This window comes from Lipophrys pholis (genome assembly GCF_963383615.2).
Source record: "Lipophrys pholis genome assembly, chromosome: 9".
Taxonomy (NCBI): Eukaryota; Metazoa; Chordata; class Actinopteri; order Blenniiformes; family Blenniidae; genus Lipophrys; species Lipophrys pholis.
Genome location: NC_137639.1, coordinates 20,651,554 through 20,772,790, shown reverse-complemented (window position 1 = coordinate 20,772,790; position 121,237 = coordinate 20,651,554). Strand labels below are relative to the sequence as shown.

The following is a 121,237-nucleotide window of genomic DNA, read 5'->3' as shown; positions in this document are numbered from 1 at the left end:
TGGGGAGGAGGGATTTGCTGGGACGAGTAAGGAGGGGGGGTGAAGGGGGGGTGAGGGGGGGGGGGGGGGGGGTCCAGCGTCCAGCGTCCAGCCAGCAGAAAATCGTTACCCTGAAGTTTCAGCAGCACAGAATCCTCCTTCACCAGCGAGAGCTCGTCTAACAATCATAGATAGTGTTAAACTAAACCAGCAAACACACACACACACACACACACACACACACACACACACACACACACACACACACACACACACACACACACACACACACACTGCCTCTTTATGCCTTGTTTTTATAGCATGTAAAAAAAAGAGCAAGCTGAGCTCTAATAACACACATACAGACTTTATCTTTATATATTATAAATGAAATTATTGAAGAAAAGTTACATTTTAAAAGAAACCATAGCATTTTAATGATGTGATTGATTCAGGATTTTTTCTAAATGGATTATTTTGAGTGGTAAACACGTGTCAGAAGGGGTCCGGGGACTATTTTTATCTCTTTCTCTGTTTCTTGTACATTTGTGTCCTAGTGAATGACGCCAGAGAGAAAGATGGCAGGCCAGTCTATCAGGATGAGAAAAATCAGGACTCGGAACAGACTGCTAATGATTCAGATGTGTGGTTCGCTCTGCTGTTCACTTCATTTGTCGTAGCTTGCCCTTTCAGCGTGCAGCTCTCTGCTCTTTCCTGTTTACGGTCTCTCCGGGCTCGCCTCGGCTCGGATCGGCGGGGTTCTCTCTGGTCTGAGCTGTCCTGGCCTCAGGCCACCTCTCCGGGCTGTCCCCGTATGTGTGGGTGCGCTTGGAATTAGCTCATGGGTCGTTAGTGAAGTAATCCCATCCTTTCAGTTAGGCCAGTCAGTGGAACGATCCAAAGTTCACAGCAGCTCAGACGGCGGGACAGACGAGAGGGGTGAACGGGTTAATCATTGCTGTATTTTGCTCTGGAAACGTCCAGGTCCTGTCCTGAAACGCCCTCTCCTCAATCTATGCACATTCACTCGCTCGCACGACTAATCAGAGCAGGTTTGTGACATGTTTTACGATCCTGCATTTGACTCCGCGGCCCGGGTCATGCCGCCGTCCGATTGGCCGGTGCGGGCCTGTCCTAGGCGGATCTATAGCAGGGAACTGTGAGATAGACGGCCTGCAGGCGATCTGTGTATCTGTGTAGCTGATCGAATTCCCTCATTAGACCCCAACATGTCACAACATGCAGCCACTCACTCACACCCACCAGGTCCCGTGTCTGAACCCCGAATGACAGCTGCCTTACAACCTCTGCTCATATCGCATAGAAGACAGGAGTCTCTCTCTCTCTCTCTCCCGCTCCTCAAGGAGTAACTTTGTTGTGAGTGCAGTTCTTAGGGTTTCTTCAACTTAGAAGTTGAAAACAATACATTTATATCATCAACCAGTTACATCCACAACTGTTGATAAGTGCTACTTCTACTGTACCGGGTACACACACGATCTCAGAAAGACTCATGACACCCTCTTGTGGTGGGAAGTGGGATTACAGAACTGGGTGACCTGAGACGAGCTAGCTCGCTTGCTGACTTCAGATTTATCCAATATGATGTCTTCTCATATTTTAGGTCTTTTTGTTTTTGTTTGTTTCCATTGAAAAAGGTCTTACACATTACACCGGCTCTAGTTTTCCTTCACTTTGTTTCTGGCGTTGTCTCAAGTCACGATATTGCAGGGTAAAACTTATTTTTTTTTTATTAAACCCAGGCTCTCGCTCTAATCATGTTTCAGGCATCAACAGTCGACAAATAGCACAAAGATTACATTTCGCTATTGAAAGATATCACGATTTTAATTTTTTTTTTCCTGGAGTCAGTAAATGCTCTTGATTATCGTTGTTGTCGTCATTGTAGTCATCTGGATTATTATTATTTTTTTTAATTTACCTCTCCACCTGGCATTATTTTTATTCCATGGCTCTGTTAGCTGTTGCTTTTTAATGTTGTGTACATCACTTTGGATGAACACCCCCAGACTCCATTCCCTGTTTTCAACCTTCTTGTCCCTGAACCAGAAACTCCCTTTCCTTGTCTTTAGTTTTTACAAATGTAATATAACTTAAAAAAAAAAAAAGAAAGAAAGAAAAAAAAAAAGTTGAATATTCATTTTGATGCTGACAGAGAAAAAACATCTGGAATAGAGAGGGACAGGCAACAGCGTGGGATTGTATTTAGGGGCACAGGAGGAATGATTTTATCTTTTTCTTTTTTTTTTTTGTCCTGTAATTTTAATTTTATAATGTTACTTTCTTTCTCTCTTGCTCCTGTATATTATTTTTTTTTTTTGGGGGGGGGGGGGTTGTATTATTTTAAAATGAGAAACAGATGTGTATTGTTTTACTGTGTAAAGGTCTTTCTTCTCCCTCTTTTAGTCTCTCTTCTTTCACCTCTTCTCCCCGAGCGCTTACGTAACACTCAGATGAAGAGATGAGACTTAATACCATGATGTAACATTGAATTTCTCCACTTCTATCGTGTTTTTTTTTCTTCTTTTTTTTTTTTTTCAAACTTGTAATTAAGCTGTAATCAGGGTTAATTAAAACCAGTTAAAACCCAATGTGATTGTCAGTGTTTGTTTGTGTCTGCTTCTCTTCCCTGCATCCATATTCATGAATGAACATCGCAGCCGCACTGGTCTTTTATTACCTGGGTTGTTTGTAAACAAACAGATTAACCTTTGACTCTCTGTCTAGTCAAACCGGCAGTCATATAGGAGGGATGCCGGTATTTTTACAGTTGATTATAGAGAATATTAAAAAGACACCTGAACACTACTTGAAGCAAAAGGTTTCTTGAACAGGTCTGACATTTAAACTTGTGTGCAGCTTTGAGACGATTAACCAACAGAGTCGACTCGCATTAGTTCATGATTGCAACTGTGATTCTAATCATATAAAACCAACTGATGATTAAAAAAAAAAAAAACTCTGCATTATTTTAATTTCATCCTTGACACTTGTTGGGGATATACACGGTAGCGTGCTGGTTCATTCTCTCTTCAGGACTCGCACTTCTATAAAATCTAAGTCTATATAAGTATATAAATGATCTGATAACGTGAAAAACCTTAGAAAGGGTGCAGTTGCTGCCCTGTGAGGATAAACTATTTAAAACCTTTCCAGCAACTTTAGGACTCCAGTTCAGGAGCCACATCAAACTTGATCTGGTCTCCAGTGGACCAGGAGAGGAAGGTTTGCAGCATCGTAATCTTTAAATAATATTCAAATAAGCAGAACTCCTGAAGTCCAAGTATGTGATGATTTTATACAATATCTTTTAACGAAACCTGAAAAACTTTAATTTCACATAGAAATAGAAGTAAAACCTCAACAATATACTATGTTTACCACACCCAATAAACACTGGGAAGTCAAAACAGCAGGTGTAAAGACCTTCTCTTGGGCCTGCTGGCTGGTCGTTCTGAATCTGTAACAATATGGAGGCTGAAGACCCACATGTGGCCCCAGAGGAGGTTCCGGACCCCTGAACTACATGTTACACCACCACAGGGCAACGTTTAACCCCGCAGAGGCAGCTGGTGGAGCAAACTGAGGCTGGTGCAGGTGAGGCTGTGGAAATATTGTCCCATTTTAAAAATACAGTACAGATTCGCCTCAAACTGATAAATTTACCTTCTCTAATTCTAACAAAACAACAAAATGTCAGTGTTACAAGAAGAGACGGAGTGATAAAAAAAGCTTTTTAAAGTGTAATTTGTTGACAAAGTGATTAAAAAGCGTGTTTCATAAGGTTAGCTTAGCTTCATGCTAACACTGTGAACCCCATTCATGAAGTTGTCGGTGATTGTTTATTATTTAAGTTAAAAAGTTAATAAAAACACGTCTGAGGCAAACAGCTCGAGTTAAAAAGACATTTTGTAGTTTGGCTCATTTGATGTTGTTCGTCTTGATGTGATAAATATGACTTTTTATTTGTCCTCTTGTGGTCACTTGTTTCCCCTGTGGTTGTAAACTTTTTTTTTTATGTCTTTTTGCTCATGTTTTTATTTATATGAAAGGTCCAGACTTGAGGCCGTTCTTATCCTTCAGCCTGCATAGTTAAAAAAAAAAACCCAAGCCAAACAAAATAACAGGGTCATAAACAGTTTGTCAATTTGTGGTCATTTTGTGTCTTTTTGTTGTTGTTTTGGATCTGTGTGATCGTTTGTGTTTATTTCTAGTTGTTTTCTGCTTCTGGTCTTTTCTTGCTGTGGTTGTTTCCTGTCTTTGTAATGGTATTTTGTCTCTGTGGATTCTAATGTCCTACGATTATTGTTTTGTTTTTTTTAAACCAGTGGTTTGGTTGTAACTTTTTAACAAGTTATTTTATGTCACTTGTGCACATTGACTGACCTCCAAAAAATTTTTTTGGGAGAATGTAAAGATGTTTTTAATTTGCTCAAATTTGACTTTGACTTTCATTCAATCACACTTTGAATTACAAACTGTCCAAAAGACAGGTTCTCATTCATTCAAGATTCAATTCACTATTTCAATTTGATCTGTTGCAGAGCGGAAGTCCTCCTTCATGTCTTCCTTCATCTGGGTTTTCACAATCCTCTGCGGGTAAGTGGACACACACACACACACGCACATTTAAAGTCTTACGTTTGTTCCTCCTAAATAAAAGCACTTTGTGTGCAGCGCTGCTGCTCGTTCAGCCACATAAGACTCGTCCATTTACTTTCCGACGTGACGTCAGACGAGGAATAGCTGCTGGAGGGACGGGACAGAGGAAGCCTTCATTGGGCCTGCACGATATAAGTGAACCATGATAATGTGGACCGGTGTTAAGATTATGGCGCCACTTGTGAGAAATATACTTTATAAAGTTGGCGTCTTTGTGCTTTGGACAGTCGTGTCCCCGAGACCCAATTTTAACCAGAAACAACGACGCCACATATGTTTTTGTTTTGTTTGTTGTTGGCATGTGCGTCTGCAGCTCCCACAGCTTTCCAGAGGAGCATCGGTTTGTTCTTCCCCTGATTTTGGCCCGTTGCCACCAGTTATGATGTCTCCTCTTTCAATTCCTCCACCAACAAACCATCTCATCCTCAACTCTTTCCGTACAAACTATAGAAAGTGAGCCGTCCCGCTCACGTGGGTTAGGGTCATTCTTAGTCCGGTCCACTCTGCTCACTTTGACTTGACTCTTGATCCCTCCTTCGACCTTGTTGAAGGTCACTGCATGTGCGCGCTCAGACGCCGGCTCATCGGGCCTCCAGGTGCTGCATGCACAGTGGAGGAGAGCCGGTTCGGAGACCGCAGCAGCTCTCTCACCTGGGCCACAACCCCCCCCCCCCCCCCCCCCCCCCCCCCCCCACCCCGAGCGCCTGCTTTCGCAGAAACCTGTGTGCAGCCGGCGACGTGCTCCACATACAACCACAACCCAACTGCACTCACTCAAACACACACACACACACACACACACATATGTGTGTGTAGCTGTTGCATCCTCTTGTAGAGTTACGGCACGGTGACATTGTTCACCACATCCTCCGCGATACAGAGAAACGCTGCACCACACCGGGGCGACGCACTCTCACAGCGGCGGTACTGTGTCACTCCGAGCTCAGACGAGTGTGAGCTCACATTGATGTGGTCCGATTGAAACTTTCATGCTCCAGTTTTCATTTTTTTCACTTCTTCCTTCCCGTCATCTTTTCATTTCATCTTTTTGGACTCTCGAAACAGTATATCTGCTTTCTCTTTCTGTATAAGCGCAGAGATGTAAGTGACTTGTGGGGTGTTCTGGACTTCATAACAGTCTGAACACGCTTCATCTCAGGGCTGGTTCACTTTACTCAGTCTGGTTTGAACATTTGACATTAAATGTCGCCCCCTGTTGCTGGAACACTGCATTACAGGGATATGTAACTTTTTACTTTGACAAACAGCTTAAAAAAAATACAATATCATTGATAGTTATGACAGTTATTTCTAAACTCAAAAACTTCAAGTATTATTTTTTTTTAAACGGTGAGGATTATTATGTGAATCTGACCAAAAAGCACCACTTTTATAAATAAGTATCTTTAACAGGGGATAAAATTCTCGCTGCATATCTGTAAAATGTCACACAAACTTGTGTCAAATCCTAAAAAGAACAAAGTTGTATTGTCTTTCAATATTATTCCTATTTACAAAAGTTAGGCTCAATTGGACTGGCTAAAAGTGTGCAGTGTGTAGTTCAAACTGAACACAGTCACAGTGTGTGTGTGTGTGTGTGTGTGTGTGTGTGTGTGTGTGTGTGTGTGTGTGTGTGTGTGTGTGTGTGTGTGTGTGTGTGTGTGTGTGTGTGTGTGTGTGTGTGTGTGTGTGTGTGTGTGTGTGTGTGTGTGTGTGTGTGTGTGTGTGTGGTGCACAAGGCCTGGCAGTAAAAGATGCTTCACCAAAGCAAACGGGCAGAAACGCATCCTGAAGCACATCTTCTACAAATCCTGCAGATAAAACGCCTCTCACATTATCTATTCTCCGCTTGTCATTGACTTCTCATCGTCAGTTTGGGGGAAGCATGAGAAAAGTCACCAAACATAGTGAGTCCGCTGATGAAAGTTAAACAAAACAAGTCAAAGCATCAGGCCTTACAAAATACTTGTAGTATTACTTGTTCACGATTTTCAAGTGGAATTATAAAGAATAAAACAGCAAAGATTCAAATGAAGTAACCTTCGTGTGATCAGTCTTTCTTTATTCAAATATGTACTTGTTATCTTTTATATAATTACAACTTGTCAATTATATATTACTATATTGTATATTCATTTGAAGCTCAGGTTATCAGTTGGTGTACATAACAAGTGGACTAAGGCAGCAAAAGTACATTATTTTACTGAGGATTGTTATTATTGATTAGGTTTTACATCTTAATACATCAGATAATTGTTTCTAACATTTCTAAACACAACTTATTGATAGGGATAGCTTCAGTTCTTTGTAACCTGAATCAGAATGAATCCGCTGTAGAAGATGGAAATGTAAATAAATTGATTTTAAAAGTTGGTTAGATCTAAATGATGATGTCTATAATCTATATAAAGTGGTACCAATGTTCAACTTTTATCATTTTACCACCCGCGCTCCAAATAAAGGTCAAAACTGAAAGTGGTTTAAACAGGAAGTTCATGACGAGAAGAAGCAGATGTTGAAGAGAACAGTGCAACCGAGAGCAAGATTAACGTGGATAGTGGAAAGTTTAGAAGGGTTGTAAACTGAAACATTGAAAAGTTTATGTACACTTCACCAATTATTGGGTATGAGACCACGTTTGTAACGTATGGATCTCTGTATGCTTTCTTCTAAACGAAGTTAAAATTAAGAAAAATGAAAATGAACTACAATATAGAAATCAATCAATTTACACATAAACAACACAGTGTTTGACATTTTTGCTTGTAGTAAAAGATCATTTAATTGATCCATTTCTCTTCGGAAGATGTCAAAATGTACACAGTATCCTCTGCTCGACAGTATCAGTGACAGTGTTTTTGTGAGTTACGCAGCATATTGTAAGAAAGTAGTACACGATAGACCAACGTTAGTCTAAAGTTCAGTTTGAATATATCATATAGACACAATCAGGTTAAAACGTTCCATTCGCACACAGTTTAATAGGGTAACAATCCCACACAGGGTTGTGGTTTGCATCGGGGCCTTTGGTTTGTGGAGTTTCCATGTTCTCTCTCCGTGGACTGAGAGTTTCTGCCACAGTCTTCCTCATTACAACTTCTCTCAGCTGGCGGCACCACAATGTCTTTGCCTGACACATGAGATATTAAAGTAAAAATTCCAGGCAGCGCAGTGATGTATGGAAAGTGGGGAAAAAAAACCCAAAAAAAACCCGCACAAGATTACTGATCTGAATGCCCGTCGTCTCTCTTTACATGCAGGCATCTGCTTGCTTCAAGGACGCCTCCTCTCCGTGAGGGTCCGGGCTCCAGCTCGGGGCCGGGACGCGGCCCTTGAGGAACAGCTGAGGGGTTTAAAGTTACTGTGAACAAGAATGCAGCAGTGAGCATAAGGACCTACTGTTCTGCACCACTTGTGTATTTTTTTTCTCTTTTTTTTTTTTTCAAAACACATTTCTATCAGCGTCATGAAGAAAGCCCATTCAGTCCACTCTCTCTGGCTTACACATTCATGTCTGCATTTCCTTTGTGGAGGCTGCTCTTATGCTCAAACTGGGTTTTATCTGCGTGTGTAAGAACCTCTGTGAAGCAGCATGATCTGCCTTAAATCCTTCACCTCAGAGCGTCTCGGTGCAGCAGTTATCAGATATTCTTAGACATCGTGACTCCTGGCTGCCTCTTCCCGTAAGCCACAGGAACAAACTCGTCCTCTGCTGACACTCGATACCCAAACAGCCCGACCGTCCCTTCAGTGACACACAGCCTCCCGAAAAGCTCAAAACCAAGCATACACACATTTGTTGTGCCGATCTAAACCAATATATTTAACAATAGTAGAACCTGTTACACAATCCAACAGCTGCGACTGTGACACGATGTAAGAAAACATACAGTAAATGTCATAGTTGTACCTTCATCTCAACTCTTTTTTTTCCCTTTCAGACAAAGAATTATCCAACATGGTGACGGTCAGACGATCCTGGTTCAGAACAAGGGAGTATATAATATAACGCCTGTGTGTGTTTTAATCACGTCAGAGCAGCACAGTATAGTAGTATGATTACTGATGCCTCACCACATCGGGGGTCTGAGTTTAAATCAGGAGTTGGGTCTTTCTCTGTGGAGTTTGCATGTTCTCCAAAAGCCTTCATGGGGTTTTCTGGCTTCCTCCATCCATTTGAGTTGTCTAGTTTCCACCACCATGATCAGGATCCAGCAGATCGTCTTCCAATCATGTCTCCATGACTTCAGGACAATCCTTGAACTGCTGCTTGGGATATATTTCATCCTGGACCAAAAACAACGCGGTGCAGAGTCAGGCTGCCTGTGCGGCTCATAAAACTCAGCCATCTTAAATCAATATGCTTTTTGCTGAATATTTAAAATCCATTCCGTCTCCTCTGGCTCGCTCCATGCGGGTAACTCGACTCCATTGCTCCAGGGGCTGTTAAACGCCGGCTTTTAGATGAGGCAGGATGCATACTTTCATGATTGAATAAATCCACCCTCACATTCTGAGTTTATTTTTATCGTTTTATTGGAGTGAACCGTACTGGAGGGGTCCTTTTCTTTTTCCCTCCCTTCCCGGTCCGTGGCTTGATGAGCCGTGCCCGGCGGGGTCAGAGGTCAAGGTGGAGAGGTTATGCTACTGTGAGTGTCTGCTTTAAGAAAGCCTGAAGTTAGTGGGATTCCTGAAGTGCTTCTGGTTTGGAATGAGCTTTTTCTTTCACATACAACTAAATGTTACACTACTTTGTGAAAGAAAACAACATTTTATGAGCACATTTTACAAGCCCAGCTGTGGCGCTCGCACTTTATTCAGCATGAGATTCCCCTCTGCTGGTGTCGGTACCTGAGGCCGGCCTGCCCAGCAGGACGGGAGGGTCTCTGGTGTCTGACTGACAGCCCAGTGATGAGCGCACACAGCGAGGGTGAAGGGTGGAGGTCGGAGGTCAAGCTCCCATGGAGAGGGGGAGATCTGAGCCGGGGGCACTTGCTAAAGAGATTGTGTCGCCTGCAAGCAAAAGAGAAGGAAACTATGCGGAAAAATGATAAGATGGGAAGTTACTCGTCCTTCAAGACCGGCTATTGAACACAGTTGAATACATGAGAGACGACAGAGAGAGAGAGTGCAAATATACAAGTGGGAATTAAACAAAACTCAAGGTCCACTTCACCGTTATTTTCTTTAAACAGACAATCACACTGACAGCGAGTAACATGAGGACATGTTGAGGTATCGCCATGACAACTAAGCAAACCTGCGTACGCATCTCCAGAGAAACCTTTTGGATGTGCATAAAGATTTCTAAGAAAGACCCACTTAGTGACCTTTTAGATTTATTAGAAGCACAAATAAATCACTGTGAGGCACTGGAATCTAACAGGAAACCTCCTATACCTAAAGGATAACATTGTGTGATTAAAGCAAGCACAGATGTGTTACTGTTCACAAGACAAACTGTATTAACATGAAGCACCAGCACCATCATTCAGATGATTAACTTGAGGTAGTGGGGGGTCTTAAGCTGATCCAGACTGATAATGACCAGAATGCATGAAACACCCTGGACAGACTGGTCAGTCCATCACACGGCAAACAGAAACACACACACACACACACACACACACACACACACACACACACACACACACACACACACACACACACACACACACACACACACACACACACACACACACACACACACACACACACACACACACACACACACTCCTTCATCTAAGGTCAGTTAAAGGCAGATGTGGGCGGCTGGCGGACCACACCTGACCCCCGGCTGTCCTCTCCGCAGCCTGTGTGATAGTTTGTCACGTATGCTTACAAGTAGGGCAGTGAAATACAGCAGCCATCCACCAAAAAAATAAATAAAAACCTAAATAGGCAAGAGACGTAGAATTCAAAAGTAGAACAAAAGCAATGCAAAAAACAAACCAAAGCATAAACAGGTGAAACTAATGTATAAGACTCCAATGGAACGTGTGTGGAAGGGAGGCGGTGCTGTTTGTGTGACGTGCCGTACCGCTGTACCTCCACCTGCTCCTGAAGTATTGTGAAACTGAACGAGCTTTAAGGTTGAAAAGGCCAAATTCACGTGTTCTGGTTCAAGAGTCCCGGGTCCATCGCTGTCCAGTACGACTCAGATCCGGGAGAACACGCCGTGCACTGTGCACATGGCAGAAAACCTTTGTGGTTGTCTTGTCGGACAGTGCGGCCTGTTAAAAGGTTTATGTGCTACCAAACTGTCAGCGCTGCTTATGTCTATATCCACTTCTTTATTTATCCTGTCTTCCTTTGTAATAATTTATATGGCACAATAAAAGTAAAGGGACACTCAGCGTGCGCGGACCTCTCCGGAGGACGGTAGTCTTCTCGCCACAATCGCTCTTGTATGTATGAGTGTTTTGTTTTCCAACAAATGGAGGGATGTTGTTGTTTTAATGGTATATCTTGCCATAGAAAATATTTAGAGAACGCGTTCTCAGTTGTGCCTTACAGGTTGGATCTCCTCCAGTTTGTGTCCTTTACTCATCACTACAGCAGGTGTCATAAGATAACAAATCAGTACCTTTTCTGCCGTCCTGTTGACAAACAAACAACATTACACTTTCTGTTGATGGTAATGAAGCATACCGTATTCCTTTCGTTATGACAGTAAGAATATCACTAATTCAAATCCAGGTTGCCTTTTCATGAGCTCGCTTGGGGAGAAAGGACGGATCAACACTCAGTAAACACAACACATGATTAAAAAAAGGTATCGGTTACTGAGCAACCAGTTGAAAAGAATCACAATTCATATATTTATAGATGTAGCTCATCTGTATTTTGCATCTACTGGTGTCTTTACATGTTTGCTTCTCTTACAGTTGGCTTAAAGAGAGATTATCAATAATCCATTGTGTTTTTGGTGCATTCCCTGGTGAGTGGAGGGTTTTGGATGATAATCTAACACAGATTTATGTTTCAATTTGAAACTTCTTTATGAGGGGGGGGGGGGGGGGGGGGGGGAGCTTTCACAGGATAACTGATTTCTTTTAAATGCTGAGAAGAATTAAGTGAAGAATGAAACTGTTCATTTTATACAGGTTAAGAACAAAAAAACACTAAGATGAATTGTAATGATAAATTAAGCTTTTGTGCAAAAGTATAAGCACAACAGTTATGACGATATGAGAAAAGTTGTGCTTTTTAATGCTTATAAATCTTAACGGCTGTTAATGATGTCTTTTAATGTGAAAAACATCAGGAAGTCAAATAAACAGTAAGTGAGACAAATCAACTGCTGGGTGAGAGTTTGGTTGAAGTGAATGCAGGGAAGGTTCAGCTCTCATTCTCCAGAACTTAAATCTGGACTTCTGGAGGCTGAAGTTCCAATCTGACTTGCAAGTTGATCTTGCGAAAGTGTAATAGTTCTCAGATACATTAACTGGGATATTCAGGGGTTTAGTGAGAGCAGTGGAAACCAAACAACACTGAACCCTGGGTCAAAGGTCAATGATGCAGCATCATAAGGGTCTCAGGCTTTTGCCCAATTTTAAGAGAAATACTGCAGCTGATAGGAGTTCAGATCGGTCTGCAGCTTTGTACTGCATTGAATTTTTTGATGTGACAAACTTCAAATTGACCTCAATGTTCTGGACTGTGTGAGCGAGCCAGAGTACTAAGAATTATTTTTTATAAAATCTTCACAACACAGAAAACTCCAGCCTGACATTAGAACTTTTGATATTTTCACTTCTTTTCGTCCTATTCTAACATATCTGGATTTAATAGCTTTGTAAAAAAAAAAAATACTGCTACAGTGGAAAAATAATACAAACCATTACTTCACAGTGCATTTCAAACTTTTGGTCAACGGTTGTAGTGCATATAGTTGACCACTAGATGTCACTCTACATCAACAGTTAATCAACACCCAGTCCTCTCTGATTCTTTCTTACACGCACTCATACACGTGTACAAATGCACTCATAAATGGCGAACAGTGTTGGAAAATCTACAGCTCCCTCAGCCAATCACGACTTGGCTCTGTTTTTAGCTCCACACCATACACATCTTCTCTCCTCCATCCCTGAGCTGGAGGGAAACGCCAGCATCAGATCCCACCGAGAGGGGGCGCTGCCTCTGCTGAGATCTGATGAGTCCTGTCTCAGCGTGAGTCTGGTCTCCTACTACACACAGAGCATGTGGTTATGTAATGTTTACTATTATGGCGCTCCATCTTCTCTAAGGCAGCGTCCTTTTCCCTGAAGTGTGCGATGAGATTAAAGGTCACTCTGCCCACACGTGCAGCTATGCTCGTACCATGCACGTGCAGTCATCTCCAGCATCTTTGAGTCAGTAGTCACACACACACACACACACACACACACACACACACACACACACACACACACACACACACACACACACAGAGGATCGCCGCTGCCTGCAAGTTGCAAACGCGGGGTTAGCCGAGTTTACGACAGGCCACGCCCCCTACATCCAGCTGGTGGCAACACTCGTGGTGACATCACCGTCGCGCGTGCCCATTGGCCTCGAGACGTCCCACACCTGCCCAATCGCCTGGCGGTGGACTGACGTCTGCGGAGACGGCTCCCGTTCACTTTCAACGGAGTGGGCGGGGCCGGGATACTGACTACGTCAGAGCCAGCGCGATGCTGCTCTCTCATTGGCTGGGAGCCGTGAAAGCGAGCGTCTGTTGCTGAGAGAAAAGGGAGAGGGAAAGAGCGTTTTGCAAAGGGGCACCGATGCGTCAGGCTGTACCACACGGACGTTAACGAGCTTAAAAACTTAACTTTCTAAAAATGCCTTCCTTTTCCTGTGCTGTTGCTGTTATTCTGTGTTCTAAACATCAGCAGAATAGACCTTATAAAATGCATCCTGCAACAACATGGATTTGCATGATGCGTTGATTCTTGCTGCACCAACTTGCAAGCAGAAGGTTTTGATGCATTATCACCGTCTTGTGAAGGATGGCACTTGTGCTGTCAATTATGGTAAACATACTCCTTTTCAGAAGGGGAGGGGGCATGTGTGCCTTTCTATTGGCTGACAGTTTTCGGGTCCCGCCCCTTGGCCCTCCCTCGTGCTGTTCCTATGGTTCCCAGAGCTCTCATTGGACACTGTAAAGTTTGGGACAGCACACCGGTCTGCCTCAGCAGCCCCGCGGTGATTGGCTTCAGTCCCCCGTCCATCAGGGGGACTTTGACAGGCGGCCACGCCCCCTGCTCTGTGGCGCGGGCACTGATTGGCTACTGTACCTGTCAGCGACCTCCCATTGGTCGGTTTGCCCAGCTGTTACTGGTTCATTCACCATTTTGTGACTGTAGTGGAAAAGAAGACCGATAGTTTTTTACATCCTTGTTTGAGTTTCTGAGGGGGAAAGACATGTTTTGCGGAGAAAAAGTAAAGTGCGAGTCCGATCTGCACTCTCGCGAAAGACGACAACCGGGGGATGTTACCGAGAGTTGCGCGAGCCTCCTCGCTGGCGAAATAGGACGATAAATCTTTCCCTGGAGAGGAGAAAACCTCTGCTTGTGGTAAGTTGCAACTTAGTTGGCGTGCCAGAGCGGAGCTTAACTGACATTTAATTCTCCGTCTTTTTCGAGAAGAGTGAGTTCGCAGGACAAGCCAACGGTCGGCCCGTCGGTCGGTCCGTCGGTTTGTTCCGCGACCGTCCGAAGAAATGGAGTGACACCGAGCCGAGGAAGAGGTGAGGGAGAGGGGAGGGGTGGGAGTGTAACAGCAGGGTGAAAACTTTCTTAAATGTTTTACCGCAGTCCAACAGACGACCCCCCCCCCCCCCCCCCGACCAAATACCCACAAAAAAACCCTCAACCTCCTTCGGATTCTCTTACATTTGTATGCTCGGTGTGGACTACTTTTTCCTTTTTCCTCTCCGGACTTGACGATTTTTTTTTTCTTTTTCTTTTTTTTTTTTTTTACGTGGCGTAGTAAAAACAAGCGACCTATTTGCAGCATTGCAGCCCTCAAATGTTTACTAACAGCCACGCAGGCTTATTGAGCGTTTGCAGAAAATGGACAATAACAAGTGAGTGAATAAACATCCCGGTTTTTTTTTTTTTTGTTTTGTTTTGTTTTATCCCGAGTGTGTGTCTTACGGTGTTATACTGTGGTAGTCTGCCATGGTTGCGTACTACGACTACTACAAGCAGCTCTACTACTAACGATACTGAGCTGCTTACTAGAGCGAAACACCAACACGTAGCGAAGGATCCCAGCTTTAGCACAAGTTTCTCACTAATCACGGCTCCAGCAGAGGAAGCCTCTCTGGAGAGACTGCGTGTGTACTCCGGGTATTGTCAAATGAAATAATAATAATAAGAAGAAGTATTTGCATGCCAAATATTGTTGTATGGGTGAAATAAAATAGGCCCCGTCTAGTTGTGTGATGAACGTCACTTGTTTGTGTTTTGTTACCGAGCTGCACAGCAAGACCTCCTGACTGCCTGGAGTCATCAGACTCCTTTGACATTGTGTATCGCCTCTCGTAGTACTCGCTCACATCAGTGCGAAGAAGCCGGGGGACGCAGTCCGGGCTCTCTCCACTTTTTTTCCTGCAGTGGATGCACCCTTTGACATCCCTGACAGAGCAATTTTTTTTCAGCACTTTTGTTACATCCATCTGTTATTTCACGTTTAAACTTGTCCTCGTCTGTCCTGCAGATTCCCACAGAGCCGTGCATTCCTCCCATCACCTCATCATTGCATTTTGTGTGGTCCTGATGGTGAAGTATGCATCTTCACGTAGCTGGTTGAGCAGTTTGGTCATTGATGTGGCATTGGCAGTTCTGCCACTTGGTCTCAAACGGGAACCGTCGCCTCTGATCTGTGCTACAACCTTCTGATCAATATGAGGCAGAAAGGACGGATTTCAAGACTCCTGTGTTATTTTATTTATTTTTTTATTGTTATTGATATAATATCTACACTCGGATGTGCCATCCACTAAACTGCTGCCAGTATTCGTGCTACGTCACAATAAATGTTCTCCATAACAAGCCCGTTGATGCACCTCACAGCTCGCACTCTTCCTCCATCTACAAAAACCCAAACATGGTTTGTTTTATTTGTGTCATGTTGTCTGCACGCTCACGTCCCACTCACTCATCATCAGCACGTAAAGCCAAGTGTGTTTTGCAGGAAGCATGTTTATTTATTTAAAAAAAAATTTTTTTTGCTGTTTCATCTGTGAGTGTGTTCCCCGGTGACCCAGTTAAGGGCAAAACTGCCCTGCCACGGCGAAGCGTACAAGGGCCACGGTAGGCTCTGCCGTCACCGTGGCCCGTTGCTACATGTCTTCCTCTGTTTTTCCATCGCATGTTCTTTCTTTCTCCATCCCCTGTCCTTGTCACTGCAGCCCTGTGCCCAGTCAGACACCCATAAAATGCTTTTAGGAGAGGGATGAGCTGCAGTTTTATGTGTGTGTGTGTGTGCTTGGTGACCACGTACACACTCACGCTGACATATGGTGCAAATACAACGACGGACAAGGTAGACACAACCTCAAGACAGCCGTGTACTGTGATGAATTGTGTGGCTGAAATGCTCGTACGTTCCCCTCACAGACGCACGCTCTCTTCCTGTGCCATGTTGCGGTGGGGCATAGGCTAAATTCTGTACGCCTGAATGGATAAACTGGCATCGAAGTGGCTTATTAGGGCTGTATAGTCTAGTATTAAACATTGTTTTCTTGTTGGTCAGACACTCAGATCAGATATTCATTCAATATCGACATCCACCAGTGAGATGCCCTGTGTTTAAAATATTCTCATCTTTAAAAAAAAAACAAAAACAAACAGTTGTCTTATTTTATTTTTAGATTTCTTTTTTGCAAAATGTATTTAAATGATGCTTTGCATGGCACTATGAATGCGTGAGTGTGTGACAATTTGTAGGTCTACGGGAGATTTTAAGCGCGTATGCATGACTGCACTGTTAAATTCCAAGGGGAGCGTTTGGTTTGTATATAAAGTTTGTTGTTGCCGTGCTGGAGGAGGGTTACATTGCATGCTCCTGAATGTTTATTGGATAAAGCAGCATCTTTCTGCTGTATAAGGGGGAGTCCAGTCCAGCGCAGTGGAGACGTTGATTATCTGTCGGCTCAAGATTAACAGTAGCTTTAGATCAGATCAGCAAATATCTCACTCCGACCTGCTGGAAGGTGTGAATGTCTTCAATTGCCTAAATTATGACTCAGCCCTGAGGACAATCAGGATTATTCAATGTCATAGTTTTGCTTCTGAGTTTGAGTTTTATAAAGCATTTATCCACTAAAACTACACTCTGGAGAGATTTAGATTAAGCCTTGCTCCTGGCATTTTGAATTGTAGCTAACAAACACTAAGAGTTAAAGGTCTGCAGTTATTTTCAATTCTGGGGATGCTTGTCGGGCGCACAGTGTGCGTAATGCGTTTGCTCTTTTGAAGAAGGATTAATACTTGTGAAATCATTATCAACTTATAGATGTTTTGTATACAAATTCATATATTTTGGAAAAAAGTGCTTTTTTTTTAAAGCTCAGTTTGTCTATTCTTTAGTTTTTTAAATTTATTTCTGCTTTCGTTGCAAACTTTCTCAGAAATGAAAGGTGGGCCTGTGCCTTTTTCCTGAGACTCTTCTGTTTTCTGCATGTTTGTGCACATGATCTATTGTGCCGTCCAGTACCTTCAAAGTTAAAGAATGTGAATAAACACTCGTGCCTGCCGCCAGCTTATCAGCCAAAGCCGCAACCATTTTGGGAGGCCGTGAGCATGACCAAATGCATTTTTCTAAGCAAAGATCAGATCCTCGCTAGTCATTTAGTCCACCTCCCAGTCAGTCAGCCGTGTGGCCCTGACTCCTTCCTGTCTTTTTCCAGTATTGGGGAGGAACTAAACGGGACCGACACTCACAGTCCGGAGCCAGAGCAGCGGCTCTAATGACGGGCTGTTTAGCCTGGTACTGGGAGGAGGTGCATTCCTGCACTGGCACTTCTTTCCCATGTATGTCATCGAAAACAGACAGGTTACACACCAAGTTTACTAAACTATCTACATCTACTGGAATTGGAGCGCTGTGTACTGTATTTGCCCCAAATGGACTCCCAAAAAAAGTCCACACACACACACACACACACACAGAATGTGCACAACGCTCCAATCCCTTATTTATAATTTGCAGTATTTATTCTTCATAAAATTAATTTCTTTGTATTAATTTCACACTGCTAAAGGTTTTCTCATTGTCATGTTAAACAATGATGATCCGTCTTTATTCCCTTGTTAATTGTGTGCACAATATTTTCAATGTAAAGAGGATTCCTTTAGGAGATTAATGTCCTTTGGAGACTTTTAAAGATCAATGTACTTTTTTTTAAATCAAAGACGACGAAAAACATTTCATCTGCTCAATATGTTCACATGCATGGAAGCTGAGGTGTTTGCCTTCTGCTCAGTTTAGCATCGATTTTGTTGTTAGTGTCAAATATGCAGAAATACTGGGTGGTGTTTTTAAAGGCTTTCTCCTGTAAGAAGCATCACGGTTACGATGCAGTTAATGAAGCTCAGGCGTGAAACTGCACTCGTGGACTGACGGCAACGAAACAACAAACATCAGCGTCAGAATAATGTATAGCATGAACACGCTCAAGACAAACATAGGTTGTCATTGTGCATGGCCAATATATTGACAATATGGAGTAGTGAAATGATAGAAAAACACAAAAACAAATGCAACAGTAAATGTTGTGTTTTGGGGCAGAGGTCAATAAGCAGTCTTGAATGAAGAGTGTGTGAAACACTCGGGCGGTTTGTTAGTCATCACACCCAGAAAGAGACGCGTCTCTGCTCTGCGGGAACTGTCGCTGGTGCATTACGTGTCTACATTGAATATTGCTTGTTACAGCAAACAAGCAGTTAACAACAAGGTCACCTTGTGTGTGTGTGTGTGTGTAGCAAGCGTGTGAAAAACTTTTTCCGGACAAGATATGTATGTATACGGTTTGTAAGACTTCATGTGATGGTATTTGCATTTGTGAGATTTTTTGGCAATTTGCACACGTTGGTGAGCTTCTGAACGTACGCGCGGGGAGCGTGTGTGTGTGTGTGTGTGTGTGTGTGTGTGTGTGTGTGTGTGTGTGTGTGTTTGTGTGTGTGTGTGTGTGTGTGTGTGTGTGTGTGTGTGTGTGTGTGTGTGTGTGTGTGTGTCATTGTATTTAGCCTGTAATCTTGCATCAGTGAGTGTGCCTGATCCTGTGCCAGCCTTTTAATTTCTCTCATTTTGGGCATATCTTACCACAGGAGATTATACCAATTATATTGTGTGTGTGTGTGTGTGTGGGAGAGAGAGAGTGAGTGAGTATCAGTGTGACATTGACAAAAGACGACTGTGAAAGACTGAGACGTTGAGAAAGAGTGCGGTAGAGCCAGCGAGCGCTAGAATGACTGTGGAAATTCCCAGTGACTACACAAGAACGATCTCTCTGAACAAACATCCAAACAGCAGCACGAGCGTGTACCACCTCCGTCTCTCTTTCTCTTTCTGGTGTTGTGACCTCAGACCAGGCCACTGCCTGCCTTTTCTCCTTCTGACGGAAGTCAAATGAAATGCAGCGTTCATTCCCAGATCATCGAGTCTATCATGCAAAGTGTGAGAAAAGCTGCTCTGTTGCATGTCAGAGCAGCTTGAGTCAATACAGTGGAGAACAGCCTACACTATTAACTTTCTTTCTTTCTTTCTTTCTTTCTTTCTTTCTTTTGTACATTTAAGAAATATATATAATTTTGTGAAGGTTTTTAAGGGAGTTTTTCCAATAATATTGGTTTTATAATAAGCAGAATAATTTCGTTAATTTTCAACTTGGTGGCACGAGTAACGTTGACAGTCAGCTCCTGCTGAATATGAGAATGTTTCAATCAAAGCCAAATGCACAGAGAGATACATGCATGAATGCACGTCACAGTGAATCGTGGTGTGTTGTCACGACCACTCTTCACATGTCGGGCAGTGCACTGTAGCACACTTCCAGCTATGACGTCAATTGTTGATTATGAGGATAATAAATGACCACCTGTCCTCTGCTTCTCTATTTCTTTCCAGACTACCTAAAGGTGAAGAAGAGGAAATAAGGAAGAGGATAAAAGCGGAGGACAACAGTTTAAATAGGAGTGCCTTAGAAGTGAGAAACAAGGAGCACCACAGATTCTGCAGCACTTTGTGAACATTGAAGAAGAGATGAGGCCGATAAAGAAGCACAGGGGGCGCTCACCCCCAATGACTAGAGGCAGAGGAGGCAAGAGGAGAGGGGCCGCCCAGCTTCTCCCTGAGAAAGACTCCAAAAAAGTCAAGAAAGAGATGACTGCCAAAACCACACAGCACACAACCAACACTCCTTCCAAGCGCAAACAGACTCCGCCCACCGCCGCCAGCTCGAAGGAAGAGCTGATCACAACGGTGATGAAGGAGGAGCCTGCCGAGCAGAGGAAACCTGTGGAGTCGCATGAGAATAACAGAAAGGAGGATGAAGAGAAGGCAGAGAGGGGAAAAAAAACTGACACTAATGGAAACAATACCATTGCTTCTGACACTGTAGCATCTCCCACATCTGCCCCGGTGACACTCTCCACGCCCACCCCCCCTCCGATCGCCAATCACAGCCCCAGTTTAGCCTCGGTTTCTAGCAGGAAAACAGCCACATTTAAGGCTCGTGTACCCAAGAAAAAATACACATATGAGCATTTTTCTAACAATGCAAGTATCATGACTACCATTCCTACCTCCAGCCCTGCACTCATTCATAACAGTTACTGCAACAGCAAGATTAGTGACAGCGAGAATACGCCCAACAATAATTTCAAGAGTAGTAACAATATTAGTAATAGCATTAATAAAAGCATTGATTTTAGTATTAGTAGTACTAACACTACAAATGGTAGTAAAAATGTGATTAACATTAGTAACAGTTGTGCAGGGACCCATAGTACTTTTATCAATAGCAGTAATAGGCAAAGTAATAATTGCTCAGGTAATCAGTCGTCACTGCTGGTTGTCGATAATAAAGCTCCCAAAGGAGCAAATAATTTTGTCTCCATGGAGGTTAAACCCCTCAGGACAGCAGATTCCCAGGAAAAAGAGTCCATATCTGGAGAGCATGAGCTGGAGGGGCCCCCTAACTCAGTGCGCTCGTCCTCCACTGACACAGCCAGTGAGCACTCAGCCGACCTGGACGTGATGGAAGCAACAGGACGGAGTCCGCAGCACAAGAACTCCCACATCCCAGCCCCTCGCCATAACTCACTCCATAAAGAGGCCGCTCTGTCAGAGGGGTTGGCCGAAGCTCTGGCAAAAGGCATGAAGAACCAGAGAGTCCTGGCTCGTCAGAGAAAAAGGATCATGGCAAGTGAGGTTCAGGCTGCAGGCAATAGAGACTTATGTCCCCTGTCCCCTGTGTTTAGACAAGGTGTGGTGCGTTGTGTGAGTGGAGGCACTGTTGATGTCCAGCTTCAAGGAGAGGAGACCCTCATTAAATACCCCTTTCATGGTGGAACTGTCATGGCCTCGACCTCGGGAGCTGAGAACACTGTGGAGCTCATTTTGGATGCACCCCCACCCGGAACGGCACCGGTGGCTGTCGGGACCCAAGTCTGTGTGCCGTTCAGTGGAGAGGAAGGGGGTCCTCTTCTGTACAGAGAAGGGATTGTTGCTCAGGTGGACCCTCACCCTGGTGTCTCCTTTCCTTACCAGGTGCTTTTGAGTGATGACAAAGCGGCGCCGGGTGGAGGTGAGGAAGAGAAAAGAAAAGCAAACGGTCAGGCTGTGTGGGTCTCCCGACAGAGCCTGAGGCTGCTCACCCCTCCCTGGGAAGTGTCACATTTGCATGGCGGGAGGGCAAAAGAGAGGGAGCGGGAGAGAGAGAGGGAAGAGAGGGAGCGACGGGAAGAGATGGAGGTAGAAAGGGAAGTCTGCCAGTTGAGTATTGGAATGGGGGTGCTGGGAGGTGGAGCCAGGATGGGTCATGTATTCTCACATGACGTGGTTACAGTCGGGCAAACCTATGGAAACATACGCCCACCCAACCATTCCTCCGCTGTGGCTTCCAGTGTGGCAGTCAGTCCAGGTCGCCGCTGTGCAGAGAATTATTCTGACAGAGAAAGACAGAAACCGCCAAACACTCCAGAAGAAGATGTCGAGGTGTCTCGTTTTAACATGGGCCTCACTATCACTTCAAAACCAAACGTTGGGACCACTCAGCACAGAAACATCCTCTCTAAATCCATTGGCTACCCTCCCTCCTCCTCCTCCTCCTCTTCCTCTTCGTCTGCCTCTTCCTTCTCCTCACACCTCACTGTGGTAAGGGGTCTGGGACCCCCGCACCTCTCCACTATAGCTAGTCCTCAGCCACCCCCGTCCCCTGCCTTACCGGGGTCTGACACAACTAGCACCACTCCAAACCTACCTCCTTCCAAGGCCACACCCACCCAGACCCCTACTCCCACTTCTGGTGGTGGGTCCTCCTCTACCTCCTCTCGCTCAAGGACTCCCCTCTCTTTGGCACAGCAGAAGTATAAAAAGGGCGATGTGGTGTGCACGCCGAATGGTATTCGTAAGAAGTTCAATGGAAAGCAGTGGAGGAGGCTGTGCTCCAGGGAGGGCTGCATGAAGGAGTCTCAGCGTCGAGGATACTGCTCCAGACATTTGTCTATGAGGACCAAAGAGATGGAGGCAGCAGGTGGGGAGAGGGGAGGAGGAGGCAGCAGCTCAGGGACAGTCACTCCTTCTGACCTTCGTGGGAGAGCAAGCAGTGAGTTTGAGTGGGACGACACCTCAAGAGAGAGCAGTGAGACGAGTAGCAGAGGAGACTCCAGACCCCGCCTGGTCCTCCCCTCACTCCTCCCTCATGATCTGTCCTCGCGGTTTGACTTGGATGAGTGTGAAGCTGCCACCATGCTTGTGTCATTAGGGAGCTCCCGCTCCGGCACCCCTTCTTTTTCTCCCATTTCCAACCAGTCGCCCTTTTCCCCCGCCCCCTCTCCCTCACCCTCGCCATTGTTCGGTTTCAGGCCGGCCAACTTCTCCCCGATTACTGCCTCCCCAGTCCTGCAGCACCGGAGGCACCGGCAGCCCAGTGGCACGGGGGGAGGAGGGGGAGGGGGCAGTAAGGCAACAACCCAGGCTGGAGGAGGAGAAAGGGAGAGACACATATCAGGCATCCAGCCCTCTTTCCCCAATAACTTGACGTTCACTGTCCCCATGAGCCCCAGCAAGCGAAAGCCAGACGGACCTGCTCCACCACCCCTCCCATCACACCACCACGATTATACCCCCAAAACTGAGCTGGAGCAAGGGGACCTCAACAACTCTTTCAGGGTGCTTTCCCCCCAAACACCAGCTTCACATTCCCGCACACACACTCCCACCTTCTCCCGGCCCAGAGGAGTCACTACCCCCTCCTCCAGCAGGCCCCCGTCCTCCACGGCTGCCTCCCCTCCTCCTCTGCTGGTGTCCCCAACTCCCCCTTCTCCTCTCGCGGCCGACGGAGGTCCTCGCCGTGTGGTCCCCGTATCCCAACAGGCCTTACGGGACTCCCCTGTCATTGTGAGGAATCCTGAAGTCCCACTGGCAAAATTTACAGAGTGTCCCCTGGGAAGAGGAGGAGGAGGAATAGAAGGAGGGATAGATAACACTTCATCTAAAGACATTACTCTAACCTCCCTTACTCCTCAGCCAATTTCTGGCCTCCAGGTTCCCGTCCCGATTAATGCTGCTACAGCCACAGTACCCAATGGCACCGTCCTCCTGCGGAGCCCGGCCCAGACTCTGGTGCTTGTGTCTCCCACACCTTCCTCCTTGCCCTCCAGTGACACCACTGCCACCACCCTCCAGGCCCTGTCGGTTACCGTCGGCACAACAGTCACGGCCGCTGCCCTGAGTAGCGCGGACAGCTCCGGGGAGACGGAGGAGAACAGGAGCACAGGGTTTGTTGGTGAGGTCCAGCAGCCGGTGCCCTGCCACCCCTCTCCCACGGCTCTGCTGCCCTTGATCCTGCCAGCGGAAAGTCTTCACCCCGTCCCACGCAAGGACATCATAATGGGACGTCCTGGCACAGGTGAGAAGTGGTCTGTGCGTGTGCACGTGCGTGTGAAGGAAAGGAGGGGTTTTGTCTTCAAAGAACGACAATAAACATTTGAAATTATAGCAAAGTGGGTGGCAAAATAAAATCATAAATCCAGAAATAAGAGTGTTAGGCATTTTAAACTGTTTGATTTTGGCATGTTCAAAAGTTCTTTATTCCCTCCTTCATCACATGAAGTAAATCAATCTCAAATGTTAACTTAATGTGGTTTATCATATGAGAAATAATACAGATTATCCAAGTGAAAAACGTGATTCATATGGTGTACATCTTTCAAGGTGAAGAAGAAGCTTTTTTTGTAATTATATAAGAATACAATGACATTTTGTTTGGCAGCATCTCTCGTAACAGCTATAATATCACAGTCACAGAGTATTAAAATATAAAATGAAATATTTTGAGCTTATTACATACTAAGATCAACATTTATTACAGTATAGCATACAAAACTGCAGTTCTACAATCACAAAATATTTAGATCAAACCAACTTCAATTGTTTATTTTATTTAGTTAATTTGTCTTGGAACAACCAATCTAATGTTGCAAAAACACAATAAACAATAATACACGTAATCCATAGATGATACACTCAATATATAAGAATATGTTACTGTTATTGATGCACACAGTATCAGCCTAACATTGGGAGATTTTCTGTTGATATTATTTTGCAGTGACATGGCAATATAATTTTCACCATTTAATTTGAACTCCACAGAAAACCAGTGATTGAGCAGCACCATAAAACAAAACACCAAAAAGAAGCACAAACAGAAAGACGGAATAGAAAGTTGTTGTTTTAGCATCAGTTTGTCCGAGGCTTCTGCAAATGACATCAAACATTTTCAATAGTGAGAAAGCTGAAATCTCAAATGCTGCTTTCATAAGTGTATGTTTTTACACACACACACACACACACACACACACACACACACACACACACACACACACACACACACACACACACACACACACACACACACACACACACACACACACACACACACACACACACAGAACACATTTTACATCACACACAGAACACATATAAACCCTATCAGTAAACTCTAGAAAAGAATTATTAGAATGATAATTAAAGATTTGCATCATGAAACCACAAATAAACTATTTATAGAATCTTGCATGTTAAAATGTGTAGATATTGTATACTTAAAAACATTAGAAATATTATTTCGAGTCAACAGTCAAGTGAAAACGTCTTCCCACCATTCTTCTTTTTTTTTTTTTTTTTTTTTAAATGAAGAGAAAATAATTATAATTTAAGAGGATCCTTGAAAGCAGTAGTGTGAGAACTATTGTTAGATACAGATGTGTTTCATTTTTGGGAGTCATATTATGGAATGGACTTAACAACGACTTAAAATTGTTTAAATCTCTGTTGTGCTTCAAAAAAATATTGAAAGGTAAAATAATTAAGGGTTACAGTGCAAAATGACAGAAATCAGAAATGATTAGAAAGAATAACACAATAAGTTTGTTGTTTTTTTTCCCTCTTTTGTATTACTGGTGTTCAGGGTAACTTTATGAACTTTTTAAGGAATAAGCAAAAATAAGCCTTGGCTTCAGCCTATTCTCATTTCGGCCACATCTTTTTCTCTTAAACCTAAAAATGAATAGAAATACAGCTGTTTATATGCAGTGTTTTTATTCAGCCAATATTTGTTTTACCTCGATACGTCTTATGAGCGTAGATGACATCCACAGTGTATTAGAAGGTTATTCACATGAACATGCCGCGACCTGAGTGTGCCGATGCCCAGTGGAAGAGGCTCCCGTCAGCCAGCATGCTGTTGCCCCATATGGCAACCTCTAGCTGCCTGTCCCACATCCTCTCTTCTGTTAGTCACATTAAACTAAAAGCTAAAGCTGGTCATGTGAGCCGTGTAAACCTGAACCGATCACCTGTGATTCTCCAGGTACTTGAATGTATTTGTTGTGATCACTCGTCGGCACTCAGAGAGTGTGTGAGAATGATCTGTCCTGGTTCCTCCATGCACAGAGAGATGTTTACGTGGAGGTTTAGAGGAATGTTTTAGATTGTCTCTGATACCGTTTACTGTCAAATTATTATTTGATAATTTTGTGACGCAGCTGAACATCGATATCGGACAATAAAGATTGATCGGAAAATATTAACAGGTCAGAAAGTGTGTGTGTGTGTGTGTGTGTGTGTGTGTGTGTGTGTGTGTGTGTGTGTGTGTGTGTGTGTGTGTGTGTGTGTGTGTGTGTGTGTGTGTGTGTGTGTGTGTGTGTGTGTGTGTGTGTGTGTGTGAGGACATGAAGTGAGCCAAAATGCAGAAGAGGAAATGTATGCGCGGACATGCATGCTTTAGTGCCGTTGTTTTTTTTCTTTAGGGATTAGATGGTACGTTATGTAGGATTATCTATATTTCCAGTCATTATAGACAGAAACTTGGTGTCTGAGTGGTAGCATTCACATTTCACTGTGTAGCCACGATACGATGCAGCAGCATGCATTTTAAACAGAGGAGAATTGAGACTGATGATAAGAGAAAAATAAAGCATTCTGGGCCAAAACCACGGAGAATAATGGGGTTGAGAAGAGGAATAATTGTAGCAGCTTTGGATCAGGGCTACACATGAAATTAACATTTAAAGACAAACGCAAAAATGGGTGAGGAATGTGTGGGCTCGAAGTGCAGTATTTAGGCCACTTGGAAACATTTTTCTTCGGTACATATTTGAGAAAGGCCGAGGAAATCTGGGTTTAGATCTGGAGGAGAGGGAAGACGGGCTCAGTGAAGACGACAGCGAGGATATAAAAGCAGATTAAAATGCAAGTTGTGAGTACCTGTTTGTGTCTTAAAAGGTCCGACCCAACTTGCTTATTGTTGTTTTGTGCATGGTTGACTTCCTGACCCTCCCGACTGGTGTCTTCTTGCTCACCATGAACTACATCCGCTGACTCCGGCTGTGTGTTCATCAGTTATTTTAATTCCTGTAATAAAGTAGTGACACAGGTTGTGAGCCGTTTTGTCTGTCCAGCAATACTGAGGTGGGTTGATTTTAAATTTGTGTGACGGAGATATGCTGAGGTTTCAGTGTATTGCGTGGGTGTGTGAAGAATTCCTTTTTTCCCAACTGTGTGTGGGAATCCGCTGTCTTATAGTGTGTGTGCATGAGTGTGTTCAAAGAGAGCGTTATTCATCATCAGCTGAAAATAAGAGCCTACTTTTCACTTGTGTTATCAATGTTGTGTTACGTATGGACATAATGGAACTATAGTATCTGTGAGTGTGATGCACTCCACCGCTTGTGGACTTATCACCTTGCGGACGCTTGCGAGTGTGACAATGTAGTGGACAGGGAAAGGAGCGCTGTCATTTTTGAGTGTATGGTTCCTCCTCAGACCCCCCCCCCCCTTTTTTCTTTTCCAGCTGAAAGGACGCCGGATGAATGAAAAGCACCTCTTTGTGTGAGTGCACGCACGCTCGGCATCGTGCAAACGAGGGGGGTGGACGTGGGTGTTATCTGTGGCGTTAGAACGGGTGTGTGAGCTTTTGCATATGGCCGTAGCAGAGTGTGAACAAACGGGAAAGTAGGAAACACCGGGCGTGTGTGTGTGTGTGTGTGTGTGTGTGTGTGTGTGTGTGTGTGTGTGTGTGTGTGTGTGTGTGTGTGTGTGTGTGTGTGTGTGTGTGTGTGTGTGTGTGTGTGTGTGTGTGTGTGTGTGTGTGTGTGTGTGTGTGTGTGTGTGTGTGGTTACACGTTTGCTGTGTTTGTGTGTGTAGGTGTTAGTGTATTCCTATCAGCTTGTGAAATACAAGTGATGGGAAAGCTGTTAATTTTCTCAAGTTTAAAAAGGTTTTTAAATGATATATTTACGGTTGTTTGCAATTCATTTGAATGAAATTAGAAAACCTTAGAAGTGCTTTCTAATTTCATTCCTGGAGAATGTTCAGCAAAAAAAGAGTTTGCAAATAATCTTGACACATCTCAATCTTGAAGTCCATTTGCCTGATAACTCCCCGAGTGCCCGCGTGATTGTGTGTTTGTTCATATCGTCATACGTCTCCTCATGTCAGGGTCCAAACACTCAACAACCTCCAACAGAAAGTCTCCGACGTGAGTCAGCAATTTGACAAGGACAACAGATACCTACCTACCTCTGTTCAGGGGAAATCTCAGAAACTAAAGGAAAATAAGATACTCCAAAAGCACATAAGTCAGATTAAAAAACTAAATGAGTTCATGTTCATGTTAACATGTGGAAACTAAATTCAGCAGTGTACATTTCAGCTGTATAAGGACAGTTTTTTTATTACAACGAAACCACATTAATTGAACCATTTACAAGCTGAAGAAAGTTTCATTTTACTGTGCACTGACACAAATTAACCATAACATCCGAGGGTAAATGAGTGGGTAACAGTTTGTACATTTTATTCATCAATCAGTGCGTTTTTGGCAACAGATCATATCTATTCAAGAATGTCATAACCTTTGATGAAATATCAGGCCTTTAACAAGGAATATCTATAGAAATATGACAGTTGGAAATAGTAAATAATGAAATATAATAAACTATTTCCTTCAGTTGTCTGGCATTTCATTTAGCAGCAATAAGAGGTTTTTTAAATCTGTTGTAAAATATGTCGCAGTTTATAAAATGGCAGCAAAACCACTGCCTCTCGCTCACAAAAAAACTGTGGGAGTAAAGGAGCAGGTTGATTAGAGCATGTATCATTCAGCTATTTAATTCATCAGTCAGTGATAGTGTCCTGTCATGTGTTAACATCACATGTATTCAAACTGTGGGGCCGGAAATCACCAAGAGGCAGAAGAGATTTTCAAAGGACAGGAGCATTAAAAAAACTGGGCGTCACAGGGTTTTAATTTCAATTTCAATTTTCATGTACAATGGAGATCAATGAAATAATAAAAAGTCAGCTTTGGTGCAAACCTGTAACAATAGCGACAGTTGTAGACTATACATGAAGACTGAGCAAATATTTCAAATAGTCAAAGGCAAATAACCAGCAGCATAAAAGTGCTTTTCATTGCTTCTGGATCCCAGCAGCCATTAATGATAATATCCTGTAATGTGAAAAACATTAGGAAGGCCAGCACTTAACCAAAAATTACTGCTTAGTATGAGACAAAGCATGTGCAGTGTGAGAGTGGGGGGCCTGGGGGAGCAATGTGATTGCCTCCCACGCTTTGAAACCCCTGATCCAATGTTAAATCTTACACATTCATTTGGTATGTTTGTTAATTCACTCAGAAATATACAACGATCCTCTGACACTGTGCACTGCGCACGTGACTGTATACTTTCCCACCTAAGATGTGTTAATTAGTACATAAACTAAATCTTTACACGCTCGTTTCTACTTCCCGCAAAAAAGGAAAGAAACTGTTGGGAGACATCAAGCGACAAGGTGAAGGGTGACAAAGTTGTCTTTTGTTTTTGTTTTACTTCATGGTGTCTGTGTGTGTGTGTGTGTGTGTGTGTGTGTGTGTGTGTGTGTGTGTGTGTGTGTGTGTGTGTGTGTGTGTGTGTGTGTGTGTGTGTGTGTGTGTGTGTGTGTGTGTGTGTGTGTGTGTGTGACAAAGTAGCAGAGTGTCAGTCACCGAGTACCGGATATGATGTGTGAGCGCCAAACGTCTGTTGCCATGGCAACAAAGAAAACATCACACTGATGGAGCTTGTACATAACAGAATATTCACAAATAGAAAGAGTGCCCCCTGTGTGCGTGTGCTTGCGTGTGCTTGCGTGTGCGTGCGTGTGCGTGCGTGTGTGTGTGCGTGTGTGTTGCACGTGAGGTTATGTCATTTTTTCAGAGTGAGAGCTATTTACTCAACATGTTATTGGAGACTCCTCATTCCATCTTGAGCGCTTTTAAGTAAGCATCATCTACCAACAGTCAAAATGCTGGATAACCCAGGGGTGTTCCTGTAAATAATTCAAACACAGACTAAAGTATTTCAGGTCAAATATCAATTATAAACTCATATTTACATGCAGCCACTTCCACACCTTCCACTGTCGCCTGTTATCGTCTAAACAAATACGTTCATTACCAGCATGCATTAGGAAAGTGTTTTGCCTCACTCAGAGCGACTGGAGCATCCGCAAACTTGCAGCAGTGCTACTCCGGAGTGCATTAGGAAGGTCTTTATGTAGATTTTGGTCTTATTACACCACAAATCGTCAGTAAAACTGGCAGAAAAACATGCAACTGCTCTGCTGCTCACACGCTGCTGCATGATTACGTCTGCAATCATAAGCATGATCACTTCGAGGACAGAGGGTGTTTTGTGCACTTTCAGCATCTTCAGTGAGTGTGACATGTTTCATTGGTTCCCCGTGTTACGTTCCCACAGTTTCAGCTATTTTTTTTTTTTGCAATATTTCAATGCAGCCGTTGTAGATGGTGTGTGCATATTCCTCTGTCTCGTTGTGTCATTTACTCACACAAACATGCACACAGTTTGTGCCACATTGAGAAAACACGTCGCACCCCCTTTAGTACACGTGATTGCACTATTTTGCTCGATTTATTTATTTATTTATTTTTTGCGCTGGGATACGTCTTTTTCCTCGTCTTTCCCGCCTTCCTTTGTCCGTTTTTTTGATTTTTCTTTCCTAAGAATTATGACACTTTTTTTTTTTTTTAACCCTTTGCTCAATCGCATTGCGGTGGCTCCGTTTCCCCTCCTTTACACTTCGCTCCCTTCATCCTGGTCTACCCGGATACGGATACCCGGGAATAACATCCCCGCTCCCTCCCGCCCCTGCTTTACGTAACGCTTAAAGCCCTGCATATCCTCCCTGGCCATGGCAACAACCACATCTGGATCACACAGCCATGCAGACTGGCACCAGAGCACATGTGAAGCCCTCAAGACTCGCCACAAAAGTCATGTGCAATGATAATCCTGTCTGCTATTGGACAAAGTGTACTTTGGGGAGACCCTGAAAAGGCATTGGTGCAGTGGGATTACTTTAGACTGAGGCGGCTTCGAGATTTTGCATGCATGTAAAGTTACACCGATACCTACGATTTGTTGCCGCATCCTCAAGATCTCGGACAAACTTGCATTTGCATAACAGAGCAGGTCATAGCTTCCAGCTGTGTCTCATAAAGTTTATAAGAAGTTTGGTCTTTTTTCTTCCTTGACAATATATTTTCTCTCCTTCATCCCTCTCTCCTCCTCTCCTTCCCTGACATCACCTAGCCTCACTGTCTTTGCTGGGGTTTTCTGGTGCTGCCATTCAGTTAGTCATTCATCTGCAGACTCGTACTGCCCCCACATGGCCAAACACTCACATTACAGGTTTGTGCTCTCTGTGGATGGGGTGATGTGGAGCTCCAAACACTGGTCTCAAGTTTGTTATTCATGTATTTTCTTTGTTGCTAATTATTTGTTGCTGGGGAGAGGATGCATGAGTCTGCAGTGCAGTGTGGGAAGTGTGACTCTTGTCCAAGTCCTAATAAGTGCAGTGTCAATGTTCTGAACGACGAAGGTGTCCTTTACGACACTGCACAAAATATTGTGTAAAATTATTTCTCGCTTCATGTGAAAGTAGAACAAAGCTGGGCGCGAGTGCAGTGTCGACCAAAAGCTCTGATGGCTGTGCCCCTTAAAGACGACACCCGCACCCGCTGTCTGTCACCTGCGTGAGAATGATGGTCTGTGTTTATTTTGATGCGATAGACAGCGATGGTCAGTGACGGAGCGGTGACCATCGGCAACATGGGAACATGTGCCCAACATAGCTGTTGCTATGGTAACAGCAAAAAAAGACTGGTGGATCGAGTTATAATTGGACGGAGCAAATGGTGGGTTGTGGGAGGGAGAGACACAGAGCACAGGGGTGGAAGATGAATTAAGGGATGAGGGGAATGGGATGGGAGAGCGAGTGAAGGCGGTGCTCTGCCTGCATAGTGCCAGTGTAGGTTATTTAAAAAAAAAGGAGGAGGAAAAGTTTCTCATGTGATGTCATGTGACATTTGACAGATGTAATTGGGAGCAAGAGACGTGCCTGCGTTTGCACAATAAAAGCATGATGTCTCTGAGTAAGAGGCAGCCAATGAAAGCCGCTGAACACCTACACAAATATTGCACTGCCAGCACAGCAGCAGGGAGAGATGGTTCAGCTTCGCTTTAGGGGAAATTCTCTTTGAATGTTTTTCTTCACACCTTCCCACTAACTCTTGCCAGTTTTCAAAACTTCTCTATTTTACGTGACTCAGCGCTAAAACTCTGTTTTCCCACCATTGTTTCATATTGACTTTCACGACTCCTCTGTGCAACTTTATGTGTGTGCAGTGAACATATTTTCATGTTTCACCCACACATCTTTTGTGCTCGAACAGCTGCGACAACCACTATTGTCTCTCCACCACCTTTATACGGACTCTTTTGCAGCCTTTTGTTGTGAACCAATTGCAAATTCATCCATGTCTGGGACAAAAAATAGGGAAAACTCATTTGTCTTCTCTAAATAATTAGTCAGATGTAATTCATCACTCAGAAATGGTGCCGTTTACTCAGGGTTGTAACCACTGAGCAGCCACAGTAATCCCTCATCTCCACCCCTGTCCTCTTTCACCCTATTTTCCTTTCACTGCGTGAGCCAAGCGACTCCCTCCTCTCTGCGTTTACTGGATTGACTTGTTGTGAGCTTAGAGGAGTTGATAAGCTTTAATCTCTCACTCTCTCTGTCTCCTTTTCTAACAACTGTTTTTGTAGGAGCCAGATTTAAAGGACACTCAGTCATCACTTATCGCATTGCGGTATATACATTACTGATGCCAGCCGTTTCTCAATCATTTTGTTCTGTGTAGTTTTCACTGCGTGATAGTTATCAGAAAATCTTTTAGGCAGGACTCAAGGGGTTAACTTCTTTTTACTACTGAGGACTGCAGCTCCCAGTTGTTCTCATAGTCTTATTGGTCAGATCGAAGCTCCTGATGTGCTGACTGGCTGGTGCTGATAATTAAGTCCCTCCCCATATTGTATTTGTCTTATGGATACAAGAGCCAAGCTGAGCATGACTTCTTGACTCATACAGTGTAGCGGGAAACCATACCACATATGCACGCCATCTTACTTCCTTTACCTTTTGAGTAACACATGTACATTATTTTACTTTTACTTTTCCTTTGTCTCCCACTGTCTCCCCCACACGCTCCTCCTTCAAAAGAACTGTTTTCACAAGTTGTTTTCTCTCTACCACCACCACCCCCTCCCTCTCCCTCCCTCCCTACCTCTGCTGCTGAAAATGACTCTTAGTCTATTTTTACCCTCTGGTCCTCTCCACTCTTTGCTTGTTCCACCCATTTTTGTTTCTCTTATTCTAACCACAGCGACTCTCCTCTTCAAATTTCTATTTTTCTTTTTCTTTTTCTCTCTCTGTCTTTGTCTCTCGTGTCCCTTGAGGGTTTTGCAGCAAACATGTAAAACAATCTTTCTGGGGGAGGCACGTTTGCATCATGGAGTGAAGTAAAAAACTGTTCAGGATATGCAAGGGCTTTTGGTGGTGCAAAATTACGTCACTTGAATCCCTTCTGTGCATCTTAAAAGCAAAGGTGCAACATCAATAGATGTAGGGAGTTTATAATCTCTCTTTCACTTTAACATGAAATTATTCTTGCCGTTTTTTTTGTTTTTTTTTCATGTTCAATAGGTGCAGAAGTGCATTGAAATTTTGACCCTAAAGCCTTGACTGCATCCTCTGCAGATGACAGAGTCTAAAAGCAGCGTGGCAGGTAAACAGTGGTTAGCACAGCAGCGCCCCTCTTCACGGACGGTCTTCTCGGGTATTACATTTGGAGCACTTCATTTGTGAGGAGGCGGGAGCTTGTCTGGTTTCTGTTAAATCATTGGTTGGCCTACATCTGAGTGTCGACTGTTGACTCGCATCTTCGCGCGTCAATTAAGGTTTACTACTACTCCTCCGCCAATGAGAGAAGGACGTGGTGGGTTTATGGAGAGAAACACAAAAATACGCACTTTTGAGGCTTTAAGATAACGCCAAATAGGGTACGTGCATTTAAATTACCAAAGTATACTGTGCTATTTACTCATTCGTGGTACATATAAAAAATAAGTGTATTTTTTTAGGACGAGAAGAGATTACAGCGGTAAATCCGTGTTGAATTTGCATATGACTGGCATTCCAGTGCACACTACGACCAATCAGAGCTCGCCGTGGGAAGATGACAGCTGGCTGTGCTAACCAATAGGCGAGCGGCATTTGCTGAAGGGGGCGGGACAAGGCTGGGCGAGGTTGACAGGACGAGAAGGGGAGGGGGCCGCGCACTGGGGGGGGCAGGCAGCCTAGTTTACAACAAGAGGAAGAGGGAGGGAAAGAGAAAGAAAGGGCCAAAGCTGGCGAGAGAGGCGCACAACGAGACACAAATAAGGGAGTAAACTTGTGGCGGGCGCTGAGGAAGATGCGACACGAGGACTTCTGTCGGCCAAAACAACACTCGTAACATACAAACTGGACAGCGCGCGCCGATGTCGTTCGCCCGTAGTGGCTAGCTAACCTGCTGCAGACGGACGGAGCTCCTCTCCGGCAGCTTTAACCTGCACGTCGCTTGTTTTTTTGTTTTTTGTTTTTTTTAAAGCTCCCCCCCCCCCTTCCCTTCTCATCGCATCTTCCACCAGCCGCTGACTTATCTGCCTCGGAAAGCTTGTCCGAGTCGGAGGAGGAGGAGAAGGAGGAGGAGGAAGAGTGAGGGGGAAAAAAAATCCAGCAGCATACATCCTTGTTTTGTGCTCGCTGTTACCGCTGTGTTGTAGTCTGCTCTGGCTAGCTAGCGTCAGGTCTGTGGTCACATCGCTCAGGTAGGAGCTGATTCACTAAAGAGACGGTATCGTAGGGCTCTCTCCTGGTGATCACACTGATGGATAGCGGGCTAACGGGGTGATGGATGAATGCGCCAGATTTACGGTCAACAACATCATCCTCAGCGTGCTCACCGGGGGCAGATCCGAGCTGGCGGCTTGTCTTCCCTAGCAGGTGATAGCTGGACTTAAAACAGGTGCATTTGTTGAGTGATGTTACAGGAAAGTTAGTAATAGGCTGATCAGACAATAGGTGTATTACTACTATTAATGTTATTTCGCCAGTGCACACTGTAGCTGAGTTATGAGAACAATTGCGTTTCTTTTGGTCGTGTCTGTGCGGCGGGTGCACGACCAGGGGCGTTCCCGGGAGGTTGGTCCAATCTGGAGCGGTGCACTTGAGGCTCCTGTGATTGCAAGAGGCAGCTAAATGGTCCTCTCGCCGTGTCCTCGCACGATTCAGCAAGTAGTGTTAAAACAGTGGCTGTTCGGATCATAGACACGTCATAAAACAGACTCCAGCCTTGCTTGTGTGCGGCGCCATAGAGCCAGATCGATACGGGGGGGGGGGGTATCTGGCAGCAGCGAGCTCTTCGAGTCGGGGGGGGGGGGGGACGGGCTTGATGAGTTTTCTCAACACCCCGCCGAGCCAACCTGCCTGCGGCCGTACTGTAGCGCAAGGCACGGTCTGACATGGCCCAGGAGGACTGCGTAGTTCCCGGGCGGATGTTTTAACCCAGGCCGTGGATGGGCTGGAGGCCTCGTTAACCCCTTCATGGCCGAGCTGCTGTAGTAATGTAAACAAACAGGGAGCGAGGGCATCGGGGGTAATTAGACCAAAGGGAGGAGGAGGCTCGCCTTCGATCATAATCACCTTCTCAGCGGGTCGTCTCTGCACTATTACATTCTCACAGATGCTACCTTAAGTTTTGTTTCCTATTGTGATCGTTTACAGTACATTTTGTCCGCCGATGCCGTTCTTCGATTGCGGCACTCTGCGAAACGGAGTCCTGTTGTCGTACTTTATTTACCTGAAGAAGAAAAAAAATATACCTCCGTATGACGCATCTTGAAGAGCTCGTCAGCTCCGGGAGATGATGCAGTAATTGTTGTGAATGATGACTGCAACCTGTGGGGATGAGAGGGATACAAACACCACTGAGCACGTGTCGTCATCCGCTTCCCAGCAATATCTGCTCGAGATTCGGGATTGAACATGTCTCCTCTCTTGGATTGCTGTGTGTCGTAGAAGAGAGACTTTGAAGAGAAAAAGAAAGACCTGTCATTATCATTATTTTTGGAGGAACATCAAAGATTCCATTCAACCATGTTCTCATCTGAGAATCCTCAGTATCTTCGCCAAGGATTAAGCATGTTTGGTTAGTCCACGTCACAACCCCTTTCATGTTTGTTTTTCTTGTCAGTTCTATATACCTGCATGAATGTTTATTTACTATTTGGCTGTAGTAATGTGCAATCTGAAGTGTTCAACCTATTTATGAAGGCTGTAATGGGATGGATTTGAATGTTTTTTTCCCCCAGAAAAGCATTTTTATGACTTTTTGATTCAATGATGAAAATGCACATGAGTTGAACAGCTTTTGATTAATTTACGATGGTTCAGAATGTAACAGCTTCTGTTCTCCTACATGCAGCCTGTTGTTGAGAACAGAGAGTCCTTTTGTACATCTGCTGTTGTTGAAGTGATTTAACCAGTTAAGTGGATTGAGGTCTGCTTTTGTGGCTGCACTGATATTCCTGGTAGTTCTGAAAGCACTGATGCTCTTCTTTTCTGCCAGGTAATGGGCTGCTGCCCCCACCACCACCACCACCATCTCCAGTGTTAGCTAACCTCCAAGTTGAAATAATCCATTGCTCTGTATCCAAATCAACATTCATAGATTCTGTATTTATTTCGATTCTCCAACTAAAGTTAAAACAAAAGCACAATGTGAAATTATCAGATTTGTTCACTAAATTATCCAGACAGCCATGAAGTAAGTGTACAAGCTGTGGCTTCCTGGCAAAGGAAATTGTAGCATGATGATCTGAATTTAAAATAGACTGTCTCCTTTGAATGTGATTTCTGAGAATTATAAATTTTTTTCTTCTGCAGTGTGGACCAATGTCGAGCCCAGATCAGTTCCAGTCTTCCCTTGGCATTCGCTGGTCCCCTTTCTAGCACCTACCCAGTCAGATGCTCCCTCCCAGCCAGGAGAGGGGCAGCACCCAGTTAACCACCCCCAAGCAACAAGTCTGAAGACAGGTACTGTATCAGCTTAAGACTGATGTAATCGCTGTGGAGAAGTTGTTTTCGCCACTGATCTACCAGTTTTCAGAGGTTTCTATTTTTATTATTCATTCTGCTTGAATTTGCTGTTCATCTGTTTTGTTGTTTTTCCCCAGAATGTCAGGGGGTGGCAGCGCTGTCACTGGAACCTGCAGAGGCCCCTCCCACAGTCGAGAGAGGTCCCTCATCCCGGCCCCCCCCTTCCTCTGATGAGCCGCCTCCAGAGAAGGAGAAAGGAGATGCAGAGAGGGAGAGGCCAGACAGTGAAACTGAGAGTGATGTGGATGACCCGTAAGAGCGGTTGCTTTTTTGTTTGTTTGTTTTGGTTTTTTTGTGATTTAGTGGGTGAAACCCATCGACTACAGAAACTCAGAGATGCATAAGCACATACTTTGAGGCATTATCCTTGTTCATCCTTTTAAAGTGGTTACGTATTTGTTCAAGCAAGCCTTCACAGCAATTTTTCGTGTGGTGCTGTGTACCCACACATACAGTAAGGGAGTGTGATATTTTCTGTATCCTCGCTCTAATTTGGGCAGAGGAGCTCAATGCCAGAACAAAGCAGATGGGAACAAAAGCATTACATCTCTGGTCTCTATCACTATATGAAAGGCAGTGGACAGGCTGCTGAATCTGCTGATGCATCTCATGGGAGATGAGCTACTTGTGTTTTGTATCTATATCTAAAATAAAATTCACATCTCCAAGGCAAATCAAACCCAATGTGATATAGAAAATTACAATTTCAAATGGTAAAGGGGAAAAAAAAAGTGTGTGTCAGTGTCCGTCTGCGCACTGTCGGTCATTACAATTCTGCTGAAGATTGTAGACCAAGTGATGTTTTTGTTCCCCTGTTAGCTTCCTCCCAGGAGTCATACCTGAACCGCCCCTCACTACTTCTCCAGTAAAGAGACGCACTCAGTCCCTCAGTGCACTGCCCAAAGACGGAGACAAGAGCAGCCCAGGAAAGGTAGATTTTGCACTGCAACCACAGCATCACTATACTCAGTATTTCTTAGGCTTATATGTGTATTGTAATATTTATGTTTTTTTTCCCCCACTTATTCTTTCAGAGGGAGAAGGACCACATCAGACGGCCAATGAACGCATTTATGATTTTCAGTAAGCGCCATCGAGCGTTGGTGCACCAGCGTCACCCAAACCAGGACAATCGGACAGTCAGCAAGATTCTTGGGGAGTGGTGGTATGCCCTGGGACCTAAAGAGAAACAGAAATACCACGACTTAGCCTTTCAGGTACACAGATACTCGTACAAATATATAATCTAAGCAGTGGGACATATATAACACGTATTATCTTTCTCTATTCCCCAGGTGAAAGAGGCCCACTTTAAGGCCCACCCAGACTGGAAGTGGTGCAACAAAGACAGGAAGAAATCCAGCTCTGAAGGTCGTGGGGTCCCTGGGGGCAAAGACATCCGAGAGAGGAGTATGTCTGAATCCACAGGTCAGTGTCACCTGGCTCTCACAGTGCACAACATCCAGACAAGTTTCAATTTGTTGACGGGCTTTTCAAAAAAAATATTATTTCAATATTATAGAGCCCCATTCTGTGGAGCTGAAGGGAGTCATCACCGGTGTAGTGGGAGTTTCAGAGAAGAGCACAGCAGAGGGTCCTGTGGGTCAGCTTACTCGTCCGAGAGCGTTCTCTCAGAGCGCCGTGCACAGCCTGGAGCGGGGCGACAGGGGAAACACACAAGCTCTGGCAGAACTGGCACAGGTAAGAGGAGAGAGCTTTTGTCTCATTGCAAAACATACTGCAAGCAGTCGGTACTTGTGGCAGTGTTTATAGGTTTTTATTCAAACAAAAACTAATTAAAGCCACAGTTTGTTGTCCCTGGATTAGATACCATTTGCTGGATTTGCTTTTCACTTCATCATTTCTGATGCAATTGCAAGCACAAACATCTCGAGATGCAGTTTAAGAGAGCATGTACAGATAACTCACTTGCAGTAATAAACCTGTACCAGTGAGGAGACTTTCAAATGTGTGTCCACGTTCTCTCAGATGTGCGGAGACGGCGGCAGCCAGTTTTCGAGCCATGCTCCTCCGCTGTCGCAATCTCAGCGGGGAGTCAGTGAGGACATGACCAGTGATGAGGAGCGAATGGTCATCTGTGAGGAGGAGGGTGATGATGATGTCATTGGTGAGAAGTCAGCTTCACTCTTCTCATTTGATCATATTAGAGCAGACAAAATAAAGCACAAGAATACATGTCTTCTGTCGCTGCCCCAGATTGTTACTTTCATGCGAGTAGAAATCTCCTCCAACGGTGCAATAAAGTTCTCTCAGGATTCAGACTTGGTGGCAGCAGCGATGCTTTCATGTGACCTTGTCGCAAGAGATTTTGTCGATCAGTTGCATGCCATATATTCTGTAAGACGTTTCATATCCATACCACGGAAATGGTTATTTCTGTAATTGATACTTTATCCAAGTCATTTTATTCAAATTTGGTTTGGACAATATCTCTTGTTTGGTGAAAGTTCGTCCAGAAGAGGAATACAAACACAGAATAACACGTTGCACGATGACTAAACTTGTTCTTTGGACCTGTAAGCAGGTTTAAAATAGATTTTAGGTTTCAGAGCTTGTCAAGTGAAGCTGTAGTGGCTTTTCTTTTTTTCTTTCCCCCACAGAGGACCCTTATCCTAGCAGTTCCATAGACCTCAAGTGTAAAGAGCGGGTGACGGACAGCGATAGTGAGAACGGTTCAGGAGATGAAAGCGATCGCAAGGTAACAACATTTCGTCTCCCGTTTGTTGATAGTTTCACTTTCTGACATCCCAATTTGATTAATTAATAAGATGCATCTGTCATCCTTTTCAGAGAGTTTTTGCTCCAGTCATCTGCTCCTCTGCATCATCCTCATCCTCACATCACACCCCTCATGGCAGGAGTGTCTCACTGTCCTCTTACCCCACCAGCAAGCGATACGACGAGGGGAGATCAGGAGGCGGAGGCTTCTCTGACCTCAGGAGGAAGGAGAGAGGAGAGGGAGATGGTAAAGATACATTTGTGGGGGAGGGAGGGGGAAATGTTCCCGCCTCTTCTCTCTCCCTCTCCTCTGGCCAGTCAGTCCCTTCTTCAGCTGGAGGGCCTCCGTCTTCATCAATAGGTCTTCTGGGCACCAACCCCCTCATGGGCATTGGCGCAGTGAGGGTGGCCTCCACGGTGGTGACCAACGTGATGCGTCCTGTCATCAGTACGCCGCTCCCAATTGCCAGCAAACCCAGAGATGGAGGAACTTCTTCCAGCCCACATCCACCAGAGAGGAAGTCACTGACCCCCCAGCAGCAGCAGCACCACCACCACCACCACCACCACCACCAACTGGTGATTGGTTCTGGATCAGGAGCCGGGGCCACAGCTAGTGGGGGTGGGTACTACTCCTCATCCTCTCCAAATCCTGTAGGTGCAGGTGTGGGTCCCGGTGGTGTAGTGACTAATTTGGTGTTAGGAGGGGCTTTGTCTGGCCAACCTGCTGTACAGCTCATCACCCCCTCCCCTCAGCCGCACCCCTCCCCGCAGCAGACCCTCTCCTCCACAACTATTTCAGCTCCGCACAGCCAAACCAACGGGCCCCTGCCTATGTCCTTGCTTCAGCCCCAGTTTCTCCCCGCTTCCTCACTGGCTCCCCCTGGGGGTAAGGCCATCACACAAGTTCAGTACATTCTGCCCACCCTACCTGCCAACACCAACCCCAAGAGTCCACCTCAGCAGCTCAGCCAGCCAACCAGTATCTTCAACCTGCCCACAGCCCCACCAACACACATGTCCTTGGTCAACGGAAAACAGCAGGGTACAAGTTCAATGACAGGATACGCGTCCAGCCCAACGGTGGGAGTGGTCAGCCCGGGAACCAGAGGTGAGAGCTTCCACTGCAGACATGACAGTGCCATTTGTTCTGCCAAAAATCTGTAGTGACTCCCAGTGACCGCCACCCCCCTGTCGTCTCTTTGTCTCTGCTTCAGTGCAAACACAGTCTCCGGTGCTCCAGGGTAAAATGCTTGTTCCCATGGCAACAGTCCGAACTGCACCAGCCCCAACCCAACAGTTTCCCCTTGTGGCTCCACCTCTTCCTGTCCAGAACGGAGCTCAGTCCGGAAGCAAGGTCAGCAAATGTGCCGCTGATAATTTGTCTAAACTGTAGCCGTTTTGTCGATAACTTCCAAGTAAAAGCAAACTGTCGACTCAGCCACTTACCCTGCCTCTTCATAGATTTTGTATTTGGTTTCCTCTCCTCTTCATGGCCTCCTCTGTCTGTGCCTCTGCAGATCATCCAGATTGCCCCCATGCCTGTGGTGCAGTCCCAGCTGCCTCAGGGGGGGGCAGTGCATCCTGCCAGTCCCTTCCCAGTAACGGTGGGCACCGCTGCTATGGTGGCTCCAGGATCAGCCCCTTCACAGGCTGTGCTGTTACCACCTGCACCAACCAGGTAGGAATCGCCGCAGAGCAAGCACAAATGCAGTAGCTCTGTAACCAGCCAAAACCACAATCTTTATGCTTTTCTGGCAGACAGCAGTTTTTGTGGCACAACAGCGTGAACTGATGGGATCATTTTATAATCATGAACGACCAAAACAAAGAGTGCCAATACATTTCAGACATGAAAATCTATCCTGAAACCTATCCTGAGGTTTAAACTCAAAAATAGTACAATCTAAATGCTTTTGTTTGCTCTGCTTCATTCACACAACTGCATAATAAAATGGGTTCAATTAAGGTTTAAAGCTTCTAAAAAAAAAAACACTATTAAGTTTTAAAATTAAAGTTCAATGTGCTTCATTTTTGTCGTACTAGTCCTAAATTAGCACAAGCAAATTCTCAATAAGTGTTTTCAGTTAATATTTTTTCTTATTTCCAAGTGAAATGTATTTATTACTGCATTTTGTTTTCATCACCGGCAAAAATTCTTCCCATGGATCAGCAGAAACTCCCTTTCTCCATCTAGTTCGGCACAATTTTTGCAGAACTTTCAACGCAATTGACCTCATTATACCACATTATCCTTTTTGCCCAAATGCCATTGAGCTGAAATATTTAATTTCTCTGCTGTTCACACAGCTTCTGCTCAGAGTTCAACCAGCTACCCGCTCACATCGACCCCATACCTACCAAAAGGGGATAAAATAAGGTGACTTTTGTGCTGTGTGGGGCAACACTGCATTTTCATAGTTTGCTGTTCCTGAAAAACCTAAGCACTCATATTTCTTTTGTTTAATATCCAAATCTTTTGCTTCTGTGCCTGAAGTGAAGGCAGGAAGAGCGGTACAGGGACTCGATACACTATCTGGTGACACAATGTGGTATTAAGTTGGATTGCACTGGTTAGCTTGGCATCTCTTACAATAAGTTGTTGTTGCTTGGGAACATTTTAGACTGAAAATAATCCATACATTACTTTCAAGCATGCTCTGGACACTGTGGCTGGTGTAGATTATAACTTTGATGATAAAGAAGATGGCCGTCAGGTTTTGTCATCTCTGTTCACTGTGAAAGCTCTTCTGCCCCCCTGATAATATTTAATCTCACAGCTGGATTTTTAGCTCTGTCTTACAGCTTGAATCTTTAAACAGTCACAGTGGGACGTTTCCGTAATGCAGACTGACAGCCTAAAAGCTATAACAGAGAGACGAACCCGACAATATTCCAAATCAGATGTCTGGAAGGGTTATAAACAAATTACGTGCCAGTAAAGCTTGAGTCAGCACCGATAAACAGACATCCATTAATGAACATATGCCAGCTCCACTCACCGTCGCCCCTCGAGCCCCTGATCTACTGTTTATCTGCGTAATCGCTCCATTATCGACAGTTTACTGTCAGCTGCACAGAAGCAGTGATATTTCATGTATGAAATATGCATGGTGTTTACATGTGAACTACGACATTTAAACTGAGAAGCTGCTCTTTGCTGCTTTTTAGGCACTACAGCAGCAATTAAACGAACGAGGCCAGCCACTCATGGGACTTTATTCAGAATCTCCCATAAACATTGCTTAACCAACAATATCGCCCCTTGAATCATTAAGAGCTTTAAGGAATCGAGTGAGTACGCAGAGTAGAGTGTTTTTACTCTGGAAAAAACAAGGCAATCAGAAGGAGTGTTTACATGACAATTTTTCCCATTGAACAGATGATAAAAGGTTTATTCAGCAGTAAAATACTTTTCCAAATTGACTGTTTTATGCCTATTGTGGTTTTAAATAAGGGGTTTTTTTTGTCTCCGGTGGGCTTTTCTAGTGTTTGTTAAAGGAAAAAAAATCTTCTTCCAGAAGACATCAAGTAACTCGTAGTGTGGCGATTACTCTGTAAGAGGTTTTATTATTGTCGAATACAAAATGAATTAAGGAAAAATTAATGATAATGAATGTTAGGAAGTTGTATGGCTTCCAATATGTCCTGATTTTTAAAGCACAGTGAGGAGATGATGGAAAAAGACCAAAACTCCAGTAGGGGTGCAGATGTAACCGCAGCTCTATTCTGGATGTGTTAGTCATGCTGCTGGTGGCCTACCACCCCCACACTACCTCTCAGCTCCTCACACACACAGAGTGCTAGTCACATCGTGCTACTTGCTGGGATGTACTCACAAACTGACCCTCACTGCACCACTTCTCTTTTTGTCTTCCTCTTTCTTTTTGATCGCACCTCATTCTGCCTCATTATTGAACCCGCAGCGCTGTTTCTCTTTTTGTAGTCACGTGAAATGTCACCATCCCATCTCTTTGTTTTTAATATTCTCCTACCATCTCTGTCTGTACCTTGTGTGCAGGATCACCTACGTCCAGTCCACCCCAGGGGTCCCCTCTACTATCCCCATAGTCTCCTCCACCACCGGCACTTCTCCCGCCCAGCAAGCTCTGCCAGTGTCTGGATCTGCGTACGTCCCCTCGCCCCTCGCCACGCTCGGGTTCACGACCATCGCACCACCCGGGCAGACGCTCGTCCAGCCGCTGATCGCAGGTAATAGGATCAAACAAAAACAAAACAATTTGCCATTTCTTTCCAAATCTGTCATTGTCGCTGCTGAATTAATAGTGTGCATTATTTAAGTGACTGAGAATAAACTTAAAAAAGATTCTCAGGGGGTGAAACACAACTTAGCACATTTAGTTTAACTAAAAACAAAGATGAGCTGTTGAAGCTGTAATAAACTTTTTTTCATCTGAAACATTCACCATCAAGTAAAAAAAAAAAACTTAGATTACAATAGTGTTAATTTATGGTCACTGGTTCAAACAAATGAGAGAAACATGATCGAGTGAAATTTTTACTGTAAGTAAGATGCCCGAAATTTTTAATTCCTTAAAGATTCGTTCTGATTTTCTTCAAATTGCATAGTCCATAGCACAATCTAATCAACAATCTACAAATATAATTACATTAATTATAAAAAAAACCCCAGTATTTTAATGTCTCAACGATAGTGATTTACTCTTTCTTTAAAAAAAAAAAAACATGTTGAAGAGCAACCAAAGATACGTAAAAAAAAAAAAAAGACTCATCACTTTAATAAGCTAATTTCACATATTTAGATATTTATATCCGTTGTAGTGGGTTTTTTTTTTCTTTTGTAGGTGTAAAAAAAAACCTCCATAAACAGGAAGTCGAACACAAATGCTCCAGAGTTGTGAACTGTTGCATAGACACGATCTCTGTGTTTATAAGAGTGAACAAAGGTTTTAATCATGCATGATCTTTATAGAAGGTCACCAATGTCAACAGTTTGTATGGATAACAGACTTAAATGTTGATCCATCTTGGCCAATAAGTTCCAAGTTATTTATGTGTTTTTATTCTCTGAAGAAACCCGAGGCATTTTTTTAAGCATCTTTTCTAGAGAGAAAATCAATCTGACAAACGAATAATAATGTGTTGGGGAAATGTCCAGTTTATATAACTGATTATTTTTCTTGAGAAATGAAAATGAGCTGAGTTATTGTGACCTTACAGGTAACGGTGCAAACGCATGACTCAGTGAGATTTTTCTTTTGCTTTTTGGAGGTCTTAACTAACAGACCTGCATGGTTTTTTATTCAGCAGCACAGGAATTAATCCCAGGTGACTGGAATAGTTGTTATCTGGAAAAAATCTAAAGATTCTGGAGTGATTTGGGTTGTTATGTGACTCGTCAGTAACAAACTCTGTTTGTCCAAAAACCCCTTTGAAATTAACCCTGAGACGTTTCCTGTAAATGACTCACGGAAAAATAAGTGGTCAAGTATTTTTTTTGTTGTTGTTTTTATACTGAGCTGTAAAAATAGTTTGACACCAACACGTTGGAGTTGATGAGCTTCAGCTGTGTTTTTAGTTGGAGGTGCGAATATCAAATTGTGAGTCCAGTGAGCAGATTTAACTTCTTTTCTGACCGCTCACTTCAGTCTTGTGTGAATCTAAAAACCATCACCTGCCTTGATAATGTCTGTAATTGTGGAATTATTCATGTTCTGCATATGTTGACGTCTCGACAAATCGGTACAAAATCTTACCCGACAGTGATTTTGAGGTGAAGACATCACATGAATATTTTTGGATTATCAGTGCAACATGAAAGTTTGACCCCGGTCTCCGTCCTCCAGGTCAGCCCCCCCTCATCGCCACGGCTCAGTCTCAGCAGCCCCCCACCTCGGCCCCCGCCTCAGGCTCCGCGGGCCAGATAGTCACGGCCATCTACCCTTCTTCACCTAGCGTCTCCATGGCAACAGGGGTGGTCTCCATGGCAGCGGTGCCCCCCAGCGTGGTGTACTCTGTCTCCTCCAGCCCTTCCAGTGCTTCCCCCCACATCCTGCCCAAACACATGACGACGCCCGTCGCCATCATGCACCCACATCCGCAGCCTCATGCGGACAGACAGACTGACAGGCCGGCCGAGAGGCAGGCCGAGCTGCTGACACATCCAGACAGACAGCTGGAGAGGCCGGCGCAGACCGCCATGAGCAGCAGCTCAGTGGCACCCCCCAGTGGCTCAGCTGTGTCCTTAAGGCCCTGCAGTCCTCTTCAGATGCAAACGCCCGGTACGCCTGCCTGTCCTATTTAGAATCCAAAACTGGGAATAATCAAGCTTACGTCACTAATGTTTTTATCATTTTTGTTTTGCAGGCAGCGCGCCAGGTACGCCCAAACTAACCCCGCTTCCAGTCCGAATCCCTCAAAAGGTGAAAGCGACGGTGGCGACCATTCCTGTGGGCAGCTATGATGGGGGGGGCCGGGGGAAAGAGAGAGACCGGGACAAAGACCGGGAGAGGGAGAGGGAGAGGGAAAAGGAAGCTGCAGCCAACAGTCATTTCTCCTTTGATCCCGAGCCTGCGGGGCACACAAGGTCTCCGTCAGCACACCCCAGCGAGGAGCCACCGCCCCCCGACAGGGGGACGGAGGGATGCAGCGCTGCAGACGCCTCTGAAACCAGGAACAGAGAAAGCACAACCAAAGAGGTGAGAGACAAACTTACCCAGCTGCAGACCAAACCAGGCCGTGCTCCTGATTGTAACCGCTGTGTTGGACTGTCTGTGCAGGCCGGGTGGAAGGAGTCCCTCCCCTCCTCTCCCCTCCCCCCTCCGACAGCCACCGAACCCACCCTGCCTCCCCCGCAGACTGACAAAGACGGCCCGACTCCCAAAAAGGTCAAAGCTCGCCCGCCTCCGCTGAAGAAGACCTTCGACTCGGTGGACAAGTGAGTTAAAACCCTCGAGTATGGAACGCAGGCTGGCTGTTGGATGGACGGTGTGTATATACTGTGCGTTGTGTGCATGTCTGCGTGTTGGACTGGCAGGGTGCTGTCGGAGGTGTATTTTGAGGAACGCTTTGCCGAGCTGCCCGAGTTCCGGCCCGAGGAAGTTCTGCCTTCACCCACCCTGCAGAGTCTGGCCACTTCCCCCCGAGCCATCCTGGGCAGCTACCGCCGCAAGAGGAAGAACTCAACAGGTCTCACTGCTCTTCATCATTTGTACACTTTTCTATCTTATTGTTGTGGGTGAACGGCTTCTGGACCATTTGAAATCAGCCAGTTTGCCCTAAATGTTGGATTGTGAATCGTTCACCCTCAGATTTGGACTCGGCCACTGATGATCAAGTGTCTCCAAAGAGGAAGAGTCGGCGGCGCTCCAGCTGCAGCTCTGAGCCCAACACGCCGAAAAGTGCTGCCAAGTGCGAGGGAGAAATCTTCACCTTCGACAGAGCAGGTAATTCACACACTGCAGGAAGCTTTAGGACACGTTTATAATCAAGGTTATCCCACTTTGTCCCACCAGCTTCGAGGGCGTTGAAAGTTTGCTTTTTGTTGTGATTTAAAATAAAGTTTCACATTGTTCTCATATCAATAATATTTGAGTTTTAAAATCTGGAATCAGTGGCTGATTAAACTTGAGGCAATAAGAAGGATTCTTACTATTCATTACTATTACTACTGTTACTATTCAGTGTTTTGTTCTACTTGTTGCTGAGGAACAAAAACTAAACAATGCTGTTTATTCTTGAACCTCGTCCTGAAGCGCTCCATGTGCATGCCCCCCTCCCGGCCCCGGATGGAGAAGACATCCTGGCAGAGCTGGAGTTTGACAAGGTGCCGTACTCGTCGCTGAGACGAACCCTGGACCAGAGGAGAGCGCTGGTCATGCAGCTATTCCAGGAGCAGGGCTTCTTTCCATCAGGTAAGACGTCAAAACCTCACATCAGATCAGGTTTCCCTTTGCAGACGTTTTTTAAAAAATATATATTTACCGTCCTGCTTCCAGCTCAGGCCACCGCAGCCTTCCAGACCAGATACTCCGACATCTTCCCCACCAAGGTGTGTCTGCAGCTGAAGATCAGGGAGGTCCGGCAGAAGATCATGCAGACAGCCACTCCCTCCGACGGCCCCGGCCTGAGCGCCTCTGACCTGGTGGGCTCGCTGCCCGGACCCTCGGGCTCTCAGATGGGGGAGGGGCCCGTGAGAGGGGGCGGGGACTTGCAGGATGAAGACGTGGAACAGGGTACAGACGCCGTCCCGGAGGACGCCCGCGACTCCCAGGACTCCTCTAGATGAGGGATGCTGACACATTCGATTTGACCAATCAGTATCTGGTGACCTTTTCACCCCACACATATACACACACACACACACTGTCACGCTTTACTCACACTCTTTACTCTTCAGTTTGGTTCCATCCTCTGCAGCCGACCTTTGAGAGTGACAGAGGTTAGTGGGCAATGTTGGGACCTACTTTTTTTTTTTTTTTTTCTGTCACATGTGATCCTTACACCAAAAAAAAAAGGACATTTTGAAAACCAGTGGCACCAAAACTCCTGCACCACGCGTACTCAAACCCTTTTATTCCCTCACTTGAATTAGCAATCTGTATTTAACCTCCCATCGATGCCAGTGAACGAAGGACCACTGTGTACATCTGCACTCATTTGCCTTGAAGGAGAAAACGAGGTTCTCACGTCGGACTGAGACCTGCGGTGGCGCTTTTAAAAAGGGGACATTCTATGTTTTGATATTTGGTTTTTTTTTGTGTCTGTTTTTTTAGTAGTTTTAGAATAAAAGCAGCTGAAATACCTGCTTGAGGAACAACCTTGTATGTACGTGTTGTAAACTGGTGTTTAGTTCCTGCTGGCTGTCGGGGGCTGGGCCCTCAGCAGCCGCAAACCATTTGATTTGACGAGAGAATTTGTTGCAGTGGACCTGGAAAGATGTTTTTCTTTTCTTTCTTTCTTTCTTCTGCTCGCCTGTCGACCTTCAGGGGAGGTTCACCAGGAGTGACTGAAACAAAGTGACTGAAACTTTTAAGTGGACTTTTGGCAGTGCCATCTTTCCTGTTGTTTTTACCTGACTGGCCGAGTCCTCCCTTCTGGCGGCTGAGCCGAGCACAAGCCAGTGGGTAGGAGCCGAGCATTCCTGTGCCTCTCGTTTGCTCGCCACGAAGGAAGGAGGCGGGTCAGAGTCACTGGGCACATCCTGGCTCTCAGTTTCACAGGTCAGGCTGAGACGACCTTAATCCTCTAATGCCAAGCAGTTTTATTAACTTTTTTTTTTTTTTTAATGATTTGATTTGTATTTAACATTGTCATACTCAGTTTGTTGTTGTACTCTTCCTACGGTTATTATTATTCTTACTCTTATTATTACTTCTCATATCGTTGCAGTGAGCCTGGGTCCTTGTTTCCGTTCTTACAGCAGCCAGACAGATGTTTCCTTCACTTCTGCCAGCTGTTGGCTTCTTGTAGTAGTTTTTTTTATTTTATTTTACTTTTTCTCTCTTAACAATTTGGGAGGCGGGTGAGAGAAGCTGCTCCACACCTGTACAGTTCCTCCATCGTAGTCTTCCCTTGACTTTCCTCTCACCTCAGTAAGGACCTGCGGTGCAATTCTTTTTACGGTTCGTTTCAAAGAGGGGAGAAGAAGAACACAACGTGGACCTTTGTATTCTTTCAGCAGTAATAAGCCGTTTGTTTTGAGACCAGCCTGTAATGCCTCTCTGTCCCTCGCCGAGTTCGATTCTTTTAGCCTCAACACTTGTACATCTCCTCCCTCCACCTCGGTTCCTCCCCCTCCTTCCTCCCTTTGTCACTTTATTGCTCTCTCCAGACCTTTTTCAGACGGGCTGAGAGAAAACCGGAGGAAGTGACGGGAAGGTAACCAATCAAAGAGCTGGTAGGACATAATACTGGTTGTGTCTTTGTGCAAGACTTGGTTGTGTTGTAAATAATTACTGTAGAGTCAGTAGACTCGTTATATTATTGATAAGGAAATCTGTCATTGATCATAAGTTTGACTTTTAAAGACACCATTACCGAAGGTGAAACACATGAAATGGTGGGGGGGGACAATAATAAACATGGCTATTAATGGTTTTTTGTGTTGTACTCCTTGTTTTGCTGTTCAAGTATGCAAGAGAGGAATTTCTATCCATAATTTAAGTTTGTAATCTGTATCTTTCAGTATGCAAATAAAACTAGGTGTTCAATTAAAGTGACTTATCGCTGGCAATGTGAAAAATGGCTTTTCCTTAAAGGTGCAGTGAGTAATGCCACGTGTGTCCACCGGGTGGCGATGCTGAGTCGCTGTAAAGTCCCGTCTGCCTTCAGTCCGACTGGAAGTTTATTCAATCATTATTGTAACAAAGTGTCTGTTTATGCCCACTTTTGTTTTGTTTCTCCGGTTAGACTGAGGCAGTGCTACTCGTCACACCACCTAGTGGTTAAAAGTGGTAATTCAATTCACGTCAGGCTGAGGTTACATGGTTAATATTGATCATTGAGCTGCTCGCACAACTTCCATTTCATACACTCTTGCCCGGCGTGTTAATAAGCGTGTGCTCGAGGTTTAACTTTGCTGGCTCCTGGGTCACAAAACTCAAAATTAAGCAAAACTAGGACAAACCGCCTCAAAGAGCCGGAGCTTCTTCATCCGTCCTCGTCTTGCAGCTCGTTTCCTTTCGATCCAAACGGGAAGGAAGTCTGTTCAGTCAGACTGGCTTAAATGTGACTCAAGTGTTTTCTTCAGCACACAAGAACTCTGAAGAATCTGGAAGGTCCGGCCATCGACCAGGTACATTTTACTTTATTTTGTTTTGGTTTCAGTGTGAAATGTACTGAGGTTGAACAAAAAAAAAAAAAATGTAAGTGGTTCACATAAATATTGAAACATTTTTAAATGGTTGCTTTCATATCAGGCTGCAAATACTTAGTTTTTCTCCTCATGCTGTGGAAGTGACAAATGTTATACGAGGTTTCCGGATCTTGCTCTGCTCCCAGATTACTGGTAGTTTAATCGGTGAACTGAAAGTATCAAAGAATGTTGGGATTCAAGAAACTGAGTTTAATTTCTTAAAATGGAATTTGATATTAAATTTCAGTGGTGACATTTAATTTCTTTCAGAGGAATTATTTAGTTTGTTAGAATTGAGTTAATGTTCAAATTCAGTACTTGAAATTTTTCTTCTGAGCTTTTTGACCTAGAAAATCGCCCTCCAAACTTCCGGTCACATTATTCAAATTCCTCCCTCACATTTCAGTTCTTCATACAGTTCAGTTTTATTTGTTAACCCGTCAGGCACAAGTCATGTTTAACTTTTTGTCTCCAAATCTTTATCAAACTTTACATTTTCAAGCAGTGAAAATGTTTCGATGCACTTTAAAAGCAGGTCAGGTTGTGAAGGAGGATTTCCTCTTTACTCTCAGCACTTTAATTCAGGTCCATGTTTGAAAATCGGCTGCTATGATGTAGTTCAGTGCGGATTTGGTTTTTTCACGTGGGCTTCGACCAAACTCTTGTGTGATATCCCATCATTTGGTTTGACAGCAGAAGAAACAAGTGCATACCTTGATCTGAAATGTCTTTGATTAAAATTAATTTCAAATTGAATTGAAAAACTATTTTATTCATTGCATTTCCCACTTTGCTTACAGTGGGAGTGCAGAAAGCAATAAAGCACAGGAAAGATGAGAAAATCCGTTTCAATCCAATAGATTCCTACGATTAAATACACTTAACATTCTGATATTCAAGTCAAGTTTGAAAATTTAATTTCTGGTGGCACCTGAAAGATTTAGAAAAACATTCACATTGATGAATTTCAAATCATTGGACACTGGATCATGATGAAAAACATTTATTGACGTCACATCTTTACATGATCACGGAACTTTGAGACCAAGTCACATCCATTTCATAAAAATGATCAAATGAATCATAGAAATAGCTGAGGCACAACTAATGGTCCTTTTTTCCCGAAAAATTAACAAGTCAAATGACTTCAGTGAGCATCATTTTAACAGTGATCAACATACTTTGGTCTTTATTTTGTCCTCTTGGCACAAGCCCTGGCAGTGGTCAGTGAGTCTTGCTATCAGCCAGGATGAAGAGTCACTCTGTTCTTCGGTGGCTCAGATCAGCTGCAGTCCGTCCACGGCCAGGCCGTTCTCCAGAGCCGTGTGGTAGATCTCCAGGGCCTGCTCCAGAGGCAGCGCCTCGCCTTCACTCGTCTCTATGATGGCGATCGTCTCTCCAAACTCGTTGCACATGATGGTAGGGGTGCCCTGCATCTTCCAGGGGGGGGGAAGGGGGGCGTGGGAAAACATGGAGACGATTCAACACCTGGACAACCGTCTTGTGATGAGTATGAATTGATGATACATCCTGAAGCTTCACAGAGAGACGAGTTTCTTACCTGCTGTAGGTCTGAGGTTTGGATCTGGATGAGCTGCGGTTGTCTGTTGGACAGGTCCACCGCTGAAGCGTCCACCACGGCCACGGCGGAGCTGGTTTCCATGGCAGCCTGAGCGGCGGCCTCCTCGTCCAGCCGCTGCTGCCTGGCGTGCGTCTTTTTGTGGTTCCTCAGGTTGGAGAAGGTCTTGAAAGCTTTGCCGCACTGACTGCACGTGTGCGGCCGCTCGCCTGTGTGCGTGCGCCGGTGTTCCACCAGGTGCATACTCTGGACGAAACCCTTCCCGCAGACGTCGCAGTGAAACGGCCGCTCGCCCGAGTGCGTGCGCAGGTGCTCCCGCAGGTGTGTGTTCTGGCGGAAACGTTTCCCGCACACGTGGCAGGGGAACGGCCGCTCGCCCGTGTGGACCCGCTGGTGGAGCGCCACCCCGGAGGACGACACAAAGAGTTTCCCGCAGGTCAGACACTGGTGGGCTTTGGAGCGTTTCCCCGGGGGGTGGCGAGGCCGCCGCGGCCCCACGGCGAAGTGACTCAGTCTGTGGAGACGCAGGTTGGCCGGAGAGTTCAGCTTCTTCCCGCAGATGTTGCAGTCCAGACCTCCTCTCACCAGCCCGGGCGACGCCCCCGACGTGGCCCCGCCTGCGGCCGAGGTAGAGGGCTCGGCGGTCATGTCCTGGCCGACCTCCGATTGGCTGTTGGCCTCCGTCCCTGCCTGCACCAGCGCCGGGTGCTGCTCCAGACAGTGGCCGTCCCGCTGCCTCCTGGTCAGGAAGCCGGCCTCGCAGTGCAGACAGGGGAATGGGGCCGGAGACCCCGGGTGGCGGGTGAAGCGGTGCGCCGCCAGCTTCTTGGGCCACCGGAAGGTGGCAGGGCAGTCGGGACAGCTCAGCGTCGGGGCAGTCGAGTGCAGCAGGCTGTGCTGGCGGAGGTTGGAGGACTGGGTGAAGGAGACGTGGCAGACGTCGCAGCGGTAGGGCCGCAGGCCGGAGTGGACGAGGCTGTGCCGCATGAGGTTGGCCAGAGACGAGAAGGTTTTGCCGCAGTCGGCGCACTGGAAGGGCTTCTCGCCGGTGTGAGTCCGGATGTGGTTCCGCACGTGGATCTGCTTCCGGAAAGACTTCCCGCAGATGCCGCAGAGGAAGCTGCACTCGGGGGCGTGGGCCTTGCGCCTGTGCTGCACCAGCTGCAGCTTGGTTAGGAAGGTTTGGGGGCACGAACGACAGGAAAAAGCCCCTTTGTCCGAGGTGTCCGCCGACGTACAATCTGCTGAGTCGGCAGTGGCACCAGGACCCCCCGATTGAGGGGCATCCGAAGGAGAACCAGCAGCTTCTCCCAACTGCTTTGAATCACCTGCTTTTCCTTTAGGGGGCGCCGGCGCCTCCACGCTGCTGCTGCTCTTATCCTCGGACTCTCTCTGGTCACTTTGCTTTGGAGTCTCCATTTCTCTAGCCTCTTCCTCCGTCAGCGGGGCCATCTCGTTGAACTCCGTGTTGTCGCTTTGAGAGTTCTTCTTCTCTCTCACTCGCTCCAGGATGGCGAGAGCAGAGACAGACGCTCGTCTTGGAGCGCAGAGCTGCGGGAAACATAAGAATACATCCAGATGAAACACAATGCAACAAACGGTCGAGGTTTACAGCCGAGACGTCGGAAGGTTATCCCCTAAAACTCTGCTTACACGTTATTAACTTGATCAAAATGTAACATGAGCTGTTTTTCCATAGTCTCATGTTTCCCAACTTTCCCTTAACGTTAACTAAAATGCATACATTTAAAATCGTCAAACTGCATCAGTGGTTTAATGTGAGACTAACCTTTTTGTTTTTTTACATTTATCAAAAATAAATGATTAAAAGATGGAGGTGGAAGCTTGCCACTTCATTTAAACAAATATTTTGTGTAATGAAAATGATCAAATATTCCAGAGGACAAGGCAGGACTGCTTGAGTCGTGTGAGAAGAAAATCTCGTAGCTATACAATGTATGTATGTTTTCTTATCAGAGAGAGTATTCCTCATAAAACTGATGAAATAAAAGTAAACAATCCAAAAGGTGGATCTTTTAAACGTTCATAAAACAAATAAATAGTTTCTTTCATCACCTATAGGGTCACTGGTCGGCTGCTCTGCCCTCAAAAAGCTCAGTGTTGATTTCAGCAGTTGGACTTTAAATGAATCCTGTTCCTGACCTTTAGGCTCAAACACTCTTAACAGGCTAAAGTGGTAAAGAAGATGGAGGGACGGACGGAGGACACGCAGGTGAGACTCTCACAAAATAACGACGCCAAAACAAAGTGAAGACACTCAGCGGAGGATTGATGTGTTCATTTAAACAAAGAATAAACATCAGAACAAAATGAGAGCTATAGTCACAGCTCATTCACATTTCAGAAATGATTACATAGACGTCCACAAGTGGGGGTAAAAAAAGAAAAAGCAAAGGGCTGCCACCTTGATGTCCTGAAGAAATACTTGACAGTAAAGGTGGGGAGACAGTCATTCTGAATGTGATTAATAACACATTGATTGGTGCCCGGCCAGGGAAACGCTGCACGGCACTGACCAGAGGCTGTCAAAGTATTCAGAAGACAAACATGCTGGTTATATTACCACAGAGACGGGAGAGGCTGCGCCGCCCGAGTCGCGGTTGAGGTGCGTCCGGCGGTGGTAGAGGTACTTGGTCATGTTGGTGAAGGTCTTGTTGCAGAACTGACACTTGTGAAGCGGGTCGGCAGTGTGGGACTTCCTGTGGGAGAGAAGAGGAGAGCATGAGACGCCATGGCGGCTCACCACGAGGGGAGTTTCTGGTTTTGCCGAAGGTTTTTCTGGAGGCTGTCGTCGCGTTGGCGCATGTTTACCTGTGCATGATGAGAGTCACCTCGGTGGTGAAGCCGCTCCCGCAGTCCACACACAGGTAGCGGGCCACGCCAGAGTGTGTTCGCATGTGCGTCTCTAGCGACGCCGGCTTCTTGAACATCTTCCCGCACTCGGGACATTCGTGTGTGCCCTGCTCGTGGACACGCATGTGAACCGTCAGCCGGTTGACGGAGGTGAACGTGCGGCTGCACAGCTCACACTTCTGGAGTTTGGCCCAGACGGCGGGCTTCCTGTCGCCCCTCATCCTCAAGTCCTCGGCCCTCTCCGCCACCTCCTCCCTCCCTCGGGCCTCGTCAAAGCCACTCATGACCCCCGGGGAGCCGCTCTCCTTGTCCTGACCCAGGAAGTGCTCCCCCTGGTGCTGCAGGAAGTCTTCCGGCGTTTGGAAGAGAAGCGAGCATTCGGAGCATTCATAAGGGTGGATGACCACCATCTCTGCAGACCGCTGCTGCTGATTGTCCCTGCTGACGCCGGGAGCCAGTCTCAACTCCAACCGCTGCACGCCGTTCTCCAGGACGCCCAGCTTGGAGGAGGGCGCCTGCGCCACGGTGGTGGGTAGCAGAGGGGGCAGCCGAGAGCGCTGCTGCCCGGGAGAGGTGGAGCCGTCTGCCAGAGCTTGAGCTGTCAGGATCTGCAGGTGCATGGTGGCGGAGCCTGGCGTCGGCGTGACGGGAGGCAGCAGGGCGGAGCGGGAGGCCGGAGCAGCTTTAGAAACAGAGTGATATTTCTTCTGCTGCTGCTGCTGAGCGAGGACCTGGAAAACACACAGGAGTGTGAACAAGACAAGAAATATGGGTATTGAACGGTTATATGACAGGAACAAGTAGATTTGAACGCCCCCACTACAAACTATAACGTATGAAATGTGCACTTTGGTCCACACTGACAGGCCCCAAACAGATTTCTTACGTCGAGAGCCTTAAAATGAAAGTACCTGAGCCAGGATCTCCCCGGCCTGCTGCTCACTCAGCACGTACTTCTGAACACTGTTCAGTGGAGTGATGGTGCCGTCCGGTTGCAGCACGTACTCCTGTAGCAGGGACACAAATACACTTTTAATGAAACATATGCATTGCAACAGAAACTTAAGTGTAAATAGTTCCTCTTTTGGGTCAGATGTACTTGACTTTAAATTCCTCACACACAGATTGTGCTATGTGAATATCAAGGGTTTTTTTTTGGTGGGGGGGGGGGGGGGGGGGGGTCTAATGCTTTTCCAGTTATAGGAAAATACTTTCAGGAACAGTTTACTGAGGTTGCCATTCGTCAGAGAGGAGCCAAGTACACATGTGTGCTGTTTCAGCATTTATTAATCCCCCACCTGACATCCAGTCTCATGGAAACTCGCTTTTCATTCCGCACTGTGAAGATGTACAGACTAGAGAAGACCTGCAACGGGCGGTGAGGGTGGTTCCACTCTGACTCCACTACCACAGACATTCAGAATGGCCCACCACAAAACACCCTTACCTCAAACTGCACCTACACAGCACTTTAGATGCAACAATCCCTAAAATAGAGTTAATTCTTATCATTTCCACTGCCAGCAGCTAAACAATATCTTGTTCAAACATGGATAAGGAAGATTTTTTTCTATTTAATTTCAACAGCGTTGAGATTGCCAAAAATCATCCGCGCTTGCAATTTGACACCACGTTCCCCGTACAGTGTATTCCTGTACTAAAGGTCTATCAGGGAATACGTGACATGCTGATGTCAGCTCAGGCTCCACTCAGCTAATCTCAGTTATCAAAATAGCTTGAAGTCTGTTGTTTCTCTTCTGACACACAATGCAACCTGCTGGTTAACTTTGTTTGTTTCTTACTGTGGTCTCTGTGTTACTGTGCGTGGTGCTCCTGCTGTGAGTCCGCCGGTGCTCCAGCCAGGTCTCAGGCGAGTCGAACAGTGCCAAGCAGTCCAGACACTGGTACTGAACCGGCTGCACCACCTGAACCTCTGATCTGGCTTCCTGCATCTCCGTGACCTCGCAGAGCTCTGAGGAACGGTCACAAGAACACAGCCGGTCAGTTTTGATTCTTCACCTCACCATAACTTTGAATTTGATAAATGAATGAGGATGTCCGTCTTTCTTTCACCTTGCTGCTCCACCTCCATCCCCGCCTCCCTCATGTGCATCTCCTGGTGCAGCAGCAGCTCCTCTGGGTTCATGAGGAGGCTCCCACACTCCAGACACTGGTACTGCTGGCCCTGCTCCATCATCTCTGGGACTCCTTGGATGGCCATGGCCTCACCCGCCTCGCCCTCTGGGCCGGTGTGGATCTGCTGGTGGATGAGCACCTCCTCCAGGGTGTTGAAGAGTTGGTGGCACTCGCTGCACATGTACTGGTGCTCCACATAAACACTTTCCTCCTCCTCCTCCTCCTGCTGCGGCTGCTGCTGCTGCTGCTCGGCCATCATGTCTGAGATGTTTATGGAGGTTATGAGTTGATCATGAATAATGCCTGTCCAGTGACAAGTGGATCTTCAGAATGGCCAGACGACAGACAACTTTTTTTTTTTTTTTTACCACTGAGAGAGGCAACAGCACGCCTGTACGAAAAGAATAAAACACATGAATAAGCAGGATTAAATTAGGCATCGTTGAGTTTTTGTTCAGCTCCACGTGTAATGGTGTGCAGATTAATAACAGCCTGCAGTGTTGATTAAAGTGTGTCGTTAGCTCCATGAAGGCCCTCAGTCTACTGAACCGACTCTTCATCAGAGGCTGAAAACATCGCTGTCTGACTTCCTCCAGTCTGATTCCTATCTTTGTTTACTGCGTGTGATGGCGTATGGAGGGCTGTTGGCGGCGCTCCCTCCGACACTGCAGACCTGTTTGTCCGCACCGCGATTTCCTGAATGCGGCTCCCGGTTCGCCGGGCGGCCCGTCAGGCGGCGCTACCCACTTTTCCCCGAAGCTTTCAGGCTACGACGGCGGGCCCTTCTCTTTCCCACTTACGTCTCATCTACTGCCGCTGGACGAACCTTCCTGGGGCGTCACTCCTCGCTCCCGGAGCCGTGCGTGTGCTCGGCCGGCCACCGACCACCACCTCCGCCTTGAGAATCAATAAAAAGAAACGCTTCCGTGAGAAATAACGCTACAAAGCGTGTAATGAAACGTTTGCCCGCCGAGCGCCTCCATTTTTGTGACACGAAGCCCCGCCCAATGCGGTAGTTCGAATATTTTGGGTGATCTGATTGGGGGACACTTCCTGTCAATCATAACCGTCAGTCTACTCACGGGAAATGTAGTTATTTTCAACATACAGCTAAAGCACCGGTACGCTAGTGTATGAACTCATTGAAAATTTGCCTTTATTATTTAAGTTTGCATGGTAAACTATAAAAATGTTGGTTACTGTTATTTCCGTTGTAATATAATTTCAATGTATTCTTGTCCTTCCCAAGTATTCACATTAACAACACAAAAGTATTAGGTGTAAAAGCAAACAGTACTTTACACTATTCTACACTACGCTCTATACTATACTATACTATACTATACTAGTAAGTATTATATTGTAGTATAGTCACTGTTAATCTGTGTACTTATTCATATTTAATATCTCCTTTATTAATTGTCATTCTCTTTGATATTTTTACTTTCTATTCTATTTATCATAATCTGTTTGGAACAAAACTGTGAAGAATTTCCCTTTGTGATTAGTATAGTATAGTATAGTATAATATAGTAGTGTGCCTTCCTCTCCTCCTCCTTTGATCACCTCCACCAGGTACCTCTCCCATCCGCTTTGTATGGGACATTTTTTATGTGATTTTTCAGAAACGGTGATCCGAATTGTGAACAAAAGCTGTTGCAACTTATTCCCGAACGTTCGCATCTTTTCATATGTTTTTTTGTGTTCGTGCTCCCAACGGTCTGGGACTAGTTACTTACAGAAAAAACACCTTTGCGCCTTGCCACTAAGGCAGACACAAGAATGAAATAAATCTCAATTGCCCACCAGGATAAAAATGTATCTTCTGCTCATTAAACAAAAAAAATGCACACAGATAACCTTTGACACATAATTAACATTGACCATTGAATTTTGAGAAGGTGATATGACAGAACACATTTCTATTGCTACTGAAACAACTAGAAAACATTTAAGGCATAAAAAGAAACTGTCTAGTCAGTCCTCTATTGTAGTCTTTTGTTGTGGCAGTGTACATCTGGATCATCAATGAAAATGCCAATTTTTTTTTATCATTTTTTAATTTTGTATGTTATTTTTAGGATGTTTTCAAATATCTATTTTATATATATATATATTTCCGGTAGCATCGCTGTGCCGCCGGTAAGCCGCTCGGAACTCAGTTTCCCATCAGCCTTTGCGAGCGTTACGTCGTCGTGCGTCACCTCCCAGTTCCCCCACCATCGTCGCTGTACAGAGGAAGAAAGGGGGAGACGGGCTGCACACTAAGCGCTGTGAGTGTAGTCTTTATTTATATAGAATATTTAAATACACATATAAAGCTTCAGTGTCTGCCGGCGTGGCTGGTGACAACGCTCAACCTTGCCCCGGCTTCAGTTCACACAAATATGAGCGGCAGCGGGCGGGCCAGGACCAGCTCATTCGCCGAGCCTCCCGGAGCTCCCGGATCCGCCGCGGCCGGTGCCGGATCTGCGGTAGCCGGCGGAAGCTCGACAGGAAAAACTGGGGCTTCGCAAGCCAGTGGAAGCAGCTCGACGAGCTTTGGGAATCTCAAACTACCAAGTGAGTATCGCTCCGTACTTCTGAAATCAGCTCGATTTACAGGCGACCACACGGGATTGGATCGAGCCCTTTTTCTGCTAAATATTTGAGTAAAGTGTGTTTGATGCCGAACATTTTAGAGGAGCTAACCGCTGTTAGCCTGCTGTTAGCTGGCTGGCTAGCCGCTGTTAGCTGTCCCGCTAATGGGAGCTCTGTTTTTTCTTTTTTTTATTAAAGTAGCTTTGCGATCAGGAGCTTTTATCCTGTTGCTCAAAAAATGTGTTCGCTCAGAAATAAGCCACGGATATTTCTACATTAACAGTGGCGCTAACGTTTTTAGTTAACCGATTATTCAGCTCGCCACCGTAAGGATAGTTTGGGCTTATCCGTGTCTATAATTTCCCTCATTAATGTGAGACATTGATTGAAGCTCGTTAGATTAACATTTTCACAGACTGAACTGTTAAGAACCTGAGCTAAGTGTTTCGTCCTCCTCTCCCCATAATTAAGCTCCATTTAGCAAATGAGGAAAATTAGGTGTTCTGTAACCTGATGGGCATAATTCAGATTTTTGGTTTGAGATCAGCATAATGATCATGTTCTTTCCCCAAAATATGTTCTATGTGCTCCTGATGCCTGTTCATACAATTAAATAGACTTCTCTGTTTAGATTTTGTCAGCTGCTTTGTGATTTTAATCCTCCATGCCACACTTAAAACCAAAAAAAGAGGAAAATCACCTTATTTGGATGCTGCAATCAACTCGATGACAATTTCTGATCTATTACATGCGTTACAGCCTCACTACCCCCGGGTTCAATATGTTCTAAATTATAGTATTTGTTGATTAACCTTAAAGAAGGCCTCAAGGAGGCTGTGTACTTTTTTTGTGTGGATAGTTGGGATACAGTCACTCTCTCCATCATTTTGACGCCTGTGCTCGACACCCTGGCTTGCCAGCAACAGTCCTTCCAGTTAGTTCTGCTGGTGTGAGGACAAGAACTTGTAGTGTGATTGGGGGGGGTCATGTGGCTACATGGTGCTAACAGTTGGCTGAAGATGTGCAGGTTTAAAGAAATTGGAAAAGATGGAGGATTAAAGCATCAGTGACATATTTGGTCATTTTCATCTCAAACTGATTGTCACACTTGACAAAATAGCTATTGAAGAAAATTGGCACTAAAATACATGTGTAGATGCTACTAATCAACAGATCTTCAGGTTAATTTGCATCTGTTGACTTTACAACACTGTATGACTGTCAGGGTGTGCACACTGTGAAGGCATTGTTCTGCCAGGTTTTAGGATGTACCTGCAGAACACCTTCCTTACACTGTTAAGACTGTGTTAACGCCCCTTTATTTGTCCTTCAACTACTTTTGCCTGGCGAGTTTCTCACAAAATGAGTGGATGAATCTAAACCATAGCCGTTTTTGATTTAACTGGCAAAACAATCTAATCAAGCAAATCCCATTTTGTGTTTGTCATGTGACCCTAAAATTGATATTACTGATAGCCTGAATCAACAATCATCACAAAAGTTTTGATTGAGAAAAAATAAACAGAGTGCAACTGTGTTCCTGGGTCAACACAATAGACACTTTCAATCTGAAAACTGGAGGTCCGTGTTTTAATGTGTTTTGGAGGGGTTGCTAAAAGATAACAACTTTTTAAGGCACTGGATATAGGCCTGCTTTCTGTTGCCCTTGCCTGTTACCTGACAGTGGTGGCCTTGAGGTTAGCGATGTGGACTTGGTATCGGAAGTTCGCAGGTTCGATCCCCATGATGGAGTCACCGCTGTGCCCCCCCACGTGAGATTCAAAACCAGATTTTTATTTAATTTTCTTAATGGGTTCAACTACACACATTATCAGACAGTTTCAACTGGGAGATGCTGATATTGTGATAAAAGAGAAGCACAATTCCTCACTTGTCTTTTTCACATCCACACAGCTGGACAGCTATGGTGTGACGTGGGAGTCAATGTCACTTAATCTGTTCCACCAAGTTGGATGACATGGATAATCCGTTGTCTTTCCTAAGAGAGGTGTGGGAGGAAAGGGTTTCAGATACAGTTCAACAATACAAAATGTAGTATAAAAAGACCTAGTAATTTAGACACCCTGCCACAATTGCATCACTGATGAGTACAGGTTTTAAACTGTCTCGGAGAAACAAAAAAATATGTCAATGAGAGTGACTAATCGGTGTCTTTGTCAATGGAGAAAATGAGTCGAGACGAAGGGGAGCTTAGCTGTGAGAAAGGCAGGACTGAATGTATGAATGTGTCGTTCTTTTGACTGATCGTAGACTTTGGTAATGGCGTTGGTCACCACAGTAGTCATCAAAGATGACGAAACAAACATAAGTACAGTGTAGATTTTTAAATAGTAACTAGCCCGTGCTATATTTTATCTTATTCTGTGGAATTCCTTCAAGCAATGTCTCACAAAGGTTAAATGGAGCATGAACATAGTTTTCTTAAGTAAACTGACCGAGAGCTATGCAAATCACCAGTAACTCTCGTTTTATTACGTCAGTATAAATACTTCATCGTCATCTCAAAGTCACAGTTGTCTCCCTTGTATCTGTTACTTACATTTAAGTTTATAGTCGTCCTACTTATCCCAAAATATAAAGTCATGCCTCTCTATTAATAGGTATTTATTTTTGAAGTATAATGGGTTTTTCCTGACCCATGTCACTTGCTCCCACCAGTTTCAGTTTGCAACTGCCTTCATTGTAACATTTTGCTGAAATTTTTTATTTTTTCCACTTTTGAATCATTAGCAGAATAATAAGATTTCAGGAGAGTTGATGCTCCAACACAGATTCAATGACACCAGCTTAATATCTGCTTATTGCTATCAGAAGATGCAACAAACAAACAGTGATGGTATGAAGTTCAATGTTTCTGCAGCGCCGACCCAGCATGTCCCGTCCTTGTATTACCTTACATTGAAACCAATTGCAGTTTGTTCCACCCAGTGTGGTTTATTGATTACAAATTTCACTGTGACAGAGCGGTCAGAGAGGGTCAATCCTCAGCAGAGACAAAAACTCTGTGTCAACGTGTCAGAATTGGTGATAGGAGAGAAAAGGCTGCGTTTTTGCTTCACAAGAGTGCCATCTTGAGTCTGTGTGGCAAAAATGAAAAGGTAAATGACAGTATGTCTGATGGCTAATGTTCTGATCTCTAAATGAAGAGGTGTGAGTTTTCCATTAATTCATATGGAACAACTTCCTTTTTAGATTTATTACGAGACACATATGTCGTACATATAGGCTTTTAACACTAATTGTTGTAGTACACTGTAGTATTGTGGCATTGTTTTTACCCTGTTTTTACTCACTGATGGTTTTATTATTATTTTTAATTGTGAAGCACTTTGGTCAACCTTGGCTGTGGTTTTAAATGTGCTAAATAAATAAAATTGGATTGGATATTACACAAACTGAATGCAATAAAATATATTATTTGAAAATATCAGTTTTTCTTAAGACTAGATTTTGTTCCAAACCAAATACTATACATATTAGTAATAAATGTAGAGAAAATACTTGAAACTGTTCAGTTTATATATTGTGAGTGGGGGAAAAAACTGACAGAACAATGAACTTCTCGATGCTTTTCTAATGTTTTTTGACAAGACAGTATTTTTTAATACTTTTTATATATATATATATATATATATATATATATATATACTCATATTGACAGTCTGGTCACTTAAAGCAGCTTCTGTTGTGCTGGGAGAGAAATTAAAAGGCACCAGTAGCTTTAGAGCGATTTAGCTGACAGTGTAACTCATCATGGCTCCCAATGAGGAAAGACACTAACAGGCCATTAATGATGGAATATTAGGCTTAATTTATTGCACCACCTCCAATGATTTTATCGAAGAGAATGTGCTTTTGTTTGCCGCGAGTAAACAAGCTCCAAGGTGATTGCTTATTAAGTGTGGGTGTGATCAAAGTCACCGTGCTCATCCTTTTTGTCTTACTCATCGGGCCTGCGTTGACATATTAGAAAGCAGAGCCGTTCACTGACAGCTGGGCAGAGCGCTCATCTTTGCATTCATTATTCAAGACACGATCATGCCACAGCTGCTCCATATTTAATGTGCTCCCCTCTGATTTAACTTGTTTAAAAGGAGTGTGAAAGTGATTCTCAAATAAAGCACAAAGGGACCGTGTATTGCGGCGCGGTCGCAGAGCGGCGTGCAGGAGCCACACGGCGTCTGATCCCCTAGCTTAATATTTCCTGCTGACCCGAGGAGGGAGATCAGATCTAGGCCAATCACGTGGCTGCGCTGCTGGCTGCTGTTTACTGCTAACCTTGAGAAAGTTTTGCTCGACATTTTTAGAAATGGAAAAGGGGATTTTGTCATGCAAGAAACGGTTAACTTAACTTGGAAGCTTATCTAGTCATACAGGCAGAAGTAGTAATTGAAATAGTTTGTCTCGTGATTTGGAGGAAACAGAAACGTCTGACTTCCATTTTGAAATTTGGAGACGTGCTGGAGCTCTGGAGAGGCCCTGTTGAGACAGGCAAAGTGAGCAAGCCGTGGAAATGGTAGCACCTCTGGGTGTGCTACTGTCCACACAATTTCATCACAGGCTCTGACAAGCCTTTTGGCAACGGGCCTCTTCCCCGCTCCTCTTCCTCTTCCAGTGCCGGTGCTTCTGGTGCCCATTTGTCAAATCATTCTTGACCCGACACTGTCAGGGGCAGAAAACACTGAGCAGCTACTTGACCCAAACTAGAGCTGTCACCCACTGTTAGAGCTTGTCCGTCTCACTTTTTCTTCTGATTTCCTCAAGGTTGAACAGTGACACTGTTCAACTAGTTGAAAAACACACACCTTTTTATTCCTCGCTGTGAAATCCTCTCTGAAGTGCTCCTCCTTGTCCTTTTTATGTAACGTGATCACAGTGCTGGAGTCACTTTACTCAATTCCAGTTCTCCAAAATGAATGTTTTTTTTTTGTTTTGTTTTTTTTTCGTTTTAATTCATGTTGCATTTCGCTGAAGCCAAACTGACTATTTTCACTGGGCTCAGAAGTGGAGCTCAGAAAACACTGAATGAAAGCGTATTTGAAGTTTGGGATCACAGAATAAACACAGGTGATTTTCTTTTAAGAGGCCAACACGCAGCAGCAGCCGCAGTGCTCGTCAGGTGGTTGGACAGCATCAGAAAGCCTCTTCCCTTACGCCTTTCCAGTGTTGGATGCTGGTCATTCCCGGGTCTTTATGAAACAGCCAAGCTGGTGTTCACACCAACCTGAAGCTGTGAGTGCACAGATTTTCAGCCGATGCTGCAGCTCTCTTTGTGAAGGTCTGTCCTGCACAATGTGTCTTTCTTTTAATTACTTTGCTTCTCCTTTTACTGCACCCTTAAATGTGACCGTTTGGCACAGCTACAAGCTCTTAAGCTGTGTTCAGAGTCAGGCAGCTTACTGTACAAATCTGGTTTTGAATCTCACGTTTTTTTAGGGAAATTCCTCATTTTATCACCTTCATTTCATTTAAATACATTTCTAATACCTACTCACACTCTTCTGCTGTATATTTGTAGTACAGAGTACAACTCGGGAGGTTCTAATCTGTCATATTGACTTTCAGCTTCCCCATTGTTTGAAAAGTCGTTGATTCCCCAAGACCCTGAACAGGATTGAAACGGTATAGAAAATGGATGGATGGAAAGTGTTTGTTTAAATTATGTGCAACTATGTGCACACTGTTAAACTTCAACTTCTCCAAACTAGTTATAGTCTATAGTTATGTATAATCCGTCTGCTTTGGGTCTCAGTGCACTGGAGCGGCTCACAGCTGTATATGGTCTAATGCAGAATAGTTTCTGGGCAGGTTACCAGTTTATTACAGAGAAAACGGAGAGACGGACAACCACAAATACTCACATTCACACCTCTATGCTAATTAGACCATAAATGGAGCTCAGGTGCATTAGTAATGTGTCCTTGGTGTACCCACATGTCACAGGCCTGAAAGGAAAAAAATGCATTTTAGGTGATATGTGAAAAATAATATCATAAGTCATGCCAGTATTTGTCAGGCAGATTCACATGTAGGTTTGAATGAACGCCAATGAGGCCCCCCTCAAAATTACACCAAACATAATATTATTAAACACTGAAAAAAGAGCTGAAACCATCTCTCTAGCTCTAGCTCTAGCTCTAGTTCTATAGTACATACCATTTGTCCACTAGATGGCACAAGATGAATCCAGCGAGGGTACCGCCAAAGAACATCCATTACTTATGTAAATTGAGTGACGTAAGTACAATGTCGCTGAAGAAAAAAAGACTCCACAGTAAAATTTTAAGTAAATTATGAAATATGCAGCAGAAAATGGAAACAACAAAAGACAGTTAAAAGGGTAAAGTACAACTCGTTTGTTTGATCGATCGCTATGAGGCAGATTCTGCAAGAGAGGATGAGAACCCGGTACGATGATAATGTAGCCTGCCTTCAAAGTGGTAAAATGTGAATATTTTCTGGGCTGATTTGCCTTTGTTTGGAGCAGGGGTGGGTAATTAGTTTTACTGAGGCACCGAATGAAAAACCAAGGCTATTGTGGAGGGTCAAGTCACAAGTTCAACTCGATTCTGCTGAATATTATTTTAAATCCAAACGAAAAGCAGCGTGTTTCATGGCTCTAATAAGCCGGTGTTTCCGCTCTGCATCAGACAGATTTTTTTTGTTTGTTTTTTCTCCTTGTTTAATCCGGTAACGCTGATTCCAATGACCCGATTGCTCTGAATGAAAGACGGCCCTGATTATAAGACGGCCCCAACTTGTGTTTTTCCGACCATATGTTCTTTTCATTAAGATGTGAATTTTATTCTCTCAGGCATTAACATTAAAAAGCCATGGGACAAAACAACTGTTAACATTTTTAAATACCTTTAATGGGAAATCAACACACATGCACTTGGAAGTTTAACTTCGCTGAACCTCCCGGATGGATGGATGGATGGATAAAAAAAAAAGTACTTAGATGTTCACATTTTCTTCTTTTAGCAGCCATTTTTCAACACTTCAGCTTGGTAATATTTGCTAGTGAAGACTGATGAATTTGTGCCGCCATTACAAACTCCATACAATGATTAAAATAAAGCAAATATAAACAGAAAAGCTGTATTATACGTTTGTTTTACTGAAAGTTTCTTGCTGACAAGCAAAGGTCCGCACAATACACAGGATTAGTTTCCTCACTTTTTAACCATTCTTTGAACTGACTCGACAGTTTACATTTTTTCTCCTCATGAAGACACAACACCTTGTTGAGAGCAGAAGTTGTCAAAATGTTTTTGCCTCACTTCAGATTTAATGGGTTGGGTGTTTTTCAGATGGCTACCTGCACTAACTAAGCCTGCAAAGACAGATATTGAGATTGTCGTGTCACACTGAGGTTGAGTTCTTTTTACAGTCCACATGAATCAGCACACCTCTTACATTCTGGCTTTCGCATGTCTGTCCCCACCTGCGCTGCAGCGCCTTGTCAAGATATCAAGAAGTGAAGTAGAACAGCCTGAGAGGAACTCCTAAAGTGACTTTACTAATGTATTAGCTGCTCCGTCTTTCTGAATTCTAATGTTTTTGGTTTGTGGTAATAGTGACCTTTTATCTCTGATGCATGGACCCGTGTTGTATATGCAAGTCACCAGTATCCAAGAGGTTTAGGCTTGTCTTCCCCCCCGCGGCGGGGGGGGGGGGGCAAAGTGTTGTCTGAATTATCAGGAGCGCATTATCGTCCTGGGGAGTGTGTCTGGGGAGCCTGCACATAGGTCACAGTCGTTTACACTGGGAGCACCATGTTTGTTAATGTTCAGTCTCTCTCTCTCTCTCTCTCGCGTCTCTCTCTCTCTCTCTCTCTCACTCTACTCTCTCTCTCTCTCTCTCTCTCTCGCTCATCCCTCCTCACTCTCATCTCCTCTCTCTCGCTCGGGCTCTCTCTCTCGTCTCCTCTCTCTCTCTCTCTCTCTCTCTCTCTCCTCTCTCTCTCTCTCTCTCTCTCTCTCTCTCTCTCCTCTTCTCTCTCTCTCTCTCTCCTCTCTCTCTCTCTCTCTCTCTCCTCTCTCTCTCGTCTCTCTCTCTCTCTCTCTCTCTCTCTCACTCTCTCTCTTCTCTCTCTCTCTCTCTCTCTCTCTCTCTCTCTCCTCTCTCTCTCTCTCTCTCTCTCTCTCTCTCATATATATTTTTATATATATATATGGCTGCACCAAAGAGAACCGTGTCACAGAAATGTTGCCATTTACAATCTATTTCCAGCATGCTTGTGTTTTTCCATGCATTTGCATGTATGTACATTCAGGATAATAAGTGAGTTTGCGTTGTCCCCCACAGGAGACAGTGGCAAAGTGACGACGGTGGTCGCCACGCCCGGCCAGGGTCCCGATCGCCCTCAGGAAGTGTCCTACACAGACATAAAGGTTATAGGAAATGGCTCCTTCGGAGTGGTCTACCAGGCTCGCCTCATCGACAGCCAGGAGATGGTGGCAATTAAGAAAGTCCTCCAAGACAAGAGGTTTAAGGTAAACACACTTCTCTAGTCCGACCGTTACATTCATGTAAAATACTGCTGTTTTTCTCCGTCTGTGTTTATCTCACTTTTCCTTTCATCGTTACAGAATAGGGAGCTGCAAATTATGAGGAAATTGGACCACTGCAACATTGTGAGGCTACGTTATTTCTTCTACTCCAGTGGGGAGAAGGTGCGTTACACACGGTATACAATGAATTGGGGTCTTTCTTTGATGTTTTGTTGCCTATGTATTTGGTTCAGTGAAGATTTTTTCTTTTTCTTTTTTTTTTTTTTTACAATAAATACATTATTTCAAATAATTGGAATTCAAAAACTTTATCAAATCTGCTAATCAGTCAGGCCTCACCATGTTTCTTTAAAAAAAAAAAAATGTTTTTAAGTTATTTAAGTGGGCCAAATGATTTTTGAAACGTTAATGACATAAACTGTTTAAATGTGTGTCATACACCATTTTCATACGGCAAAATTAAGGGGTTCAAATCACAGGAGAAGGGTCTGCATGCGTCCCCTATTCCCTATGGGCTGCACATTTGGAGGTTATGACATTAATGACAATCTCACTGAGTTAACAGAGTACATAGAGTTAAACAAAATGCCAAAAAAAAAAAACCATGGCAAAATCTTGCTGGGCACTTCAGAACTTAGTTTCCCCATATAATTGAGATTTTACTCCAAAATGATAAAACATTTTTACTAAATATTACAATATATATTCACACAAAATGAACTTGATTTTTATTTCATGAGGGTAAATTTAGTAGGGCGAGCCTACATCCCATTCAATATTTAGTGTCAGTAATAACATTAATGGTAAGTATTTATTTGTTTATGCATATCCTTATATTGTGACTGTATAAGAAAAGTGAAAACTCTTTCTTAAAGAGACAATAGCAAAGTGTACATGATGTGCTGGAAAGACCTGCGAGTGGTTAAAAAATGTTGAAAACATCAGTATTCTGCGAATACCTCCCATGTGCACATGTGTGAAATGTATTTCCTGGTCAGAAAAATAAGGAGGTGAAAACTGGTATGTGGTCAACCTTTAGCATGTCTGCGGTTCACACAGCCAACGATCAGATGCCAACCTTATTTTCCGGACTATAAGTCGCACTTTTTTAAGTTGTTTGTCCGGTCACACAGCTTAGCAATTTGTACATCAAAATATACCCATTAGTACCCACTGGGACCACTAGATGTCACTGTATGACAACAGAAAAACCTCCCTAACTACCGTATTTGACTGACCAAGAGGGGCTAAAATTACTTTCTTTGCTGGTCAGTAGGAAAAAAGGGTTTAATAACAAATACATTTATTTGTCCCCAAATTCCTGAGCTCCAAGAAAACATCCTTTATATCCTAGTTAGGATCCAGTCACCTGATTGTTGACCCAAATCTGCACTAAGCTCCCAGCAACACACTCACTGTGTGATGAATGATTTTCAACTTTCCCCTCAAAGTAAAGAAAAGTCGGCTCGTAGTTCAAAGCACAAGATGCAACAGCTCATTACTTTGGTTTTAGATTTGGCAACAGTAAGTCTGACTTTACCTCCTCTACTCAAACAGTGTTTATACTCCTAAACCTCATATTACTTTTGTCTTTCTGCTGACATAATCTGGCTTGCAATCCTCAAGTATCCATAACTCCCAGACAAAAACAATCCGAGACATACGGGTTTGTGCCCACATACTAGTCATCGTGGCGTTGCCCATGATGTCTGAAGTACTGCTGTCCAATCACAGGTAGTGTTTGTAACATGGGCTTCTTAGCACAGTTTAAATACACATAATAATGTCAAATAACTGCTCGGGGTTGAAAGTTATAGTCAAACTTTTTTTTTCCCCCACATCTTTGGTCAATCACTTTAGATTTTGTGAGATAAAAACTGCATGTGAAGTGATATGATCACACATTTTAACCTGCAACTACTCACCCCTCTGTCACCATGTTCCCTCTCCTCTAGAAAGATGAAGTCTATTTGAATCTGGTGCTGGATTTTGTCCCGGAGACAGTGTACAGGGTGGCTCGGCACTTCAACAAGGCCAAGACCACCATCCCCATCATCTATGTTAAGGTGAGTAGAGATGACAGGCGGTTGTTTGCGGGCATTTCTTCGCTCTCGCTGCTATTATCGAAAGGCTAATTCACACTTAAGCTTTCATCATTAACTGAGACACATGATGTCCTCAGACGCTGCCTCGCAGGTCAATCTGCAGACAACCTACCCTTACATTGTTTTTATACCACTTTATCCAAGTTAAGGTTCCAGAGAGGTGGATCTGATCCCAGATAAGATCAAAGGTGGGGTAGAGTCCATCACAGGCCAAACACATACAGACAGACAACCACATAAATTCATGCCTACAGGCAGTTCAGAGACCGCAGGTCACCCAGTGAGTCTAAAGATAATCTCCCGATGAGGCGAGAGAGCGAACACGAAACCACCTCACGGCACACACACACACACACAAACTAGTCGTCTTACAGCCGCTTTGCTAGTAGAGAAATGCATTGTAGTGAATATCCTCGCTGGTCTTTGGCGAGTCTTGGCCTCACAACTGCATCACATTCTGGTATTATTTTTGAAAGAAATGCACAGAAGACAAACAGTGTTGAAAGTCTCTGAAGGATCCTGCTCTACAAGTCAAGGAGCAGGTTGTTAAGAAATCTGCGCTTTTGAGTTTCAAGGATACTTGTGGTAATACTTTAAATTCTCCAGCATTAGAAGTCGGCCTGCAGCACTCACACAGGCTGTGTCGTATTTGCACTTATCCGATTTGTACTTGACGCTTTTTAACTTGTTTTTTTATTCGCGCCTGTTATAACTCTGTCCTGACCTCCTTCGGTACAGTAATAACAGGAGGTGGATGTTAATATTTCATCCCGGGCTTTTGAATTGAGTTTCATCAGTCGTGCAAATTCTGCAACAAAGTGGCGGAAGCCAAATTTCTGCTCAGTAATTGCCTTTGGATGTAACAAACAGCCCGGGTATTTTCCTGTTTGTTTTTCCACAGACGGCTCACTGTTTCAGGATTATGAAAGCAGAAAGGGAAAGATGGTCCCGGGGGATATTAATCTGTTTGCAATACCCTTGGTTCCCTGTCTTAAAGGGTGCTCATTTTCGAGTGTGTTTGTGTGTTTACTGTGTGTGAAGCGGTGGAGAGGACATTATAGCTGTCTCATGGCCCATTTCCCTACCTCAGCCTGCTGCTCCCCTGTGGCTTGGAGATGCATGCTGATCTCTCTCTCTCTCTCTCTCTCTCTCGCTCTTTCTCTCGCCGCTGACATCCCGCCTTCCTCCAGCGACACACTTCCATCACAGTGTGCCTGGGGTCTCATCCCTCCCACGTCCCCTGGGTCTCATGTTTTTACCATGTTTCCCTGCTGTCTTCCTCAAATCTCTCCACTCTTATCCCCCCACCTCTCTTTCTCTTTCTCTCACTGCCCTCGTTTTAACCACCATCTCTCATCCCTCTTGTCATCTTGTCGGTAATCATTTTGTAATCTGGCCGGCCTGCTGTCACTGCATCATGTGGGTAATAATGATGATAATGGCGACGATGACGACAGCGATCATTTATCATATTAAGATGCTTACAGTCCCGTGTTCCACCGGCACATTAAATAAGCGCACACTTAACTGTTTGGATAGTTTTTTATCTCACGCCAACATCATTGACCTAGGGTGTGTAGACAAATGTCAAATAAGAGTTTGGATGAGGATGGCAACACGTCTCCGGGGAGAATCTTTCACCCTTGTGTTATTTTGGTGTGGAAGCACGCTACTGCAGGCTGCGTCAGACACCATGCAGCTGCTTCTTTCAACACACACCTATACACTGCTCTCAAAAGCAGAAATAGGGCGCACAGAGCTGTGACTGCCACATCATGCAAATCTACACACACACACACACACACACACACACACACACACACACACACACACACACACACACACACACACACACACACACACACACACACACACACACGTACTTCCTTTATGACAATACATTGTCATTTAATCAATCTGATAAAATCATTGAGTAACATTTGCTTGACATTGTTTAGTTTTTTTTCCTTGCTTGTGACTCATTAAAATGCAGCAGCACTGTGGCATGTCAGTGGAGCAATTGAAAGTGAACCTTTTTACTTTCGCAATATTTTCATTTTTATGAAATGATTTTCATGCGAAAGCTCAGATCTTTCTCTGTGGTGTAGCTGCGGGCGGAGTGCGTGTTCGTGTTGAAATTGACCCTGAGCAGTTTGACAGTTTGTTTGCAGGTTACAAAAATCTTGAAGTGCTGAACTTGGTTTCCTCCAGCTCAGATCTTCTTCCCACTGCACATTTCATGTTGTGTGTCTTCGTACAGGATGATATTCCATATCTGTAGATTAGAGTGGACTCGTACAGAGAATTTATTTTCCGCCCTGGAGACTACTAATCTTTTCTGCTTGTCAGCATCGTCTGAGCTGCAGCAAACAGTGTCTCAGCTTAATAAAGTTAAGAGAATTAATCATTTTTTTATTGATTAATCCATCCACCCATTTTCTGTCCCTTTATGTGCCCCAGCTTCCATTTAATTTATTGAATTGTCCTGCTGTGACATATGGAAATGAATGTGATTATCTTAGCCATATTGTCCCAACTGGATTTCTATTATATATTAAGCTGGTGCATCGTAAAAACCGGAATTAAATTGTGATATTAAAAGGAAACGTCTTTAATTTACATTTGCCGGCGCTGCAGAAACCCTGATGGAGCTCAGCTGATGCGTGGAGAGGCCTGACCGCTTTCCTTAAATGCTGTTCTTGGGATTTCTGTTTGATTCTGTCCAACTTATATGCCTTTGTGTCCACTCCCACCTCCCTCAGGTGTACATGTACCAGCTGTTTCGCAGTCTGGCTTATATCCATTCCCAGGGCGTGTGTCACAGAGACATCAAGCCTCAGAACCTTCTGGTGGACCCAGAGTCGGCCATCCTCAAACTCTGTGACTTTGGCAGGTCAGTAACTGATGCACCCCGTGGATACGTCTTGTCTTTTTGGCCTCTTGTCACCTTGATGACTGTTTGCGTAGCTCTGCGTGTTTTTCACATCTTGATTCATCCACTTGTGAGATGACTGGTGTTTTGTTTTTGTTTTTGTTTTTGTTTTTTTGCGATCTTCTAGTGCAAAGCAGCTAGTTCGGGGAGAGCCCAACGTGTCCTATATCTGCTCACGGTACTATCGTGCCCCGGAGCTCATATTTGGTGCCACCGACTACACGTCCAACATCGACATCTGGTCAGCCGGGTGTGTTTTGGCCGAGCTGCTGCTGGGCCAGCCCATCTTCCCCGGGGACAGCGGCGTCGACCAGCTAGTAGAGATCATCAAGGTGCAAAACAATGCTGTGAACACGTGTTGAAGCTGTGGTAAACCTCTGACGTGCTATTAAATGAATTGTGCAGTGCAGTAGAAACTTTACTCTTGTCTTCTTTTCCATCAGGTTTTGGGGACGCCAACAAGGGAGCAGATCCGGGAAATGAACCCGAACTATACAGAGTTCAAATTTCCACAGATCAAAGCGCACCCTTGGACAAAGGTATGCTCCTGTTCCTGGACAATAATAACGCCACATAGTGTCAGGATTTAGCTACGATCACTAGGAGCCTGCTTTTAGTCTCCTCATGGTCAACATTTAACAGGTTCAAATATGAAATACAGATTGATTTTATCCCCCCTGAGAAGATTCAGGTAGTTTCATGTGTTCTAATTCCTCCCTTCCTCCTGCCAGGTGTTTAAGCCTCGTACCCCACCAGAGGCCATCGCCCTCTGCTCTCGACTGCTGGAATACACCCCCGTGACCCGGCTGTCGCCACTGGAGGCGTGTGCACACGCCTTCTTTGATGAGCTCCGCCAGCCCAACACCCGTCTGCCCAGTGGGCGAGAACTGCCACTCCTCTTCAATTTCAGTCCCGTTGGTCAGTTTTCCCTCCGCTGTCACTCTGTTTAACCACATACTTCTGTCTTTTTTTTTTGTGTGGATTTTCACACATTTTGCATGATAAACCTCATAAACATGTCAGGGGAAGGTTGCAGGGGAAGGGACAGAAGGGAAATCAAAGACCTTTAAAATATATTTGAAATTAACTTTCAGATTATTAAAAAAGATATTAAAAGCAAGACAACTGTTACAAGCATTTCAGATATTGCATTCAAAAACTTCAGTCAGATCCAAAACAATACATTGTATTTGAAGAACACAAAGCAATGTTTGACATGTAATATTAAAAACAGTAGCTTCAGATGATCCTAACTATAAGTTGTTGTTTTTTTTGTTTTGTTTTTTTATTGTTATGTTGCAGTAAGCACTGATTTATCTTACATGGATTTGATCCTGGTGACTCTAAATGAACCGGTTTGAGTCCAAGAGAACCTACGACGGCTATGAAATTCACCTCAAATTAGCAACAGCTGTTCTAAAGCTGCATTTATTTCAAACCCTCCGCACAAAGCAGTTAAAACGTGCACGAACATGCTTCTGGTATTATATGATTAGTTAAACTTTTTTATTTGTCTTTTGTGCCCTCAGAGCTGTCCATTCAGCCCCAGTTGAACTCCACGCTCATTCCTCCTCATGCTCGTGCACAGACATCGCCGGCCTCACATGGTACGTACCGCACTAGAAATGATCCTCTCCTTATTTGCTTTTGTAATACCGCAGGGATCTTGTGAGGAGCTCATGGCTAATGTGCTGTAGTCAGCAGAAAATGAGTTGAGAATGTGAGTTATTGACTCCCTATAAGTGTGTGATTTTGAATAGAATTTACAACAGAGTCAGAGATGTGTTCACTGACTTTCAGGAGTCGAAACCGTTTAAAAATGAAAAGATCTTAAGTGATTCACATATATGAATATGTATCGCCGTCAAGGTTGCAGTTCACACCTCTTACAATTCAGGATATTTGTAACTAGTAGCGCTTGAAATTACTCCGCTCCCCTGAAGTAGCTCTCGGTTTCCAAAAGGTGTCTGATCCCTGCTCTGATGTAACAGTGACACTTCACTCATCATCTCATTACTTCAGTCCTACCTTGATATTAACCTCAATCTATTTTACCCTTGTATATATTGTGACAACCCGAGGTGACGACGATGATAGTTAATCTGTGTGCTTCTTCTCTCCCCCTGCAGAGGGCAGTGTGTCAGACAGTACCGCCCAGCCCAACTCAGCACCTGGATCCATCAGCAACAGCACCTGAGCAGCCATCCCTCTGTCATGTTTTCAGTTTTCCTTTTCTCTCCTCTCTGCTCCTCTCCCTCTCAACCATCCTCCCGGCTCCAAACCCTTAAAATAGAAAAAGGAAATTACTAGACACCCCCCCACACAAAGACACGGCGTCACAGTTTTCCCTGAATGTAATCCAATTTTTCTAAAAGAAAACAAACCCTGCTGCTGCCCAGCTCCGGAGGCCGCCGGTTGTCTTCAGGACATTTAGGTTGCTGTGTTTGGGTTTAATATAAGCAGCAGTGTTTCAGCCCGAGCCGGTCCCAGAACGACTGGGCCAGATTATGAAGAGAAGAGGATCGTGATACATGTAATGTGGATTTTCTGTTGTATAAGAAAGTTGACTTTTATCCTTTTTTAAGTTTGTTATATTTGCATTAGCTGTTTTTACGTGTGCCATTGATTGGGATCGTGATTGGCTGTAGAGTGAAGACTGAAAGGCCTGATTAAAAATGACAATCAACCTCAGTAGAGTCAACAACACAAAAAGAAGAAAGAAAGGTGCACTTGTACTGTACATAGTGTTGGATTGTACAGTCCACTGTGTGGATTAGTGGCTTTTCTGTCACTTTTCTACAATGAACTCTACTCAAGTTGTCAGTTCACTGATCCTGTGGTGAACACATGGTGGATTTTTTTTTTTTTTTTTTTTTTTAAACATCCCACTTTAATACCACAACAAAGACTCAATTTCTTGTCCATGTCATTTTAGATAAAAAAGGTTTTAAATTTTATTACAATGCAGAGCACCACAGCCTCTTTCTGTGTTCGTCCCTCAACTGCCTTTTTTATGTGAACGGGGGGGAATTTGTCCGAGCGGAGCGCACTTGTTCAGTTTCCTCATTATATATAAGCTTGCGTCTATATTGGTTGAGCTGGAAACCAAGCGTTCTCATGTTAATTGCACATCTTCGAAGGGAGTAGAGGGAAGCAGAGGGGCAAGTGGAGGTGTTGGTGTGGGGCTCCGCTTGCATCCGACACACAAGCCTCAACGTCCTCAGATGTCATAAGCGGCGCTGCCTCACACTGTGAGGTGAAGTCACCTCGTTAATTATGTCACTTTACCGCGTTTACCGTTCATATCCGTTTGATTATGTCGAAGAGAATAAAAAATGGCCGCAGGGGCACGATGGACCTACGGGATGTTTTCACTGCTTTCACACACAGCCACTGACCATGCAGGACTTGGTGTGGATTTTCACGAGGCCCTCTTTGCTCTTTTCAAGTCAGCCTGCCAGTGACGCTCATCATGTTCCTCACGTCCTGTAACGCTCAGAGAAGAACGCTTCGCTGTCGGCACGGGCGACTTCGACTCTCCTCCGGTACACAGACGTGCATGTTCAGTCCGAGTCGACCACAGTGTGTTACTTCCACTGTTATCTGTCAGAATCCGACCACAAATGACCTACAGAACCCCCACCCCACCCCACCCCACCCCACCCACCCAGATGACCCCCAACAGCTTTTGGAGCCTCCCCTCCTGTCCCTCCTCATCTTCATCCCTCTGCCTTCTGCTTCCCTCTCTCCTCTTCTTCTTTTTTTTTTTTTCCACTGCTAAACTGTAAATATCATGTACCTTTTATTTTATTTTGTTATTATTGTTATTATATTGTTGTTCTTGTAATTTTTTTCTCTCTCTCTAGTCGACCGGCGCAGCAGCTGCCGGACTGTTTATCCTCAGTCGCAGTCTGTAAATATGATTTCATTTCAGTCCCTGGTTCAAGAGGGGAAAACAGAACAAAATGTCTCATTTTTATTCTCTCTCCCGTCATTTCTCTCTTCACAGCTTTTCCCTCGTCCCCCCCATGATTTGATTGTTATCCGTTTTATTTATTGTATTGTGCTTTTTAGAGGGGTGGGGAATCTTTTTTTTTTTTTTTTTTTTTTTTTTTTTTGTCCATCATAGTAGTAAAATTAAGGGATTTTATTTTTGCTTCGCTTCACTTTATTTTTTTTTAGTCCAGCAATGTCACATGCTAAACACTTCCACATCCAAGATACTGTATTCAGATCCAGGTGTTGGCGTGTGTTTTCCCATCAGTGGTCTTATATGTTTGCAGGTGCACGTATTAGCTAACAGGTGGAAGAGTTTTCCATTTAACTTCAATGTGAAGGGAATGTTACAAACCTCTGGATCTGTGGGGGTCACAGTGTTTGGGACGGAGCACGGATCACCTTTTTGTGTGTGTGAATGTGTGTGTGTGTGTGTGTCTGGAGGAAAGGGGGAAAGGCATCTTGTCTATTGGCATAGTTCATCTCCTTTATCTGGCTGTGTTCTGTTTCCTTTATTTGCTGTATGATGCGTGTTGTGTGAGTGTAGCAGGTCTCGCCCGTCTGGGTGTCCTAGGCTTCACACATGCTGAGTCTCTTGAGCACAGCTGCAGGGAATGTATGTGTGTCTGTATATGTGCCGACAGAACGTCAACATTACTCTCTGTGCTTATTCCTCAATGGGTGAGCTGAGTCAATGTGCTACTTTCATGTACTTTTATCATCTCCTGATCAGTCACTTTTTGTTTCTAATTTGCTGTGACTCTGCTCTTTTATCTAACGGTGCTTCAGAAAGGTCATTGTGAGATCATTAGGGGGGGTTCTAAGTAGCTTTTGGATTACTTTACAGTAACTTTACATTCCTCCAAACCATTTTGCTAGACCTAATAGGCTGTTGCTGACTGCTCGAGCACAAATCTGGATTAGGAAAGAAAATTAGACACTCGCTCACCAATAAACTCGGTTACAAATGTGGCCGTTACACTCTGTAAACTCTTAGTTGTCATTAACACTATACGTGCACCTTTACGTACCTGCAATAATGTTTGTTTTTTTGGTGTTTTTTTTTAATTTTGTGTTCTCCGAGGGTTTAATTGGAGCAGGCTCGGATTATAACAGCCTGGCATATCCACCGCCGCTCCGAGCAGTGCTGATACGTCCAGCCTCAGCTTTCCGCTCACAGCCAGCAGAGCTGCTGCAGCTGGATCCTGTCGCACATCAGCCTGCAAAGTGGAGTAATGAGCACTAAAGACTTGATGGAAAGTGTCACATCAGCTCTCCGATCGGTACACCCTGCAGTGTTGGGCTCAGGAGTGGAAAGCAAACTGTGAAGTAACACAAAGGTGTTTTTTGTTTCTTTTTTAATTTTTAATTTTAATTATCTTCCCATGACCTTTCCCTGGCACCGTGCTGTCGCCCTTGTCTGAGGGAAAATGTGTAAAACAGAACAGTTGGATAAAGGAGATGAAGAGAGAGATGGAGGGAGAAAGACAGTTTTTGTTTGTTGGTATAAATAATTAAACTCATTAATAAAGTGATGAAACTGTTGCGTGTGTCGAGTTCATGATCAAATTTGAGTTCTGGAGTCCTGCCGTTGCTGCGTTTGTACGATAGAAAAATACAAACGTCACCTGAAGTCTCTCACACAGAACATGACAGAACAGACAAAGCATCAAAGACATGATCAAAGTTGTCCCTGTTGCTGCTTCCCATTAAAAACGCTCATGTTTTATGCATTATTCATTCACATACAAGGCTTTGACTCAGGCTCAATTGTGGATTTGTCAAGCGTTATCTGGACCTGTGCATTTAAAGAAATATTCAAGTTTTAATTCCAATTAAGCAGTGATGGGAGGAAGCTTATGAAATGTAATGAAAGTGAGATTTCAATTCACAATCTTGCAGTTTTATCTTCTAACATATCAGAGCTTCAAAAGTTGACCTGCAGGATAAGCAACCCTAATTAGGGATATCTTAACCGAGGTGACTGAAGCGTCTTGTTTAACCTGCCGTGTCTCTTCGGCTGCTCTCTTACAGATTTGGCCAAAGCAGGTCAACTTTAATGCAGGATGCCGTCCATGCTGCAACCAGGATTCAAACTCAAGGTCAAACCTTAACTATCAGGTATAGATCTGTTTGAAAAAGATCAAAAAATAATGTGTCTTGTTCACATTTCATGATCAAGACTTTGACACCGTTCTGTGTTTGCAGAATGTATAAATTCTTGGCTAATAGATTTTAATCCCAGAGGGACAATGGCATTTTGGTTATTATCACAGTTAAAAGCAAATGAACCTTTTTGTAAGCAGAATAATTCATGAAGATTGAGGAAATTAGAAAGTCACTTAAAAACAAAACAGATTGTTTGCAAAAAATAATTAGAAAAATCAAATACGAATTAGCGTAAATGAAGCATATATTTGTTTTAATTAATTGTTTTGTGGGTACCTTTGCTAGCAGTGCTTACAATCATGGTAAGCAAACCTGTTGGCTTGAAGTGAAATCAAAAATGAATGCAGAATGAAGAGCTTCTACAGGGACATTTCAATTCCTTTTTTTTTTCTTTTCTATTAAACTCAAGAAAAAGCATCTGGTGGAGAACAGATCGCCGTGTTCACAGATTAGAATATGAGTCACTGTCATCAGACAAAGGACACTGAAATATTTAAGAGTGAGTGAGACAGCACGAGCGGCAGCTATTCAAAACCATGGAAGAAACTGCTTTCTATGAAGAGATGTTTTCATATTGAGCACAGCCGAAGTGACTCGACCCTCCACAGCAGTCTGACTTTTTCATGTGGCCCCACAGGAAAAATTGATCACCCACTTCTGCTCTAGAAGCTTCTTTCTCCCGCCTGCCGTCAGTGTCTGACAAGTGGTCTGCCGCGCTGCTCTTAGAGGTTTGCAGGAGTCATTTTTGCAGTTGGTTTGACTCGGGTCAGGACTCCCTGTAAAACACATCTTTTCTGTTTGTTATTGTTGGTTTGCTTTGGACTGTTGTTCTGCTTAAAGAAAACCAAAAATAAAAAAACAAGACTGTCACCTGGTGCCTGTTCTCGACTAGTATTAGACCCGTGGTTTGTTGTTGTTAAAACTTTGTGTTAAACAAACACACAGTCTGCAGACTAAATCATTCGTACAGTGATGTACCTGTTACCAACACATGTTTTAGTAGAACAGTATGACTCAGTAAGGCATATACCATTCCAAATCATTTTGAAGCTATAAACAATAAGACAATGTGTTACTTTGGTCATTTTTGAAACTTTTCAACAGATTTGACTTGAAAAAAATGTGTCGCTTATACAGCATCCAGAAATCCAAATCATCCACCTTCCAGCTTGACCCATTACCAACAGTTCTAGTTAAGTCATGATGTCTGATAACCGCCATCATCTGTTCCTCCCTCACCGCTGCTTTGTTTCCTCAATCCCTCAAATCTGCTGCTATAACCTCAGTTCTAAAGAAACCCGACTCAGACCCTCAACAACCTTTGTCGCTTTTCTAATCTAACATTTTTCCTCCATCTGAGTGCAGCATTTGACACCATCTCCCACTCCATCCTCCTCCACACACACCCCTGGACAGGTTCAATATACCTCACCGACAACATTTGTTCAGTTAAAATCTTTCACATCCCAGCCATCTCCCATCTCCCCTGGTGTACCCCAGGGCTCTGTCCTCGGTCCCATCCTCTTCACTATCTATCTCCTCCCCCCTTGGCCAAATGTTTTTGTAGCTATAATATTCAATTCCACTGTTAGCCATGACACCCAGCTCTACGTTTTCACCAGTCAGTAGACCGATGTCCCAAATGAATGTATTTACTGCCAAACATCCACTTAACATTGATGTCACAGAATATATTAAACCTTCAAAGATACGACTGATGAATCGTCAGAAAAGGCATTAGGTATGTGCATTTTTGTCTAAACGCAGGAGAACAAGGTCGAAGCTTCAGAACCAACTGTAGTCAAACATCATCAGGCCGAAGTGCCAGATTGAATCCCACCTTGTGATCAGTGTGGAAAGGAGTTTGTGCTTCAGTAAAAGTGGGCTCAAACCATTAACAAACCTTTTATTTCCTAAAGACGTTCAGTTTGTCGTGCTGAATTTAAAGCAGCATACCGTTAATGTGTTTCGCAGTGAGGTTTCAAATGTGCAGAACATTAAAATGCTGTTGGTGGGTATGAGTCACAGGAAGTGTTTTTCTTGACATGTAGGAAAGCTTTTAATGACAGGATTAATAAAAAAATAAGCTGCGGTTGTGCTCAGCAGCAGAGTCGGTGAACTCTTGAAAGACCACTTGAATAATGATGGAATCAGAACGGTTGTTATGGAAACCATGCTGCTGCAAATGTCACAGACAATGTTTTTGACCTTGACTGATGAAATCTTGTGGCTCCTCAGTGTGATTATATCAGACGTGCGAGCGAGGGGCGGGGGGTTCCTGCGACGGTTCACGGGCGACCAGCAGTACATTCAGTTCTGTCGGTGCTGTTTTCCAGGAGCCGGCTGCCACTCCTTTCCACTAACAATCAACAATCACAGTGAGTTCTGGTCTCATCTGGCTTTATCACTTAAAGAACCTTCAATGCACGTCTCAAAAACATCAGATTCTCTTTGCAGCTGCTTCACAAGTTAGTCTTCCCCACACTGCTGTCTGAGACGTTTCATTTTTCAGCAGAAATCTGCTGCGAAAGAAGAGCAGGATTTAATGAAGTCTCAGGGTGTCCATGAACTTTCTTCTCTTGTCTTTCTCCATGTCCAGTAGAAAATATTTATAGGTTCAGGCAGAACCTTTGCTGCAAGGTGCCTGACTAAATTTTCCTGGTTATCTTTACCTCCCGGCCCTCAGGTCCACCGCTGATAAATTAATACTTTGTCCTTGTATGGCCTGGCCCAGTCCGTGATCTCGCTTCATAAACTCAGGCCTCACATTGACATTGTTGATGTTAAATCAGAACGTGTGCAGGTATTTACGTGATAGTGACACGCACACTGAGGTCGAAGAGTTTAGTTTTTTTTGTACTTCTGTAGGCAGTTATGTCCTCTGCAGAAAACCATCATCCATATGTAATATATTCATGAATAGCTGGGTTCAGTTGGTAATCCCACCTTATATCATCAGTTTCCGGCTGCACGGTGGTCCCTGTGAGCCTTTCAGTGTGGAGTTTGCGCGTTCTTCCCATGCATGTACGAGTTTTCTGTGGACACTCCGTTTCCTTTCAACATCCAAAACTCATGCATGATTTAATGTATTCAGATCAAGAAATTTGTGTAATCAATCTTTGCCTTATGAATTGTATAAACAGTTTTTTTTTTGTTTCCACCAAAAACTATGCAAGGAGCTTCGTACACTGGCATGGTTCAAATGATTTCAATTAAAAGTAGTTTGGAAATCCATAAAAGAAACCAAAATGTTACAGCAGCATCACTTTTCATCTCATACTGCAGGAGTATACATGAACGAATGTCGAGGAAGAGATACTCTTGTAAAAGTAAAATATTGCATTCATGCCAATGTGGAAAGTATTCACCAATAACTTCACATGAATGTGATAATAATTACTGAAAATAGTTTTATTTCATTGCAATACAAAATACAAACAGAAAGTGTACATATAAAATACAAATGTATTTAGTTCTTCACACGAAACGAAAGTGTTATATTTACATACATAATACTAACTATTTTTAATACAGAAAGATAATTATAATATATAACTATGAAATATTGGAGAAGGGGGTAACATTAGATAGGTGTACTTCTTCCTACCCCTTTTCAGGCATGTTAATCAGATGAGATATGTATGTGTGTGTGTATGTATGTTGATAAATATGTGTGGGTCTACGTAAATATAGATTATATATTTTATATAACAATATTTTCATAAGCTAAAATTTATTTATTTATTACCATCAAATGGTGTGTATACTTTTTGGTGCGTGTACGTGTACAGGGATATTGGATATGTATGTGATTGCGCAAAATGTATTAAATGTCACATGCCTGAAATCAATGAATAAAAGAAAAAAAAAAGTGTTTGCATCACTGATAAATTATAGTTTGGATAGGAAACAGAGCTATTAATGAATTAAATTATTTAGCTTTTTTGTTTCACAAATGTCAGATTTATTTTTTAACAATGATATAAATATATATTTCTATTGTATAACAAGTTTAGTTGGTAGTTGTAGTGAGGCGGTTGGCATATTCCAACTTCAATTCTGAGCTCCTGGTTTGCAACTAGTTCCTTCGAACAGTCCAAGACAAGCTTTTGAGGGTAACTGACAAGTTAAATAGTTCTTATAGGTGTGAATGTGAGTGTGTGGTTGTCTGTCTCCAGTTCTCTGATACCCACTAATGGACAATAAGCGGATGAATGGATGGACAAAAACATCTACCTTGTATAACATCTATATCATTGATGACGTGTTCCCATAGCCATGAAAATAAAGGTAAATTCTTGTTCTTTACTTTTATCACAAAACCAAATCTGCAAACTTTCCAAAGAGCATGAAAGATGAAATGTCAGCCCCAGTGTTTCTGAACTCAATCTATCAGTGATATAATTTCAACAAAACCTCCAGAACAGGCGTCACCAACACGACTGTCATGCTATTAATACTTGAGCACACACGCTGCTGCTCCTGGAGGCTTGAAGAGGGGCAGATGTGGAGGAAATAACACAAGGAGATGCAGATAAAAAATCAATGCTGCGTGTCTTTGCAGATTGGACAAGTGACCTGTGTGACTTCTCCTTTTACAGTGTGGCTGAACTCAATCTGTTTGGAATGTTATGATCCAAACCTCCTCTGCAGCCACTAAATGGCCCGATAACAACACGATTAACACTTATTAACACTTGAGCACAAACTGCTACTCGGGAGAAAAATACCCCAGAAGAAGGCGCAGGTAAACAATCAACGGGGCGTGACGAAGTTATCCTCCTCCTCATGAAGGCTTGCAGGCTCTGAACCGTAACCTTCAATGAAAGACATGTCTGCGAAGTCACAATCATCATGCTTTGATATGTCAAGGTTGCCTGATGTTATTCTGCGCTGTGTTGTGCAGTTTTTGTGGAGCCTGAGTGGCCCCGGCCCCTCTGGCTGAATGCCCGGCCGGCTCTTTAATACCATTTGGAGTCAGGTTAAGCAGTCTGGAGGAGCTGCTCATCTTCCCTATCAGCCGATGAGGCGTGCAGGGTGCACTGTGTAATTCTGGGAAATGAGTGGAGTGTGCTAGTCTATGCTTCCTCTGACCTCTTGATATAATACATGATGTGGCAGAATGGAAATACACGACGAAGCTGGCTGTACTCACTCTGAGGAGGGTAAATTTGATAAGCATTCAGCCATATAGTGTAGATTCAATAAAACCTCTGAGGGTTTTTCAGGGGAAGTTAAGCCAGAAGAGACAGCTGCTGCTGATACTTAGCAGACAAATTCTGCTTTTAGTCTTTGAAGAGCTGCACTGACGAACCCCGAGGTGGCATGTTGAAGGCAGTTTGCGTGCCCGAGAAAAACAATTTGAGGAATCGTACCAATTATAGCTCTGTAGATTCTGATCGATACAAACTGCAATGTGCATTTTGCTGTCATACTCTGTCTGAGGCGTCTGCTCTTTCTCCACTGTTTTTATTTCCCTCCTGCTGCATAGGAAGTTGAGTGCTATTAGATGAGAGGCACTTGGACCCGTTCAATCTGATTACTCCTCCCTGCTGAATATAAAGAGGTGGATGCCCTAAAATTGGCACTTGGATCAAAAACATGACACAGTGTATGACAGTGAATAGACTAATATTTACTCTGTAAATTGATTTGGAGACCCACGAGAGACTATGGATATGTTTTACCAAGTTTGGGACTACCGAAGAGAGGTTCACTTGGGGGAAATAGGAATCGTAAGTGACTCACAGTGAAATGCAGGTCAGTGTTTTTTCTTCAGTCCATCGATTCATCTTCTAAACCTCTTTACCCTATTCAGGGCTGCAGGTACTGGAGTTGATCCGAGGCTACAATGGACAATATAGTGTTGCCAATTTTACATCAAATTCATGACCATTGGTTCCAAAGCCCCATCCAGACTCCAGAAAAACAACCTGCTGTGCACTCAGGAACCAGGCCAGGCCCCAGCCTCCACCACCCGTCCCAACCCAGCCCAACGTAACCACCACACCAGGAAGGCCACAGGACCAATCGGAGGATAACTGACAGACGCCCACCACCCAACCTCCCAGCAAGCCACAGTGCATTTTTTTCTTTCTTTTTCTAATGGAAGTGCTTTATTTTTCATAATGTTGTAATAATGCATTTTACCTGTTCTCCTTTATTTAAATTGTCTGAAGAATCATAGAAATGTAAGACTGATAATAACATTGTATCGTATGAATGTTTAGTGTAATAAGAATAAGAATAAATACAATTTGTATCATGACACTTCTGCTTTTCTCGGTAAAACACTGTTATTGCTAACGTAAAACTAAAAAAAAGAAGGCTACAACCATGTCATGTTCTTGTCAGTGGAAATTCAGCTTAGTGGTAAGTTATCTCAAAATCCTCCCTTTGTTCAATACTATATTGATTTTCCCATCATTCTTCAGCAGTAAGCTATCTGTGAGTGTGCCTGCACATGTTTTCTCCATCTTCGATTATCACATGGGAGCGTGGTCCATATACATTCAAATTAGCTTCATATTGGTAGAAATAGAGGTTATGTAGCCTCATGGTGGGAATTGTGTCAGTTCCAATAAGCCTTTGACTTCAAATAATGGCTCAGCTGCATATTTGCCAATTTACGAATGTAAATGTGTTTCATGAGTAGTAAATGTGTTATGGTTCTGTAAGTTTGTTTAATGATCTGTAAAAACGTTTTTCAAAATGAAAATTTGTCTCAGGCTTCGTAAGCGTTTCACCTTTTGTAATGTTGGTTTGCACCTTCCAGCCACAGTAAAATGTATATATTTTCACAAAACCAAACATTCGCTACTGAAAATGACTACGACTTCAAAATAAAAGCGATTTCAGTGTGCAAAAAAATACTATCTATATATATATATATTTATTTATTTATTTACTGTGGCATTATGCATGTAATTACAAACTCACCCTGAGAGCATGGCTTTGGGTGTAATGCTCGTTTGTTTGCAATAAGGTGGCGATCTTTCATGACAACATCACCGATATCTCAGTGTATAACATGCGGCTTCCAGCGGTGGGTCTGCAGCTGCTGCCGCTCAGCTCGCGCGCTTTCCCCTTACAAACAGCGTGTGTTATGTAAACTCGCACACTATTGGCTGGTCAAGTGACCGCTCCAGCCAATCAGAGCGGGGCTTCTAACATGCAGAAAAAACTGAAGTTGTCCTTTATCCTGGAGCAGTAATGTCTGAAAACGGTGAGTTTAACTGAACTAATTTTACTTATTTTACACGGCCGTTACTTTCCCGGCTGGGCTGCACACGATGATATGTATGTATGGAGGATTTCGACGGGGGGAGACAGCTAATGGTAACTTTTGGTCTGTCGCCGCCATTACACCACCGAAGAAGCGTATCCCGCCCTCCTTCTCCGGGCTTCTTCTTCTTCTCCTCGGTTTCTCGGTGTGTTCAGCGCCGGTCCGGGAGCTCGTGGGGGAGGGGGTGGGGGGAATCGGCGACGAGCTATAATGTGGCTTTGACAGCAGCTCTTCGGCAGTGTGATTGACGCTGCTCCGGTAGCTTTGGAGCTAGCGGGGAGCTGGCTAAGCGCTCCTCGGACACGTTAGCCATGTTAGGAAGAAAATGGCCATCGGTGCATGTTGAAGAGATGGGAGAATCGGGGGCTAGCTGTTAGCATCGAAATGCTAACCGTGTAGCCATCATCTTGCCAGCTTGGGGTCAGGCTCCTTTAGAATAGGAACAGAGGAGCTCACATGGGGTCTGCATTAAATATCTGTGACTTTGTGGTTATTATGTCTGTGTCCTTGTGACTAAGCAGCTGTGGACAGCCGTCAATATTACACAGCTGGTTGGGTAGATTCGCCTGCATCAGCCCTCACAATGTCCACCTGTGTGACATTGTGAAAATTTGAAAGTGATGCAGGTCACATGTGATTTCACCTTTTGTTGCCAGCTTGCTCTCATTTGTCGTCTGTGCAGACGAGATTTTCACAAACAGTTGCAAACCTGATCCGAGTGTCTTTTGTATTGTGTAAATTATGAGGATCAACAACTCATCGAAAACCCCAATGAGAAAGATATCAACAAATATATTTATTTTGTTGAAATGTCAATGGACTTGCACCACAGTCCCTCTGTTTCTCCTCAAAACAGCCACTCAAGCATGTAGTGTTTCCCTCATTTCATAATCTAAAGATGTGATTGTTAAATTAATTGACTGCGTTGGCCCTGTGGTGAACTGGCAGCATGCCTTTTGCTTTGTGCTGGCTCCAGGCCATCTTAATTAACTTGCACAATGCAGGTATATTACATGGATGGAGAAACAATGGCTTTCATAGCAACAGGTCTTGTGACCATGTACCATTCACATCCAGCTCTATGGAAGAAAAAATGCATGTATGTAGCTCCAGGTCACAGTGGGGTAAAAAACCATGTACAGTACCGTGAAAGTGTTGTCTTTGGCTGTGAAACCTCATATGCTGCTTGGCTGGTAGTTTTTCGCACCTCCAGCTTAAGTGTATATGTTTAAGAAAAATTCCTCCTGTGGCAAGGTGCCTTTAAAGAATAAAATGATATATTCTTAACCCACTTTAAAAGATTTACATTCTCAGCAGGAACAAAATTCTGGGCCAGGCTTATACTTGGTTGGGGAAGTTGGAAAGTAATGGAAAATTGACTGACTTTGTAGCGTCGTTGTTTGTTAGGGGATTTTCATAACAAAACGTATCGAACCTTACCCTGTTATAAACCTTATCCTTGAAGCTATAGACTATTCTGCCAATTAAAATAGTAAAGTATAAGATGTGTCAGATTCATGGCTTGCACTGGGATTCCTGTATTTATAGGATTCTTTTTATAAATACCAGCATTGCTTAAGCAGTTTTGTATATTTGGTAACCACTCAGTGTGAAGTATTATAGTGAATGCTCTTTGAATATAGATACAATGTAGTAGCCATGAGCTAGACTCCTCCAGTGGGTCCAATTACAGTACGTATCTAATTGATGTTGTAGCTCAACATCAGCTCAGTCCATGAAGTGGCACAAAGAGAGAAATACTTGGCAAGGGCTGCACCTGAGCAGCAACCTGCATGGTCAAAATAACAATTAGCTCAGGCTCAGCACATGGTGAGTCATCTTGGCAACCTCAGAGTGAGCGTCCTGGCACTTCTGTCCAAGCTGCTGTCGAGATAATATATGCAGGCGCTTCTTTTCATCAGGAGAGGGCAATGTTCACAACCTTACTTCAGATGTAACCCACTGGCGGATAGACATCTGCACAAGGCGCACGTAGTGATTTTACTTACACATTCACAGCATGCATGTGTTTTGTGAACTGTTACACCTTTTATCTGAATCAGTTTTGCATTGCTGCGTTCCTCATGAAAATGTTATTTATTAAATTTTTTATTTTTTTTTAAATCCCCCAGAAGCGATGGAGAGTTCCTCGGTGTACATGTGCTTCCCCTGCTACCAGGAGTTTAACACCCTGGAAGAGGTCCTGAAGCACCAGCTGACGTGCACCGCTGAGGATGAGCAGGCGGACACATCTGGAAGCGCTTCTGCTTCCGTTCCAGGACCGCAGACACGGGTAAGTTCTGGCACAGTCAACACTTTCCCGATTTTATCACCTGACTATTTATTTGGATTTCAGCTGTGGAACAGGGAGAAAAAAACAAAACTAAAACGCAACAAAAGTTAAGATTGTGACGCTATGACCTAAAATAACCCACTGCATTTAAAAACCCCTGGATCATATCTGGAGGATGACATTGAAGCATAACTTTGGTCATAAATCGGCAATGCTCTGCTACTCATCATAGTAATAGTGACCTTGGTCAGAACACTTAACATTGAGCTGTTTGTAATTATTTACTGGCTCATTTAAAGACGTGTAATAATTCCTGCTTTATCCTGACATCATACAAGCTCGAACTTTTTTGGTAAGATTGGTATTGTCGAGGTAAGAATATAAACTGTAATTCATGCCATCATTTTTGTCGAGTAGTTATTACTTGACATGGCATTTTTATTTTCTCTGTATTTAACGAGGTAAAAGCCTTGTAGATATTATTTTTTTTAAGACAAACCTGGCTGAGAGGGCGGCATTAACTCATTTTTACAGCTGTGATGCAGTAACAAAACAAGAGACACCAGATATTGTCCACTGCGTGAGACGACACAATGACGAGGAAAAGTGTCAAAATGGCATAGAAGAAAGTGAATAACTGAATTTTTTCAAGGAAGTAACTGATATTACTACTTAACCCAGTGTTTCAGGCCTTTTTCACGTAGCGTTTTGACTGACTCAACAAGGTGATGGGAGCCACTGAACGCTTTCAAAACGGGTTTTACGTCCCAAGAATTTCTCTCTGGGATTCATCAAATATTGTCTATTCTGAAAAAACAAACAAGCTTGTCTGAAACATGCATTACACGCATTGATCGACTCAATTCACAATGGAGGACTGGAAGTGTTTGTGCTGCTCTCTGCTTTTTAATTCAACAGCAATTCTCTAATCAAGTGTACATTTATTGCTCCATCTCCTGGATCACATGTGGACATATTTCTTACATACACAAGATATTGAGTGTGCCGATGATACATGCATGCAGGTTGCATTACAAAAAGACACAGCACCAACTACTGTCCTGGCTTCCAAACGACGGCATTTACAGAATAAACAGTCACGTTTCCAGTTGATCTGTGTCGCGTGAACAAGGTCTTGGTAGGATCAGCCGACATAACAACAACAACGGTGGAGGTCACTGGGGACAGTCAATATAACATTTGTAGAAGCCCCCCTGAAACTGCTCTTAATATTTATTGTACGTTCTTATCGACATGAGATTTCTGCTTCTGTGCAACAGTTGCAGATACAACCATTCGTTAAAGCTCCTTACGAAATCTCTCTGGCCTCCGCACGGTGAAAGGGAGCTTTTCAGTCAAAAGACGATTATTATGGAATGAAGATTTCAGATTCCTTTGAGCCTTGTCAGGCTCTCCATAATAGGTTTTGAGAAATTTGCTCAGTAAGTGTGAGCATTTTTAAGTGGCACTTTTATTTCTTTGTGCCAAAGAGAAAAATGAGGCGTTGTTGTGACGTATTGGTTATTTCACTGCTCCGATCTGCATGTGGCCACTGAGCTGTATAATCAGTTGGATGCACTCGGTCTCATAAAAAACAAATGAACATAAAATATAAGAAATTTCTAGAATCATCATATAGATGTGTCGCCATGAAAACCGATTATCATACAATTTTAATGGAGAACTTATCTGCTCCATGTTCCTTTGGCAGTGGCCACTGCCCATGCACATGTAACAATATTAAAAGCCGACAGAACTTTTTGTTATGCTGCATCATTTAGACTTCCTGCTTTTACCCTGATAGATTCACAGTCGTGCGCATTAAGGCCAGCAGCCTATTTAACGGTTTCTTTTAAATATTAAGTACCACCTGGAACCGCTTCTTCCCGTGCAGTGTAACGTCAGAGTAACACATTAGCACGCTGTATATCAGAGTAATGAGTCACTAGTGAGGCAATCGGGTGAAATGTGTGGCAGCGCTAAAAGTGTGGTGATTGTAAATTAGGCTGTACATTTAGGATGCTGCTAGAAAGTAACCCCCTCATTTGGTTACCGCAGTGGCATTTCTACAGGTCAGGGGGGTTGGATGTGTTCTGTTCTTCAAGTTTTAAAAGTACTTTAAAGACAAGGATCCATTGTTCATTTCCTCTTCAGCGTCACAGGGCGCTGGAGTCAACCTGTTCAGGATGGACTCAGCAGGGACTAACGGTCCATCATGGGGCAAAGATAAAACTATTGTGATTGCCATAAAACCCTGATCTTCACTACCTGAAAGCCAAATCGTCATAAAACACTTCTATCTGTTGTAGGGATCGGAACTAACCAGAAATTACCGACATTGATGTCATTATTGATTCTGCTTATCAGTCTCACTTTCATTGATTCCCATATCGATTCCCGATCATACAACCTTCTTGTTTTGCAGGATAGTGAGTAAGACATGTTGTGATCCAATCAATACACCTAATCAATTCCTCACTCATTCAAAGCTTTAAATGTTAATCTTATTCTGATTGCCGGACAGGGACGATGTCATGAAAGAGCGGTTGGTTTACAACATCTTCAGCACCAAAAGCAGATGTTTTATTAGCCATCAAAAACACACCACTGGCGTAAACTCTAAACCGCTATGCCCCGAAACCTTCCTGCTCTGCTGCGGCAACAAGCGCGTAAACCTTTCACCACAAACAGCCCGGTGGCTCGTTGGCCTCTCCTCACTCGGTAAACTGTCTGGACAGCGAGTGAAGACGGCGCTCGGCGCTCCTCCTCAGTGAACACAGGCACGATTTCCTCAGAGTGATTGTCACTTTGCCAGTCGTCATGTAGATAGAATTTATAAATATCAGAGGCTTGTAGATCCACAATGAGAACCCACCTACAGTATCATCAGAGCAACATTTTTATTTTTTTTTTCATTTGTGCTACAAATTTGTTTTTAATAGAAAGTTAACTAAGTAGACTAGGATTTTTATTTTTTTTTCAAACCATGAATTACATTTATTAAAGCAATTACTAAGTAATTACAATAGATGTGTAGTTCAAAATGTGGTTGCAATCACCTAATTTTAATCTTAATTGGAACTCCGCTAAACCTCTATCAGCAGTCACTAAATGCTGTAATGCGTTTAAAATAATCCAGAACAAGAAAAAAGTAATCTCTGAGGCCATTTTATTCCCTTTAAGTTTTATAATAAGGATCAGCTTTTATTGTTTTTTATTTTTTTACTCACTCATCTTTAACTCTCTTCCATCTCTACGGTCTGTTTGGAATTGATCCACATCTCCGTTTAGTTTGTGTCCCATATCAACTGTTGAGGTCTGTTCTGTTTGTGTGCATTTGCTGAGCATAAAATGAAAGCATGGTTCTTGTTATTCTTGTGGTCCGTTTTAGCATCCTATTGACATAGTTTTGAATTTAATTTGAAACAAATGGTGGCGGATTTCATCCTGTCACCTACGGAACTATATCAGTTTTAGAGTCAGGGTGCCTCAAACGTACGTTTTGAGGATGTGGGACAGAACCCGTATGCAGAGAGAAGGCGTGGATAATATATAAATTTGAGCTCAAACTGGGAATTTTCACACAGAAAAGCGAGCACGCGAACCACTGTGCATACCTTCCGGATTGAGCTGCACGTGGCCACAGAACCACCAGCTCGTATGTCTTATTTAAAACACTAAAATCAGAGCCAATGCTTCTGCTTAATGTAAACTTTGCATAGCCCACAGTGTTAAGATGAAGCAGTAAGTAATATGTCTTTGTGCATTAAATGAATAAATCACAGTGGAGCAGTGCTGGAAAGATTGCGCGCGGAGGAAAGGGACATGTGATAAAGGTCGCAGGCCAGATTGAAGTCCAGGATGCCATATTTACATGGTGTCCGCCGAGGCCAGCCTGAATCACCACAATGTTATTCATGCTTCAGTTATAATGAACTGTTGTGATTTCTTTGTTGTATCGTGACCATCCCAGACTTTTGCTTGTCTGGATTAGCAGTGCAGTGTCATTTTTCTTCTCCAGTGTTCTTTATTGGTTTGTTTTTCTCTTAGTATGTAAATACTGTTGTATTTTTATTGTTTGGCCCCTAGTGCATCAGAGAGGCCAGCGGGATTTTACATAATGCATGGTATTCAGTCTTTTTTTTTTACGTTATGTGTCCTGTTTGGAGAAACTCCATTGGAATGCATTAGCTCCTTGAGGATGCGATCTGAATTGCAGAATTACAATGTTGCATAATGAGATGAGTTATTCTGTTTCACTTTGACATATTGAGCAGACTCTGTTGGTGGAGCTGGCACTTTTTACTTTTTTGCCTTTCCCGTGACAGCTTCAGAAACCCTCGGGGTTAAACGCAGTCATTGACTCCCGTTTAGCGGGAAGCCATGGCTGTGTGCTCAGACTTCCTGCTTACAGTCTTCAGCACACGTCTACAAAGCGCGGTGATGCTGAAGACGGACAGATTGCATCCCAAGTTGCCAGCGGGCAGAAGAGCATGAGGCATTAGTCAGTGCCACCCCTTCTCCTGATGGATCGCTCATTGGCCTTCTTGTGGATGAATCAGCTGGTGAAACGCTGTAAACCTGTGTACCTTATGGCCTCCCGTTGCCCTAAAGGCTCCTAAAGACGGCAATTTTAGCAGTCCTACAAGTGTATTAACTGCTGCACTGTGTGACGTGGCATTCATCAGCTTTGACTACGAACGTTGCTCTGCTCTGAATGGATAATGTGGACATGGACCATCAGTTCACCCCCCGGTTATCTGCAAAAATTGTCTTGCAGATATCCATGTATTGTTTTTGTCCGTAGCTGGTGCTTCTTTGATCATCATGACATTTCTATTGTTTTCAGTCGTTGTACATTGTAACAGCCCCTATGTAGTGTAGTGAGACGGCAGTTATGTCACGGAAGATTTTCTCAGACTGTGTGTGTGTGTGTGTGTGTGTGTGTGTGTGTGTGTGTGTGTGTGTGTGTGTGTGTGTGTGTGTGTGTGTGTGTGTGTGTGTGTGTGTGTGTGTGTGTGTGTGTGTGTGTGTGTGTGTGTGTGTGTGTGTGTGTGTGTGTGTGTGTGTGTGTGTGTGTGTGTGTGTGTGTGTGTGTGTGTGTGTGTGTGTGTGTGTGTGTGTAAGAGCTGCTGGCTGTGCAACGACAGAGTTTAAGCCTCAATTGAAAATATTGCGCGTCTTTTGTCTGAGACAGCCAAAATGGCAGTGTATAGCCATCATCAGTACCTTTATTGCAGGTACTTTCACGTTATCTAAGTAATGATTTCCACAGACCCAACAAAGCTTCAGTAATACCTGTGGCACTTCAGAGAAGGGGAAGCTTCAAATGAATATATTGTTCCTTAAAATATGTATGACAAAGTCAAAACTTGTGTTTTTATTAATAATTGGGTGTTCATTCAGTCTCTTTCTAGTTTTAAATGGTACCTATAGTCTGCAGGGTAAGACATTGTTAGATAATGAAAACCACACAATATGACGTTAACATCAATATTTTTCCCTCTTCAGTCTCTTTCTTTGACTTGCGGCTTGCCCGTGTCACTTCATTGTGATGAAAACGTCTATTTTAAATGTCACTGCTTAGTAAGTGATGCCGTCTGCCATTTTGGTGTTTTCATTTGGTGTGTGCAGCAGTGGAAAGCCTTCACCACCCTTTGCCACAGATTTTTCAAATAAACACAGAACTTTGACATTGTTTTTTTTCCTACCAGTGTAAAGGTCAATCGTTCCATGTTCATTTTACTTTAAACCACCAAGTCCAAATGTTAGTGAGGTTATTTGCTAAATGGACGGAGCAAAACAAAATGCTGTAGGACAAAGTGGGGCCATTCTGTCTTCACTGGTGTGCACAATGCGACTTGCATAAAATTTTTGTCTGATGAAATTCTGGCTTTGTTTTTGTCTGACTAAAGCTGTTGAGTTCACTACAGGCATTACCCGCCATTTGAATCCGAAAGATTGCAACCTTTTGTACCCAATACATTGGTTATATAATGGTTCTATCCAGTGCCAATGAAACACTCTTTGGATGTTATCTCAATTTATTGCTTTTTTTTACTGCTATCATTGTAAATGTAGTTTGGCTTTTTGTCAAAAGTGTAATTGAACCCGGCCAATTCATTCGATTTTTCCTCGTCTTTAACACTTTATGCAGCGTTTCTGAGGTATCAAAGCCCAGATTGTTATCCCTAGGGCTTTTAGTTCTTTAAGCCTAACCGTTAAGCCTTTTACATATTGATATTTAAAAGTACTTATTTATTTGTTATCGTGTCTTATTTGATTTTAACTTTCTTTTCTATATATTCTGTGTGGAGCAATGCTTTACGGAATTTCCCTCTGGGATTAATAACATTCTATTCTATTCTATTCCGTTTAAAGACATACCAACCAATAATCACACTGATTTCACAACATCTGACTTAAGAAGTGTTCGATAAATTTCTCAAGGCTGGCTACATGCTTTATAAGCAAGAGGTACTCAAAGCTTTGTGTACATGTTTGAAAACCTGCACGAGTTTGCTTTGCTCAAGCATGGTTCTTCATAATTTATCATATTTTCATGGAAAATGTATTGATCGGATGAACTGACTGAAGCAAAAAGATGCTTTAACCAAGGAAGGAGGTCAAAACTCACCACCAGCAGTTCTTCCCTCCTTGTTTAGCATAGCAGTTTATTTATGGAATATGATTGTCATCGATTGTTAGAGTTTGAAACAAACGTGAAGAAATGGAGAAGATAGGGTTGTGTTTCGTCCTTTCAAAGGAGGAAATCATGTGCACTCCTGTTTAGTTATATACACAATAAGGATGTGGAACTGGTTGAATTATATGAAAAATAAAGACCTGTGGTATTGACCTGTGAAATAATGAGGACAAAGGCACTCCATCAGCTCATTTTTTTTTTAAGCATCTCAACAAATCTAAATGAAAACTCTTTAATCTTGAGTCACTCGTAAACCATATGGAGGCAAGAAACCCTTCAACTGAGAGCTTTTACTTAAGAGTAAATTTGTCAGGTTACACTACCTGCTATTGAAGAGTGTCCAAGGTTTTTTTACGCAGTGTGAAAAACCTCTCACTGTAAAATCGCCTATTCTAGTGTTTTGATGTAAGGAGGTTTGACATTGTTCCACTCTTTCCACTCTTTGGTATTGATACTTATCAACACTTGACAACACTCTTTATATTAGTTTTCCTTCTTATCAAACCCTGCCACACTTCAGGGTCATCTGTGCGGTCTTTTGAAATAGTGTCATCAATGGCAGTATTTTTCTGACTTGTACACATAGTGATAATGTCTATAAGAATGACAGGTGCCAGAGTTTGAGGGAAAATACATATAAAGGTGCTTCTGAATGATACAATACAATGGAAACCATAATTTTTCCCATAATTAAATTCAGTATTCTTTGAAATATTTCAGTTTGAGCAGAAATAAATAAATAAACATTTAAGCAAGCATCTTTCACCCCAGACCCACAAAACACATGCTTTTTAACATAAACGATGACCAAATGAACAAGTCTGTTAGAAAACTGAATGAAAATATTAACAACCTCCCAGTAAAACATTCCTAAGATTTATTTTTCTTTTCCCTGATTAATTTACTAATTGATGCAGTTTCATTAAGTCATGCTGTCTATAGCTGTTAGAAGAAAGTATGCAAGTGCATTTTTTCCCCCTCTGCTAATGCTTCCTACTGATACTATTTTCTCCACGAGGCACAAACCTGTGTATGGTTTAATCTCAGAGATGGGGTAATTTAACAGTTTTTGTTTGTGTTTTTATGCGCTGTATCTGGGGAGGTTGCCAGTTTGCATGCTGGAGCCAAGAAGGAAGATTTACAGGAAGATTATTAGGTCTTTGGAGTGAATTTGATGCATAAAATTACCCTAGCTTTTAGGGATTAGAGTGCATGTGGAATCTGGATTCCTCTAGTTCCTGTTTTTAGTCACAAAGGTTGGACAGAAAAACTATTTTGTTTATTTAATGACTGGTACACAGAATGAAATCATTCAAAATGTCAGTATTGATGTTAACTGACTTTCTGCTTCTTTACAAACATCATGTACACGGATAAAAACATCTCTCATTTAAGCTTGAGTTTAACTGAGAGTAACTTGTCCTTCATTTGTCACATATTAAATAATGTGTTTATCTCACTATCCTGTTTTGAGATGGAGATTCAGAGAGCAAAAATAATTTTAAAAGATAATTCCGTCTCCAAAATGAATCTAGTTATACAGTAATTCACATGTGAGTCAAATTGTTATCGCCAGAGAGTGTGTATTTCTTTTTAAAGATATTAAAATAATGGTAGTTGGTGAAGCACTTACTCGTGTTACTAAACAATCAGTTTGTCTAACAATAACATAAATGTCAATGCAGGCTGTGAATGTAATCCGAATGCTACCAGATGGTGGTTAAAGGTATTAATACCACTAAGAAAAGCCTCACAAATCAGTACAGCAGGTGAGTCGTGTTGAACTGCTGTGACTGAGGCAGTTCCAGGCGCCTTTAACCTCAACCTTGATGTTCGGTTTTTATCATCCAAATGGATGGTGGGAGCAAATGTAAAACCCTGTGGAGTGACCCATTCAACCCTGATGAGCCTTCTGATAGTTATCGGCTGGGCTAAGGCCTTATCTTGGCTGTCTGGAGCTCTCAGAGGAACCTTGGCTCCAAACACATGCTGCTCTAATTGACCCCAGTACCCCATCGCTGAATTCTCATCCTTCATCTGCCAGAAAGAATAACATTAAAGCATAACTCTGCAGGTTGAAATGGCTTAAAACTCCAGTTTGATTCTTATTTAAAGGATCCCCGTTCTTTATACGCAGTCACACAAAACAAGACAAGAACAAGCATTCTAACATTTTAATGTTGCTATTTTTTTGTGTGTCTTTTCTAGTCTATGGAGCAACAAGTGATAAATTTAACGAGGACAGCGGAAGGGCCACAGACTGAAGGCCAAGCAGATAATCCTGCCGATATTGCACAGAAGCATCCTGAACTTGCTGAAAGGTCGCCGTCAGACCAGCCCAGGATCCTCTACCAGTGTGGCGATTGTGATGAACTTTTCAGAAGCCTTAACCTTTGGCAGAACCACCGAAAAGAGGGGACGTGTAAGGACAATCCAACACGTGATTCACAAGCTGACCCAGAGACCTCCTCCGCTCAGGGCCTGACTTCACCTCTAAAGCCAGATGATCCTTCTGTCACAAACGATGAAACTACCACAATCGTTCAGCCAGTGTCCGTGGAAGAGGGAGAGACGCCTGAGGTCGCTCAGGTTGCTTCATCCGAGAACACAGATGATGATACTCCTGAGGTGGCTGCTTCAACCTCTATTCCAGATCCAGATCCCGATTCTTCCTATAAGAAGAAAGGGGCAAACAAAAAACCAAAGCCTGACCCAGTTCTTCTGTGCGTGGACTGTGGCTTTTGCTTTGGCCTGGTTTCTGAGCTTGTTGCTCACCGCAGGACCCAACACGGCTTTGAGGAAGCTCTGCACCGCTGCTCCGTGTGCGGGGAGAGCTTCCTCAACACGACACTTTTCCTCTACCACCGCAAGCAGCACCGACAGCAGGACGAGGAGAAGGTGGCGCCGGTGACATTGGTGGAAGGTGACGCCGTGAACAATGGGACTGACGGGCAGGAGATGGAGGAGACCGCCCCCATTACCAATGTCACTACCACTTTCACGCAGCCTGAGCAGTTCATGTGCATTCAGTGCGGACAGAGCTTCAGCGACGAGGCCGGCCTGGTCACACACCGCAAGACGAAGCATGATCTGGTGGAGCCTCTGCACGTCTGTTGTCAGTGTGGGGACACCTTCATGAATACCACCCAGTACTTGTACCACTGGAGGCAGCACCGCTACACAGCTGTGACGGAGGAAGGCAAAGGAAATGAAATCGGTGCAGAAACAGATGCCAGTAAACCTGCCGATGGCACACAGGGTACAAAGCGATCTGCGTCTTTTGGAGCGTCTGGTTCTCACCTTTCAAAGAGGAGTAGGCCTTCATTCAGGGCCATTAGTGGAAATGTGTTCAAAGGTAAGCAGGATTTATTGTTTCAAAATTCTATCTTGGGACAAACCAGCCCGTAGTTGCAGGACTACTTGGCCGTAACAAGCTGTTTTTCTATGTGGCTAGGAAACAAGGGCTCAGGCACTAAAGATGAATTAGAGGGCAGCACTGCAGCAGACTCAGACAACACCAATCACCCTCCACCTGCCAAGCTGCTCCAGGACTGGTCCCGCACGCCGCTGCCCCACGTTTGCCCCTACTGCGGCAAAACTTTCACCCGGCGCGTCTTCCTGCGCACACACGTCTACAGCCACACCGGAGAAAAGCTCTTCACATGCAAGGTGCCCATTAACAATCTAATCAGACTGCCTCTGAGTCAGAGGGCTGATTTGCTTTGATGTAAAGATCACTTATGTTTTGCAGCTCCCTTTGATGAGATGATGTAAAGCTACTAAGTGGAGCGTGACACAGTTTGAACCTCTTTTGTTTGAATGTTTGACAGATTTCTTGTTGTCCTCATACAATGGTAATTGTCCTAATGATGAGAAGTCAAATAAATGTAGCCATGCAGTCGTCTGCTCCTCTTACAATGAAGTAGAAGGGCGACAAAGCAGTCTGAATGTGCTGCAATTACTACAATTACTGATTTTCAAAAAATTTTTGATGAAGTGGAAAAATAACAGCCTTCACGGTTGAGTAAAAGCTAATTGTATGTTCTTGCTGAGAGGTTTACTTGAGGTAACTCACCATTTTTCATCCCTCAAATCAATTTATACCTGCACACAGCTATGCATAGCTTTATTTATTCGATTTTGCAAAAAGGAGCTGATGTCAAAAAAACTATGGCGCTAACTCTCATTATTGTTGTTCTGAAGGTTTGCTCAAAGTCCTTCACCAACTCCCAGAGCCTGCTGCGCCACAGCATGAGCCACACAGGCAACAAGCCCTTCAGCTGTGATGTTTGTGGCAAAAACTTCTCGCAGGCAGCCACCCTGAAGAGACACCAACGCATTCACACGTCTACACATCCTCGGCGCAAGCGTGGACGCAAACCGGTACAGCCTCCCTCCTACATTCTGCTCTATAAAAAAATGCCTTAAAATGTCGTGTCCCAGTACTCAGATCTTGTATTTAAACACTGAAGAAACAAAACACATGTTCATCTATATGTTAAAGCAGTTATATTGTAGATACCTCACTTTCACATCCTCTCTTAATAACCTTGAAAGTGATCTCATTGCAGGTGTGTAGTTTGGACAGTGAGGAAGCGGCTCATCTCTTCGCGTGTCCCAACTGTCCTTCACGGTTCAGCACCATGGATCAACTCAACCATCACAAGTAATAACACTTTACTAATTTCATCTTTTACACCTTGGGTTTTTTTTTTTTCATATGTCTTCGTTGGAAAAAACGAAAATATGTCAGACATTTGGCAATAGTCAGGATTTCTTTTTTTTTTTTTTTTTTCTTCGACTCTTGTTTACATAAATACATCAGATTTACAGTCCCAAACAGAGCCCAGGACAGGATTTAGATAAACCTCCCCCCCTCTCGCCAGGAGCTGTAGTAGCTGAGCCGTGTCCGACTACTGAGCAAGACCTTTAAGCTGTGTAGCCAACACGCCGAGATGTCTGCGTGCCCTTGCGCCTCAGCCACATATGATTGACAGACAGAGGCCTGGTAAATTAAGATGATAATGATAAGGACCTGGGAATGTGGGAAGAGCCCGGCCCTGTCCTGCCTGGCAGAATACTGGGTGGAGGATATAAGCTGCAGTGGATGCTCAATGAAACAGCATTAAATTGCTGACGGAACACTGGAGTGGAAAGTGCACACCATTTTGTACAAGCAGGACAATGCTCTCGTGGACATGAATAGTGTAAAAGCAAATGTGAAAGATTAATGTTTGATCTTAAATTCATTGTGCTGCAGAGGCAAAACTCAGGAAATCGAACAAAAGTGTTCTAAAAAAAAAGTTCAAACTGTTTCGTTGAAAAATGATTTTTTTTCTGGTTAAGCACAGGTTGGTCTCAAAACAAAAAAGACGTTGGGAACGGAGGTTTTAAAGTAATGTCATCCAGTTGATGGTTGCTTTTAAAAAACGATGCTCGTTTTGTTTTTACAAAACATCAATGATGTCCTTGAACAGGCTTTTTTTCAGAGCTTTTTACGAAAACCCACAAACAAACTCATTGAGCAGATGGAGTCCGCTCATACATCATTCACTAAAGAAGACCTTCAGATATGATTGTTGTCTTTTCTTTTCTTTCTTTTTTTTTTATTCCCGAGTTCACAAATAACCTTCTCAGTGTAGGAAGATCTTCAGCTTTCATCCAGAGGATGAAGAAAGGTAGCGGGGCTACAGGACACAATTGATTTTAATTTACATGGGAAATTACTTGTGCGAATAATTAATGATCCAAATTGTGCCCTTATTCTGTTGATAAAAAAATCAATTAATCACCTTGTTGTTGTAACTCCTGTTAGTTCACCACAGTTTTCAGTACTAAAGCTATATGCACAGCATCAGTTCTGCTCATCAAAGAACATCTGGCTTGGAGGAGCAGTGGTCCTGACTGAAATTTTAATCCTGGGAGCTGCCTCAGGGTCAGATGTCCCTGAAATATTGATTTCTATTGTCTATTTAACAGGGAACAGAATCAGTCTGGTCTCTCACACAGGCCTTGAAGGGACCTTGCGCATCACCTTTAACACCCTACTTTATTTAAAGTGGCTTTTTGGTTAAGTGTTTGTATAAGCAATCCTGTAAAGCTTTGTAATGTAATGCCTGTGCCCCTATATATGCAACGTTTAGGGCAGGGTGATTTCTTTTTCCTTAAACACCATCTATTCGAGTATTATGATTGCAGGAAGCATTCAGGGTTTTTCTTCTCTTCTCCCTGCTGTAAAAGCCAGCCTGATGCAGCATTAGGTGACTGCATCCTAACACTTCACTCCTCCCCTAAGGCCATACTCAGAGTAACATAATGCAATGGATAAATATAGCCTTTCATGTCCCAACTCTTGACTCCTCCCAGTTTACAGCTGCTCTTTTTATCTGCAGCCGTTATACACTCTGCTAATACCCCTCATTTGACCTGAAGTACAGCTAAGCACATACTTGCTGGTAATCCCCCTACGAGTCACATATAGGGTGGCAGCTTAAAACCAAAATATAACTTTTATTACAGAGTTTTATGGGCCTCTGAATTAAGGCTTTTTAAGCCTCCATATTGGGAGCAGTAATTTTTTAATTTCGTTGTTTGTGCGATTATAGCTTCAATCTGTTAAACACCGTTCACACACCTTTGTAATCCTGCACTTGTGAATTGTGAATATGTGTGTTTGAACAGATTGCTCCACACCAGCCACCCGTTCCCCTGCTCTGAATGCGGCGAGGCCTTCAAACGCAGAAGAGACCTTGACCTGCACTCCCTCATGCATCAAGGTGAGCGTTCAGGCCTTTTTTTTTGTACCATATATCAATATTCATACCACAAATAGATGTGAATTTATGACTGAGAAAATGTTCACTATTTTAGTATTGGTTACACGTGTTGCAAATATCTGCAGCTTTAAATTTTAAATCAAGACTGTAAATCTCACGTCAATGTGGTGGCAGGGATTTTCCTCCTGTGTATTCTTTAGTCACGTGGTTTCCGTCTTGTTAGAATAAAAATATGACTTCACATGTTTTCCCACTCATCTCACGGCCATGTTGCTTATTGTGCTTGCACACATTATTCAATTATTTATAATGATTATAATTATAATTCAATATTTAATCTATTTATTAAACAGGGTCCGTTTAATGCAAATTAGTCTATCAGTGGATGGACGAATGGATAGATTGATGGATGGATGGATAGAACTGCAATGGCTACAGCTTGTTCATATGTCACAATAGTTTGTGCAGTTTATTGTGAAACTATAAACAGGCCAATAAACTGCTAATGAAAAAGGTTCAGATTTAACCTGGATGCCCTTCCTGATGCATCCTGAGTGGTTTAGAGTTGAGGGCTTTGCTCGATGACTCACAGTGGTGACACACACGACACAGTGGGAGTCAAACCAGCAAACTTCACGTTACAAGTTTGTTCCTGAATCCCTACTAAGTTTTTACAATGTGTTCCACTTACCAAAACGTTAATCTCTCCACCACGACCAACCTGAACATACAGTAACAATAGCTTACCCGGTACAATTTATAAAGGCGACATCTTAACTCCTAATATGGGGATTTAAAACAAAAAAACATATATCCAGACTCAGCCACACTGTACACAGCAACAGCTTTATAACAGACACTTTACGGTTACTAACAAGGTGCAGCACCTCTTTATCTCTCATAAAAACAGCAAGCACAAGAACATAAAGAATAACAGCTGTTTCATTAAATTAAGAAAGATAATACTTTGTGTGCGTGTTTGTGTACAAATATATATCTGGGTTCTTTGTGTTTTTTTGTGTTGTTTTTTTTATCTTCTGGAGCTGCTGTAGGTCCTGCTGTCTCGACATTATATTTCAGACACCACCTTACCAGAAACGTTGAATAAAGTATGTGATGACATGCAAGGTCATTTAACACAGGAAGCAACCATTATTACTTTTACTACAGACCTCTGGAGCCCTGATATTTGCCTCATGTGACTGCTGAGCCTCACTGCACACTGGAATTCATAAATGCAAATGTGAAAGATGAGGAACACATGGGCGATAAACAAAGAACAAGCTCATGCCATTTTGTGTCCAATACATCCAGTTTGTCGATAAAATGAAAGTTAATAGAAGGTCATTGTAACTATTAGATGGGGAAAGTATCACGATCAGCTGATATTTAATTCTTTAAAAAGTCTGAACTGGATTCTTTTCTGACTAATTTTAAATTAATCTCAGCAATTTCCTCTAGAGAAGGAGTTTGCCAGACAAGAAGTAGCCTCTCAGTACAATTATGCTTAGTAGATAAGTAACCAATAGATGAAATGGAATCAATTCAACTATGGATGTAATGTTGCAATATTTCCCTTGCATTGCCGGTACTGACTGACAGAAATATACCGTGATGTCCTATTGAGTGTCTTGGTTTCAGATAGATACACAAAAGCCTTTTGTGTGGCCATGTTATGCTTTTGTTAAAAAAAGAGCCTACTAAGGGTGACAATACCAAGATACCAGATGCAAGTCCATATGTCTCCTCTGTAACGGAAGCCAATTAGAGATGATGCTCCGATCAGCACAGCATGCAGTACATTACCATTGATGAAAGCTAAGTCAGCGGCAAATGACCTCATCAGGCTGCCTGGGTGGTCCGCGTTGTTTATTTAGAAACTTGGATCTGTGGCGTACAGTATGTCCACTGCCCTCTGCTGCATTAAGTCGGTGACTTTCTATTGATTTGTTTGCCATGTGGAATAGAGCAGGAAGGTGGAGGTAAATGAATTGGGTCAACATGTTGACACTTCATCTTAATCAGGCGGGTGTTGGCACGGCAACCTCCATTAGTTAAGCTTGAGGAGTCGGCGTGCAGCAGGGGTCAAATGTACGTCTCTCCTCTGAGAAAGATGATTGGAGAGATTGATCTATTGATCAATTCAAGGCCAAAGGCAGACATTGCCGTTATAAAAGGTTTAATTAGAAGATCTCAATAAGTAGCTGAGTGGGTTCGCCCCTACTGGGACAGACAGTACAGATGATTAGCAGGCTGCAGGATAGTGGCATGATGGCCTATGGACATGCTGATGAACCGTCAATGTCAGCAGTTTCCCAGCTGGGTTTTCAAGAGCAACTCAGCGAGAGCTTGGTTAAATACAACAGCCAACTGAACCAGCTGATTAGGAATGAATTAATTTACTGAGTACTTATCTGATTGACAGATAATGAATATGCAAAATACTGCCAATCAATTACAGTGGAAAGTTGTTTTGCTATTATGTTTAAACAAATTACTTGTTAATTGAGAAGAAATGGCAGATTAATTATTAACCATCATATTAAGATTTTGTGTCGTGACAGTTGTTTCTATTGTGTTTCGGAGTCAAATGAACCGATTTTCCAGATATCTCAGATGTTTGTGTAGAAACCAGAGAAATGTCGAGGTGTGTCAATATTTCCTTTTATAGACTAGAAGCCAATACTTCAACTATACATGCATTATAAAACTGAGGAGAACAACTGTAAATGCTTTTTTTCAGGCAGTGATTTTAACAGTTCTATACAAACAACTAAAACAGCAGTGATAAAATGTGAAAAGGCCAGAATGCTTTTAAAAAATAATAATAGTTTTCTTACTTAACCCATTGCGAAGTCAATAAGAAGAGGTTATCTATTGTAACTTTAGAAACGAAGTAAAGATCTCCGGTGGCTGCAGTGTGACTCTTCTTTTTGTATGTTTGACAAACAGACTCCATGATGTCAAGGGGGCAGGACTCTATGGGTCATACTCGGACATCTAGGACTCCTCATTGTTTATTTCTACCTGTGTTTTATTTCATCAACTTTTGTATGGTACTAAGTTTGGCTGTACAATGTTCCCCTTCATTAAAACAGCGGTGTTGACTGCAACAGTGTGCTTTAGTACGTTACATCATTTATGTCTGCTGCCAGTGCCTTCAGGAAAGAAATAACAAAGCTAAGCTAGAGAATGGGGAGACTGGAGCTGTCGTGGTGGTGGCCCAGGGAAATATCTTGCTATGGAAGTAGATGGAGAATGTGGTCGCGGTCCAATGTTTCACGTCCCTCCAAGTCTGCCAGCTATTGTTCATGTGCAGCTGTGATGTGTGGCGGTGCCGCGTTGTGGAAGTCGCACTGTTTGGAATGGTGTGGCGGTAGCAGAGAAATCTCTGACATCCAGAAAATAATGTAAAAGTGTTTGTTTTTCCACGACTGTGGCATCGGCCGTCCACCAACCCCTCTCACTGCACGACGGAAAACCACCGAATTCAAGCCACAGTCTTTTATCTCTCTTGGGAAAAGACCGAACTGTCAGAGTCTGTAGCCACCTTAAGATAGTTCTTAATAGGGCTGCAAAATATGTCGCGCATCCATCATCACTGCAATGGAGCCCTACAGCAAGGGAAGCCCCCCTCTATTAAATACATAATGCCCATGTTTCCATCTGGAGCGGCTTTGCAGTTTGCTCTACGGGCACTTTCTGTTATTCATGGGAGCTATGTCAAAGTGCAGAGAGAAGATTCAGTCAGACAGGAAGTTGCCAAACGAAAGACGATGTGCATCTGATCATTTCTGAAGCAAAACATCCTGGTAATTACCGAAGCACTAAAGCACAGAAATAAAGGGACAAGATAAGATATCCCTTTATATATCTCACATGTGGAGAAATTTGCAGTGGTACAACAGGATAGTAAAGAGAAAGAAGCACACATAGCAGAAACTAAAAAAAAAAAAAGCAGATAAAAATACAATATAATAAAAAAAACTCTGCACACTCTCATTACAGACAAACAGCCGGCTACATGTCCGCACTGTTCATCCCAGTTCATCAACCAGTCGGACAATGACCGAAAGCAACAAAGTCTTGAAACTGGCATGAATTGGGTGCAAGAGAAAGAACACTGTGATTTGGAAGAAGCACAAACACATTAACGTCGTATACTATAAGTGTTTACATTTATCAGAAATCATGTCAGTATAACAATACTCACCATTATTGTTCAACTAATAACCCAACAATTTTTTTAAAAACAGTGACTGATTGAGTTTATTGTACTCTGCAGGAATCAATCGGCTGTTCTGCATGGTGGGATAGTGGCACTTCTTTCAGAAATGCCTGATACTTTTGCACATTTCTCTCTATTCATGAAAACAAAGTATTTAGGATCATCTTTATCAAATTTCAGCAAAACACTAAAACGGGGTAATTAAAGACGTAAAAATAATCACTGGTGGTAAAACCACTGATTATTTTCTGCACCGACTGTCTCACATTAAGTCGTTTCAAAACGAATTGATCACTCCTACTGAATCCATGTTGCACTTAATGAGGTTTGATAACTATCTGGTAACAGCACATCCCCAGACAATAGGAAAAATGCTTCACAGGTGGTGTCAACAACTGCTGGCCAGTTTTGTTGTCATTATGAATTCATTACAAAATGTTAGTCAAATTCAAAAAGAATAATTAATTTGCGTCCCTGTTGTTTCAGTTTGTTTTACATCTTGTCGCATACACTTGTGGGGTTAGATTCTCCCCGTGCATTCACATAATGAATAATCATTAAACCCAGGCACATTCTTTTGTTGACACAGAGAAAACTGGCTGCTGCTGAATGCTATGGCGCCGATGCCCACCACCAGCCATTTCTGTATGTGCCACCTGTCACTGCATGATAGTTGGCACAACATCTAACGGTCTAGCACACTCAAATCAGCCTTCAGATATTCACATGGTGCTGAAGCTTGTAGCACGAGGAGAGAGTATGGCCACCTGTCCAAAACTCTGCACGCTCTCATTACAGACAAACAGCCGGCTACATGTCCGCACTGTTCATCCCAGTTCATCAACCAGTCGGTGCTGGACATCCACCTGCAGCGGTGTCCGACACCAGAGGAGGAGAGGAATACTGGCCGTGGACGTGGCCAAGGCCGGGGGCGCAGCACCGGGCAGGTTGGCAACAGCGTTTCATTAACCCTTTCATTCTTATCCTGACACTGATGAGAGGATTCCTTATGTGTAACGGAAACCATAATTCCAAGAACCTTGATAGATAAAATCGTCTTGTAAAAAAAGGGGAAGAAACGCATCAGTCATCAGTTCTCCGCCCGTAAAATCAAAATGAATCCAGCATCACGGTGAGCCTTTATCTTCATCGGGTTTCAGTTCTCCATGTCACAGATCTTGGGTTTGATTTCTTTCCCTCTGACTGGATCCTGTCCGTGTAGACAGAACAGAACTGCAGACTTTGTTAGATGTCACCACCCTTTCACTAAGGTTAAAAAAGTGTGACATTGTGATTGCGTCACAATTAGACCATGAAGACATTCTCCATTCACTGCCTCTGATCTCCAGCTCATTGCCCTCTGGATTGTCTCTTTTTTTCCCCAACTCCCCTCCCTGCCTCTCCCTCAGGTTGAATGTGACCTCTGTGGCCACCGCTGCATGACCCAGGAGGGCCTCGACCTCCATCGGTTATCCCACACGGGCCAGACGCCTCTCAAATGCCCGGTGACGCCTTGCCGCCGCAGATTCACCAGCAACAGCAGCCTGGAGGAGCACGTGCTCGCACATTTCCAAGGAACGCTCAGCAAGTCCAAAAACAGACCTCGTTTTCGCTGTCAGATTTGCCACAAGGAATTTGCCTACAATTCCACCTTCAGCGTTCACATGAGGACACACACTGATGAGAGGCCCTTTGAGGTAAGAAAGATGATTATACGCGCCAGTGTGTGTTTGCATAAGAAGGGACTTTTCTCGCAGCCTTCAGAGTTGTATTCCATCCTTTCTGTAAAACACGTTCAAATCATTCAATGCCTGCAGTCGAAATTGAAAACCCAGGGCGGCCTCATCCCCTCATGGTCACACCTGTTCATAGATGTGGCCATCTCTCCGGTTCCGGACCATGGCCATTTGTGCAGCGTGTCCTGCGGGTGTTTCCTCCCTCCCTGTGTACCTGTGATTAATGGCAGGGCTGAGTTAGGACCTGTCAGCTCCCCTCTGTGCCTGTTACTATTCTGGGATTCTCTCCCTCTCTCTCTGCTGCTCTGGTGATGAGGCAGGACATCAACTATAGACCCACCCAAGCCCATCTCAGCACGCCGTGCTGCAGAAATTGATTTAATGTTGTGGCTTTGCTTTGAGCCATATCTATCAGCCACGGTAAGGACTGAGGTCCAAGAGCACTGGTTTCAAACACAGAACTAGTTATGGGGATGAATTTTAATTTATATCAAATACACTGTGTGTTCTTGCAGGGACACTCATATTTGCTCTGGGAATAAAAAGCAAACTCCGCAGTAAAAGTGATTCTTCTTGAGTATATTTCATGGGGTTACTCAAAAGCCACATCTGTCAACAGGGATTACAGATTCAATTGGAGTGTCCCCAGTGGGAATCAAAGTAAAGCTCAATAATGTCGTTCCTCAGTAGTGCTTCAGGTCTAATCAGCCACGGAGTTGTAGGTCATTGTCTGCACTCAGGTGGGATCAAGCAGGGAGAGAATGTTACTGTGGCAGGAGCTGTTGATTACTGATGTGATTACTTTATTTAGGGGTAAACGCTTGCCATTTCATAACTGATCACACTCTGTGTTGCTGATTATACTCTTCCTCGCAGAGCAACAACATTTAAATGACGAGTCGATTATTTGAACACAAATTACATGACAAATATTTTAAGGCCTTTGCTTCCTGAAAAATGTATGTTTTGGTGCTTTGGTGTGCTGGTAATCTGAGTATGTTTGAGCTTTGGTTAGGATAAAGTATACAGATTGTGTTCTATAATGCCATGCGATGGCATAGGATCTACCTTCCCCCTACTCTGCATAGGAAGGGTGTTAAATCTGCAACCTTTACAACCAAAACAGCCACTTTTTTTGGTGAATACTTGAAAATAACGAGAACACAACTTATCAAGTCGATATATATATATATATATATCAGATACAAACACCTGGCAGCTCACAGGCAGGATAGGATACAGAGGAAGGTCACAAAAATCCTTTTGTATTTAATGCATTTATTTTTCCTCCCAAAATGAAATGTATTTCAAGGTGGGAATGATCAAATATCTGCCTTCAGATTTCATAAAAATAATACATCTAACCAGTTAGCTCTTTATGCTCTTAAGTAGCATAATTTTTTGCTGAAATGTGTTCGTCCGATAGAGAGGATGAATCTATTTTGGCCCTCGCTGTCATTAAAGTTGTCCATACCGACCGATATATAGTTGATTTATAGCTGCTTAATGTTGCGGTTATGATATGAAAAAAATCCTCCCGTGAATTACCCCATACTTTCTATTCCTCTTTTTAGCTGCTTAGCTCTCAAGATTATTTAATAGTCGTTCCAGTTCACAAGGATGTGACACAATTGTGAGTAATGGGTTCCTTTTTGCTGTGCAAAAAACAAACAAACCACTGAATTGCATGAGAATTGTTTTCATGTAATATTTTGAAAGCAACATGGAGCGACTACAAAGAGTCTAAAGAGCAGCTTCAGGATCAGAGCAGGGTTTTGTTGACCCCCGGTATAAAAGATGGATGAAGGAATCATTTCTAATGTGGTATTGACCAAATGGTGGATGGATTGTTTTGTGGGAAAAATAATTTGATTTACCAAAACCTGCATTCATTCGTCTTCTCTACCACTTTGCCCATTTTAATGTCAGTGAGTGCCGGAGCAGATTCCTGCTGGTCTTGGGTGAAAATCAGGATACGAACTGGACACGGTGCCAGTGTGTCACACTGCAAACAAAAGGAGTCAGTCACACACAGTCATTCAGACTTGCAGTCATTTCAGAGTCACCACCTCACCTCACACACGTCTTTGTGCTGTGGGAGGAAAGTGGAGTACGTGGAGAAAACCCACGCTCGCACAGGGAATAAAAACTGAATCGATTCCATTCTTTTGCATCTGTCCTCCTCCTGCACTATTTTCTTTCTTTTCAGTCTGTGTCTCAGCCACAAGTGCTGCCTCTGCAGAAAACAGGGAGAGGTCTCAGGAAATATTAATTGCAGTGGAGTTTGTGCACTGGCACTATTGTGAGCGTTAACTTTCCTGGCACCCGCTCATGCTTTTATATTTCCAACCTTCTCCCCTCTTCCACTTCCCCTCATCGCCCCCCATCCCCTCCCCTCCTTACTCATCACACAGTGCGCCACATGTGGGAAGCGTTTCCGCCAGCTGCCCCACCTGCAGGACCACGAGCGCATCCACAGCGGCGTGCGGCCTTTCTGCTGCTGGATTTGTGGGCGGAGTTTCAGCGTGGCCGCCCGTCTCACCGAGCACGCCCGCACCCACAGTGGCGAGAAGCCTTACCCCTGTCCCCACTGCAACGCCGCCTTCCGCTCTCGCTCCAACCTGGATAAACACATCCGGCTGCACGTGGAGCTGCCGCAGGAGTCGGCCGGGCAGGTGGTGCACGTAGCCGAAGCCTCCGAGGTGCAGAAGATGCTGAAGGGGGCCAGGGTGCTGTCTTCTCTGGCCGCCACAGCGGAGGTGGAGGCGGGCACTGTGCAGACCATTTATGTACTGCAGGGAGCTGAAGGAGCCACCGAGACAGTCATGATCCCGTCTGATCAGCTCAGCGGGATCGAGGGAGCCTCGCAGGTCGTCATCCTGCCCTCCACCATGCTGGGAACTCAGGGCATCGGCGTTCCCACCATCACCATGGAAGGAAACGAAATCACCATGGTGGAGACGAACCATTCGCCGCAGCACGCCATAGAGTTCATTGTGGAGGAGACGGTATGAAAGCGGATTAGAGGAGTAGACCGACTGAAACATGAGAAGGTAGACTGGTGAGTGATTGGCAGTGGGAGTGATTACTTTATCTGTATATAGTGTGTTATGTTTCAGAACCATTTGGAAAAAATTTACCCAGATTGTGGGCTGATCTTGCAACTTTCCTTAATTTGCCCACAATATGAATTAACATTGTTCCAGCTGTGTTAACGAAACGGGTTGATCCACAGAGGAAACCATCAGAAGACCTAAATGAGACTTTGAGTTTAAAAGCTGCCCGTGAAATCAGCTGTCGATCGTATACAGGCCTTTATTTACAGCCTCTATTTCTTTGCCGATCACGTGGCCGCCTCTGAAATGTCTTCTGCTTTCTTTCTAATAAAACGTTTCAGCTTTCACACTCGTGGGTGTCCATCATTTTATTAGGCGGTTGACATGAGGCCATCGCCTCCATCCCTTCAGATTGGATAGACTTTATAGGTCCTGCTGTAAATTGCCACCTCTGCCGCTTGACAAACTGTATGAAGTCTTCTGCAGAGAATTATGAACCCCCCACCTCCACCCCCATCCCCACCCCCACCCCAGCACCAGTCGATGCTCGGCTCCTCTCACTGCTGTTCCTGTCACTCACACGCACACTAATGTTTGTGGAAGGCAGTGAGAAGTAGAGTTGTGTATAGATCAACGCTAATGTTCCAATAATTTCAAGGACATTATGTTATCGATTGGCTTTGTGCCGTAATTAAATACAATAATAACAGAGAAACGTTGAGATTTATGATGATTTAACTGAAGTACAGCATTATGCAGTGGCAAGAAGTGTAATGAAATTATCCAGCACTTGCTGTATAGTTATCAAAAATAATGATCCTATTTGTGTGTGAATGGGAAGAGGCATAATGCGATATAAGTTTTGCCAGCGCTGCAGTAACCCATTACAGGCTTCTAAAGCGCAGTTTATGGCTGTCTCCCTCCCAGTGATTGCTGACAGGGGGGGTTTGAAACCACACGCACACACCAAGGCACTCAGTCTCGGTTTGTTTTCATGTCATGGAAGCAGAAATGCTGATGATTGTGCGAGTAACCGAAATGGGGGGAAATGGCAACGGTTCTGCCGAGCGAGAAGCTGAGGATTGGAATGGAGGGCTTCCCAGGAGCAAGAAAGACGCTGGAGCCCGGAGTTTAGCTGGATTTTAATTGCTTTTCTGTGTGAGTCAACAAGCAAGCAAGTCGATAAATACATGCTGTTTTTCCTTCCTGGGAAATCTTGAGAGCTGATATTGGGGTGGAGTGTCATTTATCCTACCTGCTGCCTAACGTTGAACCAGAAAAAACAAAACAAAAACACATGCACACAAACAGTTGATTCTTATGGTGAAAGCATGAAACCAGTGTGCAGTAAAAATGTGTCTGTGATGTAAAGAAAACTGTTAAGCGACTTTATCCCGTCAGTTTGGTGTCCGAACGTCCCAAACAGGATGGAGAGGTTGAGTGAGAGTGTTGGCGGGTTTGCGTCTCTTGTTGGTGAGCCTGTGAACAAAAATGCATAAAACCTGATGAGTCTGTCTGTCTTCTTCACTGCTCATTCCAAACTCAGCTAAACAAAAACTCTCTCTCCTGCAGGCAATTTCAAACAGTGGCCCTCAAAGTACCCGGCTGTTTGGAGAGGAAATCATTATCAAAAGAAAGGTGGTTAAAGCGCCGATTTCTATCATTGAATTTTAGATTTATGCACCAAATGCAAAACGGATACCAATACATGTGCTTCAAACAGTACAAACGTCTTATTTGTATTAATTTGTCCTTCATTTAACTTGTGAGAGACCTCATTAAGATTAAAATCTATTTTTGAATATAAACCTGACTGATGAAATACATGTTCGTACATTTGACATTGAAACCAGAAAGTTCAGTAAAGCTTAACAAGATGACAACAATGATTCCCAGGAATCCGCCACTCGACATCAACATAGCGACCAAAGAAGAGCAGAGCGATTGAGTGTTCTTTAACGTAGAGCATCAATTGACCTTAAATGTAATGGAGATGCTGGAACTCTGAGGTCATAGCCCCACGTCTTCAGTAACCTGCATGTGGTTGCCATGTCAACCATCACGTCTTCTGTTCTGATGTATTCTTGTGGCGGAGTTATAGCGGCACGACATACTTTGTGTTTCGGAGAAACACTTTTGCTGATGTGGTTTTGTGTGTCAGCCATTGTCTCCTTGTAGGAAGGATCTTCGAGTCGCCAGTCAGCCTCATATCTGTTGTGAGGTGGAAATTCCTATAGAGATCATGCAAACTCCACACAGAAAGGCCCCCCCCACCCACAACCTGGAGTCGAACTGGGGACCTTCTTGCTGTGTTTTAACCTCTTACACACTGTGCCACTTGCAAAGGGATAAATCCTAAAGTTTATACTTAAATGTTTTTTTAGACTTTAAAAAAAAATGCGCGCTCACATTGTTTGTGTGTGAAATCTGAGGTTGCTCTCGAAAAGAGTCGACCTCATAATTGGAACGGCCAGATGTTCAGTCATTAACGTATGGATCATGGCAGTTGTTAAATTTTCATGAGCAGGAAGTCTATGATCTGCCTCCACTGTGGGCAAACTGCCTTCATTCCACTGTTAAACCGAGTAGGTTTTTCGACTTTGCAGCTCATTGATGAAAATAATCACGAATCCCAGTAAAGGCTTTACAAATCACGCATGTACATAGCTGAGAGGAAAATGAAACTTGTGCTTGTGCTTGCATGTATGGTGTTTTTTTTTTCTTTCTTCTTCTTTTTTGCAATTATGGCTCTAAATTATTCATGGCATATGTACAGGCTGTTAAAGAAGGCCCCAGATAAGAGGAGCTTTATCGGTTAATAAGAGCAAATAAAACGCACGGTTATGTAGCGACACGGCTCTTAAAATAACCGTCAGATTCAGGAATGTCCTTGCCGCAAATGAAAAATGTAAGGAACAAGCACACGCTGTATCTTACTCACCCTGGGCATCCCTTTGATTCTCACCTCATTTTATATCATAAACACTAAAAATACCCAAGTGACCCTCAGGAGGAGAATGTGCATATTCAGCTGTGAGCTCTCGCAGCAGTAAACTCGCTGACATCACAGTGTCCTGAGCAGGTGGAGGACACCACGCGCTGCTCTTGGCTCCGGTCTGCAGGTGAGACGAGCAGCTCCGAGGTGGGTATCCATGTTCATCACTCTGCCGGTGGGTGGGTGGGTGCAGAGCGATCAGTCACCTACTCGCTGATTACTTTATAGTAATGTCACACAATTCTGTTTTATTCAGCAGTTTTTAGCCAAATACACAAATTCAAATGCACTTTTCAGTAAGATCACCACTTTTATTTTACTTTCCACGCTTATCTTTGTTACCATGGCAACAGATGGACCAACTCCGTTATTTCACCTTCAGCTCTTTTACTATTTATTATTCACTATGTCTTGGGTTTTGAGGAAGTTGTTCCATCACTTTAAACTGCTTCCCCTGCTTATTGATTTCTTTAAAGCGAAGTGATTTTAATACGTGGTAGCAATCGAAACTGCTCCTCTTTTTGCAGTCGCCACTGCAGCCACCGGGGTTGCCAGATCCCAGAGAGAATAATCAGCCCAACATAAAAAAAAAAGGAAATGGATCATCTAACAATGTGGTTCTCAAAGTGTGGGGCGGGGCCTCCCCTGGGGCGCCAGAGACATTCAGGAGAAATCTGGGAATCAATCGGGAGGGATTTAAAAAGATATTATTGTGACCAGCTGTTGGAATCCACAGAGAATAAAAACTATCTTGCTTTTTTAAAGAAATTATAATAAAAACAAAAAAGGGGAAGATTAAACTATTGATTGGCTTGTTCACAAATAACACATTTGTGTTATTGGATTTGTTGTAACAAACCAATCAAAATGGTTCAATCTGATCAAGTTGAGCTCATAACTTCTGTCAGACATTTTATCACCTGTTTTTTTTTCCTCTTTTAAATTTCTTATCTACAGAACACACTTTCTTCAAAAGAACACAATATTTCATTGTTTTGCTGAACACTGGGTTGTGTGCCTGAATATATATATTGTTTGTATGTTTATGTTTGAGGGGTTTTTGTTGCTTTTATGGGGCCGGGGTGGGGCTTTCATTTTGGGAATTGGTTTTATTATTCTGTTTTATACTTTGTGCTGCAGTCCTGACTTGTTTAAAAAGTGCTACAAACATAAAGTTTGACTGATTGATTGATATATAAAGACGGAACAGGTTTCACATTAAATACCTCTAACAAGCACAATAACAGTTTTTATTCTCTGGATTCCAACAGCCGGTAACTATAATATCTTATAATGTGCAACAATGGAAACATTTGGTGAGAGATAAAACATGCAGTGGGGCAGAATAGGAGGGAGAAGGGGGAAGGGGGGGGGGGGGGGGGTAGTAGTGTCCATGAATCAGGTGAGAAATGTATCCCATTTAGAATACTTTTGAACGTTTGAATAATTAAATAACTTCTTTTTTTTTTTCTTAAACGGTACTTATTCAACCTGTCACAAACACTCATTGTGTTCATGTGTACAGCCTTTAAATTAAAAGGTCATGTGAGTCTCAACATTAAAGATCCTGTTCCCCCCCCTGTGGGGCCCTGAGGCCCATCAGGAAGCCCACTGTGGGCTTTTCCTGGATCCGCCCCTGCCGAAAGCACCAGCCGCTGTAAACATCGTGGCAGGAAGTAAAATGAAAGAGTCTTTCATTTATTTAAGATTAGGAAGATGCTTTGTAATCTACATTTCACAGGTTCTTGAAAAACATGGAAACTATCAGAAGAAGCAGCAGCAACAAGCAACTATCGAAACGAGGTTCTATGAAGGTAAGCGAATGTTGATTAAAAGTTCAGTCATTTACATCAAATAAATCCAGATAAACCTCCAAGCCTTAACATTAATCTTTAGCAAACTTGTTCAACTGTCTGGTCTTAGAAACCATTTCAAATCACCATATCTTGCTAATTCAAAGACATATTCATCATTACATATTTTTGGCCTTTCATAAATTATCGAATTCAGTTTACCAGTTCTTCTAATTGCTTATTCCAGCCTGTTCAACCTGTCGTTTTTTTTCCCCTTAAATCTATTTAATAATAATGATAATAACACTAATAATAATACATTTTATTTGTATACCGCATTGAAAAACACTCAGACGCTTTACATCATCTTGAAATCAGCATGCAAGAAATATAATTATAATGACAGCCATAAAAAACATAAAAGAAATAGTTTTGCGCTAAGTATTAAAAGCAGCTCTGAACAGGTGAGTTTTGATGAGATTTGAAGGTGTTAAGTTCACTATAGTCACGGATGTGTATTTCATATTGTTTTCTACATCGATAATTCTAGAAACTGTAATATATACTTAGTTCAAACTACGTTTTACACAGTTTTCAGAATTAAATATCTCCTTCTAATTTGTTGCTGTATTTCAAGGAGTCCATATGCTCAGAATTTATTCTACTTCAGTTATTCATGTAAACATTCTATTATATTTAGTTGACTCTGTGCTTTTAACATTTAACCATTACTAAAGTCCATAAAACACTTTTTAAAGGTATTATACACCTCATTTTAAGTGTTTCATACATATTTTAGAAATTTTTTAAGCGTATTCCCTGCTCAAAACCTTATTATGTATTAAAAGAACTCTCATAAGAAGGGGAACATTTCTGTTGAGGGAACATCTTTCACTGCACGTCATTTGCTTGTAGTACAGTGCAGCAGTAATGCTGTGATGACCAGGATGAAGAAGACCCTACAAAACCTCCTGTGTTGAATGAGGCCACAATATCCTGTGGTAATATAATAATACAATAATATATATCATTGGAAATAAAAAAGATACAGACTTATATATAGCAACCAGTCGCCGAGTCCCAGGAGAACTATTAAAGCCATGCCTTGTTGATAGCATTTTTATTGACATCTTGGCAAGTTGGAGACACGGGGCAAAGCGCCGTTTCCAAGGGAACATGATGGGCAATTGTGTTGGCTGACAGAGATTAGCACTGTGGAGAAAAAAAGCCATGTAATTTAGCCACAGAGCCATTTTTATTTATATTATAATTACAGTGTTAATATGTCATCTTTTCAGTGATATGCATGACACATGTCCTCATGTACCGTGCCAGCATTTTTAATGGATTAATTGCTGTACTTCTGTCGCACGCTAATAAAATTCTCCCTTAGCATTTCATGCAAATCGTGTACAAGGGTGGATGTGATGGAGAGGCAGCTGAGCTGCTCAGCTCCCAAACAAAGAATTAATACTGCAATATATTTCTGAGGGATACAATATGAATATCACAATGCAAGTGGATGGTGGCCATTAAAGGTCAAACAATTTACCAGTGAAAATTACATATGCTAGTAATTCAACAGTGGAGGGAAAATTACATAAATCACATTAAGGTCATTGCACTGTCTTTGCAGGACAGTATGTGCCTGCCAGAAAAATGAAAGGGTCTTATGCGGGGGCGGGTGGGGGGAGCTTTATGAAGCTACCTTTATATAAATATATATATACACGCTACCATGGATTCTCTCGTGACTTCACTGCCCACTGCCCGAAGTCCGGCATGTACTTACATGTATTTAGCATCCTCATTGATATTTCGCTGTAGCTGCTTTACAATACTGACATTTCTGTGTTTAGTTCCTGCGGCGCAGGAAACGCGAGTGCGAGTCATTTTAAATATAGGCATGAAATTGCAGATGTACTTTGTTTACATTAGTTAAAGTGGCAGTGGTAGAAGTGAAAATGCATCGTTTTTGTGTTTTTGAGAAGTTTCATGTTTACACAGCAACGTTTTGAAAACAATGTCTGTTAACATGGAAACATCAAAACAATGGCAATATTAAAATTAATCCAAGTGTTATATTTAACCAATTACTATTGTAGACATTAGAAGTTAAAGGAGCACTAGATACAAAAAAAAGGTTCAAATGTAAGTCGATTTATTGATTCTATTTATTGATTCATAACTTTTCTTTTTTAAATCAAGTCCCACCACTAAAAAAAGATAGTAAATTAAATGTAAACTTGTCTTGATGTATTTGCATCTTGTTGTTATGCTTTTGTTTTTCTGCTGCGGGAAACTCCACAACTGTGAGTGTAAGTGTCTACTTAAATGAGTTTAAAACCCTTTTCTAAACCATACTGTTATCCATTAAAGCAAATTATGCTGTTTGCTAAATGATGTACTCTCCTGCAGTTTCAGATTCTTCACGTTAATTGAGCAACATTTTGCCTCTCCCACAATAATCCATCCTGAGAAATACAGTCTGAGTTGGGGGGCGTGCAGAAACATGATGTAGTTCTTTGTATTTGACTAAGTGAGCGCACTTATGCAAACTTACTCAGTCGGCCACAGATGACTTCCCAACTTTATTATCATATCGTAGTTATTAATGTATGATTGACCTATATGAATAATGGTATACATTTATCATTCTTCATGGCTCCGTGATTATATATTTATTCTTTTCACATGCACCCCCCCCCCCCCCCCTCCGTCCTCCTGCTGTTTTCCTTTTTCTCCTTTCTCTCGTTTTCTCATCATCACTCCTCTCTCCTGTCTCTCCCTCTCTTCCCCCTGCGACACAGCCGCTGTCTCTCTTTGCTGAGGTGGCTGTACCTGCTGTGACTTTGACAAAGTAGTCTCCACACGTGTAGTGGTGTATTTCTGTGTGTGTGCGGATGCAGGGGTGCACAAGAGTGTGTGTGTGTGTGTGTGTGTGTGTGTGTGTGTGTGTGTGTGTGTGTGTGTGTGTGTGTGTGTGTGTGCAGCTTGCAGTAGCTTCATTTTGAGTTTGCACATTCGTCTATGACTGTTGCTTTTGTTTAACACGTGCAGCATCCATCCATATGTGTGTGCGTGCACGTGTGTGCGTGTGCACGCACACTGCAGCACACTCCAGCACACTCCAACACACTCCAACTTGCATCTCCTGCTTATGTCATACTCCCCTGCTCTGTCCTCCATTCCCCCTGACACCTTTTTTTTTTATCCGCTGCTCTCTCGTTCACCTTGTTTCTGCCTCTGTGACACCCTCCTCCCTCATTGTCCCTCCCCCCTCCCCCGCCATGCTGCTTGTCTCCTCCCATTTGGTCGCCTCCCTCGTGTTTGCTCCTTCCTCCCTCTCTCATTGATAGTGAAGCATATGTGACTTGAATACTGAGGAGCTAATCATTATTCCACCAGCGGAGCGCAGTGCTTGGGCAGAACGTCAAACACCCCCCCCAGTGCGTGCCCCCCACCCCTCCACCTTCCTCCATCCTTCTGTCTTTTCTGTCCCTCCCCTCTTTTTTTCATGTTTTCCAGGGAATAGTTAAACATGTAAACTCCAATGATGTTCTACAAAAAGAAAATCGTTGATGACCGCCGGGAGTGAATAGACAGTTTTAACTGCAAACGTTGAGCTTTTAACACCTGCGTTGAAGTGCATGAGCAACGCTTGATTCGGGTTTACGTTCATGCTGCAGAGTGCATGTGTGTCTGTGTTCCATCGTTGTTATGTAAAAGCGCTCCACATCAATTTGTCAGGAGCAAAGTGGTGTGGGATGGAGATGAGAGAGAGACAGCTGTTGAATGCATATTTGGGGAGAGGAGGGAGAGTGAAATGGAGAGTGACAGCAGACCTTCGGTGGACGCACACAGGCTTAAATTACTAGTTGTGTTAAGGTAAATGGCTGTGTTGCCTCTCTGCATGTAGGATTACTTTATCTCTGAATCATTTATTTGTCACTTCCGTTGTACGGCTCAGTGTGCTCGGAGGCACGGTGTTGTTCTCCGCGACGTCTTTATTAAAAGAAAACAGTTTAAAGAAAAGAAGAAAAAGAAAAGTCTTCAGAATCAATTAAAAAAGCATGAAGGAAGACAGATACTGGAAACACAGCTGGTGCGGAAAATGTGAGTGTGAGTAATATTACATCGTCTCAGCTGCAACGTAAAAGTGAGGGTTGACAACACTAGCAGGCCTGAATGCCGTGTGTTTAAGTTATTAAACGTTGAAATCTAGAATTAAAGCATTTGCGTCATCTATTGTGCCTTGCACTGAAGCAAGGCTGTCAAACATACAATGGGATGACATTGACATGATAAAAGAAAATAGTCCATAAAATAACTTCTGATCCTTATTAATTTGCTGGGTGTTGCATTGTTTGATGAGAGTAGAGGACGCATAACTGAAAGCAGAGCTGATGCTTCATCACTGAAAGAAATAAGTGCCTTATTGATAAAGTAGCATTAGTATTTAGCAGACCTGTACTGTGAGAGTGAAGCAGCAATGAAATGGCTTTCTGTTGAAGTTGCACTCAACTTGTTTTGGTTTTGTGAAGAAAAAAAAAAGATGAGGGACTGTGACTTTAACTCAATCATTTCTATTATTCGATAAAAAGTAACGTGCGAAAATAAATAACACATTTATTTATGCTCTATGGTTACACTCCTACATGGAAAGGTTCTCAGTGCACCTGGGAAAGTTCATTTCAGTTCCTGACATACTGATCACACCGTAGCAACCTTTTAATATTCCATGTGTTCAGTGTTGTATCCTGTTATTAATTGAAATAAAATCTTGAATGCTGTTTACGTTGCCTGGGCTGGGCCAGGATATTGATTTGTGGAGGGGCCAGAGGGCAGGTCTGGAGGGGGTTTGTTCGAGGAAGCGGGAGTGTGGCGAGAG

At 43.4% G+C, this 121,237-nt stretch overlaps 4 protein-coding genes across 4 annotated transcripts; 3 read left to right on the top strand and 1 right to left on the bottom strand.

Annotated features, from left to right (window-relative positions):
- Nucleotides 1–14,007: 14,007 nt before the first annotated feature.
- cicb (capicua transcriptional repressor b) lies at nucleotides 14,008–50,556 on the top strand. The gene is made up of 21 exons (XM_080471111.1): nucleotides 14,008–14,225; nucleotides 19,786–23,791; nucleotides 36,782–36,931; nucleotides 37,072–37,246; nucleotides 37,814–37,925; nucleotides 38,029–38,211; nucleotides 38,290–38,422; nucleotides 38,517–38,695; nucleotides 38,984–39,122; nucleotides 39,616–39,713; nucleotides 39,806–40,844; nucleotides 40,951–41,090; nucleotides 41,254–41,414; nucleotides 43,755–43,945; nucleotides 45,562–45,996; nucleotides 46,082–46,413; nucleotides 46,495–46,653; nucleotides 46,744–46,903; nucleotides 47,026–47,160; nucleotides 47,470–47,628; nucleotides 47,713–50,556. The coding sequence occupies exons 2-21, from the start codon at nucleotides 19,921–19,923 to the stop codon at nucleotides 48,000–48,002; spliced, it is 8,241 nt and encodes a 2,746-aa protein (XP_080327237.1). The 5' UTR covers nucleotides 14,008–14,225; nucleotides 19,786–19,920; the 3' UTR covers nucleotides 48,003–50,556.
- Nucleotides 50,557–51,558: 1,002 nt separating this feature from the next.
- znf526 (zinc finger protein 526) lies at nucleotides 51,559–58,161 on the bottom strand. The gene is made up of 8 exons (XM_080472094.1): nucleotides 57,960–58,161; nucleotides 57,097–57,550; nucleotides 56,826–56,995; nucleotides 55,935–56,030; nucleotides 54,982–55,754; nucleotides 54,734–54,869; nucleotides 52,132–53,700; nucleotides 51,559–52,006 (listed from the first exon to the last, which is right to left on the bottom strand). Exons 2-8 carry the CDS (start codon nucleotides 57,416–57,418, stop codon nucleotides 51,848–51,850), a joined length of 3,225 nt encoding a protein of 1,074 aa, XP_080328220.1. The 5' UTR covers nucleotides 57,419–57,550; nucleotides 57,960–58,161; the 3' UTR covers nucleotides 51,559–51,847.
- Nucleotides 58,162–59,392: 1,231 nt separating this feature from the next.
- On the top strand, nucleotides 59,393–76,673 carry gsk3ab (glycogen synthase kinase 3 alpha b). Its single transcript, XM_080470992.1, has 11 exons — nucleotides 59,393–59,432; nucleotides 59,536–59,721; nucleotides 68,071–68,258; nucleotides 68,355–68,438; nucleotides 70,232–70,342; nucleotides 73,144–73,274; nucleotides 73,441–73,645; nucleotides 73,757–73,852; nucleotides 74,045–74,231; nucleotides 74,843–74,920; nucleotides 75,443–76,673. Exons 2-11 carry the CDS (start codon nucleotides 59,547–59,549, stop codon nucleotides 75,508–75,510), a joined length of 1,323 nt encoding a protein of 440 aa, XP_080327118.1. The 5' UTR covers nucleotides 59,393–59,432; nucleotides 59,536–59,546; the 3' UTR covers nucleotides 75,511–76,673.
- A 9,951-nt stretch (nucleotides 76,674–86,624) lies between these two features.
- On the top strand, nucleotides 86,625–111,904 carry znf574 (zinc finger protein 574). The gene is made up of 10 exons (XM_080472338.1): nucleotides 86,625–86,703; nucleotides 88,896–89,056; nucleotides 97,971–99,117; nucleotides 99,217–99,431; nucleotides 99,966–100,145; nucleotides 100,334–100,428; nucleotides 102,444–102,538; nucleotides 107,565–107,713; nucleotides 108,176–108,463; nucleotides 110,917–111,904. Exons 1-10 carry the CDS (start codon nucleotides 86,691–86,693, stop codon nucleotides 111,514–111,516), a joined length of 2,943 nt encoding a protein of 980 aa, XP_080328464.1. The 5' UTR covers nucleotides 86,625–86,690; the 3' UTR covers nucleotides 111,517–111,904.
- Nucleotides 111,905–121,237: the final 9,333 nt, after the last annotated feature.

Excerpts from the sequence above, each read along its gene's own strand:
- cicb (XM_080471111.1), top strand. The coding sequence starts at position 19,921 with ATGAGGCCGATAAAGAAGCACAGGGGGCGCTCACCCCCAATGACTAGA. Across the intron at positions 38,423-38,516 it reads GAGTATGTCTGAATCCACAG|AGCCCCATTCTGTGGAGCTG; the intron begins GTCAGTGTCACC and ends TCAATATTATAG. Across the intron at positions 39,123-39,615 it reads GGGTGATGATGATGTCATTG|AGGACCCTTATCCTAGCAGT; the intron begins GTGAGAAGTCAG and ends TTTCCCCCACAG.
- znf526 (XM_080472094.1), bottom strand. The coding sequence starts at position 57,418 with ATGATGGCCGAGCAGCAGCAGCAGCAGCCGCAGCAGGAGGAGGAGGAG. Across the intron at positions 54,870-54,981 it reads GTGACTCTCATCATGCACAG|GAAGTCCCACACTGCCGACC; the intron begins GTAAACATGCGC and ends TCTCTCCCACAG. Across the intron at positions 52,007-52,131 it reads AAACCTCAGACCTACAGCAG|ATGCAGGGCACCCCTACCAT; the intron begins GTAAGAAACTCG and ends CCCCCCTGGAAG.
- gsk3ab (XM_080470992.1), top strand. The coding sequence starts at position 59,547 with ATGAGCGGCAGCGGGCGGGCCAGGACCAGCTCATTCGCCGAGCCTCCC. Across the intron at positions 59,722-68,070 it reads TGGGAATCTCAAACTACCAA|GAGACAGTGGCAAAGTGACG; the intron begins GTGAGTATCGCT and ends TGTCCCCCACAG. Across the intron at positions 74,921-75,442 it reads GACATCGCCGGCCTCACATG|AGGGCAGTGTGTCAGACAGT; the intron begins GTACGTACCGCA and ends CTCCCCCTGCAG.
- znf574 (XM_080472338.1), top strand. Across the intron at positions 99,432-99,965 it reads AAAAGCTCTTCACATGCAAG|GTTTGCTCAAAGTCCTTCAC; the intron begins GTGCCCATTAAC and ends GTTGTTCTGAAG. Across the intron at positions 108,464-110,916 it reads CTGATGAGAGGCCCTTTGAG|TGCGCCACATGTGGGAAGCG; the intron begins GTAAGAAAGATG and ends CTCATCACACAG.